General features: G+C 35.2%; 4 protein-coding genes across 6 annotated transcripts; 3 read left to right on the forward strand and 1 right to left on the reverse strand.

Annotated features, from left to right (window-relative positions):
* Positions 1 to 7,748: 7,748 nt before the first annotated feature.
* LOC122142204 (piezo-type mechanosensitive ion channel component 2-like) lies at positions 7,749 to 83,226 on the forward strand. Of its 3 annotated transcripts, none has more exons than XM_042751954.1 (10): positions 7,749 to 8,009; positions 29,144 to 29,239; positions 41,047 to 41,172; positions 54,690 to 54,732; positions 69,408 to 69,552; positions 76,374 to 76,656; positions 77,395 to 77,608; positions 81,801 to 81,969; positions 82,229 to 82,363; positions 83,109 to 83,226. In XM_042751954.1, exons 2-10 carry the CDS (start codon positions 29,233 to 29,235, stop codon positions 83,154 to 83,156), a joined length of 1,170 nt encoding a protein of 389 aa, XP_042607888.1. In that variant the 5' UTR covers positions 7,749 to 8,009; positions 29,144 to 29,232; the 3' UTR covers positions 83,157 to 83,226. The 3 variants fall into 3 exon arrangements, with proteins under 3 accessions (XP_042607888.1, XP_042607886.1, XP_042607887.1); XM_042751952.1 differs by lacking the exon at positions 7,749 to 8,009 and adding an exon at positions 8,097 to 8,262; XM_042751953.1 differs by lacking the exon at positions 7,749 to 8,009 and adding an exon at positions 8,097 to 8,262 and having other exon boundaries at positions 82,232 to 82,363.
* Positions 83,227 to 88,519: 5,293 nt separating this feature from the next.
* LOC109086553 (piezo-type mechanosensitive ion channel component 2-like) lies at positions 88,520 to 91,338 on the forward strand. The gene is made up of 4 exons (XM_042751885.1): positions 88,520 to 88,650; positions 89,490 to 89,638; positions 89,722 to 89,896; positions 91,084 to 91,338. Exons 1-4 carry the CDS (start codon positions 88,522 to 88,524, stop codon positions 91,336 to 91,338), a joined length of 708 nt encoding a protein of 235 aa, XP_042607819.1. The 5' UTR covers positions 88,520 to 88,521.
* A 3,958-nt stretch (positions 91,339 to 95,296) lies between these two features.
* LOC109069735 (piezo-type mechanosensitive ion channel component 2-like) lies at positions 95,297 to 115,249 on the forward strand. The gene is made up of 19 exons (XM_042751886.1): positions 95,297 to 95,497; positions 96,407 to 96,583; positions 96,656 to 96,778; positions 98,573 to 98,773; positions 99,235 to 99,439; positions 100,023 to 100,124; positions 100,193 to 100,358; positions 103,530 to 103,773; positions 104,421 to 104,517; positions 105,501 to 105,666; positions 106,467 to 106,556; positions 107,020 to 107,141; positions 108,141 to 108,212; positions 108,799 to 108,902; positions 110,626 to 110,752; positions 110,941 to 111,009; positions 112,149 to 112,315; positions 113,481 to 113,641; positions 115,060 to 115,249. Exons 1-19 carry the CDS (start codon positions 95,312 to 95,314, stop codon positions 115,247 to 115,249), a joined length of 2,769 nt encoding a protein of 922 aa, XP_042607820.1. The 5' UTR covers positions 95,297 to 95,311.
* Positions 115,250 to 123,583: 8,334 nt separating this feature from the next.
* Positions 123,584 to 128,795, reverse strand: LOC122142189. Its single transcript, XM_042751887.1, has 6 exons — positions 128,714 to 128,795; positions 127,979 to 128,081; positions 127,493 to 127,612; positions 127,327 to 127,416; positions 124,854 to 124,958; positions 123,584 to 123,859 (listed from the first exon to the last, which is right to left on the reverse strand). Exons 1-6 carry the CDS (start codon positions 128,725 to 128,727, stop codon positions 123,584 to 123,586), a joined length of 708 nt encoding a protein of 235 aa, XP_042607821.1. The 5' UTR covers positions 128,728 to 128,795.
* Between the last annotated feature and the right edge of the window lie 4,026 nt (positions 128,796 to 132,821).

Consider the following 132,821-nt stretch of genomic DNA (forward strand, 5'->3'; position numbering starts at 1 on the left):
CTTGATTAATACTGATTTAATTGGTAACAGCCTATTGTCATATTACATGTATTCTAATTTAACATTAACGTTTAATAATTTAACATTAAGGATGATATACATATTTAGGCCTAATCTGACATTCTGTTTAAATGGTTAATAAAAATCTGTGGCCCCTAATGGGAAAGTTAATTTCTGACACTGATAGAATCATCTCAGGTTTATTTCTAGTTAGTTAGCGCAGGTATGAAGTAAATTCATGAGATAAATGAATTTTACATTTTTCAGATTTCAATATTAAATTAAAAAACGATGGGGATGAAACCCTGAATATACGCTGATTCATCACAAAGATGACAGTCTTCTTTAGGCTATTCATTTATTTTATGTGAGAATTAAGAAACACAAAAAGTCTGCTGGCAGAATTTGGAAGAATTTAAATCATTAAAGAGCTTAGCACAAAAATCTTCAATTATCTTAAAGTCATTAGTTATTATCCTATCGATACATAGCTGCTGAATAGAATTTTTAACTTGCTGCCTTTCCGACCTAAAGAAATCCTCCAGCCAGTTCAGACCAGATCTGATGAATCCAGGGATTTACATCAGGCCTACTGAGTGTATTTTAACTTCAACCCTGATACTACATCAGTAACTGATAACTGAAGAACAGCACAAAGCAGTGGATGAGCTGATGCTAAGGATTAGACATAACACAAGGAATAAATGAATTTGTTTTATTTGTACAGATTGCAATGTAACTGTAAAAATAATGTAAATATGTAACTTCGTAGTTCTGTACATAGTTGTTTACATGTGAACTAGAACTGTTTTTAAGTGTGTATTGCTACTACTGTAGATCTTAAATTTCAAAGGACAGCTGTGCAATAAAAGTGTTCTATTCTATAAATTCAGTATAATGAAAGTGTGTAATATATTTATATATATTTATATAAAGTTGTAATTTTTGTTATTTTTGGACCAAAATGTATTTTCGACGCTTCAATACGGACCCTCTGATGTCACATGGACTACTTTGAAGATGTTTTTATTACCTTTCTGGACGTGGACAGTATACCGTACATACAGTACATTTTCAATGGAGGGACAGAAAGCTCTCGGACTAAATCTAAAATATCTTAAACTGTGTTCCGAAGATGAACGGAGGTCTCACGGGTTTGGAACGACATGAGGGTGAGTCATTAATGACATAATTTTAATTTTTGGGTGAACTAACCCTTTAAGTAAAGATCATGTTCCATGAAGATATTTTGTAAATTTCCTACTGTAAATATATCAAAACTTAATTTTTGATTAGTAATATGCATGGCTAAGAACTTCATTTGCACAACTTTAAAGATGATTTTCTCAATATTAAATTTTTTTTTTGCTCCCTCAGATTCCAGATTTTCAAATAGTTGTATCTCAGACAAATATTGTCCTCCTAACAAACCACACATCAATGGAGAGATTATTTATTCAGCTTTCAGATGATGTATAAATCGTCCCTCATGACTGGTTTTGTGGTCCAGGGTCACATATAGTCAGTGTGTGATGTAGAGGTCAGGGTTTGACCTTTGACCCGCAGTGTGAGGATCATCGGCAGCTCGACTCTAGCGCTCTGTTACATCACCAGCGGCGCGGCCGAGGCCTATTACCAGCTCGGTCTGCACTGCTGGGACATCATCAGAGAGACCGGAGGACACGTCAGGGACACCACAGGTCACTCACACTCACAGATGTGTTCACGTGCTCTGCAGACACTCCTCTTTCTGTCAAACAACCTCTTTTATTGGACCGGACATGAGGATTTGGGTGAGCACATGATCTAAACATTTACACAATATTTCATACACAGTTTAGTATTTGAGGCAAAGATTTCCTCACAGTCTAGATAGCATCCTGATGTAGTTTTGTATACAGTGATGTTACTGTAATCATCTTTACATTTGAGTGACGCTTGAACTGGGTTATGATGACAAACTGTGAAATCAACAGGCTGCCAGACGTAGCTGCACCAGACAAAAAGTCAAATCGAAAATGCCTTTTATACGGCTCTAAACTAAACTGAGCTGTACACACACAGACGTATCGCTCTGTTAGTTGAGTCTTCTGCTGGTTTGTGCAGGAGGCGCGCTAAACTAAATCCTGGGCCACACAAAGATTAATTGTGTTCAAGCATATTTAACTTTTTATATCTTGTAGTTTATTAAATTGCTTCATCCGTGGAAGTAATGTTGGCATGTTAAACTCTGGGAGTGGCTTCTGATGCCTTGAAATCACGAGGATGATGATGATGCTGATTATCCATGTGCACCGTTTGATTTGACATCATGAAATGGAAATATCTGCAGCTGGTTATGATTCCTTCAGATATTACAGTAGAGAATACACACAGCTAATCAGATCATCACTCAGGACTCGGATATAAACGCTGGTTTATGCTCCACTTTAGATATAACTGAAAATTACATGGGTTTCTATAAAATTAATCTACATTATTTGTCTTATTTTCCAGTAAAATGTATACACATCATCAAAAAGAAGATATTACACCTTTTTTTAGAGAATGTAAATTATTATTACAGTTTGGAATTTACAGTTTTTTTATTATTAATAAAATGCCTATAAGGTGTTTCAGAAAGCTGCAAAGTCTGCAAAATGCAAACATTTTTCTGAACTTATTTCTAATAATTGCCATAAACCTCAAGTTCTCTTTGCTACTATAAACTCTGTTTTAAATCCCTCTGTGCTCCTATTTTCCCTCTACTGCTCTCTGGGACAATTTTGCAAAGTTATTTGTTGATAAGATCACACTTTTAAGATCTCAATTGTCTAACTCAGTGTATACACATGATGTTCCATTATGTTGGATGTTGATTGATCTGGACACATGTAATGAAATTGTTGGTCACTTAAAACCCACTATCTGTCCACAGGATATTATTCCACCTTCTTTCCTTAGGCAAATTATGGACACAGTTGGACCGGGCCTGTTACTTTTAATCAGTGTTGGGGGTAACGCATTACAAGTAACGCGAGTTACGTAATCAGATTGCTTTTTTCAAGTAACTAGTAAAGTAACACATTACTTTTTTAATTTACAAGAGTATATCTGAGTTACTTTTTCAGATAAGTAACGCAAGTGACTTTTTTTCCAATTTATTGATTGACAGCTCTCCTGTCCCCATGTTGAAGAGAAATCTGTTTACTGTAGTTCTAAAATAATATGAATATGCATTAATTCATCTCACTCACTCAAAAATTCATATTCGGTATTCCTCAAAATGAATAAAAATCCTGCAACTCAGAATATGACGCAAACCTGCAATAATTAAATGTTAAACAACACAAATGTCCTTTATGTACTGTATTTAATTCCATTCTATAAACCAATGTCTTTGACTTCTGACCTTCGATGATCCAGTTCAACCATACTAGTAAGCAAAAATTACTCTAGACAAACATTTTTGTGTCTTTTTTTTTAATTTTTTTTGTTATAAGTGTGTTGAAATTTCTTCTTCTGCATTCTACTGTACGGACATAAATTTACTTTCCCTTTAGCCTGAGGCGTATTAATTTCACTTTTGGTGTGAAAAGGCTTTTATATTTGCCAAAAATATAACTTTTTTTATTTGAAAAACAAACAAGCAGGCCCTGTTCATATTTAAAAAGTAACGCACAAGTTACGTAACGCATTACTTTCCATAAAAAGTAACTAAGTAACGTAAGTAGTTACTTTGTTATGGAGTAACGCAATATTGTAATGCATTACTTTTAAAAGTAACTTTCCCCAACACTGCTTATGATTAACAAATGCCTGTCAACTGGTTCCTTCCCCAACAGTCTGAAAGTTGCTGTGGTGACGCCATATCTTAAAAAAACTAATCTCGATCCTTCCACTCTTTCTAACTATCGTTCCTATTTCTAATCTACCTTTTATTTCAAAGATCCTTGAGAGAGTTGTACTGATTCAATTCCAATCATACTTATCACGCAAATTCTCTCCATAAACATTTCAATCTGGTTTTTAAAGCTCTACACAGTACTGAATCTGCTCTTTTAAGAGTGTCAAGTGATATTTTCACTGAAACTGACTCTGGGAAATCAATGGCCTTAGTCTTATTAGATTTGAGGTTCTGCATTTGACTTAGTGACCATAGGTCCTGTTGCAACGTCTGGAGACATCCGTGGGCTTTCGAGGCGTTGTCTTGCAGTGGTTCCGCTCTTACCTGAACAATAGATGTTTCAGTGTCCGTATTGGTCATCAATCCTCCACTAGTGTACCTCTGAACTGCGGAGTCCCACAGGGATCAATCCTCGGCCCCATATTGTTTATTCTGTATCTGTTACCTCTGGCTTCCATCTTTAATAAAAAAGTATCCTTCCATCTGTTATGCCGACGATACTCAGGTTTATTTTCCTTTAAAAACATAACGATAAAAAATGGTCTACAACCCTTGTTTGCCTGTTTAAGCGATCTTAAACTCTGGCTTTCAAGTAAGCTTTTTAAACCTAAACGAAAATAAAACTGAAATAATTATCTTTGGGCCCAAGGAAACTGTGTGTTTGATGTTGAGCGTGGTTCTCTCGCACCGTATGAAACCCACTGTGCAAGAAATCTGGGCTTTTGTTTGACCAACAACTTAAAATTTGAGAAACAGATCAGTGCTGTTGTAAAGTCATGCTTTTTTACAGCTCCGCCAACTCTCTAAAGTCAAACCGTTTTTTTTCAACTCAGAGTAATCTTCAAATAGTGATTCACGCATTCGTAACATCACGACTAGACTACTGTAATTCACTTTACTTTGGTCTATCTCAGTCTTCTCTCTCTCGCCTAAAGCTAGTGCAAAACGCAGCAGCTAGACTCCTCACTGGGACACACAAGTATGAGTCGATCACCCCTATTTTATTCAAACTCCATTGGCTACCTGTTAAATTTAGAATTGATTTTATAAATTTTACTTTTTGTGTATAAGCTCTTAACAATTTGGCCCCTCAGTACCTGACTGATCTGCTCTGTCCGTACACTCCTTCTCGTACTTTGAGATCCAGCGATCACTGCCTTCTCATCGTGCCTAGATCCAGGCTTAAAAAAACGAGGTGACCGTGCTTTTGCGGCTGCAGGTCCAAAACTTTGGAACAGTCTGCCTCTCTATATCAGACTGGCTCTCTCAGTTTCCATCTTCAAATCTTCTTTAAGACTTTTTTGTTTTCTCCTTGCTTTTCATGCTTATTGACTCTGATACGATTACTAATTATTTTTTCTTTTGTTTTACTTTTTTAGTTTTTCTTTTGTCCTGTACTGCTCTGCAATTTTATTCTCTGCTATGTACAGCACTTTGGTCAGCCTTGGTTGTTTTTAAATGTGCTTTATAAATAAATATTGTATTGTATTGTATTGTATATTTATATTAGAATGATTTCTGAAGATCATGTGACACTGAAGACTGGAGTAATGATGCTGAAAATACAGCTGCACATCACAGAAATAAATTACACTTTAACAGAGATCACACAGAAAACAGCTGTTTTGAATTGTAATAATATTTCACAATATAACTGTTTTTACTGTATTTTTAATCAAATAGATGCAACTATGGTGAGCAAAAAAGATGTCATTAAATACATTTAAAAACAGTAATGTTTCCAAACTTTTTTAATAAGTACTGTACTGTATGAATAATAACAATAATTTTTACACACACACACACACACACACACATACACACCACACACCACACAACACAACATAGATATATATATATCTATATATAAAAATACATTTGAGAAAACAAAGTTAAATATTCATTTTGTTTTAAGCATGTTTAGATTTTTTTTTCTCTACTGGAATACATCTACCAGCAATCTGGTTGTACATTTATAAACAGTTTCAGCTGACATTATGTTCATTTTTCAATTAATACATCTAAAGTTCATCACCTAAACAAACAAAACAGATCCTTGTGATTTTATGTAAACATTTCCAGACACGCACTGCAGTTTTAACCTGTATTTTACATTTTTATGTTTTGTTGTTGTTTTTTAAATTCCGGATGATCTGCAGATTTTATACTTGTGTAAATACATGGAGGTCTGAGTTTTTATAGTTTCTCCTGCTGTGTTGATCTCAAAGAAATCCTCTTTTAATCTCGGTGTGTATCCTCTGGTGTTAACTATTAAAAACATACACCAAAATCAACGCTGTCCAGTCATTATTCAGACGATTTTTAGTTGAAATTCGTATGCAAGAGCTCAGATTTTACCTTAAAAACAACATTTTCACAAAATTGTAAGTTTATTTATTTAGTTGACTCATATAGAGTTATAGGGTGAAAGGTGAAGAGGGCCACTTTTTGTAAAATTTGTAATTTAGATACCTAGATGATTTTTTTTCTTCTTAAAAAAAATACTTACCAATAAACATTTTATAACCAGCGGTAATATTTCATTAAAAACAAAAGTTCACATAAAAAAAAAAAAAACAAAAAATCATGATGTAATTCAAGTAGCACAGACACATTTATTTTCAGGTAAAGTGGGCTGTCTCTTATTTATCAAACATTATTCTGCATCTTAATTAAAAGTACATGATTTATTAACACATATGATTGGACGAGCATATTTAACAGACCCCAAAAATATATAACCTACAGGTTACGAGTAAAATAAATCATGTGTAAATCCAAATCTCAATTCATGTGTGAAGCTCCAAACAACTGAAGGAATGTTAAATGTTGAATTGTTGAACTTTCACCGGGACACAGTCCTCCTTTGAGATGTGGCCGTACCCTTCAGTGTCACAGCACATCAACCGATACTATTTTACCTTTTAGAGAAACAGTGTCCCTTTAATTAAGAGCCATTGTTATGCTCTGAAAGTGTGCACCATTGAGCACAGCACAACCAAGCTTGAAAGGCCCACTTTAGCTGAAATCACTCGAGAGACTTGTGTATGATCACATTCTCATCCAGTAGAGCCTGTGTGTGGATGCTTTGATGGTCTGCAGGTGGCGCTGCAGCCACTGTTATACTAGTTATTTATTTTGACATCAAAACTATATTTTTATTGACAATAAAATGTGCCCCTGGAGCACAAAAGTAGTCATCAGTAGCACAGGTATATTTGTAGCAATAGACAACAATACATTGTATGGGTTAAAATTATACATTTTTCTTTTATGCCAAAAATCATTAGGATATTAACTAAAGATCATGTTCCATGAAGATATTTAGTACATTTCCTACCATAAATATATCAAAACTTAATTCTTGATTAGTAACATGCATTGCTAAGAATTCGTTTGAACAACTTTAAATATGATTTTCTCAATATTTAGATTTTTTTTTGCACCCTCAGATTCCAGATTTTTCAAATAGTTTGTTCCAATATCTCAGACAAATATTGTCCTCCTAACAAACCACACATCAATGTAAACAATATAAATTCAACAAAAAATAAAACAATATGACTGGTTTTGTGGTCCAGAATAAAAAAAAAATAACCTAGTTAAATGTAATAAACAACAATAAAAAAAAAAATAAAAAAAATGTACATAAAACAAAAACAACATATATAAAAAAAACAAAAATAACAACAACAAATGTGTACTTGAGAACAACCCACAACGGTTAATAAAGTATCATTTTGTTTTCCATTCCACAAAGAAGATCATTTTGTGTGTGTGTGTGTGTGTGTGTGTGTGTGTGTGTGTGTGTGTGTGTGTGTGTGTGTGTGTCTGGAGCAGCTGTGGCACCTGAGCCTCCACCTCTTCCCTCCAAACCCAGCCCTCCTCTGCTGAATGCTGGAGTCATCTGTCAGTATTGCAGGGTGGTCCTTCTGTTCATTGAGGAGGAGAAAAGTGCGTCCAGATGCAGTGAGGCACAGCTGTGCGGCTCAGAATAACGCGCTCCCTGCGCTGCGCACAACTCCTTTTGGGAACAAACCCAGCAAACTCGGAACGAATGAAATCGCAGCTCGTTGATATCTGCAGTGCGTCTGAGCAGCGGCATGATCTCTCCTGTCAACAGGTAAGACGAGAGGAGAACTGAGGAAGCTGCGCGGGGATTATCTGGACTCTGAAGTTCTTCAGCTGTTCAATAACGACCAGACTAGACTAGACCAAAACAAAACAGACTGAAGTGAGCCGGCGCGGATCATGCGCTGCAGAGACAGGAGCATCTGATCTGATCTGACTGTGACTCTGTGCTGATGTGAGGATGGCCTCGGAGGTGCTGTGTGGACTCCTCTTCAGACTGCTTCTGCCAGTGTGCCTCGCCGCAGGTCAGGCTCCTTCACTCAGACACCAAATTATACCACGACATGACGTGATACCTGTACGAGCACAGCTGGGTTATACATGTTTATTAAACACATATAAAGTTGGTAATTTAATTAAAAAGAAAAAGAGAGAAAGAAGGAAATACATTTTAAGTAATATATATATAAAAATCGTATTATTTTAAAAATGACTGATTATGAGTTTTAATTTTATATCATTCAGTTAATTTACTATATTTGGATTAAAATTCCATATTTTTAATATTAAATTATATATTGAATAGATTTATTAACAGAATTACTATTTCTGTTATATATATATATATATAAAACATATGTAAAACAGAAAAAAAATCTTATTTTTAAAAATGTATATTAAATATAAAAAATGGTAATTTAATTAATATAGATATTTTAAAAATGTATATTAAATATAAAAAATGGTAATTTAATTAATATAGATAGATAGATAGATAGATAGATTAGATAGATAGATAGATAGATAGATAGATAGATAGATAGATAGATAGATAGATAGACAGATAGATATTTTTAAATTATAGAACTAATTCTTATTATTTTAAAATATATATTTATATACATTTTATGTAATTTAATTCAGTTAATTTAATATATTTTAATTAAAACTAAACATTTTTACTCTTACTCAATAATAACTATAAATGTAATTATTAATTAGTAAATTAGAAAAAAACTGGTAACTGTTTTTAATAAGTTTTTATTTATTGAATGTGTCTTGTTTTCATTTTATGATCATCTATGTACCATTGTTATGGTATTATTCAGGTTATAGCCATTTTAGCCTATTTTATCATTATTCAAATCTTTCCTCAACAACAATGTCTATGGACTGTAACGCTTAACAATCAGTTTTACTAACTGTACTGTATGTAGACCCATGGTCCTGTAATTTTTTTGGACTGTAAATAACTGAATAAATTATCTTCTAAGCATAAGCTTCATCATAATCTTAACTTTCAGTATATAATAAAAACAAAAACAATACTCATCCTAATACTAATAATACATACACAATCACAATCAGTATCCTCCTCTAATCAAATCACAACTCAATTTAAGGTCTGGAGGTGAAGAAGTCTTTAAAAAAAAAAAGACTCAGAACATAAAAAGCCATCAGTTATGATTTTATTATAAATTATGATTGATTCTTTGATAATCTGCACTTCACAAACAGTAGGCCAAAGGTCATCATTACAGGCAAAATGCAGCCACATTATTAATTTGAATTTGACTAGTACAATGATTCATCTTGAAAATGCTTGTTTACATATTAAGTTCATACTTGCAGTATTACACGTAACTCTTTAATTGCTGTGTTTGCTTTCGATTGGAATGGTGGTGTTTGATATTTTGTGTTGTCTGTGAGCACAGTTGTACTATTTAGTTGTTTTGCACCCAGCATTTTTAACTCCTTTCCTGTAATAAATCAAACACTTTGGGAGTTTGGGTGTGTGATGAGTAACACTGCACTCAGTGTAGATCCAAACACGCTGTCTGCTAAAGTAAGCATGAGTCTGATAGCAGAGAGACAACAGAGCTTCTGTCTATCAGCGCAGAGCAACTCTCTCTCTCTCTCTCTCTCTCTCTCTCGTCCTCTCGCCGTCTACACACTCACACGCACACAACCCACTCCGCAAACACCAGCGCTCGCACACACACACAACCCACTCACTCCACACTCACACGCACACGCCCACACCGCACACACACACACACCCCCTCTCACACACACACTCACCACCACCCACACACACACACACACACACACACACCACACACACACACACACTCTCCCTCTCGCTCTCTCCTCTCTCACACCACACCACACACACAACACACACACCACCCACACACACACACACACACTCACTCACTCACTTCTCTCTCTTCTCACACCACACCACACACACACACACACAATACTCTCTCCCACACACTCTCTCTCCCACACACACACACACACACACACACACTCTCTCTCTCTCTCTCTCTCTCTCTCTCTCTCACACACACACACAACCACACACACACACACTCCTCTCTCTCTCTCTCTCTCCTCACACACACACACACCCACACACACACACTCTCTCTCTCTCTCTCTCCACATAAACTCTCTCACTCTCTCTCTCTCTCTCACACACACACACACTCACACACAACACACTTCACCCACCACAACACCTCTCTCTCTCTCTCTCCCTCCTCTCTCTCTCACGACACACACACACACACACTTCACTCTCCTCTCTCTCTCCTCTCTCTCGTCTCACACACACACACACACACTCACTCTCTCTCTCTCTCTCTACTCTCTCACCACCACACACACACACACACACACACTCTCTCTCTCTCTTCTCTCTCTCCTCTCTTCACACACACACACACACACCACACTCTCTCTCCTCTCTCCTCTCATCTCGCTCTTCCTCTCCCCCTCTCTCTCTCTCTCACACACACAACCACACAACACCACACACTCTCAGCATATCTCTCTCTCCTCTCTCTCTCTCTCGTCAAACACACACACACACACACTCTCTCTCGCCAGAATAACCTGCACTCTCTCTCTCTCTCCTCTCTCTCACACACAGCACCCCCAAACACACACGACTCTCTTCTCTCTCTCTCTCCTCGTCCGCTCTCCACCCTTCTCGGCGGTCTCTTCTCACACACACACAACACACACACAACTCACGTCTCTCCTCTCCTCTCTCTCTCTCCTCACACACACCACACACCAAACACTCTCATCTCTCTCTCTCTCTCTCTCTCACCCACACACACACACACACACAACACACACACTCCCCACATCTCTCTCTCTCTTCTCTCTCTCTCTCCTTCTCACACACACCACTCACACACACACACACACACACTCTCACTCTCTCTCTCTTCTCTCTCTCTCTCTCTCTCCGCTTCGGTTTCCCCTCTCGCTGAGGTCAGATACACTCTCAGATGTCTGTTTCTGAGCGGAACGCCTTCTTCTGCTCGTCTGTGTCCTGATAGTGTTTTCGTCATATAACTACATCATGAACCTGCCCAAAGACCCCCCCAAAAACCGCCTCAACAATCCAGATCTCTGCACCCCAAAGCCCAATTCTACACCAAAACCAAACAACAAAACAAAACACATAAAAATTCCCGATAAAATGCTCAGCAACACAAGAAAACTCATCTCAATACATAACAAACAGCCTACTCAAGTCACCAACAAACTACAGCTATCACTTTCCCCTTACAAAAATTATCATGGTTTTTTACTGCCAAAAAAAAAAAAAAAAAGGGGTTGCTATGGTAAAAACACTATAAAAAAATTCTCTGCAGTAAAACTGTTCTTATACAAATGCTAATCATGGTTACACTTTTACTATAATAAAATCATGGTTAATTTTCCAAAGGGTCACGTCGATCCCAGAATGCATTGGATAAGGAGAGAAAACTGCTGATTAAAAAACAGCTCAAACCTGCCTGTACTGGTTGGGTGGTCTTAGCTGGTTTAAGATGGTTTTCAACTGGTCTCCCAGAAAAAACCTCTCTAAAACCGGCCTGTTAAACCAGCTGTGACCAGGCTGGAAGACCAGCTAGAACCAGCCCTCCAGCTTAGGCTGCTTTCAGCAGGTATCAGCCGATGTATTTCACCCAGTATTTTTGTGCTCTAAGTATTTTTGAGTATCATATTGTTAGCTTAGCAACATGTTAACACCAAGCTTTAAGGTAATTTAGAAATCATGACCAGGCAGGGCTGTGGGCAGTGATGAGCTCTGGACATTTTCACTGGATGTGGATGAATCTAACAGCAGAAGTAAACACGTTTAGTCACTAGTGAGTCTGCATGTTACGCACGTCTTTGTGTGAATGAATGGAGTTTAATCTGTTACACACAAACTCAAACACACGTGACGCTCGTCTTAACATACGAGGACGTGAACTTCATCTCCGCGAGTCACTTCAGCAGCTTTACAGTGTTTACTTTGAGAAAAACTACCATTAAACACACACTAAGACTCAAAGATCTTCACCACAACCCGCCAAAATAAGAGTTCAGTTTAAACTGAAGAAACTATGACAGAAATATATTACTACTGCATACTAAAATGTAACTCTCAAAGTAACAATGATAATATTTTAAAGCAATATCGTACAAGCAAGATATTTTTTATCCATGTTTTAATATTAGACATACAGTTCTGTTGTGCAGCATCTTATTTGACTAAACAATAAAATGCTATGTTTTGTTGTAAATTAATTGTTATATTTTCATTTGATTACATTTGCTTGAATTATTGAAGTTTCTATTAATTCATTTCATTAGACAACATTTTTGATGATACAGTAAAACACACAATCATGAGGCCTTAAATTAAGGGCGACTGCTTCGTTTAATTAAGAACAAACACGTTCTGTTCACTCTCAACGTCGAACAAACATGTATTTCCTTCTAATTAAGAACAAACACGTTCTGTTCAATATCAACATAAAAAAAAACAATTATATCCCACCACAAAAACTCAAAATTAAAAATACTCATAAAAATATTTATATTATATCACCATGGAAAAACATATATTATGATAATATCTCCCAGCCCTTCAGCCAGGTCTGGAAAAAGAGGACTGATAGTCACTTTATTTAATTGCAAAAATGCTTTCTGAGTGAAGCGGGATGGGCTTTGGGACTTAGAAAGAGTTAGAAAGTGTCTTTCATTCGTTCTCAAGGATGATGCAAAGGTCAGATCCTGCTCTTTTGTGAACGCAAACCATCCATTTTGAGTTTTATGGCTTTTCTAAAGAGGTTGACAGAAATAATCAAATCAAATCCAAACAAAGCTTTAGCTTCCGCTTTTAGCCGAATGGATGATTTTAAATGTCATCAGTCTCAGGTCAGTAAGTTAAGCATCATAAACACAAGCTGAAGTGATTTGTTTAAAAGTCTTGGGTGGGACGGGGACGAAGGTGAACGCAGATTTCAGTAAACCTAAATATTTTATTGCACTCAAGGGAAATATTTTGTTTTGTTGCGCGTATACAGGAAGTAAACAGCAGTTGGTTACTTTTATAAGACGATGTGATACACAAAGATACAAATATTTGTGACTGCTTCCTTTTGTACGTCTCTCTTCATGCTTTCTAAGCCCAGAAACATCATCCACCTGTATGCAAACTTTGTGTTATGTTGAAATATGAACCGCAATCTGACACTTCTGAAGGTAAAAATGTGAGCATTTGACCTTGAGGCGTTTATGTTCACATACTTGCATGTGTTTCAGGCCTTAAGTACACTCTGAAGATCTGCTTGAGAAGTCCACGTCTCTGGGTTTTGTTTGTGTTTGTGTATACACTGGATAAACCACACATAGTGTTTTGTTAGACAGCTGCTTCATTTGTGGCTTTGCAGAGACTTTAAATGTCATTTGAAACATTAAAGACATGCTGTACACAGTCACGCTCTCATTACGGCTCTTTATTCCTCTAAATGACTCACGATGAAGTCACAGAGTCGACGCATTTAACCCAGTGCCCTTCAGCTGGGTTCGGCTGTAACTGTAGTACTTCTGAAGTCTTTCCTGTTGTTTGAAAGCAAACATGATTTGTTTGGGAAAGGAATACCAAGCTCAAATGAAACTAAATGTTGTTAAAGTCAAAAGCTGAAGTCGGAATTGAGCCTGTTTACTTTTCCTGATGGATAATGTCAGTCAGTGGCCAGATAAATACTCACTTTAAGTATTTTAAGCACATTCTGGAATATAATGTCCATTTCTTTCACAATCGAATCCCTTCCGAAGGATAAAATTAAGTCCCACCCCATTATTTCGTTGAATGTCAAATATATATATAACCCAGGCTCATGGAAAAATGTGCTTGTGGTGAAATTTTTGTGAAATGATATTAAGTTGCTTTGTGCACGTTTCACAACACTTTTAAAGTGAAATGTTCAGAAATACTGTGAAATGGGTCGTTAACATCAGTTCAGTTTTGTTGCCTAAAGGCACATTCACTCCATGAACAATAATGATAAAGATAATTGAAAGATAATGATAAAGTTTGAGTAATTGTTCTAATTCTGTGAGCTGATAACAATATCGACTGGAATCAGTGCTAGTTTAGTATCATTGAGACATTTTATTTTTATATTTTATGTTTATATTTTCTGTTTTTATTTCAAATTTATTTAAAGTTTTAGTATTTTTTTTCCCCTATTATATAGCAAGTTAAACTGAATTAAAATGAAAAAGGTTGCCTTGCAGCAACACTTAAAGCTCTATATATTATGCATTATAGAGGTACCTATAATCATTAGTTTAAAAAAAAAAGTTCTTAAAAGTTTAATTTAATTTAATTAATTTAATTTAATTTAATAAAGGTTGCCTCAAAGCAACAACAAATAAACATTATAATATAAAGAATAAAGTATGTTTTAAAGCTCTATATATTATGCATTATAGAGGTACCTATAATCATATGTTTTATTGCGTTATTTCTTTTCATAAACAATAGTAACCAAAGTTAAAATGCATTACAATATTTGAAGGTTTGTTTGTCATGTTTTAATGCATTATTCTTTCTAAAGGTGTAACAATAAGTGTTATGATTGTTTACAGTTATCTATGAGATCATACAATCCATGCATTAAAACTACTTTTATAACACATTATATATAAAGGCTTTAAGCAAAGTGTTACCAAATTTTAATTTAATTTAATTTAATTTAATTTTATTTTATTTTATTTTATTTTATTTTATTTTATTTTATTTTATTTATTTTAATTTAATTAATTAATTTAATTTAATTAAATTTAATTTTATTTTATTTATTTATTTTATTTTATTTTAAAAGATTAAGTAGAGTTTTTTTTTTTTTTTTTTTGGTGTGGATCAGAATCCACTTTAATGAACAAAACTACAGCACTCTTATAATGAACAGAATGTTATCGTCTACTGGTGTGGACACTAATATATATTTATAGTAATCGTTATAGTTGTCTGTTGTCAGTTGTGTAGAGATGTATGAAGCACAGCTCACATGGAAATCACTCAAGCTATCACGGAAAATCTTCTGCCCTCATGCAACATTCCCAATCATAGATTCCTACTGAAATCACAGGATTTCGCCCACAGAAATCTGCCAGACAGCGGCAATGTGACTTAATTGTGTCTTCAACACTGTCCTGCAGCCATCCGTCTCAGAGCGCGTTTGGAGTCATGCTCCATTTAACCACGGTTTACTCCGACTCTGCGCTTTGTCTGGCGTCTCCGCGCTCCTTGTGTCTGAATCCAGGCAGGGTGCCACCCCACACAGCAGACAAAGCTCTCTGGAATAGAGTCATGAGACATCAGCTTCATTTGTAGCAGAGCTGGCCTCTTTATCTTCCACTGAGGAGAGGTTTTAGTTCTGCATGAGCTCGTCCAGACAGCACAACTGTAAATGTTAATGATGTCTTGGAGTTTGAAGGAGACTCGAAGCCTGTAGCGACCAGACGTGCTCTTATGTTCATAATCATGTGCATAATATAGATCACATATCAAAGTCTTTTAAAGCTTTCCATATCATGTTCGAGTTGAATCATACATACACTACCAGGTCAAAAGTTTTTTAAAGAAGTCTCTTCTGCTCACCAAGCCTGCATTTATTTGATCCAAAGTACAGCAAGGGCAGTACAATTTTGAATTATTTTTACTATTTAAAACAACTGTTTTCTATTTGAATGTATCTTTAAAATATAATTTATTCCTTTGATATCAAAGCTGAATTTTAAGTATCTTTACTCCAGTCACATGATCCTTCAGAAATCATTCAAATATTCTGATTCTGAATATTCAAAAAACATTGTTTATTATTATTATTATCATGTTGAAAAGAGCTGAGTAGATTTCTTTTTTTTTCAGGTTTCTTTGATGAATATAAAGTTCAGGAGAACGACATTAATCTGAGATAGAAATTATACATTATAAATGTCTTTATCATCACTTTTGATCAATTTAAAGCATCCTTGCTAAATAAAAGTATTAGTTTATTAAAAAAATGTAGTGTCTAATGTTACAAAAGCTTTTTATTTCAGATAAATGCTGATCTTTGGGACTTTCTATTCATAAAAAAAAAAGAAAATTAGTACTCAACTGTTTTCAAATATTGATAATAATAAAAATAATAATAATAAATTCTTGAGAAGCATATTAGAATGATTTCTGAAGGAAAATGTGACTGAAGAGTAATGCTGCTGAGAATTCAGATTTGATCACAGAAATAAATTACAGTTTAAAACATATTCAAATAGAAAACAGTTATATTAAATAGTAAAACTTTTTCACAATATTACCGCTTTTGCTGTATTTTGGCTCAAATAAATGCACTTAAAAAAAAAAAAAAAAAAACTAGCAACCATGTTGCTGTTCCCACAACTAATTCCACAAACTTTTGAGAGCTAGTGTATGATGCCAAATTTGATTTCCAGGGAGAGTCATCACATGCAGGGAGGTTTGAAATGGTCCGAAGCCAGTTTTATATTAAATACGTTCTGATCGCTCATGCGTTCCTTCTGGGTGTTGCTTTTTCTTCTGGTGCTGCATAGTAGAACTATTCATGGAGTTTTATCTTAAACGTTTCCTGTCTGTAATCTGACAGCTCACTCTCTGAAATACATTCGACTACCTGAAAGGACCTTTTGTGCAGCACTGACCGAGCAAAGACCAAACTGCCCCGCTGTACATCACACCTCCGAGGAGAAAGAGCACAGCGTTGTTACAGAGCCAAGCTGAACATCTGACGGTCCTAAGTCTTGTCATTTCTCGATACTAACACAACCTTCCTCACCTTTCCATTTTGGATCATTTTTTCTAGTTTAAATGACTTTTTTGATGTTAAAGGCAGCAAATGTTTAAAACTGGAATATGAGACAATATTGTTACACTGAAAACGGTGGTTACATTAACATTGCATGTGCTTTTGTTCTTATCTGTGACTTACACATTCACACTCTTAAAAATAAAGGTGCTTAAAAGGTTCTTCACAGCGACGCCATAGAAGAAGCATTTTTGGTTCCACAAAGAACCATTCAGTCAAAGCTTCTTTAAAGAACCATCTCTCTCTTAGCTTTTTATAATCTAAAGAACCTTATTTTCGCCTTTTGTGAAATGTAAAGGTTCTTCAGATGGTAAAGGTTCTTTATGGAACCATTTAGACACAAAAGGTTCTTCTGTGGCATCGTGAAGCACCTTTGTTTGTAAGAGTGTAGCTGTGAAGCGTGAACAGTACATGGACAGCTGTGTAGCTGCTGTGTTTGTGGGTGGCGTGAAGTGATGAGCGGACACTGAAGGTTAACAATGAAGCTCATCTGCAGACAAAACAAACACGCTGGACCTTCACTGCTCGCGTGTGCACGGACAAGATTTCATCAACTTTCTATAGACATCGACGGTTTTACAACACAAAAATGTGCTTTTAATCAGCACTTTTGTCTTGCTTACAAGTAAAAGGTTAACCTCAGTTATTATAGTTAACTAAAACTAAAAAGAAAAAAGTAACAAAAAATGCTTGAAATAAAATAAACGTTAACTGAAATCAAATCACAAAAAAACCTGAAATAAAATAAATATAATAAAATTCATGAAAACGATATACAAACAAAAACAACTAAAAAAGCTAAAATTTAAATGGAAAATATAAAATTTAAATATATAAAAATATATATAACAAAAAAAATTATAACAAACATAAAAACTAAATATAATGTAAAAAAAATTAAATTACAATCATACACAATAACACTGATGTAAACATACTTAAAAACAGGATAAATTGTGTAAGATATTAAGACTTATTTTTCACATAATACCTTAAATTAAATTAATATTTATTAGCAATTGAATTAATTTATTACAACCAAGTTCATTATTCACTTATTCACAAAGAAGAACCTTCTGTGGCTAAATGGTTCCATAAAGAACCTTTAACATCTGAAGAACCTTTCAGTTTCACAAAAGGCGAAAAGAAGGTAAGATTATTAAAAGCTAAGAGAGAGATGGTGCCTTTAAAGAAGCTTTGACTGAATGATTCTTTCTGGAACCAAAAATGGTTTTTCTATGGCATCGCAGTGAAGCACCATTTCAGCACCTTTATTGTTAAGAGTGCTCCCCTTCTGCAGAGTTTCTGTTATTCATGAATGAATCTCCCAGTATTGTTTCTCGTTATGGTTTCTTATAAATGTGCTGACTCAGGCTGTTCAGTTGAGGATGATGTGACAGCGAGGAAGACTGGGACTGACAGAAATCCCACTGACAGATCGTGTTATAGAGAGCTTACAAAACACAAACCATCAAAGTTACCCAACACATCACTATCAAAAAAAAAAAAAAACATCAATCAAACTCAATCAAAAACACAAACCATCAATCCATCTCTAGCCAAATATTAAATCCAGATTACTCAAATGCAATGAGTGCAACGTAGGCTCAAAACAGCTCACAAATAATACACACAAAACACACCAATAAACTCTCATGAAAATACACATCAGTAAAAACAGCATATACCTTACTTATTTGTCTAAAAAAAACACACAATAAAAACACATTATACAGACAAAATACACCAACAAACTGTAGGACAATTATAAACACAGGACAAAAATTTGGGGTTGTTGAACTGGCTTCAAACACAAAAAAATAAAATACACAAAAAAAAAAAAACATATACCAGACACTGAAACAAACATTATCAAGGACAGTACAGAACATAAACATTATATATACGGAGAGGTAGAAACATTTATGAGTTCTTGTTAATTGCAACGTAGACTTAAATCAAATGGGGGGCTATTCAAAGACCAAGTAATTTTCACTTATTTAAGTATTGAATTGTTATGGCGTAATGATTACCAGTTTTTTCTGTATTGCCTATTACAGCACATTTTTTGTAAATATTGGCTATTTTTGCAGTAAACTCTACACACAAAAAAGAACAACCTTTCACCCAATTATCAAAACATTGTGTTCTCTTGCAAAAGCGACCCACAACCACAGCTAGAATACCTCTTTTCAGCCACCTTCGTAAAAATTGTTGTTTCGTATCAAACAGTAAACACAAAGCCATCATATACTAAGCTACCCAATGTGCCAACTACACACTGATGGTAGGAATACAAAACACATCTGCTTTTTTTGCTTTCTCTGTGTACAGATGTCAATTAATGAGGTCATACTTTTGGTCATAGTGTCATGTAAAATACAAGGATCCAAACTCAAGTATTGGTGTTTATTCACACTCATAAAACCAAGACAAAAGTCAGAACAACCAAAATCAGTAATTTCAAAAAAAAGAAAAAAAACAAAAGAACAATCAGCCTAACATGTCCGTGTTTCTTCGGGTACCGCGCCAACAAAAATTCGTCCACATCGGCATGCGCTATCATCCAGGACCCAAGGCAATGGGGAAAATATCTCCTTGAATGCCGTTCAAGGGCTGACCTGATGACTGGTCAAATACTCCACATGCCTCCTACCTCCCCATTGCTGGTATGAAAAGGGCTACCTGTTGATTGAGGATGACGGTCGTTACACTTTCCCAGCGCCAGGGCAGAGAAGAACTTCCCAAGTGGGAATTTAAGAAATGGAGAGTATGGAGGGAGGTTGAGTTCCATGAAGGAATGGGTGGTCCTGCTAAACCAGTTGCGGACCAAAGCAGCCCTTTGGAAACTAACATTGTACCATATGATGATATATCGTGTATGCTCTGGTCCTCTGAACAGTGAGCAATGTCATGTGAAGGGTTCCCGGAAGAAAATAATGTTGTGCAGTGTTTATGGGCTATGGGTTTGCATGATGGTGAACAACCCATTTTTGGCTTATAGCGGCACACATGGTTATGTATAACACCACTTTGTACTGGGACCATTGAATGATGGAACGGTGTCCCCAGTAATGTTTCCTGCTACGTCCCTGGGTTTTTACCTGAGGTTTCAAAACGGGCCGCATCATCTACAAAACAGTGCTCATGTCCCATGGCATCGCTTCTAGTTTCATCACTCTCATGGACAAGACACAACAAAATGCAACACATCACGGCCCATGCACAGCACTCACAGTAATGCAACTTTACAAATTCAGAACCAATGACACTCTATCTTACCTGCAACATAGTAATATCGCAGTTGCCTTTCACACTTCTGTGTTGTTGCTCTCGAAAGGAACTCGATAAATTTGCTTTTTTCCTTATTCTGTCGAGCGCGCAAGTACAAGACTTAGAGTGCAGAAATTGCTTACACTGTGTATATTTTGAAGATGTGTACATTATACAATTATGCGCTGCTTGTATTTCGCGCCAGTCTTATTGCATTACAATTGGCACTCAACATGTTCACTATAGGGGTCTTCTTGCTTGATGTGAACAGTCATCCCGCTGACCACCAAAACATCCTGGACGTGCTAGAAATTTCTGTTAAAGTACCAATTTCTAGTATTTTTGCATGTATGGTACTGTTGTGTTTCTAATTAGGACTTATGGCAGGGCCTAAAAGAGTACTTACCGATTTCATTTCGACATGTCCTAATGTATGATTGCCACAGTTGTAGCGGCTCCCTCAAATTAGGCTGAAACCAGTTGGCCAGATGCCCTCAGGGTACTCCCATGGTGTGATGACATTGGTCCACTATTGTAGCTCTTGATGTCATCAGTATTTTATTTTCTTACTCTTCTTAACCCTTTTTCTCTTTCCACTCCTCATCCCCTTCTTGCTCTCCGGTGTTCTCTTCCTCTAACTGCCTCTACACACACCTCTCGCTTCTTTCAACTCCACGTCCACTTCGTCCACACTGCTTCACCTCCACGTCTCTCTCCCCGGCCTCCTCTGCCTCCTCTGATTCTCACTCTTCTCACTCTTACGACTTACTTCCATTGTAATCTACACAAGGACAGCTTACCTGTGGCTTATTTCTAGTGCTAGGCTGATTGCAAATCGTGAACTATATTATCTAAACAGGTTTTTACATGTGAAAGTGTGCCAGACAGGTTGCGCAAAATAGTGTTAATGAATAGCAATACCAGTGTCTAAAATTTTTGCTAGGAGTGTGTGGAAATGTTAGAAGTGTGTTAGAAGGTGGGTTGCTATACGTAGTAATAGTTTTTTAGAAATTGTGCTACAAGAATCCCGCTTAGCGATTAAGCATTCAGGAAAAAACTGTAAAGTGTGTTTCACTCCAAAACTTACATGGAAGAACAAAAAATAAATCAATAAATAAATACATCTCCTAAAACTAGCAGCTTGTGGTTTTTGCTAGAATATTATTCTGTGAGAACACAAGTGTAAAAAACAATAAAATTTGTCACAAACCTCCTGTAAGTTATCATTTAAATCTAATTATGTATTATTCATTAAAACTAAAATAATATTTCTATAAAAATAAATTAATATCATTAATTTTAAAACCTGTTATAATTAATTTATATAAAAGCTTAAATAAAAATATCAAAAATGTCCCAAAGGATCTACGTTTTCACCCTAAAAGTAAATGTACCCTTTTTTCTATTATTTCATCTATCAGTTATTTTATTATTCTATCGACTTTTTGTTGTTGTGTTATTAAGTCATACGAGCTTCCAGCCCATTTTTTAAAGGTCAGTTTAATGTAATTTGAAATTAAATATATTTGGACTCTATGACTTGTTTGAGTATTAAACAATTAAGGCAAGCAAGTGACGTGTTTGGTGAAGGGACAGGATTGTTAAAAGCTGAAATACAAATCCAATTATATTTCATTCTAATTCAAGTAAAGAAAATATTAAATACAAAGCTTAATATATTTCATTTTAATTCATGATAAATATATATACAGATTCAAATTGAATGTAATAGTTTGTGTAGTGAGTGGTGTGTGTGTTGAGAGAGGATAGAGTGTTGTGTGTGTGTGTGTGTGAGAGAGAATAGAGAGAGGACAGTGTGTTGTGTGTTTGTGTGGGTGTGGTTTGGTGATGTGTGTTAGAGAGAGAGAGAAGAGAGATAGATAGGAAGTGTTTCCGTGGTGTGCATGTGGTGTGTGTTTGTGTGTGTGTGCGTGTGTGTGTGGTGTGTGTGTGCGTGTGTGTGTGTGTGTGTGTGTCTTGGTGTGTGTGTGTGTTTATTGTGTGAGAGAGAGCGAGAGAGAGAGTGTGTGTGGGTGTGTTGTGTGCGTGTGTGTGTGTGCGTGTGTGTGTGTGTGTGTGTGTGTGTGTGTGAATCAGCGAGGGAACATGGTTTTGATGCAGACACACCTCTCTATTCCTGCCTGTGGTTTTTCTGTCGTCTCAAACACTCATAAATTCCCCAGCATCAATGAACTGACACATTTATGCCCGACATTAATGTTTAGCTCTAATATAAAATTTGGTATTTTTGGTATTTTCGAGTATATTTTTGTGAACTTTGGTATTCTTTCAATGTCAACATAAACAGAAAAAAATGCCTATTCCAGAAAAAACACTTATTCATGTTTTCTTTCATCACGATAAACATTAGAACACCGTTCTCTAACAGGTTTCCTGACGACACAAAAATACCAGCGTTGTGTGTTATAAAGATAAACACAATGCTTTCTACATGCCTTTGTGTGTTATAAAGATATTCATAAAGCCTGCAGTGTGTAATTCGCTATAGTTCATTAATTATAGAAACCATAGTTATAAAACATTTTTTACTCAACTACAACCACTTAAAAACACTCAGCACACAACAAGTCCCCAACTCCAACCTCTTCACTCTTCGATTAGAGTTTTGTGGATGACACGACTGTGGGGTGGGTCCTCATTAGCAAAAGAGGCGATGAGACAAACACTACAGGAGCGAAGGGGAGCCGCCTGGCCAGGGTGGGTGTGGTGCAGAAGTGACTGCAGTGCAACAATCCTCTCTGAACGTGGAGGGAAGGAAAAGACAGACAATGAGATTGTTGTTGACTTCAGTAGAGCGCACACTCAGCATGTTCCTATCTGAACATCAACGGTGCGACTGTGGAGAGAGTGAGCAGCACTGACTGTGGAGGGACCGTGATGCAGCACTAAGTGTCCTGGGTTTGCACATTCACAGAGGAGGGGACCTCTCCTGGACCAACATCACCCAGCACACGGCCAAGAAATCACAACAGCGTCTCTAACTTTCCTCCACAAACTGAGAAGAGCCAGAAGGAGCCCCCCCCAAATCCAATCATGTACACGCTTCTAACAGAGGCCCATCAAGAGCATTCTGACCAGCTGCCTCAACTGTTGTGGTTCCTCTAGTGGCGCCTGCAACGCGTCTTGCCGGAAGACTATGCAAGACATAGTGACGAGCAGCTGAGAAGAGTCGTTGATGTCCTCTCTCCCCCCCCACTCCAGGACATTTACAGAAAACCATCTCAAGCCCTCTCCATCGCAGGTGATCCCACACACACCGACACACCAGCTTCTTCCAGTCTGCTTGCCTATCAGGGAGGAGACTGGAGAGAAAGTCCTCCAGGCCAGGACCAAGCATACTGAAGGAAGACAGCTTCAATCCATCCAGGGCTGTCAGGGAAGTGAATGAACTCCCTCCCGAAACTTGCCCCCCCCCCCCCCCCCCATTCTTTTCCCCATAGCCAACCAGCACCACTGAACTCTGAACCTCAGCACCCCCCCCCCCAAACCCCGGCTCCCATTAACACACTGTGACATCTGCACCAGACAACTTTGTGCAGCATTGGTCCTGCTCTCTACCTCATTCAGCAGTTAACTGAACGCTCAGTCAACTACCTCTTCTGTCAGTTTAAATAAAGAATGCTCTCTGAGAATTTTTGCCAAGCTTTAATCGATTGAATAAGCTCTTTTTTTTGCCTCTACAATCATTATATCTGCACTGTTTACTTTACCTGGTTTTTGCACTCTATCTGGCCATGTGCCTTGTGGCTGCTTTACTTATCTCTTTCTTTTTTACATGACCTAGGTTGTATATTTGTATAGCTTGATACTTTAAGATTTTTATTATCTGTTATTTAATGGTTCTAACTGTTAGTGTTTATCGTATGCACCCAGAAGGGTCTGAGAGTAACACAATTTCAATTCCCTGTATGTATGTACTGTACATGTGGAAGAACTGACAATAAAGCAGACTTGACTTGATAAACCACAAAAACAACAACAACAACAAAACTGGCAGCCGTGGTTGACAGAATAATTCTGTGAAAAAGATATACACAATTTAAAAAAAAAAAACATAAACAACCTAAAAAATATAAATATATAAAATAAAATACATTTTAAACACATGGAATTCTGAGAATGTCCAGAAATGTTTTTTTCATTGTAAATTGATGACTTGTTCTTTTTCACTTCCACAAACTTTACTTGTACCAGTATTTTACTGTAAAATTACATGATACATTAATTTACATCATTAACAAACATCAAATAAAAAATTTAAAACAATTACATAATATTTAAACATAATCTTCAATTTCATTATTCAATTGCAATACTGGATCATTGCCATCATTGACTTTTTTTTTTTTTAAGTTTCAAATCAAAGTAATGTTTTGATCCACTTAATAGTTGGTTAGTTTGGTTCATGAGTTCTAATCCCATTTTATACAACTTTTTAAGAAGTAATAAATTCACAACTTTTAAGAGTGAATATATATATATATAATATATATATATCTATTAGATTAATCTTAACCGATCTGTCACTCACAGTTTGCATCTGGCATATCTCTTTATATTTGCAGTCCTACACAAACTGATAGTGTGTGTGTGGGGGCGGGTGGTGGGGGGTTTGAACAAGAGATCTGCTAGATGGGCATTATCAGATCCTCCACAAACTGACCGAACAAGAGATCAGAAGGTAATCCGTCAGTCTGCACACCATTATCACAGCTGTTAGCTGGTTGCTTCTGCTGTTTTGGGGATATTTTCCATTTCTGTCTCCTGGCTTTAAGCTTGCGATCTGAGTGACCTCATTAAATCAAAGGTCCTCCGCGCGGTCGCTGTCCCGTTCTGCCAAGAGAGCACTTAGAGATTTCTCTCAAAATCATTTGAATTGTGCATTTGAAGCATTAATCACAGATGTTGCTCGACTAAAGGGCACCAAGTGGGTTTACAACACCACATTTAACAACAAATATCAACAACAAAAAAAAAATTTAATCATTTGAAGCATCAATCACAAACATTGAACCACATAATCTGATCGTCACAGTCATATTCACCAAAGTATATATTAAATCATACACTGTCTACTATAAATCAAAAATTCTACTTAGCATACAACATACATCTAAAAAAGCCTATTACTTAAAAAAAAACTCTTTATGAAAAAAATACCAAACGAGAATTCAAGAGCAAACAGCCCTTTTCAAACACAGAATTTGGTCTAAAAATTAAATGAATGGAACTAAATAATCTGGGTAATAATAATAAAGCATGAAGTATTTGTTTCTGCCATTGAATGGAGAATTAGCTCTCATTCTCGTGTGCTAACAGAGAGTTGTGCAAAGAGTGTTAAATCAACAGTTTCAGACAGTTTTTCTCATTTGAGAGGAAGATGAAGATGGTGTAGATTAATGTTTACATTCATGAGCAGTTTGTTAAACTAACACACAAACTCACACAGAGAGAAAAATATAATGCAATCACATGAATTCATTTCAAAACCCACCAAAACAAACCCCAACTGTCACGAACATTACATTATTGTACAAAATGAAAGATCACAAAAAATGTCTGCATTTCAGCTGCAGTCACAGTTTTCAATTGCAAAGAAAATTTTGGTTTGGAAAATAAATAAATCACTTTAGGAGTGTCAGGTACATTTTATTGTTTTAACTTAACTCCCCTAAAGTATCACTTTTTTTTTCTTTTTCAAACCTTTTTTTTTAATATAGCAAATCAAAATAATATTATATTGTTTGTGCATAATATTTTAACATACTGATAAAAATGATTTATATTAGTGCTGTCAAATGATTAATCGCATCCATAATAAAAGTTTTTTGTGTTTTTAAAAAATATTATGTATTCAAATACACACACATGCATGTATATATTTAAGAAAACTATGTTTATATATTATATGTATATATATATGTATATACATATTTTCAAAATATGATATAGTATATATATTATATGTATATACATATATTTTCAAAATATGTATACTGTATGGTATGTGTATATATATACTGTACACACACACACACACACACACACACACACACACACACACACACTATGGTCAAAACTCACAATAAGCTTACTTTAATATGCATCTCTTTTCTGAGATTTTAACATTTACTGCAGTATGCCGGATGCTTTATTTATTTATTGAATTTGTCATAATGTAAGCTAAAAAGAACAGCATTTAATTGAAATAGAAATCTTTTGTAACATTATAAATGTCTTTACTGTCACTTTTGATAAATTGAATGCATCCTTGATTAATAAAAAGTATTGATTTCTTTCTGATATACAGTATGAACAATACTTCTTTAATACTTTTTTTGTCCAGGGAAATGTGCTTAATTATTACAAAAATAAAGTCACAAGGCATAAAATCTTAATGTTCCTAAAAAGTCTTATTTATTTTTTCCATGCAACATATGATTTCTTCTATTACTTCTTGATTTTTGGGGTGAAATGTAATTTTTCATGAGGTTCATCCAGTCATATGTAGTTGCTGAAAGGAATAATGATCATTAAAATCAAATTCTTCTTTCATGTGATCTTGAGATGATCGTTTAAGTGTTGAATCTCTTTGGTTTGTGTTGCCGGAGACAGCGTTTTCCTTGCGGTCAGGTTTAGTCCATTAAGGAATGGAGAAGAGCTTGTACTGTACAGTTAAAACATGTTTAATTTCCAGATTTGGAAAAGCCATTAAAATGATACAAACCAAACAAAACAAACCAAACTTACCTCACTTAGCACAATCTCTGCACAATCTCTCCAAAATTTGTTAGAACTCAGTCTTTGGAGGAACTCAATGGCTCACAGCACACAGGTCTTCAAAGAGACTGAAGAAATGCTGCAAAAACACAGTCTGATGTTAAAGCTCGTGGGATGGAGTCCAGTGCTCCTGTAGTCGCAGGGTTTGGACTCAGTCACACTGATGAAAGAGATACGCTTGATTAAATTAAGACTAACTTAGTGTTTCTAACAGGGCAGCTCCAAACGATTAATAAAGCAAGCATATGTTTGAATGCAAACACTTCCTTAGTTCCAGCAATATTGATGTACATCAATAACTTCTACATTTAGCTATACGGCGTAAAGTTGAGACCTCAGTAATGAAACAGCAACATGACGACGAGAGGGCAGGCTCGTCTCGTCCAGCAGATGCTGTAATTATTATAAACTTTCATATCATTCAAAACTAAAATTATTATAAATGTTCACATAAATTTAAAAATTAATAATCACTTTTCCAATCACAATAAAAATCATTGTAATCACTGGTCCATTCATCTGAATCAGGAGGAATTTGCTTATTTAGTACATATTAATGATTCGTGATTCATTGAAGGAAAGAGTCCAAAAACTTTTAATTAATACATCACTAAATTACACATAAACATATACAACACTACAATTTACAATTAACACATCAAACACTTTTATCTTCAATTACTCCATCAAATATTTCAGTTTATGTGCAATGACGCTTTTTACTCTATTTTTACGGCTACTACTCTACTCTACTTTCAACACTTGCGTCTTGTTTCATTCGTCACTTTGGCACACTGAATCACTTGACAGCTACTCTTGCACTACCCGACTCACTCTTACCTTGCCTCTGCTCTACTCTTACTTACTTTACTTACTTACTTATACTTTACGTTACTTTACCTCCTCTACTCTACTTCACTACTCTTACTCTGACTTCTGCTAGTTACCTCCCCCCTACTTTACTCTTACCTCTCTGCGCTGCTCTACTTTACTTTACTTTAACCTCCACCACCGTATCGCCAACTCCAACCTGCTTTAAAAAATGTTTTGTTACTTTTGAATTGAATTGAAATTTTGAAAACTATAGCAAATTATAAGTATAATAAATATATATATATATCTCTCTATCTTTATATATATATATATAGAATATATATATATTATATATATATAGATATAGTAGATATCAGAGGGGATTTCTCCATCTCCACAGAGAGTCATGTATTTTATTCTATATTATATTATTATATAATTCAGGAATTCATTTTATATAATACGTTTACCATTTAGTGTGTTTTATTTTATTTTATTTTATTGTTTTATTTTATTTTATTTTATCGTTATATTATTTTATTTTTTAATTTTATTTTATTTTATTTTATTTTATTTTATTTTATTTTATTCCCTCTGTCCATTCATTCACCATCAGCAAGCTATTTTTTACAAAAATCAATACATTTCCCTGCATTAGATATCAAAATATCACACAGTGACATCTACAAAACAGTTCTTTTCAAGCTATGTTGCAAATCCTTTTGCATTCAATTCCTTTATTCCACTTACTTGAATCAATCAGTCAACTAAATTGAAAAATAAAATATCATAAAATCAAAGCTATTTATGCGGGGCCTGCAGCTCACTTATTACTTAAGACTATTACTATCTAAAGTTATAACTCCTAAAATGCAAAAAGCCAGAATCCACAAATCAACACTATTCATGACACGATACAAATCCGATCACAAATCCCGAGCCCTTCCTGCTTGCATGCACCGTATCACAGTCCTTTAATGAATGAAGAGCGTTCTCTTTAATTAAAGACTCTACCAGAACCAGCGTCTGGTTTATGTACTGTTATCACAGTCTGGAGACAGAAGACAAACACACTCATCATTCTCTCCTGTTCTTCTTTATTTCACAGCATGCTTGTTCCGGTACAACTGGCTGTCCTTCGTCTACCTCATCTACCTCTTACTCATCCCACTCTTCGCCGAGCCTACAAAGACAACAATGCAGGGTGAGTCTCAAAGACCCCCCGAGCAATGAAATTCCCCCGTGTAATTAAATACCTTACATCATAACACGAGCTTGATACCTTAAAAGACTGTGAATTTCTAAAATAACCCAAGCAGCTAAACAAACACAATCATTTTCCCAAAACAAAAATTTTTTGAAGAAAAAGGTTACTGTTACACTTTGACAGAATATTTTCCCGACTCAGAACTGAGAAACAAGGTCTGACCTGCCGTAGATATTGTAGATATTCAGATCAGTGGTCATCAAATATAGGTTTAGAATTAAGTAAATTAAAATTAAAAATAAAAAATAAAAAAATATAACATAAATTAATATGATAAAACCCAAAAAACATAAAAAAGACACTAAAATAAAATTAAATACATCTTGGCTGAAATACAATATATAAAAACTTAAATTATTATATTTACTTGTTATTACTTATTTTATTTCAGATAGTTGCCAAGTCTAAATTTCTTCTTTTTATGTAGTTTAAGCTGAAGTACTAAAATAGGCTCAAACTAATATAACTAAAACTAAATAAATAAACTCAAGACTGAAACTTAATAAAAAGCTAAATACACATATTTAAACAAACAACAACAATACAAAATAAATAAATAAATAGATTAAAAAACAATATATAAAAAATAAAATGAAAACAGACGCTATAAAAATAAAATCTAATTTAAAATATTAACAAAATAGTAAAACAGACGCTATAAAAATAAAATCTAATTTAAAATATTAACAAAATAGTATAGCAATGATACAAAATTAACACTAATTTATTCATAGAGTTTGTTATAGTTTTATGTAATTACAATAGATAACTTAGTAAATTTTGAAATCATCGTTCAGTTTGGGCTTTTTAATAAATAAATACATTGTTGATAAATTATAGATTAATAACACATGATATTCAGCAGACCGCTCTCCTCTTAAAACATTATTTATTTATTCATCATACAGTATCTGTGTATAATTTTTTATTACTACTAACTATTAGTAGTAGTACAAAGATTATTAATTATTATTTTATTAGTATTATTATTATTATTATTATTATGTTATTATTATTGCGTTAAAGGTGGAAATGGGTTATAGCAAAACAAGATTGTAAGAACAGGTGCAAGGACAAAAACAAAGCAAAACAAAAAAAAACCAAACAAAAACAAACAAACCAAACCAAAACAAAACAACAACAAAACAAACAAAACAAAAAACAAACCAATTTTCCATAGCAATTGAAAATTTAGATTGTCTGTCAACAAAAACATTTCTTTTATTTTCATATTTTTTTTTTTTTTTTTTTTTTTTACTGTTATAATAGATCACATTGAAATAATATGGGTATGAATAGGTGGAAATTGGCCTGCTAAACAGAACATTTACAAAATAAATAATAGTTTTGATACCTTTTTTCCATTTAAATAAAAATGTTCAATGTGAGTCAACCTTTCACACATAATTATATATCAGAAGTTTATTATTATTTATTTATTTATTTATTTATATTTCCCAGCATTCCTCACTGTGTCTTCGGTAATGAGGCTCCGCTGATTTCCCAGCATTCCTCACTGTGTCTTCGGTTGTCCTTCGGTTCATTAGTTCAGATCTCATCTAAACACAACAAACAAATCATCCTATATGCTCACAACAAAACAAAACCACAGCAACAAAACCCACATATATCACACATATCACACATATCAACTAGATTGATACAAAATTATTGCAAACATGAGGAAAAAAACATAATAAATAAACACCAAGAGGAAAAGACCATAAATAAATAAATCACAAAAATGAAAATAAACTCATCACAAATAATAAATAATTTACTTAAACTTATCACTTCTAAGAGCTCTTTTACTGTATGTGTGATTTCTCAGCTTTTGTTTTGTTTTGATACACTACTGTTCAAAAGTTAGTGGTCGGTAAGATTTTTTTGTGGTTGGAAAGAAGTCCCTTCTACTCATCTATCCTGAATTTATTTGATCCAAAATACAGTAAAAACAGTAACGTTGTGAAATATTATTACAGCTGTGTTCTGTGTGAATCTGTGTTAAACTGTAATTTATTTCTTTGATGCGCAGCTGAATTTTCAGCATCATTACTCCAGTCTTCAGTGTCACATGATCTTCAGAAATCATTCTAATATGCTGATTTTTTGCGTTTGCATCAAGAAACATTTCTGAATTATTTATCAATGTTGAACATAATTTGGATGAATTGGTTATTACACTATACATTAAAAGTAGTCATTTTATTTTTCAGGATTCTTTGATTCATAACACCATCTTCTTCCTAAAGTCCTATCAATTCCTAATTAGCAATAAACATTAAATATAAACTATAAATAAAAACAAATTATTGTGAACTAAAGTGTATTGATGGAACTAAGGTTTTATTTGCCTGTTACAAAAAAAAAAAAAAAAAGCGAAAAACGGCCTTGACTAAAGACCCCGTCCCCAGAAAAAATCAGGGAACAGATTTCTGTCAAAAACAGGAAAGGCAGCGGTTTCTTTCGAGCGGTTCTTTCGTAGGTCTTTAGGTCTCCCGAACTATGAAAGAGTGACCTGTGAGCAATAAAAACTTCCTCTGGTAGGATGTTTCACTGCTTGATAAAAGAGTCTCGCCAGACGTTGAATCACTGGGTTTGTGTGTTGCTTTGAACAAAATACTCCTCTCTTCTGGGTTGAGCTGTTCACTTAAAGGAGTAGTTGACCCAAAAATGAAAATTAACTGAAAATCTGCTCAACCTCAGGCTTTTCAAGATTAGGATGAGTTTGTTTCTTCATCAGGTTTGTAGAAATGTAGCACTGCATCAGTGTCTCAGCAATGGATGCTCTGCAGTGAATGGGTGCCGTCAGAATGACGAGGTCCAAACAGCTGATAAAAACATCACAACTAAATCGCACAAGTAATCCACATCAGCACTCCAGTCCATCAGTTAACTACTGGAGAAGACAAAGATGAAAACACATCCAGCATTAAGACGTGTGTTTACCCCTCAAATACATTTCGGTTCTGTAATCCATAATAAACACTTCCTCCAGTGCAAAATAGTGCATCTCCTGTTGTCCTCTCGCATCAAAATCCAGACACATATTTGTTTTTGTTTTTTTATTTTAGAGCTGTTTTTAAACGCCTGCTTGATCTGTGCAGAGTTCTCTCCTGATTCACCACCCAGAACACTTTTTCACTGGAGGAAGTGTTATTATGGATTATGAGACTCTATGTATTTGAGTTGTTTTAAAAACGGCCTTTTCTTAATGCTGGATTGTTTATCATTCTTTTGTCTTCTGTCTTTACAGACTATTGGTATGTTAACTGATGGATGTTGTTTTTGTGGCCTGGAGTGCTGTGGATGTACTTGTGGATTTATATGTGATGTTTTTATCAGCGTGTTTGGAACTCTTCATTGATGAACGGCACCCATTCACTGCAGAGCATCCATTGCTGAGACACTGATGCAGTGCTACATTTCTACAAAACCTGATGAAGAAACACACTCATCCTGATCTCAGATAGCCTGAGGGAGAGCACATTTCCAGCTAATTTTCATTGTTGGTAAAATTATTCCTTCAAACCACAGAATGAGATCATCTGTAGGAGTGAAGTAAGTCTGGTTTGATCAGAATCATCTGGAAATGACTCCCTTATGAAGTGGCGATAATGCTATAGTATTATCAGTTTACAATACAGATGTTCTTCTGCAGTATTGCTCAGCCAAAGACGAAGCTGGTGGCTGGTGTTTGTTTATTCAGAGGGAGAGACTGAGGTGTCACCGCTGCTCTGACTCTCATCTGCGAGGCTTGCAGAGGCTTGTCGCTCGTCTGAGGAGATTCCAGCCGCAGGCCGTGAAATCCAGCATCTGTGACTGAGCAGAGCTGAGATGACCTGCCTGATCTTTACACACTCTTTTCTTTCTTTATTAGTGCTGCTTGTTTAAACAAGCATTGCTGTTATTATTGCTCACACATCCTCTTTACCGACATGAACCAAAACCAGTGATCAGACTGAGAATTTCACCTGGCCAACAAAATAAATAAACAATACTTAACATCAACAACCAAAATTAACACAAATAGGCTCTTTAAATCCAGCACCTATATTTACACAAATAGGCTCTTTAATTGGTACATTGTACGTTATATTATATTATTGGTACATTCTATAATTAGAACAAAAAGGGAAACAAATATTTTATTAAATAAGTGACTATATTTGGTGTTATTTTAGTATCATTGAAATATTATTGTAATTTTTATTAATACTTTGAATTTGTTTTTATTTTGTATTTTTCATTTTAATTTTAGTAAAATTTTTAGTAGTTTTATATTTTTTGTCCTTTACAGTTTTTAAACTGTATTTATTTTTAAACTAATTTTTAAATCTAAATTTTATATTATATTTTTCAGTTTTATTTTTTTATTTTTGTATTTTTAATTTTAATTTTAGTTAAATTTCTAGTAGTTTTGCATTTTTGTCCTTTAGTTTTTAAACTGTATTTCTTTTTAAACTAATTTTTAAAACTACAGTTTTTTTTTTTTTTAATATTATATTTTTCTGTTTTATTTTTTATTTTAGTACATTCAATTAACCTTAATGAAAATTAGAAGTTTGTTACAACAAATTATTTTTATGGTTTTATGACTTTTAATGTTATTCTCATACTATTACAACTTATTTTAATTTTATTCTCAAAACTGTATTACTTAAATCTCATAATGTTGTGATTTTACTCTTTAAACTGGGCTTTTTTTTTTTTTTTTTTTTTTTTTTTGTAATCATGTGTTGCATTAAAAATGTCACTAAATGTGTCCGTGCAGAATTTTACTTCTGAAAGTCTCATGAAAGACTCGACCATCATTTGAGCCATTGCTGTTGCACACATGGAGCTGATTTGAGGACAGCTGTGGGTCTCTTACACACAGCACTGATTCGGCCGATGGCTGAGGGTCACGGGTTCAGACGGTGGACAGATGAAGATGTTTCCCATCTGTGCAGCTGATTTTTACCCCACTGCATGCTTCCGGCATCATGTGACGTGATTCTCAGTCTGCAATCCATCATATAATAGAGACAAACATAAAGCACCATGTAGCTTTTTTACTGGGTAGGTTTAAATTATTTGCATGTGAGAAAGATCAAGAAACACTGAGTAATAAACAAAAAATTAAGGGTGTTGTTTGACACCACATGAAAAGTTTAGAGCTTGTATATGTATACAGTATATACATATTGTATATGACATTTTTAAAGTCAGAATTGTGACAAAATTTAGAGGAAAAAAAATATAGAATTGTAAGATAAAAAGTAGCATTTATTTGTTATATAGTTATGTAGCAAGTGAAATCTTCTCTGTGTCCCACTGATGAAAGAAAGTGATTCACGTTTTTGTTTGACATGAGGTTGAGTGAATATTTGGGTGAGCTAGCCCTTTAAGTTTTTGTTGGAGAAACATTGATGTAATGAGAACATTGAAACCCCGTTGATCCCAGTAGAAAGAGAAGTATAAGTGCAGGACAAAGAGATGATGTGTCCTCTCGAGGCAAGAGGGTTTCCTGAGGAAACAGAGCTCAGTGGAGAGCTCGTCCGAACCTCACTTCCTCAGGAAGCAGCTCAGCGATGGTTCACAGGTCCTCATGGGCAGTCGTCTTCATTTAATCACTCCTTTATTTTTGGAACGCGGTCAGTACCGAGGAAATCTTGCTGTTGGAAGTTCATCAACTTTAATCTACTTGCAATCTGACCTATATTTCATGGGGCCGTTGATTTTTAATGTTCCTGAAAAAAGTCTCTTCTGCTCACCAAGGCTGCATTTATTTGATCAAGAATGCAAAGAAAAATTTGAAATATTATTATATTTCAAAATAACTTATTTCAATATGAATATTTATTAAAATGTAATTTATTTCTGTGATGCGCAGCTGTATTTTCAGCATCATTACTCCAGTCTTCAGTGTCACATGATCTCTTTAAACTGTCATACATTTTATTTTTCATGATTTACAGATGAATAGAAAGTTCAAAAGAAAATAATTTTTTTTTTTTGCTAATCTCTTTACTGTCACTTTTGATCAATTGAATGCATTTTTGCTGAATACAAGTATCAATTTCTTAAAAAAAAAAAAAGTTATACTGACCACAAACCTTTGAACCGTGGTGCACATATTATACAAAACTTGACTCAAAGCATGTTTAAGCACTGAAATAAGAAATGAGTTCAGGGAAATGTGAACAAAAAGAGGAAAATGTAATACTTCACTCAGAAATACAAATTCTGTCTTCATATAATCACCCACATTTTAATAAAAATGTCAATTTTGGCTCATTGTTCATTGAGATCTCACAAATTCCTAGATTGTTAAAAACTAGCTAAAACATCTGAATACAACATGCAAGTCCAGATCACTGTCACGAAGGACACCAGGACATCAGAACAGCTGCTTCAGATGCATTGTGGGTAATATATCACAGACTGAACTGAGTTTACCTGCTCTCCAGTGCATTTCTGCTGTTTTCATGTTAGTCCCACATTTCTGAGGCCAAACCGTACGCTGTATAACACTGTTGTAAAACAGAGTTTGATAAGTCTGTGGCACCAGACCGGAGTATAAATAACCATAAAGCACTGACGCTGCTATATATCTAGTATGTTTAAAGAAGGAAACGTTGGTGAATTAGAGACTGCTAAATGAACTCTACAGTCCTGGATCTATTTCACACCCACACAGCTTCATTTGCTTACTTTCTTTTTAATCCTTGCTGTATGTGTAGAGAAGTCATTTATATAACAGCGTTCTGATCTAATATGGGTCTGTAATAAACTGTGCCAGTAAGAAAAGGTCAGACGAGACTTTTCCTGCGCTACAGAGATTTGCTGGGGTTTTTATAAATGAATCAGAGCTTGTGATGATTCACTTTCTCGACACGTAAACTCAGGAACCAGATGCTGAGCGAAACACTGACCAAAGTATCTGGGAACAATAAACAACTATTCAAGCTTTTTGGTTTTAAAAAGTGCAAAGTGTGAAATAAAGCAGCGTGTTTTAATTCCGTGATTCACGTCAGGGGTTAAAGCAGAAGTTTAGAATTGATTTGTGTGTATTTATCAGGAATATAAATAAATAAATAAATAAATAAAACAGAAAAATATATTTAAAAAACCTCTAAGAGTTTAAAAAAGAAATGCAGTTTAAAAACTGTAAAGGACAAAAATGCAAAGCTACTAGAAGTGCAACTAAAATTAAAATTAAAAATACAAAAATAAAAAATAAAACTGAAAAATATCAGTTCACCAACTCAACTGTAGATTGATTGCATGTACACCAATAATGTGTATGTTTATAATAATTTCACATTGATTTGTGAACTCAGGTCATTTTTTTCAGAATTAAGAGTCAGAATGATCTGTTTTATAATTATAATCTTAAATCTAGCTCGAATATTTATCTTATATTTATCTTAAATCAATTTGAATAAAATAAAATAAATAATATCCGTATCTTTTGTGTTACTGATTTAAAGGTGTTGTTTTTCTTTTTATTGTTTTTGTTTTAAACTTTTATTGTTTTATATTTTTATATGTATTATATTATATTTTTATATTTTTATTCACAGAGTACACTTTTAATCAATCAAAAGTGACAGTAAAGCCATTTAAAATGTTGCAAAAGATTATATTTCAAATAAATGCTGTTCTTTTAAACTTTCTATTCATCTGTGAATCCTGAAAAATAAAATGTATGACAGTTTCACCAAAAAATATTGTGCAGCACAACTGTGTTCAACATTGATAATAATCAGAATTATTTCTTGAGCAGCAAATCATCATATTAGAATGATTTCTGAAGATCATGTGACACTGAAGACTGGAGTAATGATGCTGAAAATACAGCTGCACATCACAGAAATAAATTACAGTTTAACAGAGATTCACATAGAGAACAGCTAGTTTAAATTATAGTAATTTTATTTACAGTATGTACTGTGCATATAATAACCATGAAACTCTACCAGACTTCAGTAGTTGCTCTCTGGCTTAAAGTAATTGTAGTGTAAGAATGAATTGATTCAAATCAATTATGTCAATTATGAGAGGAGACACATTCCCATAAGAGTAACATTTTATAGCTTGCGTGATTGAATTTGACTCTGTCCTGCTCATTGATGTCAATTGTGAATCTCCGATTTTCCATTTAAGTCCCTAAAAGCTTTTGGAGATCTGATGGTATCGACTGAGGTTCTGCTGTCGTCAGTGCTGCTGCACTGTCTGTGTGTTGCGGTCACTCGATCAATAGTTATATCCACAGATAGTCCCTTTATAAAACTACAAAAGCAAGCCAACTTCAAGCCAAGGGGATGTTTGACGGTCCAAACCATCTGCAGCTTTCAATTTGGCAATACTGAATACGATTACAAGTCTGGCCCAGTTTTTGCAGCTCCCAGACAATGAACACACATTTTCACCATTACACACCGCACACAAACATTGAGACTCGTTCGGTCGCCTGAAATGGATGCAGTGGCTCATCGGGGAACAGAATAATGAGAAACCGCGGCTGAACGTGCCAGCAGAGCAGCCTTTAGTCCTCCGCCGCTAAATAACAAACACATCTGGTCCATATTTGCGCTTCCTGTGCTGGTTTCGCCTTTCTCAAACTCACTTCAGCTTTTACTATAATTCCTGCTGCACCTCATAATGGCTTCAGTACATGATCGGCGCTCTCCGTTTGCTCACAGTCGTCATCGGCACATATTCCATCCACCGAATGATTGACTAATGCGTTTTTTCATCACTCTACACACTTAGTCAAAGGAAAGCCTTTGCTGCTGCTGAAGAGAATGTTTTCTAATTAGGCTAATCGCCTGAACGCACAGTAAAACTGACGGCATGCGCAGACCTGTAAAACATTTTCATAACAGTAAACCATTGTAAAGATCATAAAATCTTGGCAGACAGCGGTTTCCGATTCCTCAGGTGCTTTAGACATTATTATTAGTAGGTGTTAATACATTGATGGAGACAAGTGCTCCAAAAATTCATATTTGTCTGCTTTCTGCACAGTACTTAGCTGAAACTTGATTGTCACAGATATGTTTGTTCAGTCATTTCTTTATTAGTTTTAAAACCCCATAAAATGGTTTGATCAACACAAATGTTTTCCTGTATTGATGTAAATATTCAATAGCCTTTTGCTTACAATACAGCTATACAGCAATACATCATATATAAAAAAATATGAGATGATGTTATCTGGTTAATTTTCCTAGATGGGAAATTTACACTTACCACTGTAGTAAGTATAAATAGAAAAAAGTCTCTCCTGTTCACCCAGGCTGCATTTATTTAATCATAAATGCAGTAAAAAATATGAAATATTATTAGAATTTAAAACAGCTGTGTTCTGTGTGAATCTCTGTTAAACTGTAATTTATTTCTGTGATGTGCAGCTGTATTTTCAGCATCATTACTCCAGTCTTCAGTGTATGATGATTTACTGCTCAAGAAACATTTCTGATTATTATCAGTGTCAATTTCACACCTCAAAAATTTTTGTGGAAACACAGTTGTGCTGCATAATATTTTATTTAATACATTTTATTTTTCAGGATTCACAGATGTTTAGAAAGTTCAGAAGAACAGCATTTATTTGAAATAGAAATCTTTTTGAACATTATAAATGTCTTTACTGTCACTTTTGACCAATTTAATGCATCTTTGAAAAAAAAAAAAAAATTATAATAATAATAAAAAAATTCATTTATCAACAACAACCAAAATTGTTTTAGACTAAATTATGATCAGTAGTGTATATATAGGTTTATTTTGTTAACTTTAAGGATACTATCATATAGATTACATCAACAATCATATATAAAAGCCATAAAATAGTGGATAATTAGACCAAAAAAAAAACAAAAGGGTCCAACAAAGCCACTTTTTTCTAGTCCTTTCTAAAAGTTGTCTAATTCTATAATGAGGAAGCATTTAGCCTTGGTTCTGCTTCCTAACGTTTTAAGAAATCGAGTTACGGTGTGCTACGGAAACAGCCGCGTCTGAGGACTGATACATAATATTTCATCAAAATCCACAGGGAACCAAACGATCCGCTCTCATTACCTCTGATATTTTAAATATGACCGTAAACGTGCTCTTGTGAATTAATGAGGTCTGCATTTAATCAAAAGAGACTCTCTTGCGCTCGCATGACCAAGATTTAATAATAACTAAAAACACACAAACATTATACATGTAATAATGTTTCAGACCTGGTTTTCTACCTCAGCCACTTCCTTGACCACCGTTTACAGACGATATTGCTTCCAAAGCCTTCAAAAATCGAATACAAACACATTTCTTAGCATTTTTGCCCATGCAAACCCTCAAGTAGGGTGAAATTTCATCCCGCTTTCTTACAGATACTTTTAATAATCTTTAATTTGTGATATGATCTGACCCGAATTGACAATTAAATTAAGCACTTATTGGTTTGCATACAGTATGATGTCATTTCCTCATTTGGGCCGGATGGGTTGTGGTTGTTTTTTAACATCATCAAATTCATGCTTGATGCTATCTGTGCTACTCCCAGCATCCTTTGATAGCGGACCAACACCCACCCAACCCAAACCCTTCTCTTCTTTCATAAAAAATATTTAAATGCATAAATCTAAACTCTTTTTGACCCAGTTATGGCCTGCATTACTCACAGCGTTGTTTCACTTAGATTTTTCTGAAATCGCCACGGCTCTGAACTCACACTGAGCCTCGTGATCCTAAATGATGAACAGCCCAAACACTGCCAAAGATATCAGCGCTAAATGAATGCCCAGAGCGAGAGAGAAACAGAGAGAGCTGTAATACAAGGGTGAGTTCCCGCTAATAGCAGTGGATTACTGCAGCTCTTTTCTATTAAGAGCAGAAGGACAGGTTCAACTCGATGAACTTTCACCCTGAGACGTGGAGTGATTGAATTTGGACTGAAACCATAAGAATCTGGAATATTACAAGTCATTGATTTAGTAGTTCTTCCTCTGTAACAGTCAACAGGATTTGATGTTACGACCTAAATTAATAGTTCACCTGAAAATAAAAAATTGTTAAATCTCACACATCATAAACAAATCCGAGATGTAGAGAAGTTTGTTTCTTCATCAGATGTGGAGAAATGTGTCATTGCATCACTTGCTCACCAGTGGATCCTCTGCAGTGAATGGGTGCCGTCAGACGTGAGAGACAACAGGAGATGGACTTTTTCACTGGAGGAAGCACTATTATGGATTATTGACTCGAAAGCAATGGTTTAAAGCTACAAGTGTCTTAATAATGGATGTTTTTATCAGCTGTTTTTCTCTCCAGAAGTTATGACCAAAAAAAATTTCATAGCATACATTTAAGAGACAGAGACGCAATGACACATTTCTATAAATCGTCCAGTGTCTGCAGTGTTTCTCTCCAGAAGTTATGACCAATAAAAATGTCTTTGTATATGTTTAAACTAGATTTGCATTTATCTAATCCTCTAATCATCAGCAAGAGTCTATTCCTCTTCTCATCTCCAGTAGGTTTGTTGTTGTTCTGGTTTTTACGTTTCTTTTTAAAATTGTGAAAAACAAGCCAGGCCAGTGTTGCCTGTGGACCAGCTAATTAGTTCCAGACAGATACAGTACATGCATCCTATGCTGAACAGGGAATCTTTCACGCACTTATGAACCAAATTACTGTGTACGTTGACTTTATTTATGTTGCAGATTGTATGCACAATGTGTGTATTAATTATTTTCTTTCAACAGGTCACACGGGGCGCTTGCTGAAATCCCTGTGCTTCACCAGTATGACGTTCCTGCTGCTGCACATCATCTACCAAATCACAATCAACAGTCTGTTAGCAGGAGACAACATCGAGCCCAACTTCAACTGTGAGTACTAGCTAGATCTAGCTCTCCGCTGCAGATTCGTAAACCAGACTAATGCATTAGATGGAGCCGGTTGAGATCAGGTGGTAGAGAAAACCGGTTCGATCTGGTTAGTTGATTTAACCAGTTAAACATAATGAACCAATCAAACACTTCTGCACTTGTAGTATACAAAATATTGGTTTCATAACAGAAGAGAAGAAACAAAACCAAAATTCACTCTATGATAGTAGGTGGCGCTATTGGAAAAGCAAAAATAAACGGGCTGAATGAAAATGCAGATTCACTCTGTGATAGTAGGTGGCGCTATTGGAAAAGCAGAAATACCCTAGTGCACAAAGTGCTGCACAACTTTCTGTTTCTGTTTCAAACAGCCGTTTAGATTTTGTGTATTTGCAATGAGAGAGAATCTCGAGTTCTTTTTCTAGTTTCATCCTCTGCTATTCACTGTCACTGAGCAAAACTGTGCAGATCTTATTGGTTGCCCAGTTTTCTTCACAACCTGTAGCGTACATTTTACGGTGAACGCAGACGCAGTAGGCTAAAAACTTTTTTGGCTGTTGGTGTTAATAACGTGTTTTAACGTCGGTAATAATTTAACCACAAACAATGCATCTAATATTCTCTCTGAATTTCCATGTTCCCTTACGAAAATTAGCCATGGTTTTACTGCGAATAAAAACAAAAATCATGGTTCTTGTAACCATAGATGGCAACCACCAATTAACCATGTTTTTTATTTTTATTTTTTTTTACTTTAAATAATAGTTTACACATAAGCATTAAGATAATATTTTTGTGGTAATAAAAACAGACAACAACAGCCTTTAAAATGACTTAAAAGGCATTATATAAAAACAATATATAAACATTCTTGAAACATTTATATAAAGTTTATAATTCAAATATCTACAATCTTTCATTTTTGGCCACCGTTTTGCATAGAAATGCTACAGCCTCTATCTTCAAAAACATGTGGACATCACAACCCTTACAAAAATCAACCATGGTTTGGAAAAACTGCTCAATTTTCTTTTGTGTGATTTCTGAATGCTTGAGACTATAAAATCAACCAGTCAACTGTATTAATACATTTTATTTTATTAAGATTAGTTTTTATAGTTTTTATTAATGTTTTGGATAAGTTTTTATTTTTGTCATTTTTTAATAGTTTTAGTACATTTTTATTTCAGTTTTAGTTTTATTCATTTTAGTGTACCATTTTGGTATCAAGTTAAACTAAATGAAAATGAAAAAATCTTGCCTTGGCAGTTAGCTAAAATAATGTTTTAATGTTTTTTTTTTTTTGTGTGTGTGATTGTTGTGTTTTTTTGTGTGTGTGTGTGTGTGTGTGTGTGTGTGTGTGTGTGTTTTCACGTGTTCTGACTCACAGCCTGTAAGTACATTTTTATATTTAAATAATTTGCCAATGACGATTCAAACACGAGTTTGGAGCAGTTGAGTAGGCTTGTTGTTTGTTGTTTCTCTGATCACAAATGCAGACATGGTTTAAACAGCGCGATAAATAAAACGCGTAGAAAGACAGCATAAGTCATTATAATCAGTAATTATGTCTCCACTGGATGCAACAAATGCCTCGTTTGTAATGGGTTTTACTGGATTTGTCTCGTCTAGTGATGTCCGGATCTTTTTTTTTTAAAAAAACTATATCCGATCTTCTTAGTGAAACCGCTCGAACCAGTTCACCAAATCGAACCGAATCTTTGAAACAATTCGCATCTTGTGCTCGATAAACTAAGTTATTCAGTTTATAAAGGTGCCTGACACTCCCTCTGACGTGACATAAACCAATATCCTGAGTTATTCAGTTACTCCTAACAGTACACTGACTGCACTGCTAAAAGAAAGCGATGATGGGATGTGCTCGAGCAGAGCAGCTGGACTGAGTCTCGTGCTGCTGGGACACGCATCACAGTATGGTGAGGGGCGTAACATTTCTGTCACACGCTTGAGGTATTCAGCCAATCACAACGCACTGGATAGCTGGCCAATCAGAGCACACCTCACTTTTCAGAACGATGAGCTTTGTTAAAATCGATGCGTTTCAGAAGGCGGAGCATAGAGGAGAAACAATAATGTACAGTATGTGGAAAATAATGTGTTTTTTGAAACTTAAACCACATAAACACATTTCATTACACCAAATACACAAAATAATGTTCTTTTTAGCAACATCATATGACCCCTTTAAGTTTTCATGGTTTTAGTTTGGTCAACTATTGTAACTTTTTATGCAAGGAAAAAGTCTGAATTGTAAAATAAAAAGCAAATACTTTTTTATTTTTTTTTCCCTTTGGAAAATTTTTTATTTATTTTCTGTAAAAAAAAAAAAAAAATATATATATATATTTATTTGAAAACTAATATATATATATATATATATATATATATAATTAGCTGCTAGCTAAAATAAAAGTTTAACATTTTATTTCAGTTTAAGTTTATTTAAGATCTTTCTTTTTTATTAACTCTTTCCCCATCAAACATGGAATTTTCCGAGTTTTTGCTGTTATACATTAGGGGGCACTATTACGCATCTCCTGAATGAGTGCCGATCAAAAACACAGACCAGGAAAATGCAGAAAGGAGCGATCTCATATGTAAGCATATGCATGTGAGCAATAATGTGATCAACACTAACAGCATATAAATGAAAACTGCCCAGAGTTTTCAAACTGTTACAGAGTGAAATGTGGATCCAGGAAGAGGTAAAAATGTATTGCATGTTCAGCTATTCATACAATACTCTGGGGGGACATCACATTTTACTGAAAATCAGCAAAAACGCTGGCGGGGCTGGCAAATTTTTTCAAAATCGATGGCAGGGAAAGAGTTAATGGTTTCTTATCAGTTAACTATAATAACTCTAGTTGCAACTTGAGTTGTCAGTGCCATTAACACATCATCATTAGTTTCAGATTGAGGACTAAAATGTTCTTTGCTCCCAAAATCCATTAGCCACTAAAATGTGAAGCCAGTGAGAGTGTATGTATGAAAGTTTGTGTGAGGATAGGCTAGTTTGAGTAGTATAAGTCAAGTTACGTGCGATTGCTTAAGCTGGAGGTCAAACGCATGCCTGGATCATGTTACCCCATAACCAGACCTGCACACAACCAGAGCCACTTTCTCCAAGCGTAAAAGCCACAACATCTGCCTTCAAGATGGAGGCAACTTATTACAAAGAGTGAAGGAGCCAGACATGACAGAAGAGCTCTCAAACAGGACGGCCGCTGCTCTTTCTTGTGTCTTTGCATGCAGAAAAAAATCATGATACTGTAGAAGGGGCTCTTGATTTGCTAGCGTTTCTTTAAACACTCGTGCAAATGCTTGAGCTTATGCTGTCCAAACAACTACATTTGTTGAAAGAAACTACACCCTTCACTTTTAAATAAAGAGAATCTGTAAATTAAATGTATTTGGATTTTTTCATGCACTGGTGAATTTTAAGGTTTGGGTTCGCTCTACATTTCTGTATTCACTAATACATTTGTATATACTGTATGTTCAGAGGTTTGCGGTTTGTAAAGGTTTTTAGCCTCGTCTGCTCAGCGAGGCTGCATTTATTTGATCAAAAATACAGAAATATTTTGAAATCTTATTAAAATTAAAAATAAGTGTTTTTATTTTTATGGAAGCTTGTTTCCGACACAGAATGAATAAAACCGTTAATTGTTACATTTTATCTCACAATTCTGAGGTATATGATATAGAAATTCAGAATTCTGACATTCTTTTTGGTAGTTCTCACAATTCTGCCTTTTTCTGGCAATTGTGAGTTTATATCTCAACAATTCTTTGTTTATATCACACAGTTTAGTGTTCTTTGTTTATATCCTGCAATACCTCACAATTATTTCTCAATTCATTGCAAATCTTTGTTTATATTTTCCAATTATTTGTTTATATTTCACAATTCAGCGTGTACTGTATATCTTGCAATGCTGCGTTTATTTTCCGATTCTTTATTTATATCCCGCAATTCTGCATTTATTTGTTGCAGTTCTTTGTTTATATCCTGCAATTCTTCACTTGTATTTCGCAATTCAGTGTTTATATCTTGCAATTGTTTATATCCTGAAATTTAACATTTAAATCTTGAAATTCGCTATTGTTTATATTAACAATAATTCTAAGCAATTCAATTATATCTTATAATTTCAGCATTTATTTCTTGCAATTATTCGTGTATGTCTTACGATCTCACAATTCTTTTTTTTTCTCACAGTGGAGGAAATTTTAAAGTCAGGAATGACAGGAAAATTCTGAATTGTGAATTTTTAGAAAGTTCAAAAGAAAAACGTTTGAAATAGAAATCTTTTGTAACATTATAATATCTTACTGACACTTTTAAAGAATTTAATGCTTTCTTGATAAATACAAAAAAAAAAAAAAAAAAAACTACCTTTTTTTTTTTTTTTTGATTCAGGGTACTCATGAATATAAGGACTTTTCTTATGGGTGCGCACACATGTTAGTGGAAGCCAAACCTCAGGGCTAATAGGAGCCAAAAACAACAGCAGGCATATGAAGGAGATCTGAGCCTGACTGCATTAGTGTTTGACTGAACACACGCTTACGCCATGCATTACGCAATCCATAGGCTCATGAAAACCTACCCAACCATTTGATATAAAAACTTTTATCAGCCATGGAGAGCAATGACTAAGCATTCAAGAAATGAGAAACTGATCTTGAGTTTTGTAAGAGAAGAATGGATGCCAGCTTAAAACTAGCATACACATCATAAGACTTTCTAAATTTCTCTAAATGTCCTCTCTTTGGCCTCAACAAACAAACATCATACACGCACTTTTCATTGTCTCTTTAGCTTCCTTTCTTTTATTTCAGTGTTTGTAAGGCAGCAGTGCATTTTAATATGTTTTGTTCTGACTTCAAGATATGTTTTGTAGATAATTTCCATCTTACTGGATGCAGATTTTCTCTCAGTATTATCCTCTATACATTTCTGATATGAACATTGTGTTTTATGTAATTTGGCAATGTAAATGTAGTTTAGTTTGTAACTAAGCAATGCAATTTGGTGGTTAATAGCATTATATTAGCAACAAGGTTACTGTAAATAAAAATCATAAGAAAAAGTTGCATGAAATTACCATTAACAGGCATAAAGTTAAATATATAAAAACTGCAATATTTCTCTTTTTTTAGCATAAAACAAAAAAAAATCATATAACAAAATTACTTTAACTTTAACAAAAATTTTAATAAAACAGAAAATGTATAAATAAAAACCGGTTCAAAATATTAATAAAAACTACTGTCCAAATGATACTAAAATATCTGATTGGCAACAGTCCAGGATTGTAAAACCTCATTTATATTTAATGTTTTATTTGTATTACCTTAAACTGTTATTTTAAGCAGCATGTGGCAAGCTCTACTCGCATTAAAAACCATTGCATCTGAAACTAATCCCACAGATATTTATTTAACAGATGCTTTTATCCAAAGCCATATTCATAGTTTTCGATCGAGCCACAGAATTTGGCATTATATAGTTTCATCTGTTTATAAATATGACCAGAAAACGGTTTCACATCAAGCAGATATTAAGTCAGACTTGTGGCAAGAGTTATAGCAAAATGCACATGAGGAGAGCATTACAGTAATATTTCATAACAACCCTGTAATGAGAACCAGCTACTGGCATAATGCACTGGCATAATTATAAACAAACCTAACCGTATTTGTTGTATCTCAGAGAGCAATTTTGGCTCTTGAAGGCTAATTATTTGATTCTTCTCTCTGTATTTCTTACATGCTCTTCATGATTTAAAATTCAGTATTCTATCCACGTCTTCATGATGCGACTTCAAGTAACCTGAGGCAAAAAACCCCATAAAAGTACTCTTTATGGCTTTAATTTTCTCATAGTCTTGCAAGGAGCTGTTAACTTGAGAACCATATAAAATAATCTACAGTTAGGGCCATATTTATTCGGACACTGACAAAAATCTTGCAATTTTGACTTTTTTTCACAAGAATTCTGAGTTTTACATCTTACAGTTATTTTGCTTGTTTTGTTTTGTATATTTTCTGCCACAAAAAAAAAAAAAAAAGTAATTAAAAAAGTAATTAAGACTTTTTATCTCAGAATTAGGACTTTTTTCTTGCAGTTGTGAAAATATATTTTCCAGTTACAAGTTTATCTCGCAATTATGTTTATGTTCTACCATGAAAAAAATAAAATAAACAAAAAATATTGTTAATAAAAAATAAATCTCACAATTCAGACTTTTTTCTTGCAATTCTTAAGTCAGAATTGTGAAATATAAACTCATAATTACAAGAAACGTCAGCGTTGTGGGATAAAAAGTCACAATGTTATTAAACAAAAATCTAAAGAGAGTTTCTTCAAAAATGCTTCTGTTGTGTTTGACAGAAAAATATCTTTCAGCATGAACTCTTTCTTCAGTGATAGTGAATGAAGAATGTCCAAGACTTTTATGTGCTCTGTTACTGATTATAATTCAGACATGATTGTGGCGAGGCATTAACATATTGCATCTATACTTCAGGAAGCTGGCAGGCAAACAAGAAGTGTTTATACGTTTATCTGATCAGTCAGCATTCTTTGTTTTTATACGGTTCAGCCGAGGTCATGCGTATGCAGTCAGGATGAACATGCATTGTTTAGTAAAGCCTGACCTGAGATCAGCTCTTCCTCCATTAGCCCTCATCACCTGTGCTGTGTAATGTGTAGGAACTGACTGTGAAACAGCAGCTGCTGCTTGAGACTGCATGTGTTCCTGTCCGAAAGGAAACTGCACATCTGGAAACACCTGGCGTTCATATCGTGTGCATTAGATGCACATGCAAAACAAACAACTCCTAAGATTCAACCGCAATCCGTATGTAACTTTCAAAATGCGGGAAAACAGCTGAGCATCTACCATTTATACAATTTTGCGTGCATTTCTGCAAGAAGTGGCCAAAAAGTATTTGGGGTCTTTTTAAATCACATAAAATATTTACATTTAATTGCATTGATAACAAACTACTACACAAAGTGTCATTAGCAAAGCATTTTTGCAATTATGTTTAATCAAATGTTCCTAAAAGAGATTTTAGTGGCTGGATGGTAAAATAAAAAGTAAAATAAACGTGTTCTGCTAATTTTTTACAACCTGAAAGTGCCAAATACTTTCTTTTATTCATTTTTAACAGTAAATTAATGTACGTAATCAATTATTTGAAACTTGACTGCATTTTTGTAAAATATTTTTGCTTTAAACGTGTTGTGTTTGTGCTATATCTCTTATTTATAATAAAATATAAATAATTGTATTTAATGATTAAAATATGCAGTCAATATACATTACTGATGAATTTTTGAGTCAAATATACTTTTTAATTTAAAAAAATGAATTTGCAAAGTCAATCATTTAAATCCTATCAAATTATTTTTTGTAAAATTGTGCTTTAAAAATAGTTTGTGCTACATTTTTTTATTTCTAATAATATAATATAATATAATATAATATAATATAATATAATATAATATAATATAATATAATATAATATAATATAATAATGTTCATATATAATTGTAATTTAATGATAAATAAATTGCAATCAGTATAAATTACTGTTGTGGTTTATGGTAATGCATTAAGAATTTAAAAAAGGAAATTATGGGTTTGTATCTTGTGATGGCAACTGTATTATTCATAACTGCATATCTATTTCTCATTATTTTGACTGTGATTTTATTTCACTCAAATTGTGATGCTGTTTTTATTTAAAACATTATCGCACAGTTACTTATTTTTACTCTGTTTTGGAAATAGAATAGAATATTGTAGAATTTAAATATCCTTATATATAATAGTTCTTACATAATGCATATATTCATACAGCTATGAAAATAAATAAATAAATAAATAAATAAATAAATAAGAGACCACTTTGAATAGTCTCAGTTTCTCTGGATTTATGATTTATAGTTATTTGTTTGAGTAAAACATAATTTTTGTTTAATTCTGTAAAATATTGATGACATTTCTTCCAAGTTTTAAATAAACGTTGTCATTTAGAGCATGAAATGACAATTGGTCAAAATAAACTGCTTATATTCATTTTTAGACAACACAATACCAATCTCATATCCTCAGAAGAGTTAAGAAATCAATATTTGAAGAGGTTTTTTGTGTGTGTGTGTGTGTGTGTGTGTGTGTGTGTGTGTGTGTGTGTGTGTGTGTGTGTGTGTGTGTGTTTGTGTTTATTTTTATTTTTCATTGTGTATTCCAATAATCTCAAGCAAACTGCAGCTGGGATATTTTGATTAAGTAAAAATAACTACAAAATACAGCTAACTAAAACAATAAAGCACAATGAAAACATGATAACATCATAATAATAATAATAATAAAAGTTTATTTGTTTTTGTAAATAAACTTCATTTGGTGGAATAACCCAGATTTTCAGTCACAACAAATAAAAACATTTGTTATTTTGACCAACTGCCATTTACTGCAAAAAAAAAAAAATAATAATAATAAATAAATAAATAAATAAAAGCTGTATATTTTGAAGTTTAAGATTAATTGCCAAAATACTGTTTTGTGCAGCTGTGTGTGTTTCACAGACACAAACAAATGTGACAGAACGCAGAAGAAAGAGCATTCCTCTGTTAATCAGCCGCTCTAGCGTCTCAACACATGTTTATGCTGCATTTCTGTGCCAAAAATGACATCTCCCTCCTAATAAATGTGAGGCAGTGAAAAGCGCTGGAACAGAGAGAAGCGCTCGCTCTGTTGAGGTGAAGCTCGAGACGAAAGAGTCAGCCGGCTGCTGTGTGAGAGATGATCATGTGTGAAATGTTTCAGTCTCACACACACACACACAATAGCATTGTTTGTTTGCGTTTGAAGTATTTCTGATCAGTGAACTGATGGTCAGGCCTCCAATCAAACACTTCTCTAATTCTCATTATTGACATGAACGCAGTTACACTTTCCAGCTCCAGCTGAGTGAATTAATAAAGCATTGTTCGTGTTTGTATGAGCTCCAGCAATGCCAGCCTTTTCATCTGTCATCATATACTCTACGCTCGCCAGCAGTAAGAACAAACGCCTGCACCCTCCGCTCTGTTTGTCTTAATATTTTTGTGGCAGATAAGGATCGGCTTCCTCAGGACGTGGATCTCCCTGCTCTCTAAAAATACAACACTTTGTACATGCTTTAAGCGTAACAAGCTCGATGTGACGGCACTCGGTTTCCTCAAGGACACTGACACTGACAACTACTTCAGTGTGTGCACTCGTCTCAAAAACAAAACAAAAAAATATATAAATTTCTTAAACAAATTGATACTTTCATTCAGCATGGATGCATTGGATTGCATTTATAATGTTACAAAAGATTTCTATTTCAAATAAATGCTGTTCTTTTGAACTTTCTGTTCATCTGTGAATCCTGAAAAATAAAATGCATCACTGTTTCCACAAAAATATTGTGCAGCACAACTGTTTTCAACATTGATAATAATCAGAAATGTTTCTAGAGCAATAAATCATCATATTAGAATGATTTCTGAAGATCATGTGACACTGAAGACTGGAGTAATGATGCTGAAAATACAGCTGCGCATCACAGAAATACATTACAGTTTAACAGATATTCACATAGAAAACAGTTATTTTAGATTGTAATAATATTTCACAAGATTTACTATATTTTTAATCAAATAAATGCAGCCTTGGTGAGAAGAAGAGACTACTTTCAGATATATATATAAGATGTTTCTTATGTATATATATTCAGTTTTTATATTAAATACCTTATTAATAATCAGTCCTTATCTTATTGAATACCTGCCTTATTTAATTACATATTATTGTATTTCTTTTGATGGCAGCTTTTCATTATTGCTTAGATGTTTCTCATAATTGTTACTTTATAATATGTCAACACTATGACTGTATCTCACAGTGTGAGATAATGTTTCACATAAATGTTCTTATTTTAAGCTTTATCGCACAATTGCTTGTTTTATTTTGTATTCTGTGGTGGAAATACATTTCATACCTGAAAATAAAAAAATTAATTTAATTTAATTTAATTTAATTTAATTTAATTTAATTTAATTTAATTTAATTTAATTTAATTAAAATGAAATTACAATTAATAAAAAAATAAAAAAAATAATAAATAAAACCAAATAAAATAAATGAATAAATGGTTTCCAAACTGTTTTGTGAACAATCACATGGATGGCTGAGTTTCAACAATAAGAAACCACTGGATTTTTGTGAGGGCTTGTTTTGAGCTGGACTTCTCCTCGGGTGATATCGTGAAAACAAATGAGAATGAAAATGACAACCACATCTGAAAACATCTAAATCGAATCTCTCCAAGTCCATGTAAGCAGAGAAGCTCCACACCTTCATGTGGACTCCAGACAGAAGATACGCCACTTTATTTCCCCGCTGGCTTGAAAACATTCACAGACGGTCTGAAACGAACACGAGGAGTTCAGCGTGATCTCCGTGTGTTTTCAGTCTTTCCATAAAGAAATATTATGAAATCATCAGACTTTCAATCGAGCAGTCTTTGTTTAGCAGACGTCCCTCCGGCCTCATCCTGAACGGTTTCCTGAGCGTCATCATGAAGGCCTTGAGATCCACCCGAGACAACAGGAGAAACCAGACTAACACTAACTGTAGATGGGAAATGTTTTAATGTATTATGAGCTCTGATGATTCGGCATTCTCTGATCACTCTCAATATCACAACTCAGTATGACTTGATAGATCTTTTCCAAATACAGCATTATATATCAACAAGGGAACTCTCTGAGCTCAGATCTTAAACTCTAGACATATTTGTGAACGTCTCTATAAGAAAAAAACCCAAACATCTGGTGTCTGTTAGTAATTGGGCTTAACAAAAGTATTTGGATACTCACCAGAGAAAAGAAAGTGATGGCCTGCTTAAATACAGTTATCTATCTATGCTTTCTTATACGCTGATTTAGATTCAGGTATTCAGTGATTTAAGTGTGTATGTCATACAAATGTCAAGAGCAAACCTCTAAACTCTCTCAGTCATATTTATTTATTTATTTATTTATTCAGTATTGCGAATTTAATGTTTATGCATATGGTGTAGAATTTTGGAAACAACGTTTTCAATTTATTTATTTTTTTTACATGCTTAATATGCATTTCAGTATAAAATTTGACATTTATTTTTCATATTTATTTATTTTTTAAGCAGATGCATGTCCTTATGCATATTTTTTTTTTTTTTTTTACTTTATCTACAAAAAAACCTGGAAATGTGTCCATTTTAATCAGTATAATGCACTCTTGTGGAATAAAGTCTTAAGAACAAATCTAAAATTTATTTGATGCTCTGCAGTGAATGGGTGCCGTCAGAATGAGAGTCCAAACAGCTGATAAAAACATCACAATAATCCACAAGTAATCCACAGCACTCCAGTCCATCAGTTAACATCTGGAGAAGACAAAAGATGAAACACATCCAGCATTAAGACGTTTTTAACTCAAATACAATAAGAACATAATCCATAATAACACTTCCTCCAGTGAAAAAGTGTTCTGGTGTGAATCAGGAGAGAAATCTGCACAGATCAAGCAGTGATTAAACAGCTCTAAACAAATATGTGTCTGGATTTTGATGTGAGAGACAACAGCAGATGCACTCTTTCACTGGAGGAAGTGTTATTATGGATTATGGACTCTATGTATTTTAGTTAAAAAAGTCCTAATGCTGGATTTGTTTCATCTTTTGTCTTCTCCAGATGTTAACTGATGGACTGGAGTGCTGTGGATTATTTGTGATGTATTTGGTTGAACTATTCCTTTAATATGAAATTGAACACATTTTGAATGACGTCACGTGATGTCGTTGTGTAACAGAGATATATGAGTGGTTTGAATCTTTTTTTTTCTTTTTTTGTTCTTATAGTGTTTCTGGTTTGCTCATTTTCCAGTTTGCCAATGTGAGTCAGTTGCCAAGCAGTCCGCAGCCTAATTGCGTCAGTAATAATTTGTCAAATCTTGGACAGTTGCTTCAGTGTTGGAGGATGAACTGAAAGGCGTGTATTTCTCTTGGCAGAGACTCTGAATACCTGGAAGTGTCCCTGTAAACAGACGCAGATTCAGTATACTATCAATCACATGCTGTTGTGTTTGTGTTTTCTGCCCGACAAAAACTTGAACACAATAAATGTTGCCAAATGTTTTTCGGTAAGTGTTCTGCATCGGGGCTTGTGGTGATATCTGTGTGTGGTTCACAGCATGCTTTGAATCTCTGCGCTGATGTGAATGAGGTTTCTGAAAAACACACGCTCACCAGGTACAACATTTGATGATTTCTGCTCAGCTCTGGATCCAATGAAAGATTGAATAATATCAAAACAATGCCGTTTCACGTGTGTTTTGTTCATAAGAAGTCATTAAGAAGTCCTTTGCTTTTATCTGAAGTGACTTACGGTGTGTTACAGTAAAATACACTTGAAGCATTGTTTAATGAAATACATTTTTAAACACATACATACTTGTTACATCTTGTATATTAGTGTACAGAAGTTTGGGGTTGGTAAGATTTATTTGTGGTTTTGAAAGAAGTCTCTTCTGCTCACCAAGGTTGCATTTATTTGATCAAGAATGCAATTTAAAAATTTGAAATGATATTACTTTATAAAATAACTGTTTTCTGTGTGAATCTCTGTTAAACTGTAATGTATTTCTGTGATGCGCAGCTGTATTTTCAGCATCATTACTCCAGTCTTCAGTGTCACATGATCTTCAGAAATCATTCTAATATGATGATTTGCTGCTCAAGAAACATTTCTGATTATTATCAGTGTTGAAATCAGTTGTACTGCACAATATTTTTTGTGGAAATCATCATACACTTTATTTTTTTAGGATTTACAGATTAATAAAAAAAGAACAGCATATATTTGAAAAACTTTTGCAACATTAAAAATCTTTACTGTCATTTTTGATTAATGCAATGCATCCTTGATGAATAAGTGGTAGTTTCATAAAAAAAAAAAATAAAAATAGTAAAAACTAAAGATAATTTTTTTTTTTAGAATATAACAACTGTTTTTTTTTTAATTTCTAAAGTTGCATACATAAATAGTTTAACATTATAGTTTTTGCAAATATGTTCATATTGTATGTTTTAGCAAATACACCAGACATTTTGAATTCATTAGAAAAATAAATAGATTGGGCTGAATAATTTATTAGTGCATGTTAATCTAATAAGAAAAAATGTTTCAAAATCAACATATAAGATAAAATATAAATGATTATGAAATGACGTCAGTCTTCCATCAACCTGCTATTTCAAAACTTTTCACGATCCAATCAACAACCAATGGTTCTTAGTTCACTACATTTATGGTTGATTAGCAGCCTTGAGCTTTAGCCTCTACATCTGATGGTAGACTGGATCATCTCTGTGCTGTATTGAACACCTTCTTGTGTTGTTTTCAGGTTCATCATGGGAGAGATCAATACGGCAGCTGGGCTTTGAAAGGTAAGAGACTTTCTCCTTCAGACGAGAGAGCTGTACTCCACTTGTGAATGTTGGCAACACAAAACACATCGCTGGCTTTGCGGAGTGTGTGCTGTTTTCTTTGGAGGCTTCGAGCGGCCTTGACGAGGGTCAGACGGATGATCCATCAGAATGCAGCAAGAAACTGAATATTAAATAACAAAGTAATGTATCTGAGAATAACATAGACGATAAAACATGATCAGGGCAGGTCCATCTGTTCCCCCTCACATATTATATGACAGAACAATGAAAGATATCGGGTAATATTTTTCATAAAAATAGAAAAACAATATCAAGGTATTGTCTTCCCACCACAGTATTTGTTGAAATATGTACTGTAATGATGCAGCTTATCAACTAAAATGACAAGATGGAGTATCTCTTCAAAGGTTTGGAGCTCTGAAATGTACAGTTAGTTTAGGTTAGTCCAGTGACTGAATGTTGTCTCTTCCCTTGTGAAAAAGAAGTGCACTTAAGCATACTTTTAAAAAGAGTACTAATTATGAAAAAAATAATAATGATATAATTATGTGCACACTCAATATAATGTTTTTGGACACTAAATTGCATGTTATTTGCAATTAAATGAAAATGTATTAAATTTATATGAAATTCAATTAGCTAAACCACACAAATACATCTTTACATGTAATTTTTTTTTTTTTTTGACCCACTCAAATACATCTTTACATGTAATTTCATAACTGAGATACAGTTAAAGCACCGCTGAATATACTGGCAAGCATTTATAGTAAACAAAAATATACTTTAATGTAATTTCTATAACTTGTACAGTATGTCATATATTCCAAAATATTTGTAGTTACACTTTGGTAGTGAAGTTGCAATGTACTACAATTAAAATATATCAACTTAAAATGTTAAAGCAAAAAACATGCAACATTCAAAATTACAAGCAAGTCCTTTACATGTGTTTCAGTATGTTAGTCAGCACATCAAAATAAGTGTACTTCTTTAAAGCATGACAAAAGATGATTAAAACAATGATTTTAAATGTACCTTAAAGTAAAGGTTTTAATTTGACATTATTTCAAAGTGTACTTTTTGTGCTTAAAGTGTACTTAAGTGTGAGAAGACATAAAAGTGTCTCTCTTTAAGTTGACTTTAATTTCATTCATTTCATTTCATTAAGTGCACATTCTGTACAATTAAGTGCACTTCTTTTGCACGAGGGTTCATTCACTGGCAATTATTATAAACACTCACTTGTTGATACTTTGTTCCATTCACTTTTTTTTTTTTTTTTTAGAACTGTTTGATCTTATATAATGTTCAAGTTCAAAGCCAAAATGGTTTCTTAAATAAATAAATGAATTATCCCTCGCATGCATTCTGCTCTGTGTGCAGACTGATTGACTACTTGGCACTGGACTGTGGCACCAGCCTTAATTCAGCTTGTGTGATTGATTTAGTTATTAGACATTGTGGGTGGCTTCATTTATACAAGTCACTCTTTTCTGTTTCATCTTCCTAATCATGTTTGTAATAGTTCTTTGTAAGTGTCAGGTGTCTGCAGGCTATATATACATATATATATATATTAATTTTTGTTTAGGATGCAACAATGTTGGCTAAGATCATGCTTGAGGTGAGAAGAAAAACATGTAAACAGGATATTTTTATTGTGGGTTAATCTGTAATTTTGTCAAAATTTTCAAAAGGTGAGAAATAATATTAAATGGTGTATTTAGGGTAAATAAAATGCTAGCTAGGCCGGTCCAACTAGCATATGTACTTAATAAAATGCCAAAATAGCTCTTTGAGGGTTTAAAGACAGAAATGACCATGACAGAAACACTTGTGAACAACATATTTTTATTGTGTATCTGTCTGTAATTTTGTCAAATAATGCAAAAAGTGCATATTTTTTGGTTAATAAAATGCTAGCTATAAAATACAAAAATAGCAAACAAACAAATCTATCAATCTATCTATCAATCAATCAATCAATCATTTTTTTCCAGACATATTTGAAATGTTATTTTTATCAGTTACTTCTATGACATAACATTATGAAACACAATACAAAATTGTGAAAAAATAAATAAGAAATGCATGGAAAGTTCTCCTGTGATGATGTACAGTACAATACATAAAATGTTCAGAATTGTTAGTGGTGTTTTTATTTCAATGGTAATGCGTTTTAATGTAATTTAGTATATTAAGCGATTGCATAGCTGATGGCTGAAGAAACACTCATACATTCATGTGCACACACTAATGTGTGGTAACCTGGCAGACTGTTGAATATTTGGCTAGATTTACAGACAGCGGGTCTCACAATTACTGCTTTAGTGTTTAAGAGTTTATGGCCAGCATTTGCATTTCTTTGGTCCAGTTGGCAGAAACGCTTGCGAGAAGAGCATCTGAACACTGAGTCTGCTCACAGCAGCTGGAAGTGGTTAAAACAGGCATGTTAGTCGTGATCTGTGTGATGTTAGTGACAGACAGCTATAATTTACCTGAATGTAGAGGAAAAGCAGTGTCTGGAAGTCTAGCACAAACCATATGTGCTGCGAGCCAGATTACATAATAATGTCTTATGCAGCTGCTGTGACATGAATGTGTGTACGGCATTATCACAACAAATGTAACAGGGAGATGCTAAAATTACTCAGAACACCTTAGCAACTGTGTATCAACACCCTGGTAACCATCTAAAGCCATGTGTTCCTGTGGCTCAGTGGTAGAGCAATGCATTAGCAGTGCAAAAGGTCATGGGTTCGATTCCCAAGGAACACACATACTGGTTTAAAAAAAAAAAAAAAAAAAAAAATCATATACTCAATGCAATTCAATTCGATAAAAATAAAAGCTAAATGCAAACAGTAAATGTAAAACAACTTGGCAAATACATAGCAACACCCTATCAGTCTTCTACAACACCTTAGAAATTAAATTCAGTTCAATTCAAGTTTGTACAGTATAGCGCTTTTCACGATGCAAATTGTTGCAAAGCAGCTTTACAGAAAAGTAAAGTTTCTACATTATATTTAGTAATAGCTTATCTCAAGTTAATTTTAATACAAAGAAACTGTATAGCAACACAATAAAACAATTAAAACACCTTAGCTACTGCATAGCAACACTCCGGTAACCATCTACACAACCCTAGCTTCTGTATAGCAACATACTAAAATACTCTGAAAACTTTAGCAGCTGCATAGCTACACCTTGGTAACCATCTACAACACCCTAGCAACTGCATAGCAACCCACTATAAGACTCAACACTTTAGAACACTTTAACAACTACTTAGCATTCACCTTAGCAACCATCTACAACACCCTAACAACTGCATAGCAACACACTAAAATGTGCAACAATTTAGAACACTTTAACAACTGTATAGCAACTCCTTAGCCACTATCTACAACACCCTAGCAACTGCATAGCAACACACTATAACAATCAACACTTTAGAATACTTTAACAACTGCATAGCAACTCCCTAGCAACCATCTACAACACCATAACAACTGCATAGCAACACACAAAAATGCTCAACACTTTAGAACACTTTAACAACTGAATAGCAACTCCTTAGCAACCATCTACAACACCCTAACAACTGCATAGCAACACACTAAAATGTGCAACAATTTAGAATACTTTAACAACTGCATAGCAACTCCCTAGCAACCATCTACAACACCATAACAACTGCATAGCAACACACAAAAATGCTCAACACTTTAGAACACTTTAGAAACTGCATAGCAACACCTTGGAAACCATCCACAACACCATAGCAACTGCACAGTAACATACTAAAGCACTTAACACTTTAGAACACTTTAGGAACTGCATAGCAACTCCTTAGGAACCATCCACAGCATCCTAACAAATGCATAGCAACACACTAAGATGCTTAATACTTTAGAATACTTTATAAACTGCACTCCAACACCTTGGTAACCATCCACAACACCCTAGCAACTGCATAGCAACACACCAAAACACTCAAAACACCAACTGCATAGCAACACCTTGCTAACCATCCATAAGACCCTAGCAACTGCATAGCAACATATTGGCAACCCTCCATAACATCCTAGCAGCTGCATAGCAACACACTAAAACTGCATAGCAACACCTTGGCAACCATCCAAAACACCCCAGCAACTGCATAGCAGCACGCTAAAACTGCATAGCAACACCTTGGCAACCAGCTGCAACACCCTATCATCGTCACTGCAGGTTTTGCACAGATAAGCATCACTCAAAAGGAAAATCTTCAACTGGGCTATCAGAAAAAATTCTGATACAATAAAATGTCAGAACATAATGAATATAAAAGAAAATAAAGAATGAAGAAAGGTATGTATAGCAAGCTGCTGTAAAGGCACATGGTGACTCTGTGATGTGGAGCGGGAATATTTCAGAGATGTGGACCTCTAATCAGATTCATGTGCACTCAAGCTTTGTTTGCTTTATCATATCAACATTTAATTTATTCTACTAAACTGTGTGGAATATTGTTCAAACTTGATCAGTTTGCTTCAATTTTAAATCGCCAGTTTACAAGAATCTTTTCCAACCCAGACAAGGCTTTGTTTAGTCTACTGTTTGTGAAGAAACACTCACAAATTATGCTTGCAACAACCATATGTCTGATCTACTCCATCATTTACCAATATTGATTGTTGTTTGTGTGAAGTTCTCTGATATACCATATCTGACCACACTTCCCACACAACTTCCTCTGGCAGCTTGTCACTAATGGGGCCAACGAGCCGTGAAATGTCAAAATAATCCTTTGTGTGTTTTCTATTTAAATTGGACTTACACGGCATAAATCAGACATGTTTTTCTTGAATCTCCCATTAAAACACAAGGGAGATCGAAACAGGCGCTTCATTATGAGCGTCGCCACATGAAGCCTGAATCGCACCACTGTGCCGCGTGTTGCTCTTGGACAGAAGAAACCCAACGCGTCTTTGGATGCAACCCTCCCAGCATGCACTGGGCTCACTGTTACGTTCTGTACAAATAATTAGGGTGTGATTGTGAGGTTTGTGAGGAAGACGAGCAAGTTGGAAGCAGGTTATCAGAGGAGGAGGCCAGTTTATCGGTCATGTTGACTGACCTCACTCCACGTTATAGACCAACAACAAAGCATTTATAGGAACAAACTCGCATGACTCAGTGGAGAATGAAGTGTACTTATGATTCATGGCCTCCACTGCACTTTGCAAGCCGTTCTGTCCACAGTGGATTTGGCTTCTCTTGACTCGCTCAGCAAACAGAACGCTTCAGTGATTCGGCCTCAGTGCCTCCATTGTGTTTGAAATTGGACAAAACAGTCATCTCCAACCGAACTGAGCTACTCTTCTAAACTACAGCTTTTCCAGGCTGTACGTTTGTGGTGTCCTGCTGTAGGGTATTGTCTTGATTCAGACAGACACAAATAGATCTAATCAAGCAAGTTATGAGCTTTCAAGAATATCTTCTGATGAATGAGATCTGTCGATCAGAAATAATTCACACCAGTTAGCTGCAACCTAAAGTAGTTTTTTATTGTTTCTGGAAGAAGTCTCTTCTGTTCACCAAGGCTGCATTTATTAGATCACATATACAGTAAAAACAGTAAAATTGTGAAATATTTTTATAATTTCAAACAGCTGTTTTCTATGTGAATATCTGTTAGACTTTCATTTATTTCTGCGGTGCGCAGCTGTATTTTCAGCATCATTACTCCAGTCTTCAGAGTCACATGATCTTCAGAAATCATTGCTGATTTGCTGCTCAAGAAGCATTTCTATTTATTATCAATGCTGAAAACAGTTGTGTTGCGCAATATTTTTGCGAAAACTGTGATTTTATATTTTCAGGATTCACAGATGAATAGAAAGTTCAAAAGAACTGCATTTATTTGAAATACACATCTTTAATAACATTATAAATGTCTTTACTGTCACTTTTGATCAATTTACTGCATCAAGACTGAATAAAGTATTAATTTCTTTAAAAAATTGTCCTTACCCTAAACGTTTGCACAGTAATGTATATTTAAAGACAAATCAGTGTCTGCAGGTTTTTGGTTTCCTAAGTATAGAAGATCCAATGTTAATGAAGCACATCTGATAGAGAATAACCATTATATTGCTTCTTTCAGTATTCAAAAACATGATCTCAATTTAATCTGCAGCTAGAAAATGCTCTGAAAAAGACATGTCAGGTGACGTCTAGATCTGGAAAAATTAAGAAGATAAATCTAAGTATAGAAGATCCAATGTTAATGAAGCACATCTGATAGAGATTTTGGTTTCCTAAGTATAGAAGATCCAATGTTAATGAAGCACATCTGATAGAGAATTCTGTTTAATTTTTCACTCACTTTGACACAGATTCTCTCTATCTCTCTATTTAATATGAAAAAATAAAGAATACAGGACCTACTGTATCTCAGCCTGACATCTACATCTCTCTGTGTGTGTGTGTGTGGCCTTTTTTGATTGTCTGAAGTGACTCAGATCACTGGGAGTCTCAGTGCTATTGCAGCAAATACTGTAAGCATTCTGTATCCCATCATGCATCACAGAAGGCCTTGTTGTAGCACATAGCCATCCCACGCTGCTGGAAAGCTTTTGTAAGTCTGATGACAGACGTCTCTCGTTATGGATCTTACTGAGAGATGAGATTGGATTACTCAACAAGCAGATAGCTTGCTGAACCTTTGAAATGTGTCTAGTTTAGTTTAGATAATTCAGCACAATGCTGAAGATCCCTTGATTTGTTTATAGGTCATGACGCTCCTACCCCTGTCTTTTATAAGTTTTTTTTTTCAGTTTCTGCAAAAAATATTCATAAGGATATTTCTATTTGGGTCAGTGTATATTTTAGGGTACATTTAATGTCCATTGTTGATCATTATATTTGTTTATAACAAATTTTATATATGTTATATTGTTGCATTATAAATGCCTATTTTACACATTAACCCTTGTGCGACCTTATGGACATTCTTGTCTTTTAATGTCCTCACTGAAACCCACTAAAATGCCAATTTTTAGATTTTTAGATTAGAGTCATGTTCCCTCTGCGGGAAGATGACCATCTCGGAACTGGTTGAGCAGGCGGTAGCGATGCAATTGTGTCCTAAGTCCGCCTCCTCCTGGCGTGGAGACCCGGTGCTTCCTTCCCAGGCCTGTAGGCATTCGTCTGGTCTAACCGGCAGTGCCTATACAGCTTGCAGGGAAGCTGCTTCCGCCTTACACGCTATGGTGTTTACTGCAGGTGCACCAGGCCAAGGCTCTGAAGGACCTGCAGGAGGGTGGTCACGATCCAGCAGTTCTCGACTGCCCAGAAACAGACTGAGGCAATCTGACACATCCTGCCCCAGTGGGCAGCTGCTGCCTCCACCCGTCCGCCGGCTGCAGCGCCCCAGTCTGCTCATTGCCGAGGGTGGGCCCCCGCGTCTGCCCCCACTCCTGCGCCACATCCGCAGCAGCCTCCAGCAAAGCAGCGTCATGGAGGCAGGCGTGGGAATTTCGTTTTTTGCCGGCATTGGCCTCACGGCAGACAGTACGCAAATTCTCGACAAAAGAGCAGTTTCCTTTATCCCTGGATCCTAGGAGGGCATGGAGAGTTGCGGACAGCCAAGCACCGGACCTCACTCATCCTCCTCCTTCTCAAGATGGCAGCAGCAGGCGATTCGAGAGCGCCAACCCCACTGTCAACCTGGGAGGACGTGGAGCAAGTCTTGCTAGTGGCGCCGTATTGGCCGCGACAGCCACTCCTTGGCCGATTCCTCTGAGGAAGGATCTACTGACTCAGAGACGGGGCACTGTTTGGCACCTGCGTCCAGACCTTTGGAAACTCCATGTCTGATCCCTGGACGGGATGCGGAGGTTCTAGGTGACCTGCCCCAGGAGGTAGTGAACACCATCACTTCGGCAAGAGCACTGTCTACGAGACACGCTTATACCTTAAAGTGGAACCTGTTCGTCGAGTGGTGTTCTTCTCACCGAGAAGACCCCCGAAGATGCCCGATTGCGGTCGTGCTTTCCTCTCTGCAGCAAGGGCTGGAGTGAAGAATGTCTCCCTCCACCCTCAAAGTCCAGGTTGCTGCTATTGCTGCGTATCATGACCCCGTGAATGGAAAGTCTTTAGGTAAGCATGACCTCGTCATCAGGTTCCTTAGAGGGGCCGGGATGTTAAATCCTTCCCGGCCCACCTATATACCCTCTTGGGACCTGACCTTAGTGCTAAAATCACTAAAGCAGGGCCCATTCGAGCCTTTGCATTCAGCTGAGCTAAAGTTTCTTTCGTTGAAAACTCTGCTCCGGCTTGCACTCAATTAGAAGTGTTGTATCCTCGTGGGTGCTGGCTCGTGGCGCCTCGCTGACAGATATTTGTAGAGCTACGGGCTGGGCGACCCCCAACACTTTCACTAGATTTTATAGCCTTCGAGTAGAGCCGGTATCCTCCTTTGTTCTTACCTCAAATGGGTAGTGGCACTGAGAGGCCCCGGTTAATGTTGGCTTGCTAAAACTGCTCCAGAGTGTCCATACTGTAGACCCTGTTGAGATCCTCCATCACCCTCAGCAGCCGGACGCGGCGGAACATCCGGCGCCAGGCCCATTCACGATAAGCAATCTGTGAGAACCATGGTATAGCCTTAGAGCCCGTGTTTCCCCGGCAGACCTTCTGCCTGGGTTCCATATTGAGACCTAAACGGAAAGTATGTGTATGTGGTACACTCCCTGTTCCAAGCGGAACGGGTAAGTTTTCCCAGTGTTATCCAATCTCACCCAGTGAGGTAGTGCTTTGACAATGGTGAGTGGAACTACTTGTTCCGAGCCCCGGCCTACACCAAATAGGTGCGCAGGCAGCTCGCACAGGGCACTGGAAGGGGCAGCACCCATGGCGCTTTTGTAGGGAACCCAATTCGTCAGTCACCGACATGACATCGAGAGTGACCGACTGAAAGGGAACGTCTCAGTTACGTATGGTAACCCTCGTTCCCTGAAGGAGGGAACAGAGACATCACGTCCCGTCGCCACGGTTGCCGTACCGCCACTGAGAGGCCATATCACCGGCTCGGCTCCTCAGCGAAAACCTGGTATGCATTGCACCTGCTGCCTTCTTATACTCACGCTGTGATCAGCGGCAGCTGGATGCAATAATTGCATGCCAATGTGCATTGGCTCATTTAGTTTACACTCGAAGTAGATTGGTCTACCGAAGCGATATCCCAAATCCACCGACACCAACTCTACGTCCCCTATCCCTCCTTCAGGGAAAGAGGGTTACCATATGTAACCGAAATGTTTTTCAGTATGCTTGAACTTGCCTTCTCTTAAATGCCTCATAAATTGCAGTTTTGCAATGTGCACTTTTTAAATTGAGCAAATCCTGAGCTCATAATGAGTTTATATACAATTTTCTTGAAAATAAGTAAATATTTCATTGTACTTATGTCTACAAAAATTGTTTCATGTTTATCTCCAATGACCAATGACCGTAGTATATTCATTATGCATCAGCTATTGGGTACATGGTTGTAGTTTTCAATATTCTTTTTCATTTAAATTCAAATAAATATTAAGACTTAAGGGTTAACCTAATCAAGAAAATAACATTTGGCCTTCCATTAAAATGATGTCAAAAAGGTGAAATTGTCAACTGAACGCATTCATTTGGTGTTTAATCATTAATCTTGCCAACTAGCAGAAAAGCTGAACACTGCATAAAATATATGAACTAAAACCAATAATTATTCTTTTTACACTTCATTTCTGAACTGTACCCTAAATTATGACTATAGTAACTATATATAGAGAGTTTGAATTATTCATTAAAGGATAAGTTCACTTCCAGAATGAAAATTTCCTGATAATATACTCACCCGCATGTCATCCAAGATGTTCACGTCTTTTTTTTTCCTGAATAAATAAAATACATAACAATAAATAAAATAGAGACGTGCAGAGGGATTACGTAACACGTGAAAACGAGCATTTGTGGTTAAAAAGTATATATATATTTATATTTTTTAGAAAATGACAGATCGTTTTGCTAGATAAGACCCTTATCCTCAGCTGGGATCGTGTAGAGCCCTTTAAAGCTGCACTGAAAATGCAATTTGGACCTTCAACCTGTTGATCCTATTGAAGTCCACTATATGGAGAAAAATCCTGAAATGTTTTCATCAAAAACCTTTGCGACTGAAGAACTAAAGACATGCACATCTTGAATGACATGGGAGTGAGTGAATTATTAGGAAATTTTAATTTAAGAAGTGAACTAATCTTTTTGAAAAAAAAAAAATTATAATAATAATAAATATATTCAAGGTATTCAAGAATAAACTCAAGATATTTAATAGTCATAAAAAATGTTTTTTTTTTTTTTTATACAGTTTTGCTTCTTAAATCTGTTGTAATTGGTTTAAATTTACATTAGATGTGTAAAGTGTTCCAGTTCACCCCAAAAGTGTTTATTGGGGTTCAGGTCTGGGCTTTTTGCAGGGCTTTCACACCAGACTCAGTTAAACATTTATGGACTTTGCTTTGTTTAAAGAGTCACTGTCATGCTGAAACACAGAAACTCCTGCAGCACTGTTAAAATGCACAGAATTCTGTAGAATGCAGTTGAATGGCGTTGCATTAAGTTTTGCTTCTGAAAATGCTTATGCATTGATCACAAACAAATGCATTTTATCTTGTCGGTCTTGTCTTTTTTCCATAATTTCTTGGATCAGCACTGTTGAAGCTTACAGAAAATGCTCTGAATAATGACGCAGTTTTTTTTTTTTTCATAATCCAGTGAACAAAAGAGTTTTGTTTCTAAAGTTTGCAGCCCTGTCCCTTGAAATCCATGACTTGCTGCAGTTTAATTTTATAACAGTATTTGTGCAGGCTATTTGCCGTATATAATGCATCAGAAATATGTCGTGCCCCGGCAGGCGTTTGCTGGAATCGGGCTCTATTGGATTTTTTCTAAAAGCTCCTTTGCTTGAGTTTGTTTGGACAGTTTCTCTCTGGCTCAGTCTGGAAGCAGCTGATCTCTGCTCCATTTCACTGGTATTTAAGCACTGGAGTAACATCTAGTACTTGGCTCCGGTTGGGTCTGTGGGATCCGCCGACTCCTGCTGAGACACCTGGTGAAACGCCAGCCAGCGTCAGCCCACATTCCTCCTCTCATTAAAACAAAACTCTGTCTTTACCCTAACCCCACCACCAGTCCATGCATATCAACGTCTCAGTTTGTTCTTGAATCTAATTCAATCACTTAATTGCTCGTTCAGTGTCCAGCAGTGAAAGTAGAAGGTTTGCTTTGTGCACTTCAGTGGTTCCCGTAATTCATTGCTTTTACCCAAATCAGTGCCATCTGTGGCCCTCCTCCTTTGTCTTCAGCTGCGTCTGCTCACAGTTTTTTTCTTAATGAGCTCACTGAGATGAAAGGCCTCGCTGAGCAATGCTGTAAACTGTTTAGAGACATCGGACGTCATTACAAAGTGCATCTGCGCCGTGAGCCAATCGCAGAGCATTAACCATAACGTCTGCCACTTATTACAGTTTATGAAGCAAATATCGCACACTTCAAAGCCATTGCATTGATGCTAGTCAGGGAAGCTTTTTAGTTTACACTGAAAGTCCAGCAGGTGGCAGCAAGTGACAGTTTTATGAGTGAGTCATTGAATCATTAATTCAAATGATTTGTTCAAAATACTGATTCATTCAGGAAACAAACACTACTTCTGTATTGCTTGGAGTTGCGACAGTAATTCATAATACATAATTAGGATAAATAGTTTTAAATAGTTGATGTTACAACAATGAAATCATACAAAGAACCAGAAAATAATATAAATAAAAAAAACCCAAAAGATTTTGCTGTTTGACTGGATATTGGGCACATAACAACGTTGTTGTCATATGAAGAATCAGTCAGTAATATTATTTTTAAAAACCCTACATACACAAAACTTAAACTTAAAAAAATCATGATGGAAATCACTGACATTATAAAACTTTTTGAGTTTGATTCAATAACCGCTTTTGTTGAATGTATCAGACTGATTCAAACAGCTAATTATTTTTGAACGATTCATTAAAAGAGCGTTACACGAGTCATGTGCTTGTGGAGTTTGTGATTCACTTAAAAGAGCCGGCTCTTAAGAGTCATTTGTTTATGAATCGTTACACTCGTGTAGAGTGTTTGTCTTTGTGTACAGCTCGATGGTGCCGTCTTAATATTATTTTGGGTTACTGTGTTTTATCTTATCACATTCGATATAGATTGTGCAGACTGATTGCCATTTGTATAACCACAGTTTTACCAAAAAAAAAAAAAAAGTGTATAGCCTAAACTATAGTTAGTGTAGCAAAACCATGTTAATTTGTGGTTACCATGGTTTTGGTCATTTTAATTTTCATAAGGGTAGTCAGGATTTTCCTCTGAAATCAGTGCATGCTAGGTAATTTTTTGTTGTAAACCCACATAGAAAACTATCCAGACTGTTCTATATTTAAGGACACCCATAATCTCTTCTGCTTAAAAAAATATGACCCATTATCACGATTAGTGTTACCTGTTTGGGAAACTTTTTTATTGTGAATTAAGTCAACCTACGTGTATTATAGTTAAATGACTGAACTGCATCTAACCAGAAGTGCACTGTAATATAATGTTAAAATGCACATACATTTGTTGTTGTTATTGTTGTTTTTCAATAATCAAATAGCACTTACACTGTATATTTCAGCAAGCTCTGTTTTTAGAATTTGCCATATTTCCGCAATCTCCATGCAAGAGACATTCTACTAACTGTATGTAACTTTGCAACTACATGTCTACTAACTCTCAGAGTGGACTGGTTTAGGGTTAGTAGAAGAAGCTGACTTACACTTGTAAAGTTTCTCACAGTCAGTATGTTGTGGACACATCAGAATAAAGTGTTATCAGATATTAAGCAGACGGTCTACTAATATTCTAATGACTGCTAGCTGACATGTAGTTGCAAAGTTACTTACAGTTAGTTGAATGTCTAAAGTGGATGATCTAAATAAAGTGTTACCCATCTGCAAACTATGTTAATGGTTGTGTTCACAGTTTTTGAACTGACGCAGCTCTCTAACAGCTTATAAAAAGCACTGGATTCCAAAGTTGCGCAAACGACTGCTTTGTAAACCCTTAAAGATCTGAAAACGAGCAGAAAGTGTCGTTACAGATGTGCGAGTTTGAAACAAGTGGCGTTTCAGTTTTCCGCAGGGAGACGGACTTCTCTCTGAAGGTTTGAATGGTTTGGTTTCATGAAAAATCTCTCCGGGCCGAGCGCAGAAATGAGATCCAGATACTGGGAGTCACAGGCTTTTATTGTAGAACAGAGTGTTTTTGTGTTTTAAAGAGGCACTGCAGCTCATTGTTGCACTAAGAGCACTCATAAAAACTCATTTCATCTTAAATGTTAGTTTGGCTCATACACAGTTCTAATTTACTTCCACTGTATATAATTTATGCCTACGCTACCAGTAAAAAGTCTCTTCTGCTCACCAAGCCTGCATTTATTTGATCCAAAGTACAGCAAAAGCAGTAATACTGTGAAATATTTTGACTATTTAAAATAACTGTTTTCTATTTGAATATATTTTAAACTCCAAAAAACATCCTAATATCCTTATAAACTTTTAAAAAAAATACTCCAGTCACATGATCCTCCAGAAATCATTCTAATATTCTGATTTGCTGTTCAAAAAACATTTATTATTATTATTATTATTATTATTATTATTATTATTATTATTATTATTATTATTATTATTATTATGTTGAAAACAGCTGAATATATTTTTTTCAGGTTTCTTTGATGAATACAAAGTTCAGAAGAACAGCATTTATCTAAGATAGATATCTTTTGTAACATTATAAATGTCTTTGTCATTACTATTGATCAATGTTAAGCATCCTTGCTAAATAAAAATAAGCATTTCTATAATTTATTTCCGGGAAAAAAAAAAAATACAAAAAGCTTTTTATTTCAGAAAAATGCTGATCTTTCTATTTATAAAATAATCATGAAAATAAATAAATAATTGATTACTTGACTGCTTTAATTATTGATGATAATAATAATAATAGTGATAATAATTAGAAATGTTTCTTGGGCAGCAAATCATCATATTAGAATGATTTCTGAAGATCATGTGACACTGAAGACTGGAGTAATGATGCTGAAAATACAGCTGCGAAAAACAACATTGGAGAGCAGAAGAGAATTCTTTAAAAAAAAACAGAAAACAGTTATTTAAAAAATCAAAAAAATTCTCACAATACTGTCAAATAAATCTCACAAATAAATACAGGCTTGGAGAGCAGAAGAGAATTCTTTAAAAAAACATTAAAAATCTTACTGTTTAAAAACTTTTGACTGGTAGAGTATATTTATCTTGCATATTTTTTATGTTAAAATATTTTCTCCTATCCCAGTTTAATATGCAGAGACAACAGTAAGTAAACCATGACTTCCCAAAGCGTGTAAACACTGAGGCTCTGTGGCGCTATCAAAACACTCCTCTGTTTATTGAGCGGTCCGAACTGTCAGCTCCTGGCTCAGGCAGCGGTGTGAGGCAGGAGTGATAGTGTACCGAACGTTAATAACTGTACGTGTGTTTGTCTCGCTGCAGTGTCCGAGGCGCAGACGCCGGGAACGGCATCCGAGTGTTCATCCCAGACATCGGCATGTTCGTGGTGGGTCTGGTGACGTGGCTCCTGTGCCGCAGTCTGGAGAATGTGTCTCAGCACAACAGTGACTTTGAGCTGGACGATCAGGTGAGAAAACACACACACAACACACACACTCCTGAAGACAACACTAGCGTGAGCACTCGGCATTCTTCAGTGCTTGAGTGTTATGGTCACAATATCATTCCATATCAGTATTTCTCACAATATTCATTTCATATCATTAATACAGAAGGAAATGCTTCTAAGAAAGAAATTAAAACTTTTATTCATCAAGCATGTGTTAAATTGTTAAAAAGTCATAGCAAGGATTTATATTGTTAGAAAAGATTTATATTTTGAATAAATTATGTTCTTTTTATTCATCAAAGAATCCTGAAAAAAGTATCGCAGTTTACAAAAAAATATTTTGTCAGCACAACTGTTGATAATTCTAATAATAAATCAGCATATTAGAATGATTTCTGAAGGATCATGTGACACTTTATACTGGTTTTAATCTGATGGAAATTCAGAGTCGCATCACAGAAATAAATTATATTTTAAAGGATATTAAAATAGAAACCGTTATTTTATATTGTAATAACATTTTGCAAGATTACTGTATTTTTCTGTATTTCTGATCAAATAAATGCAGCCTTGATGAGCAGAAGAGACTTCTTTAAGAACATTACAAGTCTTACTGATCCCAAACTTTTGACCGGTAGTGTGTATAGAGTCGTATATCATCTCACACCCATATCTCTGTCATTCTCGCACTTCTTCCCTCACTGCAGGAGCCTTTTTCACTTCCAGCTGAAGGCCGTTTTGGCTATAAATTATGAAGCGCAGCTTTGTGGAGGAAAACACTGAAAACACATAACTATCTGGATGAATACCAGTTGTGCAATTTCTCCACAGGCTGTCATTGTTTCCCTTGCGCTTGATTATTAAGAAAGCATTAGATGAACGAATCCAATGATAATGACACTGATGAAATATTCACTTGTTTAACAAAGAGCCTTTATTTAAATGACATTCTCTGATTAATATGACAGCCTGAAACGATACATAAATGTGTGTTTAAGTCCGCGAGGACCCTTCGTGTCAATAAGTCAAGCCTACTCTCTGCACAAATAAACTAGTGGAGATTTGTGTGGCCTAATTCACTTTCGAGAGATCGCTTTCTCACTTACTGCATCCAGAAATATACAGAATCGTTTAACTATTATGTGTGTGACCAGTTAATTGATCTAGAAAGAATAAAATATTTTTAGTGTATTGATTTCCGCAAAGTGCTTGCTTTGAATTTGATCTTCTGCCATATAAACCGCTGCTGTTCCTATGAAAACATACATTGAGTGGATGGAGAAGTGTTTCAAAGATGTAATTTGGTTATTGTAAAAAAAAAATATATATATATATATATACTGTATTTTATACTGTACATTGGTTTTAGAAAAAACTAATGATAAAATACAAGCAGAAATGATCATGTCACATCATATTTTTATGTGTGAGTGATTCATTAGACAAATAACATAATATATACATTACATAGTTACTCATCACACAATACATTTAGTTTTTTAATAATTCAACATAAAATGACAAATGGTAACACTTTATAATAACTGCACGCTATTAATCATTAGTTAAGCATTAGGAAACAGTTAATTCATCATTTATAAAGCATAAATAGACATTAATAAGCAGTTTATAAATACAGATATAAATGCTTTATACTTGATTTAAAAGCATATCTATTATGTATTTAATAATTGTTTTTTTCATACTTTATTAATGATCAATTTATCATTTCTAAATGAAGTATAGCATTATTTACACACCAGCTTATAAAGGAGTTGTCAGTGATTCATAAGATCACTTAGAAATTGTAAGTAAATGGATTAATAAACTATTTAAATGTGCATTCATACATCTTATTATTCAGACATATAGTTATAGTTACTTAAAGTGTTAATAAATGGTTTATTAACATGTATTTCTACTGTAATTCAGGGTTAATTCAGGTAGTTAATAAAACATGTGTAGTTGTTAGTTAACTATTTTTTGTGAGCTCATCTAAAGTGAGGACTATTTATGCCTTGTAAAGCTTTTACAAATGAGATTTAAAGGCTGTTAATACTTCTATGTTCTGCATCACTGTGTTGTGTTTGTTTCATTTTCCTGTTTAGAAGATAACTGAGCCTTTAAATATCCTTTATAAATGCTTTACAAGGCATAACTAGTCCTCACTTTAGATGAGCTCACATAAATAGTTAACTGACCACTACTAAATGCTTTATAAATACCTGAATTTACTACATTTACTTACAATTTCTTGTGATCTTATGAATCACTGGCAACTCCTAAATAACTGGTTTGTAAATAATGCTATACTTCATTGAGAAATGATAACTTGATCATGAATAAAGTATGACAATAAAATTATTAAACACATTATAGATATGCTTTTAAATCAAGAATAAAGCATTTATATCTGTATTTATAAACTGCTTATTAATGTCTATTAATGCTTTATAATTATGAATTATCTGTTTACTAATGCTTAATTAATGATCATGACAAATACTATTGAGACCTTTTATTTAGACATTTGTTGTTTAATACTTTTACCTAACATGACAAATACTATTGAGACCTTTTATTTAGACTTTTTATGGAGTTGAAACATGCCGCTCGGTTCTTGTATTTTAGGGGAGGATCAGGTGGTATTTGGGCCGAGCATCACGCCAGCGCTGGCTCATGTGTGACATTTGTATTGTTCTGGTTAATCTCAAACTGGCATCTTTGCCTCTTCATGCAACACTGGTAGAGCACGGTTTATTTTCAGTGGCTCCTCTCTGCTTCCTTTGCAATCAGTCCAGTGTTTATTCAGGTAAATGTCCTGTCTGATGTGAGGTCTACGGTTTGGGCAGCCGCACAGAGACCGCATAGACTCTGTCACGTAGCGAATGATGTGTCTTTTAATTAGTAGTGTTTGAGTAGAGCTGGTTGACTAGAGGTGTGCTATTTCTAGCCTACTTTTCTTCACCTGACAGTCAAAATAAGTTCCAGACACTTACTGTGTTTTCCAAAATATACGTCTAGTTTTTTTATCATCTGAAATGTGTCGCAACTTATCTTCCAAAGTGACTTATATAATGCATATAAAGGAATAGTTCAGCCAAAAATGAAAGTTTTGCTGAAAATGTATATCACTTGCTCAGCAATGGATGCTCTGCAGTGAATGGGTGCCGTCAGAATGAGAGTCCAAACAGCTGATAAAAGTAATCCACAGCACTCCAGCACTCACTCCAGTCCATCAGTTAACATCTGGAGAAGACAAAAGCTGCCACAAATTTAAGGCAGCATTAAGACGTTTTTAACTTAAATATCTAATAACACTTCCTCCAGTGAAAAAGTGTTTCTGGTGTGAATCAGGAGAGAAATCTGCCCAGATCAAGCAGCGTTTAAAACAGCTCTAAACAATATGTGTCTGGATTTTGATGTGAGAGACAACAGCAGATGCACTTTTTCACTGGAGGAAGTGTTATTATGGATTATAGACTCATATTTCTTGCTGGATTTGTTTCAGCTTTTGTCTTCTCCAGATGTTCACTGATGGACTGGAGTGATGAGGATTACTTAAATTTCAGAGCAGGCTTTAAACGTTCGCTGATTATTATAACACGCTTTACATGCTGAAAGTTCAGAAATGGAACTGAGGTTTGTCAAATGTTAGTATAATATGTAATGAATATAATGTTTAACGGCTTGGGTCTGTATAATGAAGCATACAGATGCATAAACCAGATGCATGCAGCATTAATCATTAGTGGAATATTTGCATTGTCACTGGACATTCAGCGCCCACATGTTTCCTAATCACTCACTTTCTTAATGCCATTAACAATGCATTCGCATTCCAACACTTGTGTGTGTGTGTGTGTGTGTGTGTGTGTGTGTGTGTGTGTGTGTGTGTGCAGGAGGTTCACATCTGGAAAACATTTGCTGGTGTTGTTTTTTCGGTGGCGGTGCTAAAGTTACCAACCCCCAACCTTGCCTTTTTCTCCTCTCACTGATTCTTTTTTCTTTATATTTCTTTCTCTCTCTCTGATCCATATTTTCTCAGGAGTTTAATTATCTTCTGATCTGGTGACATACATGCCATATAGGTGGTGTATTGTTGTTTAAACAGGCGTTATTGGTGGATGGGGCGGTCGGTCGGTTGCTGGTAAATGTTGGAATGCTTTCCCACATGCTCAGACCTTTATGGATCGTGACAGGCAGATAATTAAGACCACGCTGTAAGTGCTTAAAGGTGTGCGAATGAAGTCAAGTTGTTTTAATATTATTATTCTTACTACAGAAACCAAGAAAAAAAACAACTAGCAGTAGCTCTTCCAAGAACAACAGGCCAGCATGTAAATAAGACAGTAACAGCTGACCGTGTAACACCAGATATAGATTTATGAACAATAAATACAAGGAGAATTACTGATAAGTGTATGATGGACAATAGCTGATATTATGCTGATAGACAAATGTGAAGTATATAAATTTGTTTCATGGTATGCAAGCATTTTGTATGTAATATATTTAATCACAGTGAGTTTCTGAAATTAACTTAAACTCATCAGCCATATACAGTATATACTGTACAATGTACAAAAATGCTGGGTTAAAAATTTGGCAACCCAGTGCTGGGTAAATATTGGACAGAACACATGCTGGGTTGTTTTATTTAAGTCAACTATTGTTTAAAATATTAATATTGCTGTCTTAAAATAGGCTGGAAATTAAAAATCACACACAGAATCACTCGAGGCAACAGCAATAATCAAAAGATGAACATGTATTAATATGCAAGAACACCCGTAGACAAAAATATTAGACAAATTGAATTTATTTGGGTGAATGCAGCACAATTTACAATATTACAGATCCTATAATAGTTTTTAATAATATTTATATTTTCCGTTCTAGTGATTCCGTTTAACTTTTAGTTGTTTGTGTTAGTGTTTGTGTGTGTCATTTTTTGTATTTTTTATTCATTTCTAATTGAGTTTATTTTATTACATCGAGTAATCATCTTAAAGGAATACTTCACCAAAAACGGATGCTCTGCAGTGAATGGGTGCCGTCAGAATGAGAGTCCAAACAGCTGATAAAAACATCACAAGTAATCCACAACACTCCAGTCCATCAGTGAACATCTGGAGAAGACAAAAGCTGAAACAAATCCTTTAAGATGCTTTTAACTTCATCGTTTAAAATAAACCAGTGCTTCCTGCCAAAATACGTGTCCATGCTTTACAAACAGAAAGCCTCATCTTCTCATCAAGAGTGATTTGTTCTATCAGCTGATGATCAGCTGGAGGTATTGAAGTCACATGGTTTCTCTGAAGGCTGTTTTTGTGTGTTTTGCCCATTAAGATGAGCTCTTTAATGGAGCTGCACAGAGAACTCATTCATTGTGGTAATGTGGTAAATATAGTTCAGGGAAACGCTGTCACAGCGAAGCGAGGCTCGCTCAAATAAACAGCTGATTTAGCTCAGCAGGGCTTGTATTATTTAAATCTGGGTATATTTAACAGCAGAGCGGCCTAGCATTAGCGTTAGAGAGACTAGCAAAGACGCAGAAGGGTATCACAACGTTCTGACAAGGTTATGAGCAAATGTTCTTCCAGTTACGTTAACAGAACATTTGTTCAGTTATTTGCTCTTTAATAATGTTCTCAAACACAATACTCATGCATCATTCGTGAAATGTTTTTTCTGAAATATTTTAGCGTATTTAACTTATATTAAACATTAATAACTACTTTCAGACGGTTCAGAGAATATTCAAAAGTAACTTTCCCATAATGTTTGCAAAATGATACAATGGAGTGTTAATGTTTTCCCTTTCACCAAGAAATATATATATATATATACTGTATAATGTGAGTTTTTGTTAATCCTTCAAATCTTGAATCTTGAAGAACTTTATTTTTTTCTGTGAGCAGATTCTTCATGTGGCATCATTTTCCTTTTCCAATGAATTGGGTCACATTTAATATTCCAGAATAAGACTCCACTGAATTTCTGGTTTTGAGTATCACTCACCGACCCAAAAAATGTTTATCTGAACCTGTTGTATGTTGTCTTTGAAACTGAAGTCTATTCTGACAGTGAGAACTGAGTTTTGCTGAGTTATGGGTTTGAATTTTTATAAATCTGTGCCGGGGAGAACTGGAAGCTCTCTTTAACCTCTGTAGCCTTTCTCAGAGAGAACTGATTCATCTTACAACACACTGATTTATGTATTTATTTATTTATCAAAAAGAAAGAAGGACTGATTTGTTTGTTCCTATTTTATTACTGACTATTTACTTGTCTTTATCAATTTTTAAAATGTATATCAGTCTAGTTCACCAAGGCTGCATTTATTTGATCAAAATACAGTAAAACAGTAATATTGTGAAATATTATTGCAATTTAAAATAGCTGTTTAGCTAGTTTTTGTGAATCTATATTAAACTGTAATGTATTTCTGTGATGCGCAGCTGTATTTTCAGCATCATTACTCCAGTCTTCAGTGTCACATGATCTTCAGAAATCATTCTAATATGATGATTTGCTGCTCAAGAAACATTTCTGATTATTATCAATGGAACACACAGTTGTGCTGCACAATATTTTTGTGGAAACTGGTGACACGTTTTATTTTTCAGGATTCACAGATGAATAGAAAGTTCAAAAGAACAGCATTTATTAAAATAATTAAACCATACAACAATACTCCAAAAAAACAAAAAAACTGGTGTTTCTGTAGGTAACATCTAACTGTCTGCCCATAACCATTGGATTGAGACCACTGAAATGAAACTTGCACTTCCTGTAACTCTTTTTGTGATAAACATCCGTCATCATGTTTTCAGGAAAAGGAGGATGAGGAAGAAAACAAGAAAAGTGAGAAACTGGAGCTTGAGGATGAGCTGCTGTTCGAAGACTTTGAGCTGGGCGATGAAGACTGTGAACTTCCTGAGGAAGAGGAAGTGGACGTAGAGGATGGAGAACTTGAGGAGGCCGATGTCGAAGAAAGCACCAAAATGAAGATCCTGCGGCAAATAGCAGATGTGGCGTCCAAACTGAAAGAAATCATTGGCAATCTGATTACCAGTGCAGGAAAAGTAGTCGTAACCATATTACTGGGCCTCACAGGTAGGTAGTGTTGAGACAGACATCACTCACGACACAGGATCAATAATCAGCATTCATTTATAAACTGAAGACGAATACAAGCTCAAGTGTGTTGTTATATCCCAAAGATATAAACAAAAAGAAATAAAACATCACACAGTTAAAGGAATAGTTCAGCTGAAAGTTTACTCATCCTCAGGCCATCCCAGATCAGGATGAGTTTGTTTCTTCATCAGGTTTGTAGAAATGTAGCACTGCATCAGTGTCTCAGCAATGGATGCTCTGCAGTGAATGGGTGCCGTCAGAATGAGAGTCCAGACAGCTGATAAAAACATCACAATAATCCACAAGTAATCCACAGCACTCCAGTACATCATTCTGGAGAAGACAGAAGATCTCATTCGTTTTTACGGCACCCTGCAAATTTTTATTTTTGGAAAAAATTCTGACGGCACCCATTCACTGCAGAGCATCCATAGTTAAATTTCTCAACAAATCATTCTGATAAAGAAATACATTTTCTGCAAATTTTTATTTTTGGGTAAACTATTCCTTTAATGGCAAAAAAATATAGCAATTTCAATAGGAATCCACATAATTGAGAAAGATTTACTCGTGCACGCCCGGGCTTTGCTTTGGTATTGAAAATTAACATTGGTCGTTTTCTACACACAAATTGTGCTGAAACTCCACTGCACCTTTGGTATTGGCTCTGGAAATGACTTTTCTCAGCCTTCTCTCACTGTGTCCTTGTTCCAGGTATGATGCTGCCGTCTCTGACCTCCACTGTGTATTTCTTCACCTTCCTGGGCCTGTGCACCTGGTGGTCTTTCTGCCGCACGTTCGACCCGCTCCTCTTCAGCTGTCTGTGTGTCCTGATGGCCATCTTCAGCGCCGGACACCTCATCACGCTCTATCTCTACCAGTTCCAGTTCTTCCAGGAGGCCGTTCCGCCCGGAAACACTTACGCCAGGTGACACCAGTGTCCCTCTCTGTTCTTTTCCTGCTGAACAAAACTTTTCTGTACTGGGCGAACATTTTCATTTTCACCTTTATTCTACACTGCTTTTCTGTTGTCCTGAAAATGGTCTATTGAGTTTCTGTTTCCTCCCTGATTTGAGTCCGGAAACATCACACCTCTTACCATAACAGGGACTAACATGTTCCCAGGGGCAGGGTTTATGCAAATTTTAGGGTCTGTGATGTCACCAACCCAGGAAGCGGCTCGCTGTAGTCTCTACCAGACGTTTGTTGTTGGCCTTAAAAAGTGAATTCTGTAAAAGCCAAACCATTTCTCCCTTTTGCATTGAACTTTGAGCGTCGTAACTTTGCAGATGTTGTTTATGCTCAAACAGCAACATTACACACTAATGGAAAAAAGGCGAAATCATAATATAATACACCAAAAAAAAAAAAAAAAAAAAAATTAAAAATCTAAATTTATTTATTTATTAAAGATATTTTCATGGACATCTTTAAAAAGTTAACCTACACTATTTTTTTTCTTAATGTAACAGCAAAATAATAATAATAAACATGTAATGAAATAAATATGTTCCTAAAAAATATTAATAAAATGTAAAATAGCAACAATAACAATAAGGAAATAATGGTTGTTTTATTCTATTGACAGCCAAAGATTTTAATCACTGTAAAAATTTAAATAAACAAATAAAATGTCAATTATTGTTGTTGTTATTTTTATTATTATTATTACTACATATAATGAAATAAATTAACTCTTAAAAATACATTGTTAAAATTCAGCAAAGAGTGCAAAATTACAGACATTACAGTTTTAACACTGAAATAAAAAGAAAAATTAATGTGCATTATTATTATTATTATTATTAGTAGTAGTAGTATTATTATTAAAATGCGTATTGAAATAATTAAATTTGCTTTTGAGGCAAATATCGCCCCAAAAGCATGACTGACAAAAATAAATCCAAGCAGCAGAAAACAGGCTGAAGTCTTGAAGGTTTGAAAGCCTGTCTCCACAGCCTCCTCTTTTTGTGTGTGTTTCCCCTTTAAAATAAAATTTTAACCTCCCAAACAAAATTCAAAAACAGCAAAACCATAACCAAACACTACAAATAAACAATCATCCTGACCTCTGAAAGAAGCCAGTTTTAAAATTGCTACTCCACTCATTTGGGTCAAATCCACATCCTGAAACCTCAAACGCATTCAAAGCCTCTATAAAAGACACGATACTACACACACGTCTGAAACCGAGTTCAGAAAATACAGCGGGGGCCAAGCCAAACACACACACACGTGAAGAAAAAGAAAACACTGCGTTACCTTCAGAAACACAATGTGTGGGAGAAGAATAAAAGAGGCGAACGTGCAGAAAACAAGCATAGAAATGTGCTTTACTAAACCCCTTCATTAAACCACAGAGAATTAAGTGGTTTTTGCAGGATTTAGCGGTTTCTTCCTCAAACAAACCCTGAGAAACACTGTATAAGAAAAGCATTCGGCTCTGAGACGAAAACAAAGAGCTTCTCTCTGACAATCACATGAACAGCACAATCAGAAGCAGCTCTGTGGTGAAGACGCGCTTTTGATTACACACTAGCTGTACTCGAAATATGTGGAAATGCCAGGGAAGACTATTTTGGGTGCTAATTTAGCAAACCCAGAGATTAAAAGCAAATGCTTCTCTGTTGGTTTGTCTGTTGGGTGCAACCAAGTTTTGCTCAGACGCTGCTCATTTATAGCTGGAAATATTCAGTGCATGTGTCATATTTCCTTTAAGCATGTTAGCGTTCAAATGTTTAAGGTCATTTTTGCAATAAATTAGTGTTTTTATTCAGCAAGAATGCATTACATTGATCGAAAGTGACAGTACAGACATTTGAAGTGTTACAAAAGATTTCTATTTCAAATATGTACTTTGAACTTTCTATTCATCTGTGAATCCTGACAAAAATATTGTGCAGCACAACTGTGTTCAACATTGATAATAATCAGAAATGTTTCTCGAGCAGTAAATCATCATATTAGAATGATTTCTGAAGATCATGTGACACTGAAGCTGGAGTAATGATGCTGAAAATACAGCTGCACATCACAGAAATAAATTACAGTTTAACAGAGATTCACATAGAAAACAGCTGTTTGAAATTGCAAAAAATATTTCACAATTTTTACTGTTTTTACTGTATTTTTGATCAAATAAATACAGCCTTGGTGAGCAGAAGAGACTCATTCAGAAACAAAAAATCTTTCCGACCCCATACCTTTGAACAGTATTCTACCAACATTTCATAATATTTCTTTGGAATGTAAATTAAATGTAAATGAGACAATTATTGGCAAACATTAAGAGTATAGTGCTATAAAAATGTCTCTGAATCTCTCTTGATACGCGAGATTTGAGTCCACATTCACTCTTAAAAACAAAGGTGCTTCACGATGCCATAAAACAACCATTCTTGTCTAAATGGTTCCATAAAGAATCTTTAACATCTGAAGAACCTTTACGTTTCACATTTTTAAGAGTGTTGACATCTCTGACCTTTGAGATGTAGTTGAGATCTTTTGAGGAGATGCGTGCGAGATTTCTGAGATCACAATGAGAAGCGGGAGACTTCAGTAAAGGCTTGCTGAATTTGTCTGATTTGTCTTTATGGTCTGATGTCCTCATGGCGCCTTTTTCTACTTAACAGTGTGTTTATTATGAACTGGCCGCATTATAAACAGTAACTCTATCCAGCAACATTTCTGCACTTCGACTCGTTATTTTGAGCCGTGGTATTAGGACTTGGACGTCACGCTTTGGGTTTGGATGAATTGCGAAAGGCCAAATATTCTGACTTCATATTTTCTCGATGCCATGAAGCAGCAGCAAAACGAACATCTGGCAACCCACAATGATTTTACTAACGGCACTGAAACTATAAAAACCAAGGAGCATGCGTTTGTCACCTAAAACGCTTTCAGGGGTTTGGCTGCGATAAGTAACTGTTTTATTGATTTCATCAGCTAAATGTGAAGAACATTGCATTCAGGTTGCATCAAAAAAAAGCCATGTGTTCGTTCTGAATGGATGTGATGCTTCAGATTATTTTTCATTTCGAATAGAAGTGAAGATCTGTTGGAAGTGTTGGGCTCTGCTTCTGTTTTCTATTTGCTCATCCCATTTTAGACCTTTTTAACTTTTATACCCTGGTAAAAGGCACAGACTGTTGTTGTTTTATTTTTGTTACTTAGACATCCAGTTTTGGTTCCACTGAAAGAGAGAAAGAAAAAAATAGGCGGAAATAAACACAAGCATAACATTAGAAAATCTGAAGTGAATTATCAGCTCTTCTCTTACAGTTTTTGATTTAGTGATAAACTTATTTTTCCATCCCACATCATTCCAGGTTCATATTTTTCACATCTTCTATGTGGATTTTTATTATCATTTTAATATATGCACTGAACCTTTCAAAAATATGCTACATGATGGCTACATTTATTTGCTCTAAAATACATAATAAAACACTAATATTGTGAAATATTATTACAATTTTAAATAACAGTTTTTCATTTTAATGTACTTAAAATACAATTTATCACTGAAGTCTTCAGTGTCACATGATCCTTCAGAAATCATTCTGATTTATTACAGTTGTGCTGCTTAGTATTTTTTAAAATCTCTGATACTTTTTAAGGATTTAAGGACAGCATTTATTCAAAATAGAAATGTTTTCTAACAATATAAGTCTTTGCTATCACTTTTTAAATTAAGTTAACACATCTTTGCTAAAGAGAAGAAAAATGACTGACTCTAGTCTGAACTTTTTTTTAATGTATATTGTTACACAAAATTTTTGATAAATGCTGTTCTTTTTTGTTTACTTTTTATTCATCTGATGCTGAAAATTCAGCTTTGCATCACAGGAATAAATTACAGTTTAAAGCATAATAAAATAGAAAACAGCTATTTTTAATTGTAATAACATTTCACAATATTTCTGTATTTTGGATCAATTAAATGCAGCCTTTAAAAAACATTAAAAATCTTACTGATCCCAAACTTCTGAACATCAGTGTGTATGTTAGTCATGACTCGTAGTCGTGGTATTATTATCAGATACCTTCACTGTAACATGTTGGACTGTAATGGATGGTTTTATGAATGAATGCTAATTTTCTCATCTTCTCCTCAGTCTGTTTGGCATCTCTCCTGTGGTTCAGACGGACTGCTCTCACACCTGGATGTTCAGAGTCAACCCTGATCTGGAGTGGCACCACTTTGTCAATCCCATCATGCTCTTGGTGCTGTATTACACCCTGGCCACGCTCATCCGCCTTTGGCTGCAGGAGTCAGAAGACATGGTCAGCCTTCCTGTTCACCTGATTACAAAAGTCAAATAAGATTTGAACACCGAACATCTAAATGTTGTTTTACTCCGTGAGCCTCTGTGATTAAGTGTTAGTCCAATGCGATGATATTAAATAGCATTTTCAGGAAAAAGAAAAAAGTGACCAGAGCACAACATGAGGGTTTAAGAATTGTGTTTTTTTAAACCAGTAGTCAGATGATGCAGTATTAAACTGAGTATAATGGGATGTATTTGTGATTGTGGTTCATCGGCAGGTCAAAGAGAAAGCAGGAGAGACTGAGGAACGAGAGGAACCAGAATCTTCTGAGAGCAATATGACGGTTTACACTGCAGAGAAGAAGAGGCAGCTGTGGCGAATGGCTCATTATCGCACAGATGAGAGACACGTAGGAGCTCCGTTTCACTCTTTAGTGATGCACCGATATTTCAGTTCATTTTTTTTTTCTAAATTAACATAATGATAACTATTATATTAAATAATAACTTTATCTTTAATCGGCACATTCTTTAATCTTTAATCCCCCCCCCCCCAATACACTTGAATATGTAATATATGCACTATATTATATATTCAAGATATTTTCTTTATATGTGACCCTGGAGCACAAAACAAGTCATAAGTGTCAATTTTTCGAAATTGAGATTCATGCATCATCTGAAAGCTGAATAAATAATCTCTCCATTGATGTATGGTTTGTTAGGAGGACAATATATTTTCTCTGAGATACAACTATTTGAAAATCTGGAATCTGAGGGAGCAAAAAATAATCTAAATATTGAGAAAATCACTTTTAAAGTTGTTCAAATGAAGTTCTTAGCAATGCATATTACTAATCAAACATTAAGTTTTGATATATTTACAGTAGGAAATTTACAAAATATCTTCATGGAACATGATCTTTACTTAATATCCTAATGATTTTTGCATTGAATAAAAATCAATAATTTTGACCCATACAATGTATTTTTGGCTATTGCTACAAATATACCCCAAAGACTTAAGACTGCTTTTGTGCTGCAGGGACACACGTATGTTTGTATAGCAAACATGCATGCACTTACCATATATTTTCTATGATTTGCTTCAAGCTGTGATTTGTAGATAAATAGTCGTTCCTTCTGCATTTTCAGCTGCTCACCACACAAGACGGCTGCAGCACACCTGAGGTCTGTGTTTGAGATCGACTGTCATTACTGAGCATCATAGATGAATACACGAGCCTGTCAGGAAACACTGTGGCTTTACTCTTATCCCATGTAAACATCAAAAATCAAACTCATCCACTCCACAAACCAACAAAAGACCGAAGACCTCTAATCAATACCCAGTTACAGACCCGGCCGACTCGAGTCTGATCCACGTAAGTCAGTCACTCAATACCATATTAATACCATGGTATTACTGTACACACACACACACACATCAATAACATGGTATATACACACATACACACTTATAGTTTAGAAAATGGTAGTGAACTCGGAGTTAAACTGTGTCAGAACAATTTAATCTTGATAATGTCAGATACCTTTGATAGAAAGTTATGTAATGGATTACAATCATCCAAAAATTATTCAGCTACCAGATAATATGTAGTGAAATATGTTGTTTTCACAGTATTCCCATAAACATCCCTATATTCCCTAGATACTTCCCATACATTTCAGGAAGTTATTTTTTTTTTCGGTTCTTGGAAATGCAGTCTGAATTTTCCAGATATACACATGTAAAGCCTCCATTCATGCTCGAGGGCAAAGATATTAGATGATTCACAGAATCCGACCCTGGCGTTTGCTTAAAACACATGCTGCTTTTCCAGAGAAAGTGGACTGCGGTGTTTACGAGATTGACTCGGTGATTGTTGAGCTTCCCGAGGTTCCCCGGCCGTTCGGTGGTGTTCGTGTGAACGCGGCGGTCAAGGCCTTCAGGTTCATCATGAAGCAGAGCTACATCTGTGCTCTCATCGCCATGATGGTGAGTCTGTGCTAATCACGTTAATTTAAAGACATCATTTGAGGTCTTGTGTGGAAATGCATTGGTTTTTTTTCTCCTGACGGTCCGTCCAGGCTTGGAGCATCACGTACGTGAGCTGGCTGACCTTCGTCTTCCTCATCTGGTCCTGTATTCTGTGGATGGTGAGGGACCGGAGGAAATACTCCATGGTCACCTCTCCGTTCATGGTGTTTTATGGGAACTTGCTCATCATCCTGCAGTACATCTGGAGCTTCGAGTCGCTGCAGCCTGTTCCTGGACTCTTCCTGAAGAAAGAAGTGCCTTTCCGGGAACTGGGATCGAAAGTAAGACCGCATTACGAGCTGCATTTGTTTGTGTCTACTAGAGCTGGTGTGATGAATGATATCATAAGAATGATAAGCTCTGGACATTTTTAGTCGAAGTGGATTAGTCACACAGCAGAAATAAAGAAATACATAAAAATGCAAACAACAAAAAAAAAAAACTGAAGAAGCAAAACCTTAATAAAAAACGACAGAAATATATCTCTGTTTAAATCAAATAAATCATTACAGAAATAATATAAAATTTGTATACTAAAATATAATTCTCAAAATACTAGTTGTAGTAGTAGTAATAGTAATATTTTAAGGAATATCATACAACCAAGATATTTGTTCATCCATGTTTTAATTCAAACAGTTCTGTCGTGCAGCATCTTATTTAACAAAATAAGCAATATTTTGCAAATATTTGTTAATTAATAAAATTTCTAATAATTAATTTCAATTAAAAAGACAAAATTTTAATAAAATATACAAAAAAACAAATAATTCATTCCACAAAAAAAATACAACAAAAAAAAAATAATAAAAAAAATAAAAATAAATAAATAAGATAAGATAATATTTTTGGCCACACCACCCAGCCCTAGTGTCTATGTATTTCTGTGTTTAAATAGCTTATAAAAAAGATGTTTCCAGTTTAATAATCTGACTGTTTGAGACACACTGTGTTCTGATTGGCTGTGATTGATTAGTACACGTTGTGATACTTGGTTGAAGAGTTGTTTATTGTGATTATTGGTTGTGATTGTTTATTGAACATATTTTAAGATATGTATTTGCTGCTGGAATCACTGCACACAGTACGGTGATTTTATCCTGATTAAGGGAGTTGTAGGCAGTGAACACACACATATCCTCTTTTAAATGAATCATTGACTCTGTGTAATTTTGTTTGACTGTGTGTTTGTGTGTGTTTGTGCAGACGTTGTGCCTCCTCAGTTTCTGGCTGCTGCTGAGGCAGTTTCTGACGGAGAGGAGAGAGAAGCAGACGGATGAAACGCAGCTGTCTGAAGTCAAAGTGGAGGGACACACAATTGGTGAGAGAGACACACAGAAACAGCACCATCACCACTGTTAACGAAAACTAAAACCATAAAAAATTTCATTTTCATTTATTTCAGCAAGGCAACATTTCCCATTTTCATTTAGTTTAACTCGAGACTAAAATAACTGCAACTAAAATAAAAATTAATACAATTTTATAGATACACAAAAGTAATAAAAATGACACAAAAAAAAAAAACCAAAACTTTGACTAAAATAAAATAAAAATTTATCGATTAGATAGATAGATAGATAGATAGATAGATAGATAGATAGATAGATAGATAGATAGATAGATAGATAGATAGAAACTAATTCAAACTGTAAATAAAAACTATAATAGTTTCTCAACAATGGTTTTGATAGGTTACCAGAAGCCAAGTGTTACTGCCCATTTTACAAGAGTGAGATTCCAGCCACAACCAACAGATCACTGAAGACACCATCCATAACTTTAAACAATTTAAGAAGAATAAAGAGGTATGAAGGAGCAATGGCTTCAGGGTAGCCCAAGGCCAAAATAACAAACAAAACCAACTAATAAAATTACACTACTGGTCAAAAGTTTAGGATTAGGGGTGGGAATCACCAGAGGCCTCACGATACGATATTATCACCATACTTGTACAAACTAAAAAATAAACAAGTAAAATTAAACCAATTAGAAATTTTCAAAAATCTCGTCAGTAAAGCCAGTCCTGTGATTAGTACTAAATCAGCATCACCTGCTTTCAAATTGAGCGGCTTTCACTACACAGAGCCATAGTTCACTGACAAACTAGGCAATATCACGTTCGAAATTGAATGCGATTCATCTGTGATTATGAGGGCGATTTTGTCTAATTGTCAGTGAAATACGGCTCTGTGTAGTGAAAGCTGCTCAATCACGTTCCTCGATGAACCCCAACCCCTGCCGACACACACACTGACGTACACAAAGCAAAACACACAATACAAGAGCAAAGATGTCGAGGATCATAACACAAGTTTTCATTCAATTTCACCCTTTTAAGAAGTTAAAATGCATGATTTTTTTTTTTTTTTTGTAAAAAAGCGACATTTGCAATTTCCACACAATTGGCATTTCACAGATAAAATAGTGTGCATTGTCACATAGGTTTTGGTGTATTCCAAAAGAAATTTTGAGCATTTCCATAAAACTTTTGTGTATATTGAAAATATTTTATCCTTCACATCCCAGGTATCCTCAAATAGAGAGTAATGAATTAATCTAGGAAATATCTACTAAAATTAGGAAATATAATTATATCTAAAAAATTATATATAATTTTTCATATATAATTCAATTTTCAGATTTTCAAAAGTACAATGTGCTAAGAAGCTTTGAAAATAACGATAACATCAAATCGATCACTGCTGGTTTGTTTTCAGAGACAGATGCTGTTGAAACCGAAACATTTTAATTGTGTGTTTAAGTTCTGTAAAAACTCTTGAATCTTTTAGAGCATCTTGAAAGTTTTTTAGAGCTAGTAAAGTTAAACAAAACCTGTATGTGTGTCTGTCTGTGTCTGTGCGTCTGTGTGTGTGTGTGTGTGTGTGTGTGTGTGTGTGTGTGTGTGTGTGTGTGTGTGTGTGTGTGTGTGTGTGTGTGTGTGTTGTGTGTCTGTCTGTGTGGTCTGTGTCTGTGCATCTGTGTCTATCTGTGTGTCGTGTGTCTGTGCATCTGTGTCTGTCTGTGCATCTGTGTCTGTCTGTGCGTCTGTGTCTGTCTGTGTCTGTGCATCTGTGTCTATCTGTGTGTCTGTGTCTGTTTGTGTCTATGTCTGTCTGTGTCTGTCTGTGTGTCTGTGCCTTGTGTCTGTGTGTGTCTGTGCATCTGTGTCTGTCTGTGTGTCTGTGTCTGTGCATCTGTGTGTCTGTGTGTCTGTGTCTGTGTCTGTCTGTGTGTCTGTGTCTGTCTGTGTCTGTGCATCTGTGTCTGTCTGTGTGTCTGTGTCTGTCTGTGTCTGTGTCTGTGCATCTGTGTCTGTCTGTGTGTCTGTGTCTGTGCATCTGTGTCTGTCTGTGTGTCTGTGTCTGTCTGTGTCTGTCTGTGTGTCTGTGTCTGTGCATCTGTGTCTGTGTGTGTGTCTGTGTCTGTCTGTGTCTGTGTATCTGTGTGTGCGTCTGTGTCTGTGTGTGTGTCTGTGTCTGTGTCTGTGCTGTTCTGTGTTTGTGCATCTGTGTCTGTCTGTGTGTCGTGTCCTGCATCTTGTGTTTGTCTTGTTTCTGTCTGTGTCTGTGTGTCTGGTGTTTGTGTTTGTCTGTTCCTGTCTGTGTGTGTTTTTTTTGCGTCTTTTTCTGTCTGTGCGTCTGTGTCTTCTGTGTCTGTGCATTCTGTGTCTATCTGTGTGTTGTGTGTTGTTTGTCGTGTCTGTGTTTGTCTGTGTTTGTTTTCTGTGTGTGTTGTGTCTGTTGTGTCTGTGTGTCTGTGTGTCTGTGTTTGCTGTGTCTGTGTTTGTCTGCTTTTTGTGTCGCTGTGTGTGTGTGTGTGTGTGTTTTTTGTTTGTGTCTTCTGTTGTTCTGTGTATGTGTGTGTGTGTTTGTGTGTTTGTTCTGTGTGTGTGTGTGTGTCTTGTCTGTTTTTTGTGTCTGTTGTCTGTCTGTTCTGTCTGTTGTCTGTGTCTGTTTGTTTGTGTGTCTTTGTCTGTCTTTTGTGTCTATGTTCGTTAATGTTTTGTCTGTCTGTGTGTCTGTGTCTTTGCATCTGTGTTTGTCTGTTCTTTGTCTGTCTGTGTTGTTGTCGCTCGGTGTGTGTCTGTGTCTGTGCATCTGTTGTCTGTCATGTGTGTCTGTGTCTGTTTCTTTGTGTCTGTGTGTCTGTGTCTTGTCTGTTTGTGTTGTGTCTGTGTCTGTCTGTGTCTGTGTGTTCTTCCTTTTCTTCCTTTTCCTTCCTTTTTTCCTCCCTCTCTCCTTGTGTGTGTGTGTGTGTGTGTGTGTGTTTCTTTGTCTGTGTGTGTGTGTTTGTTACAGAGGGTCTGGAGGACGAGGCCGGTGGTGTCTGTGGTTTTGCTCTGTGTCTTCTGGTCTGTCTGTATGTGTGTGTGTGTGTGTGTTATTAGTGTGTGTGTGGTGTGGGTGTGTGTGTGTTGTGTTTTTGTTCTGTTTGTGGTGTGTGTGTGTTTGTTTACAGAGGCATTTCTGGAGGACGAGGCCGGTGGACACAGAGAGATGATGGATGTTTTTGGGTCGTACAGTCATGGCTATGCTACAGTACTGGATCTACATCTGTGGAGGAATGTTCTTCTTCGTGAGCTTTGAGGGACGCATTGTCATGTACAAGATCATTTACATGATGATGTTTCTCTTTTGCGTGGCACTTTATCAGGTTTGTGTTGTGCTCTGTAGCTCTCATGACAGTCTTTCGATATCGCTTCCACTGTTACAAATAGCACGTTATAAACACAGTAACATAATGTGGAGTTTGTTTGTTGGTGCGGTTAGTAAACTGTCAGTTGGTTAATCATCTGTTTGTTTGTTTTTGGTTTGTATGCCATCTTTTATTGTGGTTGTTTTTTATTTGTTTATTATCCATTTGTTGTTGTATTTAGTTTGTCTTGTGTTTTATCTCTCATTTGTTTTATTTTGTTTCTTTACTGTATGTCATTTTTGTTTTTGCTTGTTTATTATTATCCACTTATTTATTATTTTTTATGAAGATTGTTTCTGCCACAGGATAAAAATAAATAATCTGAAGAAAAACTAAAAAATAATAAAAAAACAAAAAATATAAAAAAGAAATAAAAGATATAAATGCAAAATTCAAAAAATATTATTAACTCACAATTCTGAGAAGACAATTATGAGAAGAAAGTCATAATTGTGAGATATGAACTTGCAAAAATTTGCATTGCAAAAATAAGGCAGCATTGTGAGAAATTTAATAAGAATTTTGAGCAAACAAGAGATGTAAACTCAGAATTGCAAGAAAAAAGTTAGAATCGTGGTATATAAATATATAAACCTTTTTTATGAAGACTTTTTGTCTCAGATTTGCAAATTCTGAATTATGAGATATAAAGAAGCCTGAATTGTGAGATAAGAAGTAACTTTTACCTTTTTATTTCTTCTTCTGTGGTGCAGTTGGCTTCTGTATTTTTTCACAGATTCATCTTGTGTTAGATGTGTTTATACAGTCAGTTAATCTGTCGTCGGGCTCTGTTCCAGTTGCACTATGAGCGGTGGCGCTGGATGCTGAAGTATTTCTGGATGTCAGTGGTGGTTTACACCATGCTGGTGCTCATTCTGGTCTACACCTTCCAGTTTGAGTCCTCCATTAACGTGTGGTCCAACATGACAGGCATGAGCAGAGAGAAGTACGCTTTCATGACGTCTTTTAAGATACAGGAGCAGTGTCACAGGTGTTGTGGTGTGATAGGTGAGCTCCTCTTCTGTGCAGGCTGGAAGATCTGGGTCTGGAGAAGTTCTCTGTTCCTGCTCTGTTCACGCGGATCTTCATTCCCACCTCGTTCCTGCTGGTCTGCATCCTGCATCTGCACTATTTCCACGAGCGCTTCCTCGAGCTCACCGACATCAAATCTGTGGCCGACAAACAGAAGAGCACAATCTCCAGGTACAGTGGATACTGAAAGCACAAAATGAAAGTATTCACCACCTTCAAGATGCACCTTACAGTCTCTATGAGTGCAGTAGTTTTCCAATGGTTGTATGTAGGCTTTTGCAAATCTAGACATATACTGGACTGAGATCTAGACTCTGAAATGAACAGTGTTGTTTTTAAGGCATTCCTGTGAAGCTGGGGTCATTTCTGAAAAACAGGTCTAAAAACAAGTTTTTAACTCCATCAGGAATTCCTTGGAGGAAATAATCCTGCCACCACCGTACTTCACAGCAGCCATTGTGTGTTTATGATAATGTGTGTGTGTCGTTTGATGGATAAAATGCTTCAGTTTTGATCCCATTCTTCCATAATAATAATAATAATAATAATAATAATAATAATAATAATAATAAAAAACAACAACAACAACAATAATAATAATAAAAGTTAATAGTTATTGTTAGTTGTTATTAATATGTTTTTGTTATTATTAATGGGAATATAATCATGACAAGGTGCATAATACAAGTGCATCTTTTTAAGGTTTATGGTCTTTTTGTTTGCATTATTAAATGAGCTCATTTTAACGATACAGGTGTATCTTTTTCAGATTGTAGAGTTTGTGTTAGTACTATGTCTCTGCTATTATAATTTTCATTCATATTTTGAAATAATTTTTCATCTTTTAGTTTTAGTTCATTTTAGTTTTGTGCTTTTTTTGTTCATTTCAGTTAGTTGCCAAAGCATCATTTGTAAAAAAATATAAATATATATTTATTATTATTATTATTATTGATGTTGTTGTAAATGGTGATATATTAAAATATAAGTAATATAAATAATAATTGTAACAAAATAATAATATAATTTATTAATTCTGCATCTCTTAATTATTATAGATCAGTTTGTAGCAATCTGTTTTTAGTCTTTTTTCTTTTTCTTTTGATCAAAAAAAAACAAAAAAAAACAAAAAAAACAAAGTGAATAAAAATTCCAAATGAGGTATGTGATTCAATGCTGTAAAACCAGAAAACATGAAAAGTCAGAGCCATCACTAAAATATTAACACCTATCATCAGCACTGGTTAAGCTTAACACCTATTTATTTTTTAAATAAGAATTTTAATAATTATCATCTAAAAATCTAATTTTTGAATCATTCACATCAAGAATACCTCATCAAATAACAATAGGAAGAAACTTGTTCATCTGGATGGCAGTCTGGTGGATATTTCCATGGTCAAACCTTCCTTTGACTCCATAAATGAGGAGCAGATTGAGGAGAGAGTAGACCTGGAGAAAGAGGAAGATGATGTTAAACAATGGGAGGAAGAGAAGATCTCTGAGCCACACTTCATGTCTGAAAGCTTCAAACCTCCAGATGACAGAAGACACCAAACCCTAACATGGTTAACATGGATAATGTACATTCAAATTGTCATATTATGCATCTAAAAAAAGAAAAAAAACTTAAAGTCACTTAATCAAAAATACATTCAAAGTAGAACCTGTTTTGTTCAGTTTGTCAAAAAGCAAATAATACTCCCCATAAAAAAAAAAAAAAAAATTAAAAGAAACTGTTTATTACATACTATTTACTTAGTATAGGTGTTTTGATTGTGGGTATTATTTATTTATTTATTTTAATACACAACTAAAAATATGATGCATTAAAAAAAAAGAAAAAAAAAAGATTGCATTAAACATTAAGGTCTTTCAAAATTGACTTTGTTTATACTGAGCAAACTAAATTAAACATTTAATGACAAATCTATTTAGTTTTACCGTGAGTGAAAATTATTATATTGACCTGCATTAAGTAACATTTTTGGCTTATGTCTAAAGAAAATATTTTGTCCTTTATTATAATAAATACTCCTTTTACTTTGTATGACTGTTTCTGTCTTTAGGAAAATAATTAATATTAAATTTTGAACAAACCCATAAATATAATTAGAGAAAAACTAATAGATTTGGATAATTTGGTTTCATCAGACAGAATTGCAGTGTGTCATATTTCATTTCTGCTAAGATCTAAACTAAGACGGAAAGTTGGAATACATTAAAAATAAGAAAATAAACAGTTTTGTACCCATTCATGTTCATTGAAGAACAGCGCCATAAAACTAGATCATATCCTCGCAGATGGTATCATCTGAATCAGAAGTGTCATTTAAGCATATGTAATTAAATTACAAGACCGAATCATATTTTATATCCTGGCTTGAATGAAACACACAATATAAATCTGAATTCATATTGGAGAGATACAACTGGAAGAGGCTTTTACTGTCCTGATGGAGCCAGACGAGGCTAGCAGAGCAAACAGACCAGAATAAAAACCTCTAGACTTGTTTAATAAACACTTTTACAGTCAGCCGATATGCTGTCTGTCACACTGTTGCTGCTTACGACTGGACTGAATGAAGACTGAATACATTAAACATTGCAAAGTCATGCATTTGATTTCCAAGTGTTTCTCTCTACATACAAAAGCCGTGAGATTTGAGAGTCAGTAAACTTTTATTTTGTTGTTGATTTATTTATATAGCACACTTAATGCAACCACAGTTGCCCAAAGTGCTTCACAATCACTAGCAACAAACACATAAACAACATAAAATCACACACACACACACACACACACACACACACACACACACACACACACACACACACAAGAAATACAGAGAGCAGCACACAAAGTCGTAGCAAAGGTAAACAATCAAAAACACCCCATCATGAAGATGCCCAAAAAGTCTTTAAAAGATGTGCTTTTAACATGGCCTTAAATTTCGGTAGTGACTTTACTGACCTTACAGAAAGAGGGAGATCATCCCAAAGTTTGGGTCCAACACAAGAAAAGGCTCTTTCATCCTTTTGTTTGCATTAAGTTCTTAATACACAACGAAGATCCTGATTTTCAGATCTCAAAGATCTAGAAGGATTGTAAAATGCCAACACACTCGAAAAATAGGAAGGGGCAAAATTATACAACAAGTAACAAAATCTTATAACTAATTCTGTATCGAATCAGCAACCATATCTGTGATTTTAAAAGCAGTGTAACTGAAGCGGTGACATTTTTTGGCTCACTTGAGTGAGTATCCTGGCAGCAGCATCCTGTACTTTTTAAATAGACCGATGCTCTGTTATCAATTCCAAAATAAAGTGAATTACAGTAATCCAGTAAACCATCACCGTGATTGCTTTCTCAAAATCAGTAGTTTACAAAAAAAGGTTAAGTTTTAGCTAAAAGAAAACTTGACCTAACGGCCAAATTTATTTATCCATTTTTAAATTTGAGTCCAGAACAAACCCTACATTTTTTACACTATTTGTAATTAAACTAGACAGATGGGTGGATTTTAAGCATTGAGCCTCTTCCAGGGTCAAGCACTATGACCTCGGTTTTATCACAATTTAATTGCAAAAAGTTTGCAGCCTTCCAGGCTTTGATGTTCTGTAGACAGGCCAAGAAATTATCAATAATGTTTATGTTCGACTGTCTCACTGCAAGGTAAATCTGAGTGAAGTCTACATACAGTAACAGTGGAAGGATACATTATATTTATGAAAAATGAATACTAAACGTAACATATAAAGGGAAAATAATATTGGTGTGAGGATCGAACCCTGAGGTACCCCCCAAGGAAGAGCCAAACTGGGTGAATTTTCTTTCACTGTGACAGTGACAGAGAAAGATCTGCCAGTGAGATATGATTTAAACCACTTAAGCACATTTCACTTAAGACCAACACAGTGTTCCAGGTGGTCAATCAGTATATTGTGATCCACCATATCGAACGCCGTGCTGAGGTCGAGTAGAATCAGAATGGTATTTTCTCCATAATCCGAAGCCAAAAAGATGTCATTCAGTACTTTCACCAATACCGTCTCAATACTATGATAAGGCTTAAAACCTGATTAAAAAACCTCAGCAACAGATTTAGAATTAAAAAACCCCATCAACAGATTAAAAACCAAATTTTCCAAAAAATTGCAAAAAAAAAAAATTCCTAAAAAAAGGCCTAAAATTGTGTAGCCTATCTAATTTTTAACAGTACAGGTTGTGTAGCTTCTTGTTAGCCTTATTTAGTGAGCTTCACACTGTGTTTTCTGTGATCCAGAGAACAGCTGCGAGTCAAACTTTGGTTGTTACTCCACTGCTCGTGCTTTATGTATTTCATAAACATGTCTGGAACATGTCGCTGTGATTCATCTGTGGGTGTCTGTGTTTTATGACTGTTTTGAGATTTGAGATATTTGACCCATTATTGGCTTTTCAGCGTTGTAATGTTGACAAACGGCTCTGTAAGTGTTGCTGTGCACAGGGTCATTATTTTACTGTCCTGGAATCAGCTGCTCGCATTCCCAAAATCCTGATGTTTACTGCACATGTGCAGATGTGACTCACTAATCCTGTGTGTTACTGTCAGACAGCAAAGACCAGTGTTACTTCAATGCTTTTTCAATACTGTTATAATATTTATTAATATTTACAATTAGCTTTATTTTTATGTTTTCAGTTTTTGAATGTTATTTGTGTAATTTTTGTAATTTTGGTAAAGTTTTTATATTCTATTTGGCTTTATTATTTAATTTAATTTAATTTAATTTAATTTAATTTAATTTAATTTAATTTAATTTAATTTAATTTAATTTGTTAGTAATTTTAGTATTTCACTTTTTTAATTCATTTGGTTGCCAAGGCAACATTTCATTAAATTAACAAAATATGTATTCATATTTAGAATTAGCTTTTAGCTTCAGTTTTGAGTTTTATTTTATTTTATAGTCATTTTAGTAAAAATTTGGGAAGTTTTTATATTCTATTCAGATTTATTCTTTTTTTTTTTTTTTTTTTTTTAATTTTTAGTCATTTTTAGTATTCTGCCAAAACTTATTTTATTTCAATTACTTGCCAAAGCAACGTTTAAAATGTAATTTAAGTATTAACTACTTAGGTGCATCATTATTTATTTATTTTATTATTATTTAATTTTTTGGTATTTACTTTAACTTGATTTATTTCCGTGAACTGCCAATGCAGCATTTCTAATTTTGTTCATGCTTTGACTTATTTATCTTATTATTAATACAGGTGCATTACTTTCTGGTTGCAGAATCACTTTTGTTTGCATTATTAAGTTATTTTAGTAGTATTTCTATACTATTATATATTATTTCTTAATACTTTGAATTAGCTTTGATTTCTGTATTTTCAAATAAGTTTTTTTATTTCTGTTAATTTTCAAATAAGTTTTTTTATTATTATTATTATTATTATTAATTTAAGTTTTTCATTTAATATTTTATTTTAAGTAATACAAATATTTTTAGATAGCACTTTTGGATCTTTATCTGAGAGTCATTTCTGAACACTCAACTCTCATATCTTTGGTGCATTCTGTTGTTTTTGTAAGTGATGTGTGTGTTTCTCTCGTGTGAAGAGCTGAAGAGTAAGTGGCATCTGGTGGTGGAGCGTCTGACGGTGCTGTTCCTGAAGTTCCTGGAGTGTGTGCAGAAGCTGCAGCTCTTCATCTGGTGGCTGCTGGAACTTCACATCATCAAGATCGTCTCGTCCTACATCATCTGGGTCTCAGTCAGAGAGGTGAGGAACAATCACAGCTTAGGTGGCCCAACGTACAAGTGTATGTGATCTCTTTTGGACAATCCAGCTAAGTAGTAGCTGGACCTAGATGGTCTAGATCAGGGTTTTTCAAACTTTTAAATGCCACAGACACCCAAATAATCATCCTCAAGCAAGGAACCCTATCCCAGGGTTATTATAGTTGACTTAAAACTAAAACCAAAGCCATTAAAAACATTTTCATTACTTGAAATAAAATAACTGTTAGTTAAAATAAAACATAATAAAAAAAATAACAAAAAAATCTTAAACTTACTTTATTTCTGCTAGTTTTAAAGGTGACATTTCTCATTTTCATTTAGTTTAACTTGCTGTATTAAAATAACAAAAACTAAATTAATAAATAAGTTAAATAATAATAATAAAATATAAAAAATGTATTATCAATAATAAAACAATGAAAAAAACACACAATAAAATTACAAAAGAAAATTAACTAAAATTAACATGAAGACAGAAAATATAAAAATAAAAAATCTAATTAAAAATATTGAAAAAAACTTTAATAGTATCTTGATATTGATATCTTGAAATTTAAATGGCATCTATATTGTTTTTTTATTTAAAGGCCAACTCATACAGTAAAATTTTTCTATAAATGACTTTCTAAATATCATTTAGAAAATAGTTTGTTTCAGTTAAGCTGGTTTGCTTGGTTGTTTATTTTTATTTACTTTTTATTCATTTACTCACTCATTTATTATTTAATATTTTATTTCTTTATTTATTTTATTTATGAATTGTAGTTTATTATTTTTTTTTTCTCTCTAAACATTTATAAAAATGTGAAAACCTAGGTGACTACATTGTTGACGCTGGTAGACCGTCTCAGCCAAAAACCCACAACAGCTGGTTCTGTGTCTCTGTCAGGTGTCTCTGTTTAACTATGTGTTTCTGGTGAGCTGGGCTTTCGCTCTGCCCTTCAGTCAGTTCAGACCGCTGGCGTCCAGCGTCTGCACCGTCTGGACCTGCGTCATCATCGTCTGTAAGATGCTGTACCAGCTGACCTCCATCAACCCGTCCTCGTACTCCAGGAGCTGCAGTATGGTGAGTCCTCACACACTCACACGGGACACACAGACGCTCTGGTTCTGACCGCTCTGTGCTTCTCTCCTCCAGCCAGAGAACTACACAGACGCTCAGCGCTCAGACATGGCCAGATCTCTGCTCTACAGCGGCCCGGTGGACCCGGCCAACTGGATCGGCCTCAGGAAGTTCTCTCCGCTGCTGGAGAATCTGAGGGTGAGAGCTGCTGGTGTTCAGACGCAAAACCAGTATAGTGAGGATCATTATAGTTATTACACTCTTAAAAATAAAGGTGCTTCACAGCGATGCCATAGAAGAAGCATTTTTGGTTCCACAAAGAACCATTCAGTCAAAGCTTCTTTAAAGAACCATCTCTCTCTTACAATTTTATAATCTGAAGAACCTTCTTTTTGCCTTTTGTGAAACAGACAGGTTCTTCAGATGTTAAAGGGTCTTTATGGAACCATTTAGACAAGGTTCTTCTATTGCATCGTGATGCTCCTTTATTTTTAAGAGTGTACAGTTAACTAAAACTAAATGTGAAACTAAAATTAAAGCCTTTATAACAATGTGTTATTTGAAATAAAATGTTACTTTTTTAATTTTTTTTTTCCGATAGTTGCCAAGGCAACATTTTTTAAAATCTTTATTTAGTTTAACTTGATGTACTAAAATAACTAATTAATTTTTATTTCAGTTTTAGTTTTAAACTTAAATAGACCGACTAAAAATGACAGAAGCACACAATAAACTTACTCTACAATCTGATTAAAATGAAAATGAAAACAAAATATAAAAACAAAAACTGATTCAAAATATATATAAAAAAAAAAAACTATAATAGTGTCTATATGATACTGAAATAACACTGATTGCCACATGGAGAAAAAAATAAATAAAAAAGCACCCTAGCTAAACTTATTATATCAGCTGTGAGACCTTTTACTAAGACGTGTGTGCCTTTCCAAATCATACCCATTCAACTGAATGTTCCTCGGGTTAACTTCACTCGAAGTGTAGTAACATCTACAAGCGATATGAATGCTCCTGAGATAAATTTAAACTGTCCCAGATAAGGGTATGAATACTTATGTAATGGAATTTATAAAGTTTTGTATTTTTAATAAATTTGCAAAGATGTTACGAACCTGTTTTTTGCTTTATTGTTATGGCGTATGGAGTGTAGATTGATGTGGAAAAAGTAATTTAAAGCAGTTTAACATAAGGCTGCAACATAACAAAACGTGAAATAAATGAAGGGGTATGAATACTTTCGCAAGGCACTTCCTATATATAGGAAGATATTAGAAGATGCATGTGTTTGGTTTCTATAGAAGATGGTTTGATCTGAATAATTTATGTATTTTATGAATATACGAGTAAAGGTTGGTCACATTTAGTGTTCAGTTATTATTTTAAAGATACTATAAAATTTTTTATATATCGTCTATTTTTATTTTAAAGATAAAAAAAAACTATTTTTTGTGATTTCTAGTACTTTTTGTAGTTTTTATTCATTTTTATTTCAGTTTTCATTATTTTTGAACATTAACTTAAATATAAATGAGAAATGGTGCTTGGCAGCTAGCTGAAGTAAGTTTGTAATATTTTGTTTCAATTCAGTTAATGTTTATTTTAATTTCAAGTATATTTTTATGGCTTTAGATTCAGTATTAACGTTGGTAAACTTTGGTCACACAAATTTGATTTTTGTGTAAAAATGTGCTTCATACTGTACATCTCTACACTATTAACAATAGACAGCTTACCTTTTTTGACTGTAAAATTTCACCAAAATTTTGTGACGGGGTCAGAGTATCGTTCTCATGATAACATTTAATCGAGAGATGATCAATCAGCTCCTAATAAAGTTACCAGCCATCTGCATTATGCCGATTTATGCTTGCATATGTCTCTTGTGGTTGTTAATTTAAGACACTACGTGCACTTCAGTAGCATCCTTTTCCATTTATTGATTTGTTTGTATATTTGTTTATTTTCCGCACACAGAATAACTTACTGATGCTGGCTCTCTTGGCGTTTGAAGTGACCATTTACCGTCACCAGGATCTCTACCGGATGAAGAACAACCTCACCCCTCCGGTCACAAGAACCATCTTTTACAACATCACACGCCAACATCTGGACGACGGCATCATCAACTGCGCCAAATATTTCATCAACTACTTCTTCTACAAATTTGGTCTTGAGGTAATATCAGCATTAATTATACACGACCATTCAAAAATCTGAGGTTGGTGCTGTTTTAGAAAAAGTCTCTTCTGCTCACCAAGGCTGCATTCATTTGATCAAAAATACAGTAAAAAATTATGAAATAATATTGAAATCTAAAACAGCTGTGTTCTGTGTGAATCTCTATTAAAGTGTAATTTATTTCTGTGATGCACAGCTGTATTTTCAGCATCATTACTCCAGTCTTCAGTGTCACATGATCTTCAGAAATCATTCTAATATGATGATTTGAAGACGGTCTCTAATAGATTATCATCTGAAGCTCAGATTGCAAACACACTGTTGAGACAGATAAACCACAAAAGAGTGGATCAGGGTTACGTGATGGATATTGAATTTTAATTTGTGTATAGTGATGCTATCAAATGCACCCATTATTGTCCTAATCTGAAACCTGTGGCTGAATGTTGCTCCTCCAGACCTGTTTTCTGTTAGCGGTGAATGTGATCGGCCAGAGGATGGATTTCTATGCCATGCTGCACGCCTTCGGTCTGATTGCGGTGATGTATCAGCGCAGGAGAAAAGCCATCGGCCGCGTCTGGTCCAAGTATTGCTGCTTCCTGGCCTGCATGTTAGCCTTCCAGTACCTGATGTGCATCGGCATCCCTCCTGCGGCCTGCACAGGTGAGCCACACAGGTGTCTGCTTAAAGAGACAGTACACTCAATAGTGAAAATGTGCTGAAGATGTACTCAAACTCAGGCCATCCGAGATTAAGATGAGTTTGTTTCTTCATCAGGTTTGTAGAAATGTAGCACTGCATCAGTGTCTCATCAATGGATGCTTTGAAGTGAATGGGTGCCGTCAGAATGAGAGTCCAAACAGCTGATAAAAACAGCACAATAATCCACAAGTAGTCCATCAGTCCATCAGTTAACATCTGGAGAAGACAAAAGATGAAACAAAGCTCCAGATGTTAACTGATGGACTACTTGTGGATTATTGAGATGTTTTTATCAGCTGTTTGGACTCTCATTCTGACGGCACCCATTCACTTCAAAGCATCCATTGATGAGACACTGATGCAATGCTACATTTCTACAAACCTGATGAAGAAACAAACTCATCCTGATCTGAGATGACCTGAGGGTGAGGACATTTCCAGCTTATTTTTAACATTTTGGACAAACTATTCCTTCTGTTGGTTATCTTGAAGAAGGCTCTTGACTATATTTCTGAATTTCATTAATATCTCTCCTCTGGTTCAGACTATCCGTGGAGACGGCCGTCTTCCAGCATGGACTCAAACGTCATCAAGTGGCTCTACTTCCCCGACTTCCACACCAAACCCAACTCCCTCTTCCTCCTCTGTGAGTAGTGTTGAATCTGCTTTAACGCTCTCTCATCACGTTTCCTGATCTCTTCTCTCTCTCTGCAGATGACTTCATGCTGCTGCTGTGCGCGTCGCTGCAGGGCCGTGTGTTTGAGGAGGAGAGCGTGGCGGCCGTGCAGCTGCTGGCGGGTGATAATGTGGAGATCTGTCGAGATCTGGACGCCGCCAGCTTCAGCCAGCACAACCCTGTGCCCGACTTCATCCACTGCAGGTAAACATCTCACACAAACAGCACTGACCAGAGGAAATTCATTGCATTATGTGTAATTAGTATTAGTCATGCACCAAAATGAAAATTCTGGGCCAAATTCAAAATGAAAATTCAGGATTCTGGATCCAAAAAAAAACAAAAAAAAAACTGCTTATATCCTTAGCCATCTTCAGGAATCAGCTAAAAACACACATCTTCTGTCTTTATTTGACCCAATAACATTCTTTTTATATATATAAAAAAAAAAAACTTTTCCCCTTTTAGACTTGCACTCTATTTAATAACTGCTCGTTTTCTTTAAACATTTACTAACTACTTATTTAATTTAAAAAAAACACTAGCTTCTCTGTTCTTTTTATATTCTATCTATTTGTTTTCTTTTTATTTATTATACAATTAACGAAAAGCAAAAAAGACCTCAAACACTAGCTTAATATAATAATTTTAAAATTAAAAATAACCAATATAAAATAAAAAAAAAAAAATAATAATATAAAATCATTAAAAAATAAAATTTTCTGTAACTGTATTAACATTATTGTGCCAATTAAAAAAAAAAAATTAAATTATTATAAAAAAACATTATGAATGAATTAAATTATTATTTAATTATTTCGTTTTTAATTATTTTTTATTATTAATTTTACATTTTCATTTAGCCAAAGACTGAACCAAAACTGAAAAAAAAGTATTTATTAATCAATTAATTAGTCAAATCGATTTAATAATCAACACTCAAATAAAAACCTAAACTGCACATAAAGCCATTTTTATGTTGACTTTTTAATAACAGAATTATGCTTTTATTCCAATTTTGTTGTTGAAATATACACAGTTAAAAAGTGGCTGTAATAATAACTTGTTTTATCACAGATTTATTTAAACATGAGTTAAATAAAAAGGACACCAGGTTAAGAATAAATATCATTAATATGTAATACTGTGCATATATTTATCAAAAGGTAATCCAATGAGGTAAATGTGGCATTGGGTGACATTGTTTACAAGTGGTTTTACTGATGTTTTTCGTGAATGAAACACTGTTCGATTACATGAGACATAAATCACTTCAGTAAGTTGTATTGTATCTTTCAACACCGTCTAATATTTATTCATGTTTATTTGTTGCCTAAACCAAAAATTGTTCAGTTACACACTTTTATGTCACATCTTGTTCCGTTGAAATGCTTCTTTTAAAGGTCCATTTCAAAACAGAGCAAACATTAATAATCTGTATTACTTGTGTTTTCCCCCCACATCATATAGACTTCCAAAGGGCCGCAGAATGGCTTTAAATTAGTTAAATAGTTTATATTTATAGAATCTAACTTAATTACAAAAATGAATTGTGATTCGTATTTCAACACTCCCAGGTTCTGTTAATAAAAACGTTTGAAAACAAGCAGAAACCGGAGAAAACGTCTTAGAAAGCGGCGGCGCTGTGGTGGTGTTTCCAGAGACTGTGTTGGACAGTGAAGGGGCTTGAAGTCAGCAGCACTGATTATACTCTGATTACTCTATCTGTCATCCGATATGGCTCAGAAAACACTTCAGTCGCAAAGACATTGTTAATTTCTCAAGCCTGCAGTCTTAGTTTGAGGTCTCAGGATCAGCTGAGCTTTCTCTGCTTATTATTGCAGAGTAAAACGAGACGATGAATAGTGATTCTAGATCAGGGCAGGGCTATTTATCTCTGAGCAGGTCATCCATCAGCTGTAGAAAAACCGAAGAGGTTTGACAGCTTCAGCCAGTCCAAACAAGTAGAAATGATGATGATGATGATGATGATGAAGGAATCTGGAGATTTTCTGTCTGCTGCTCTGATCATGTTATATTTAGAGGAGATCACGTGTGCGCTCAGTTTTTCCACTTCTTCATCATTATACTTATTATCATACTTGCAGATTCCAGTAAATCCAAATAACCTGCTAATGCATTGTGGGTAATTCTGAGGAAACAGTGCCATTTGATGGAAAATGATTTGGTGGTTAAACATTATTAGCAGAAATGGCATTCCTAGCAAACATCATCATATCATCACCACATTGTTTACAGTCTGTGTTTTTGATGCCAAAGACAATATTTTTTATTTCTCTGATAACAGTTGAAATTTTGAGCATGACCAGACCAGTATAATAATAAACATATGTGAATACTAATAATGATACATACACTATTGTTCAAAAGATTTGGGGTCAGTACAATTTTTTAATGTTTTGAAAGAAGTCTTGAGTCAAAAATGAAAAAAGGGTTGCCAAGCATCAAAACTATAAAAGTCTAATACAGTTTAATTTACATTAGAATGTGTCCTAGTCTAATTTTAGATTTCTGAGAGAAAAAAAATCGGAAGAAAAACAGATGTACAGAAGACATCCACTAAAATATCGTTCAGTGTAACAATAATTCATATACCAGAAATCGTGTCAGGCATATTTAGAACGAGAATCATTAGTTGGCATTAAAAGACTCGTGCTAATTTACTGTCATTTTAAATCTTTACCAACACAATTTAGGATGATCACTTATTATTGTATATATTTTAATAACAACAGGTCAGGATTGAGATGTTTTGCATAAATATAACTGTTTCATTGAATGATGATGGAACATTATTTCACCCATATTTTGACATTTTGTTTTCATAAAAGTTATTTGAAACATTAAAATAGACACTTACTAAATAATGCATACTTGCATTTTATATGCTGTTTATGTATATAAAATCACGTTTGCCAGTTTTATTTGATGCGGACACCAAAATGTTACGTTTCATCTTTGACCCACTCACCAGGGCTGCATTTAATTATAATACAGTAAAACAGTAAAATTGTGAAATATTATTACAATTTCAAACAGCTGTTTTCTGTGTGAATCTCTGTTAAAGTGTAATGTATTTCTGTGATGTGCAGCTGTATTTTCAGCATCATTACTCCAGTCTTCAGTGTCACATGATCTTCAGAAATCATTCTAATATGCTGATTTTCTGCTCGAGAAACATTTCTGATTATTATCAGTGTTAAACACAATTGTGCTGCACAATATTTCTCTGGAAACTGTGATGCATTTTATTTTTCAGGATTCACAGATGAATAGAAAGTTTAAAAGAACAGCATTTATTTGAGATGGGAATATTTTGTAAGATTATAAATGCCTTTACTCTCACTTTTAAAGGTCGTATCTGGACATGCTGAAGGTGATCATGTTCAGCTACATGTTCTGGTTCGTCCTGACCATCATCTTCATCACGGGCACCACACGCATCAGCATCTTCTGTATGGGATACCTGCTCGCCTGCTTCTACTTCTTGATCTTTGGGGGCGAGCTGTTACTGAAGCCAATCAAAAGCATCCTTCATTACTGGGACTTCCTCATAGCATACAACGTCTTCGTAATCACCATGAAGAACATTCTCTCAGTGAGTATCTCAGACTTTAACTCACAGCAATCTTTCACTCAGACGTGTTGTGAAATAGCTTGAAATGTGTCCTGAACAGCCAGGATATAAATTCTGTTTATAGCACTCTGCATTTCTGTGGGTCTGAATTGATTAATAATTACAAGTCAAGACGAGTCACCTTTACTTATACAGCGCTTTTAACAATACAGATTGTGTCTAAGCAGCTTTACAGTATTAAACAGGAAAATAGTGTGTCAATAATGCATATTACACACAACACATGCACACCTGCCTCACTAACAGAAATATGTTGCATAAATGGAAAATATCTCTCTCTCTCTCTTTTTATTGCTTCAGCAATTTATTTTCTATTTTTAATTTTTTCTGAACTTTTTTTTTTTTCACAAGTACATTTTGTAAATGTTGATTTTTTTTTTTGTATATAACGAAATGGGGGTGTGGGGTTGCTGCTTTTCTCATTCATTCTTTCAAATTAAAAAAAAAAAAAAAAAAAAAAAAAAAAAAAAAAAATTAAATTAAATTAAATTAAATTAAATTAAATTAAATTAAAAAACTGTAAAGAGTTTCATCCAAACGTGAGATATCAAAGATAAGGTTTTGGTTGTTGTGGATGTCACTGTGGTTTCTGTTCTCTCGGCTCTCAGATCGCGGCGTGTGGATATATTAAAGCGCTGGTGGCCAATCACTGCTGGCTGATCCAGTTGTTCAGTCTGGCCTGCACTATAAAAGGATATTCAAAGCGTAAGTTATGCCTTCATTTCCTCTTTGGTTTAAAGAACTGAAGGTTCACTTTCTACTTTCACTGTACACTTTGATGTTCCAGTGTTTTTTTTTTAATAGCTTTACTGCCACAAAACATGTCATGAAATTAGCTGAAAATGTGCTCACACCCAGGCCATCTCAGATCAGGATGAGTTTGTTTCTTCATCAGGTTTGTAGAAATGTAGCATTGCATCAGTGTCTCATAAACGGATGCTCTGCAGTGAATGGGTGCCGTCAGAATGAGAGTCCAAACAGCTGATAAAAACATCACAATAATCCACAAGTAATCCACAGCACTCCAGTCCATCAGTGAACATCTGGAGAAGACAAAAGATGAAACACATCCAGCATTAAGATGCTTTTAACTCAAATACATAGTGTTTATAATCCATAATAAGACTTCCTCCAGTGAAAAGGGCATCTGCTGTTGTCTCTCACATCAGAATCCAGACACAGATTTGTTTAGAGCTGTTTAAACACTGCTTGATCTGTGCAGATTTCTCTCCTGATTCACACCAGAACACTTTTTCACTGGAGGAAGTGTTATTATGGTTATTATGTATTTGATAAACTCTATGTGTTTCAGCTGTTGTCTAAAACTGGACTGGAGTCTTAATGCTGGATGTGTTTCTTTATCAGCTGTTTGATGGACACCCATTCACTGCAGAGCATCCATTGATGAGACACTGATGCAGTGCTACATTTCTACAAACCTGATGAAGAAACAAACTCATCTACAAACTATCTCTGATGACCTGATCTTTTGGGTGAACTATCTACTTTGACTCAATGAATGAAGTCTGTTTTGTTTTTTGTTTGTTCATCTAAAGAAAAGTTTTGAACCACTCAGATTAAGAAAGCCATTTTTCTAAAATAGAACTGAAAAGTTTTATGAGCATTAATGATTAACTAAGTTGCTGTGTCAGGCGGAGTTTGATTAGATTCTGGTGATTCTCACGCAGCGGAGCAGAACACAAATAAACAGTGTGAGCTGCCGAGTGACGAGGCCGGGATCATCTGGGACAGCATCTGCTTCGCCTTTCTGCTGCTGCAGAGGCGGGTTTTCATGAGCTACTACTTCCTGCACGTCGTAGCAGACATCCGTTCCTCTCAGGTCCTCGCCTCCAGGTACACACACATGCTCTGGGTTACTGCTGTTTGCTTTTCATTCACTTCTCATGTTTGCCTGCATGTAATCATCCCAGTTTATTTTATTATCATTCAGGTGCTATTTTATTTTATTTTATTTTATTTTATTTTATTTTATATTTTATTTTATTTTATTTTATTTAAATTAAATTTTTTTGTTTTACTTTTTTAAATTTATTATTATTATTATTATTTTTATTTTTCATTAGTTATATAATATATGTTTGTTTGTGTGTTGTTGTTGTGTGTGTGGTGAGTGAGTGTGTGTGTGTGTGTGTGTTAAACCAAATGTGTGTGTGTGTGTGTGTGTGTGTGTGTGTTATTTTAGTACTTAAAGTTAAACCAAATTAAAATGAGAAATGAAACAATTTTTTTCAGTTAACATTTATTTTATTTAAAGTATTTTTATTTTTTTTTTTATTTATTTTTTATTTTTTTATTATTCATTTATTTATTAATTGATTGTAATGGTTTTAATTTTAGATACAGTTTTAGTTTTATTTGCCTATAATAACCCTGCATCTAACATAATGTTGTGGGTTAATTTTTAACTTAATGTCCAGGAAAGATCTTCTTAATTGTTGCACAAAAAAAGACAACATGACAGCTTTACAAAACAAACAGATGTAGATATATGTAGATAAAAAGCACTCCAAAGAGTGCATTTGAGGCGGTTTCATATTTTAAAATGTCATAATTTTGTTATGAGAGCACTCCAGACGTATTCAGACTGTGGTTTGTTTGTTTCGTGTCTCTGTTTCTCTCTGTCTGTCTGTCAGAGGAGCGGAGTTGTTTCAGGCGACCATTGTGAAGGTGGTTAAAGCCAGAATAGAAGAAGAGAAGAAGTCCATGGATCTGCTGAAGAGACAGTGAGTTCAGTGTGGGACTCACAATGTTTCATTGTTCGCTGCCAGCTGCTGCATTCCCTTTTCACGCAGTCCTCTGAAATCATGCGCTGAGTGATGCATGAACACACACAAATGAGACACACAGATTGCTGCTTATTTCTTTTTCTCTGTCACAGTGTTTCCTATCATTTATCCAGCATGTTTAGCACCTGAGAGCTGCTGTTTAACCAGTGTTTTCCAGAAGAGCGGTAGAGTTGTAACAGTGTGTTAGTAGGTCACATCTGCAGGATATCTCAGCCTTGCCAAGATCGAGGCAGTTTTCTGTGCTTCCTGCAAACCCACACAAGCCCCGACATGAAGACTCTTGATCCTCAATTATGCTCTAATTGTGTTCAAGAGAACAGCTAAATTAGGTCAGCTCAAGCAGACAGGCTGAGGAATCAAAATAAGATCTTCTCCGCTTTCCTCCGTCTGTTTCTCTCAGGATGGACCGCATCAAAAGCCGACAGCAGAAGTTCAAGAGAGGTAAAGAAAGGATGCTGTCTCTGGTGCAGGAGAGTGGAGAAAGTCACTCAGTAGTCAAGGAGGAAGAGGATGATGATGAAGGTATATTCACACAAATATCATGTTTTCATATCTCAGGCCCAAAGTAAAAAGTTGTAAAAGTTTGGGGTCAGTAAGATTCTTTTTACAGATTTTTTTATTTTATTCAGCAATGATGCATTAAATTGAACTGAAGTGCCAGTAAAGACATTTATAATTCTACGTAAGGTTTCTATTTCAAATAAATGCTGCTTTTCTGATCTTTCTATTCATCTGTGAATCCTGAAAAATAAAATGTGTCAGTTTCCACAGAAATATTGAGCAGAACGATTTTTTTCAACATTGATAATAATCAGAAATGTTTCTTGAGCAGCAAATCATCATATTAGAATGATTTCTGAAGATCATGTGACACTGAAGACTGGAGTAATGATGCTGAAAATACAGCTGTGCATCACAGAGATAAATTACAAATTTAACACATATTCACACAGAAAACAGCTGTTTTAAATTGAAATTATATTTCGTAATTTTTAAAATTTTTACTGTATTTTTGATCAAATAAATGCAGCCCTGGTGAGCAGAAAAGTTAAAGATTGCATCTGACCGACCCCAAACTTTTGAATGGTTCATACTATAAACTGAGTACTTCTCATTATAAAATAAACATAATTAAATTTATCAAATAATAATAAAAATAAGTATATTTCAGTATCCAGTTAATAGTAATATTAGTAAATCAAGGGGACACAAATCGCACCGTTTCCTGGGAATAATTGAAATATATTCAGAATAAAACTAACAGTTGTGTTGTCCTACACACGTTTGACTGGATCTGTGTCGAAACACACTTTAGTCCAACATCAGTGTCAGTGAACTGAAGGTCCATGAATTCCACAAGTGCCTGTGTTTAACTGCGGTGTTAAATGCATTGCAATCAAATCTAAAACACGTGAAACGCATACCAGAGCTCCGAGTAAATGTGCGCTCTTTGAAATGGTTTTAATGTTTTAAAGAGTGTAGTGTGTGATGGCTTCACTGAAGCATTTCTCTACATTACAGGAGAGAACAGCAAAGAGAAGAAGAAAGACAAGAGGAAGCACTGGTGGAAGCCTTGGGTTGATCATGCGTCCAGTTAGTGTCTTATTTTGCAACTGAAATAAAATGATTCATATTCATTTCACAGGATCCCAATGTTGATCTGATGTCATTTGGATAAATATTGCAGCTCAGATTCACATTTGAAAGAGGAAAATCATAATATTTATTTGATGCCTCAACTGTTCCTTCTAAAGAACAGTGAGATTAAATAAAGAGCAAACTGAGACTCGTTTCTCAAATGTGTTTCCCTGAAAACACTAATAATCTCAAATATATCTGCCCAGAGATCTCAGCAATGCCTAGGATTGAGCTCAGACAGAGACAGAGATCTCAATGTGAACTCAATATTTCACATCAAAGCACAATTTGTTTCTGTTTTTACTTCTAAAATTAAATGAAATATAATTTAAACATGACTGGGCACGCTGTGTATTCGAAAATAAATAATAATAATAATTTAAAAATAAATTAGCAAAATTTGATTCAAAAAAATTATTCATTTAGAAAAATAAAATGTAATTTATTTTAATAGTTTTGTTTAAAAAAAATCATTTTCATTATATTTTATGATTGGTTTTATTCAATAGAAAAGTGATTTGTGATATGTTGTCTCTTGTAGTGGTCCGAAGTGGCCATTATTACTTATTTGAGACAGATAGTGAGGAAGAAGAGGAAGACGAGGACAAAAAGGATGAGGAACCTCCCAAAAGATCAGCGTTCCAGGTAAATATTCCAGAAACGTCAGTGCTTTACTGCATGCGCACCCATTTTCAAGTCGTATAACTGTGCTTAACTGTGCTGTTCAGCTGTGTTTAACCTAAATGGCTCTGTGTTACGAAAATGTTTCAATGTATTCTTCTATTGTTCCCTGAGCACTTAACAATGCTTCATTATTTATCTGAGCACTAATCGAGCGGTTACATCACTAGCGCAGACCCTGACTAACCCGTCCCTGCTCTGTCGTCTGTTGTAGAGAGCTATCCGAAAGTTTGTCTCTGCTTTGCTGGCTTTATCAAAGTATGTCATTAAACTGCCCAAAACTGTGCTGCAGTATGTGCTCAGGGCAGCCAAGGTACTTCACAATGCCTGATCTATCTGCTCTCTTCCTGAATGCTGTAGTATGTGTCCGCTCTCGACGGCTATGGTGCTCCGCTGCATTTTCCTGCTCTCCAGTTGCACGGTATACATGCATTTGTGGCACGCACTTGTAACTGGAGAGCAAATAGAGCCGAAATGTCTGCATGTCAATCATCTGGCTGCCGTGTAAACAGAGCAGATACGGTGCATTGCATGCGAGGAAGTGCAGTGTATTATGCAGTCGATTGCAATAGCATGCAGGGCTGGGTGATTTATTAACTATTCATGATATATTTAAGATAATGTTGCCATTAGCTAGTATGAAAGCGTGAAGATGTTTTAATAGCTGATTTAAACATTGTAGAATTGGTAAGTTTAATTCATTTATAAAACTTTCTAAAATTAGAACAGTTCATATTAATATATTCATAACTAAAATCCAACAGTTCCTTTAAAAAATACTTTATATTGGTCAATGTAAACAAATAAATGAATTGAGTATCCAATAAACAATGCATTAATTATATCAAAAAAAAATAAAAAAAAAAAAAAAAAAAATAATATTAATAAATAATAATATATATAAAACAAAACAGAAAATCCCAAAAAATATCAAGCGGCACAACTGTTTCCAACATTGATCATAAATCATCATATTAGAATGATTTCTGAAGATCATGTGACACTGAAGACTGGAGTAATGATGCTGAAAATACAGCTGCGCATCACAGAAATAAATTCTATCTTAAAGTATATTAAAATAGAAAACTGTTATTTTAAATTGCAATAATATTTCACAAATTTAAAGACAGACAGACAGACAGACAGACATGACGCATGTGAGTTGCAGATGTTGTTCTGGGGTTTGTCTCCTCACAGAAAAAAATAATGATCATTCACCCATTTAAGCATGTTAGCATATCATATTCTGTTCTTTGGTTTGGTTCCAGTTAAACAAATGCTGTGTTTTTCTCCTTAGTGAACAGTGTAATGATTCTTTTTTTGGACGAAACCTGACTCCACAATCAGAATGTCTGTCCTTTGGAGCAAAACATCCCCTAAAGCTGGTTCACTGTTTTGTGTATTGTGTCAGTGTCTTTGATTGACAGGAATATCTGACGCTTTTCCTAAAACAGTCTGTTTTGCTCAGATAAAGGCTGGTTCTGGACTGGAACAGTGTGCAAGTTTATACCCTACATCTGTATATTTGTTTTTCACTATAGGGGCAATTAAATTGGGCTCAAAGACTGGTTCAAAATTCCACTGTAGTTAAAGAGAAATTAGACATGGATTATTAACACCCAACCCTAAAGCTGCTCACTATTCTACTACTCCATATCTTTGTCTTATGGGACCCTCTGCTTCTCAGTTTGTGTATCATGCCTGGATAACTGACTCGAAAACTGCCATGAAAGAGCGAAGTAAGGAAAGACGGCGATTCTGGCAAAGATACACGGAGCGCAGCGAACCAGAAGGAACTGCTCCTTGCACAAGAAGTTTTGATCGGATGGACGATTAAAAAAAAACATACTCATTAACTCATAATTAGGGTACAATTATATCTTCTGATCTGCTTAATTTATTCAGAAATCGTGCATCCCTAGTAACAAATGTGGGGTAAATGGTTATCATGTGCTTATTACATTGTAATAACGCTGTCATTATTTTTTTTCATCACTTGCAGTGCATGTGGCCATTGAGGAAGGAGATCAGGAGGAAGGTGTTACAGAGGAAGAGGTATCTGAGGGTCCAGGTGAGACCAGCTTCAAAATCCTCCTCATATTATGAGTTAAAATCGTCATATGCATCAGTATGCTTACAGCTGAGGTCAATATTTTGCCTAAATATCTTTTTATTATTATTATTATTATTATTATTTATTACTATCTTTTATTTTTTAATTTTTTATCTTCTGGAGGCATCAGTTTCTCGAGTGTTTGAACCTTCTGTTAAAGTTGCCCATCGTATGAGTCCCTCAGTTTGTCCTCAGTGTTTGAAAATAGTTGCATCTCCCTCAAAAATCATAGAGTGAAAATTGTTCAAAATCATACAGTCATTGTTGGAAAGGGTTCAAATATACAAAAATGCTGGAAAACCACAGAATTTGTGGGACCTGAAGGATTTTTCTGAAGAACAGCAGGCAGTATTACTGTTCAGGACAAACAAGGGACTCATGAACAACCATCACAAAAACACAGCTGTGGATCATTCAGCTAACAACACAGTATTAAGAATCAACAAGATCATTTTTATAAATTCAACTATTATTTTCTCTTGTGGACTATACGTGACTCTGGAGCACAAAACCAATCTTAAGTCACTGGGGAATATTTTTAGCAATAATCAAAAAAAGTTATTGTCATTGTATGGGTCAAAATGATTGATTTTTATTTTATGTCAAAAATCATTAGGATATTAAGTAAAGATCATGTTCCATGAAGATATTTTGTAAATTTCCTACCGTAAATATATCAAAAATTAATGTTTGATTAGTAATATGCATTGTTAAGGACTTCATTCGGACAACTTTAAAGGTGATTTTCTCAATATTTAGATTTTTTTGCACCCTCAGATTCCAGATTTTCAAATAGATGTATCTCAGACAAATATTGGCCTCCTAACAAACCAGACATCAATGGAGAGATTATTTATTCAGCTTTCGGGTGATGTATGAATCTCAGTTTCAAAAAATTGACCCTTATGACTGGTTTTGTGCTCCGAGGTCACATATATAAACATCTTTAATGTGAAATATCTCATTCAGGTCAGTACTAAATAAAAAATAGCATGCATTTTGTTTGATCCTTCTTATTTTGGTAAAATAATTAAAATTTAGCAGATTCTGAAAGGGGGATGTAAACTTTTGACCTTGACTGTATCTCTCCGCTCCAGATAACATCCTGAAGCGAGTGTTTAACATCCTGAAGTTCTCCTGGGTGCTCTTCCTGGCCCTGCTGGACAGTTTCACCGCCTGGCTCAACTCCATCTGCCAGGAGCACATCGATATCTCCAACGTCCTGCGCATCGAGCGCTGCATTCTCACTCACGAGGTCAAGAAGGTAGAGCTGCTGATTGGCCTGCACCTGCATTTGTGTTTTATCATGCATTATTGGCTGCATATGACACATGATCTTATTTTGTATTTTTTTTTTTTTCATGTTATGTTTTTTTTTTGTTGTTGTTTTTTCTATTTATGTTTTTTTTGGGGGGGGGTTTATTTAAGAAAGTTTATTGCGTTATGTAATCATGTAATGAATAATTTAAATATAAATTACATTCAAAAAACAAAATAAAAATAAATAAATATATAAAATAGGATATAAAATATGTAAATAAAAATCTAAATAAAAAATCATAAAAAATAAAAATAAGAAAAAAAATATAAAAAATTATAAAAAAAAAAATAAAAAAAATAAAAAAAAAAACATCAACACATAAAATCTCAAACTATATAATTTTAAAAATGAACTTTTCATAACCATTTTCACAATACATTTCAAGATTAAAAATTCATTAAATTAAATAAACATCCAAACTTGGGAAACAAATAATTACAAATAATAAACAAAAAATTACAAAAAATTTTAAATAGAATAAATTCAAATTAAAAAAGAATAAAATAAAAATATTAAAAACACAAAATGAAATATTTAAAACCCAAAATACATATCTTAATAAAATGAGATATGTTGCACTAGCAACTTGCTGTTATAAATTAGAGTAATAAGGCAAATTACTAAAACTGAAATAAATGCGAAGGTAAATAGAAATATTTGTAAAAATATAATACAAATGACTAAAGCAAATAACAAAATTACTAAAATTTTAAATAAAAAATAAAAAATAAAAGCCAATTAAAAATATTAAGGAGTATTAAAAGTGAAGGATAATGTACTTCCAGCTGCTTGTCATTGCAAAATAATTTTAAGTCCTCCGGTTCCTTTTTTACAGTAAATACTGTCGATAGCGAAGACTCAAAAATGACGGTAGCTGTGTTTGTGAATTAATAACCAATCAAAATCAAGCATTTCAGAGAGCCATGTAATAATAGTATATAATTAACACTAAAATAACAAGTGTCACTGAATCTCAGTGGACTTCATGGAATCGAATGCAGAATCAGTATTAGCACATAATTACACTCCCCATGAATAATGAGCATCATGCTTGGAACAGACAGCACTGTAAACCTTGAGGTTTAACACCTCGTCTGCTGCCCTGCAGGGCAACATTCCATCAAGGGACAGCATCCACACGTACTACCAGAGACAGATGTGCAGCCCAGCGTCCGCTGAGTCCAGTCTGGACCGGACTGAGGACGAGTATTCAGACTTCAGCCCCCTGCGGAGCCAGGCTCACGAGTCCGATCTCTCCAGAGAGAACCTGTCCAGTTTAAATTAAACACAAATCACTGATACCATTCCTAGACTAGATCCCAGTAACATAAAAAATACGTCGATTCCTGGCATCCACAAAAAATACAAAAAAAAAATACACCTATTCTTTTATCTTTTTACAAAGCATTCTATTGTAGCTGAATAACATGAGCAAAAAATCAGCAGCCACAGAACATTGCAAGAGGAACTTTGTCTATGCTTTTAATACAAATACCACAGCAAAAACAACTAGACTAATATCAATTTGAAATACAAAATAAAAAAATAAAAATAAAAAAACAATAAAAAAATCAATAAACAAATCAAAAAACAACTAAAAACATACACAGAATTACAGTAACAGGGACTGTAATGAAAATGTTAAAAACACTGCATAGTTTTCTTTTCATAAATAAAATATAGATTAATCCATATTAATGTGACGACAGTGCAGTGAGTGATTTTATTTTTATTTTGTTCTTTGATTAACAGTAATGGCACAGACAACAGCAGAAATATTAACTTTCACTCAAGACTAGACCTAACTCAACGGTCCAATATACTGACACACGTTTGTTTTTCCCACTGTGTTTATGAGGATATTTCGACATAATTGTGTGTGTATTTGTCTGTTCACGTGAAAGAGAACTCATCTCAGCATTCATGCAGTATATGAGAGACAGCATTCTGTGTTCATGCTGTGGATGTGAAAACTGTATGAGTGCCGAATTGAGTTCTCTTTTACATCTTCTTGCACTTTAAAATGTTCCTGATAAGCAGAATTGAAATGTTCATGTCTTATCGAATCTGCAGTTCTTGGTAATCTGGAACCGGTTCTCAAATGGAGCTGATCCTCGATACCCAGCCCTATTCGGTAGTCTATAAGTGCTCAAAGTAGCTTGAAGATGATTCTCAAAACAGTGAGGGTCTGCACAAGACCAAGCCAGAACTAGACGTCTACTAGTAAAAAAAAAAAAAAAGCTGGTGTATAAAAGTATGACCTGAGCAGCACTTTCCTTTGAATATCAGCTTGTTTAGAGACTGTGAACTATAAATCAGACACTGTTCTTTATTTAAAGGAGCAGCTTAGTTCAGTGTAACAGTCTGTTATTTTGACTCTCGCTACACCCAGTGTAAGGCACACACTGAGATAAGGTGTTTGCCAAGGGTTCCGTGTGCCAGATTTCCACATCTCCCTTCTGTCTCACCAGTGCACACACGCCAAATCATAAAAAATTGGCTAAACGTGCAGTCTAAATATGGCCAAATAAAACATAACAGCATGATTCAAGTTAAGGATTACCATATTTACACTATTGCTTTTTGTTTTTGAAAGAGAACAAAATACCATATTGTTGCCATATTTCAACACAAGGTGCTGATGATTTTGATTGTAAGTGAATCCTGAATCTGGTTCTTGTCTGTAGTGTGGACCAGCCTGAGGAGACCAGCGACTGTGTTCTCAAAACCAGCCAGCGCTCTCGACCCAGACTCTGCCGCCTGCCGAGTGTAGACCTGCAGTCATCCAGGTATGAGACCCCACCATCCGCTCTGCTTCAGACCAGCCGTGTGTTTCTGTGTGCTCACAGCTCCGGGCTTTCTGACATTACCTGCTAGGAGGCAGGTGACTCTGTAATGTGTGTAAATGAATCTGTCCTGGGCATTAACACACACACACACACACACACACACACACACACACACATACCTGTTTTTGCTACTGGGTGGGGACACATGACAACATGCAGCCTGGTGGGAACCACCCTTTCTGAGTGGTCTACAGACAAGGCAGAAACTGATCCACACTCCATTAACAGCCGTTATAACAGCCATCACTTGTAAACTTGAGTCTGACCCCTAGAAGACTAACCTGACATTTTACTAACTGCTGGGGACCCAGTCCGGTAGAAGACCCTCCAGGGGACCTGTGACGTAATGTTTTGATATGCTAATTAATGACATCACTGTGTGTGTTTAAAAGGTTACCAATGGGGACCTCACCTCAAACTTCTTAAATCAGCATCTTCATATAGGTCAACAGGTGCTACCTGCTACCACTACACACAACTGTATTACAAAATGCATTCAAATTCAAATAAATTGCATTTCAAATAAATGTTCTTTGGCAAAAGTAGTTCAGGACTGATTTTTATTTGTCATTGCTTTTGGACAAACATTTTGGCTGTAAAGTGCAACAGTTGAAACACTGAATCCCCTTGGACTAAACAAGTCCTTCATTTTTCCAAACTGAAAGGTTAACTCAATACCCCTCATGACAACGATGAGGAACTTATTTTTCCCAACAGCAGAAGAGAAAAGGGTTTTAAAAGAAGCGTACAAAAAGAGAAGAGGCGTACAAAAACAAGTGCAAAAACTTCTCTTACATCTTAGAAAGTGCTAAACTTCACTGACAAAGAAAAACTGAACGGAGCCATGATCACATTTTTTTTTTCTTTTCTCACACTCCCTCTTGAATGCTGTAATTCGGTTCTTGATATAAAACTTCACTGCTTCCCAGGTTCTATGTTTAAGCAATACCGGCGCTGACCTGATGCAGTCTTCACACTGCTTTTCCCCGGTACCCTGCCAGATGTGATGCAATCCGAAAGTTTGTTCTCGACTGCTTTCACCTCCTCTTCTGTCCATTTTCTTTTTGGGCATCTTGACGCACCTAAAAATGAAAAATAATTTTAACTTCACTTTCAAGAAAGACAATCTTTCGCCTTACTTTAAAAAGCTGAGTGTAGAGTATACTACAGAGGTAATGTACACTAGGACATCGACATTCAATAGCAAGTAGAGGAGTACCAGACCATTACTATTGAGACCTATGATATCTTAATTTATAGTACATCTGCAAAAAAAAAAAAATTAATAATAATAATAATAATAATAATAATAATAATAATAATAATAATAATAATAATAATAATAACAACAATTATAATAATAATAATAATAATTCAGACTGCATTCAATGCAGCTGCTGGCTAGGTCACAGAGACATGTGATTGTAGATGCAGTTTATGTGGCCTGTGCATGTGTGTCACATTCAGGCTGTGTGTTTGATTTGAATGTTATTAAAGGGTTATGTGGCAAGATTGTAGCCATCCACTTCTTGTTTAAAAGTGTAAAGACAAAGTAAAATATGTACAGAATCACATGTAGTAGGTAAGGGGGGAATTTGTTTTGTTAGCTTTAGAATATGCATAGGAGACAGACAAATTGTTTTTAATATTTCTTCTTGTGCTTCAGCAAACATAAATATATATATATATATCCTAAATACAGTTAATGAAATCAAGAAATATTTTACATTAACTGGATTAACAGAGACCACCTCAAAGTGCCCCTATCATGGAATCTTTAAAAAATGACCTTTCATGCAGTGTGTAATGTAGCTGTTTATGTCAATGTAAACAGACCCAAAAAGTTGTAAAGCTAAAAAAGTGCATCATAATAGTTATTTCTCTCAAAAGAAAGAGGTCGACTTTGTTTAAACAAGTCCTTTTTAGGTCGAATCCCACCTTTCGCAAAAGTTCACACATCACAGGTTTGCATAATGTTAATAAATAAAGTTTGCAACACACATTTGCATAATGCCCTAACTACGTTCTGCGTGGACTTCCTTCAAAACTAGAACCCCAAACACTGTAGCTCATTTGTGGTAGTAACCAATCCCAATAAGACTGGGACCATCTGACCAATCAGAGAGAGCAGGCTCTTGGAAAGGAGGGATTTAGAGAGACTGAATTCATTACAATCACGAGTCAGTTCTGAAGAAACTATTGAACAACTGTGGGTGATATGCAATGTATGAACGAAAATCAATGTTTTTGGTTTATCCTGGACTAGCATGCTAACGCCTGTTTGTCCCAACTTAGATCTCCAACAACAAACTCTGTGACGCCTTTCAAAATTACCATATCGGGGAACTTTAATTCAAGTCCGCAATCAACTGTAACTAGGCAAGTTCAGATTTCTTATGCCAGTGCAGTAACATCTGACTGCTTATACCTGAATTTGAAGGGAGGTCTGTCTCTCTCCTTTCGCGACTTGTGCCGAAACAACATGTTGCTTCTGAAGAACCAAGGCAATTAAAAACTCTTCAACAATTTGCCGCACTGTCCCCAACCCCCCCAAAAGCTTCAATATGAGCAGCAAGTTTCATTTTAGAGCACCGGTTTGGCTACCTGTAGATGTTGAAGGGGACTGCCACTGCGCTTTGGCCGTATTGGGATATCTCATTCTCTCATTTTAACGACTTGCCTGCCTGTGTCGAATGCGCCTGAAGGACAGAAAATAAGGACCTTCAACTGCCCCTACCATACAACCAAATGTCAGCAACCGAAAGACCCCTGCACACTCCAGGTGTCCTAGGCACGACAAGGAGTCTGCCTCGTCTACCCTGCACCTCCGCTATTGTTTATATAACCACTCGCGCACCACCCGATTGTTCAATGTAACTCGAGACGAGCGTCCCTCGTCACAGCCGTACCTCTCCAGCCTTTGGCGCACCCGCAATTTCTCGAACAACCCCCCTTTTACACGCACACGGGAGTGCTGTGCTGGCGTCGTACATGATGGGACAAACACTCACCCCCAGCTTTAGTCCCGTCGGCTATTTCTTGGGAGACGTCCCCATCCCTCCTCTTTCAATGGCCGCGTGCTGAGGAGATGGGCGCAGGGAGAAGCAGGGGCACGCGGAATGAGGAAACGTGAGTAACGAGCCAAGCTTAGGTATAGGTGTCACTACAACAGAAGTCAACGCAGACGAGGATGTTGTTCTTTGGAGAGGTGAGACGAAGGCGCTTCAGGTTTTGATCTCGCTATGAAAAGGAATAGAGAGGGAGATGCATCCCAAAAGATGTCTGGACTGCAAAGTTTGTAGCATATGCCCACTAAGATAAAGGAAAATTAGACGAGACAATTGAGGACCAGTTCTGGATTGAAGATGCTTTGAGGTGTAGTGATGGCATCACAGACAAAAAACAAAATGTTGTTCATTGGAGGCAATGGAGAGGCCGAGACGGAAAAAAGAAGCCTGTATGATCAGTGTGATTAGGTAGGATGGGACGCAGGACCACAGACGTCACCTGTAGGACACAATCATTAGTGATACATCTGAATTGGATTCGTTTCGCGCATTGGTTATCCAGATGCAAGAGCTCACAAGTAGGTGGAAAGACATAAGCACCATCGCTTTCTGGGACATCTGTAAGGGTTTCAACTGTGCATGCTGGCAGACCTTGTGCACGTAGAGCTGTTGTAAGCCATTTTGTCTGTAATAAGTTTGAAATGGAGTTTATTCTCTTATCTCTTGAAGGCTTGTGCAGCCAGACAGTGTGGCAGTGGTATGTACCACAATTTTAAAAATAAAAACTAGGATTATGCAGAATGATGTAATTAACACCATCAGGCCAGAATTTTCTGTCAATAATTCGAGCCTTGAAAAGCTGTAAATTACAGGTGGACCAAGCTTCATCTCTGTATGATCAGCAAGTTCTTATGTCGACAAGGGCAAGTAAAAGGAAATTCGCTCCCATAATGGCACCCGTTTAGTCGGTGATAATTGGGAATTGAAAATGTGCTTTGAAAAGAGTTGAAACAAAGTAAACATGTTCAAACGGCAAACGGCATTAAATGGACATTCACCCACCTCATTTATGGTGGCCATCATGGTGGTGTTTGGGGAGAGCTTAGTCCCGCCAATCAAGAAAGTGCTTTAACTACAGTAGTGAACCAACGCAGATGCTGTCGAAGCCTTGCATTCAGTTTTATGCAACAAAAACAGTACTGAATGACCTTCCAATTCATTCTAGATCATCTGAAGATGGAAGACTTCAAAGCATTGACACCCAAATCACATCTTACAGCTCAAAAGCAAAACTAGTTTTAAACCATCTGGTCTGTTTTAAGAAAGAAGACTTGTATATTCAAGATGCTGGATGACGACGAGTTATAATACTAACTGCCTTGTTTTGGAAAAAGGTGGGGAAAGAATACCTCCCTTTAATGCAACAACAGCAGAAGTGGAATAAACCCATGCCGAAACTTCAGCATCAGAGATCTTGTGGTTTATGAAGCAGCACCTACAAAATTCTTGGCCCCTGGGATGCATTACACACAACGTTGTGTGATTCTAAGGATTTGGTCATACTGTGCGCCTGGGAGACTCAAACAAGTAAAACTAGAAAGGCTACACGTCTGTTAATGGAAAGCAGTACTGCTGAACCTTTAGAGTCAAAGTATTTTTTAAACTTGTCTATACTACGTTCACATGAAACTCATAATAATGATAAACCTACCTCAAACACTAGGATTTTCGTTTGTGGAATTATAAACTTAAGAAATGAAAACTTTTGCTTTTAATGAACTAAATTAAATTTAGAGAATGAAATGACAGGGTTTAGAGTGGTGTGCTGCATGGCAAAATATGCTAATCGCCATTACTGAATTCACAGCCTACTACGTGAAAAGCCGACACAAGGGCATTATTTAGGTCAAGGCGAGAGGATAACCATGGGCTTGTAAAAATTTAAAAACTGGGTCAGTAAGTCATGATGTCAGCTTTCTCGCAAACTTGGTTTTCTCACAAACTGTTTGGGGACTTTCAGGTCTTCATTCTGTGAGAGGAATTCAGGAGACCTGTTTGAAAACCACTCTTTTGAAAGCCTCAGTTAAGAATGGAGGAGAATGATGAAACCCTGACGATATTTCTCAACTTAGCAGGACTGAGGGAAAGTTTTTTTGAGCAGGGGAGCACCTACCCAAGCCCATTTGAATGCGATACCAAAAATGTTTCACTGGCTTCTGGAAAATTGATCATGTGTGATGGCTGACACAATGGTAAAAGTAAAAAGTAATGGCGCTTGGCATGAGGTTTAGTAAGAATGGGGTCCAGTGGACATGCAGTAGGATGGCCACAAGTCTGTGAGCGAATGATGGAAGTGATACACAGTTGATTAGGAAGACAGATTGTCTCTGAGTGGCTCAGAGAGAATTGGTATACTAATGGCTGCCATTTTTTTCAGTCAAGAGAAGAAGCAAAAATAGATCAACTGAGAGGTTAGTGGCACATTTTTGCAGCACTAATGCTGGCATGGATAAGGAAGATAGGACGTGAAAGGTAACCTCAGATTTTCTCTCAGCAGCCCTGAGATCAGTATGCAGCTTTCAGATGGTATCAGTCAAAGGACACAGCCTGTCCAGACATGAGCTTAGTGTAGAGAGAGAGTCTCTGTGGGATCATTGACCTCTAGGTGAGGAAAATGTGCCAAGATGTAAAGCGGAGGCAACCAGTGAAAAGTGTGTGGGAGACAGGTTGCAGTAGAAATAAACCAGTAGTGGTGGAACAGAGGACTATTCCAAGAGTTCCTTACCTTTCTGAGTCAAAGGGCTGCAAACCTGTTTTATGCCAGATTATCAGGGACAGCCACAGAGATTTTTATAATACAAATACCAAAATCTAAATCTTTATTATCTTTTATTATTTAACCCAACCAAACTCATAATAGGTTACTTGTAAATGCAGGAATTCACATCAAATCACAGCTGACCATACCTGTAGATGTTGAAGAGGACTGACGGCACTTTTTTGGCTGTGGCAGCTCACTCTCACTTTCTTCATCCTCACTTTCAGAAACATCAGGATCTACATTCACTTTCTCTGCAGAAAGAGTGTAGAAAAGCATTTGTTTCCATGCACCATATAAAGTTGCATAAAAGAGTTCCTTGTAACTGAACTAAACAGTGGCAATATATAATACATGTGCATCTCAATAAATTAGAATGTTGTGGAAATGTTCATTTATTTCAGTAATTCATCTCAAATTGTGAAACTCGTGTATTAAATAAATTAAATGCACACAGACTGAAGTAGTTTAAGTCTCTAGTTCTTTTAATTGGGATGATTTTGGTTCACATTTAACAAAAACCCACCAATTCACATCTCAACAAATTAGAATATGGTGACATGCTAATCAACTAATCAACTCAAAACACCTGCAAAGGTTTCCTGAGCCTTCAAAGTGGTCTCTCAGTTTGGTTCACTAGGATACACAATCATGGGGAATACTGCTGATCTGACAGTTCTCCAGAAGACAATCATTGACACCCTTCACAAGGAGGGTAAGACACAAACATTCATTGCCAAAGAAGCCGGCTGTTCACAGAGTGCTGTATCCAAGCATGTTAACAGAAAGTTGAGTGGAAGGAAAAAGGGTGGAAGAAAAAGATGCACAACAAACCGAGAGAACCGCCAGCCTTATGAGGATTGTCAAGCGAAACTTTCACAAGGAATGGACTGAGGCTGGGGTCAAGGCATCAAGAGCCACCACACACAGACGTGTCAAGGAATTTGGCTATAGTTGTTGTATTCCTCTTGTTAAGCCACTCCTGAACCACAGACAGCGTCAGAGGAGTCTTACGTGGGACTAAGGAGAAGAAGAACTGGACTGTTGCCCAGTGGTCCAAAGTCCTCTTTTCAGATGAGAACAAGTTTTGTATTTCATTTGGAAACCAAGGTCCTAGAGTCTGGAGGAAGGGTGGAGAAGCTCTTAGCCCAAGCTGCTTGAAGTCCAGTGTTAAGTTTCCACAGTCTGTGATGATTTGGGGTTTAAAATGTCATGTGCTGGTGTTGGTCCATTGTGTTTTTATAAAAAAAAACCAAAGTCACTGCACCGGTTTACCAAAAAATTTTGGAACACTTCATGCTTCCTTCTGCTGACCAGCTTTTTGAAGATGCTGATTTCATTTTCCAGCAGGATTTGGCACCTGCCCACACTACCAAAAGTTGGTTAAATGACCATGGTGTTGGTGTGCTTGACTGGCCAGCAAACTCACCAGACCTGAACCCCAGAGAGAATCTATGAAGTATTGTCAAGAGGAAAATGGGAAACAAGAGACCAAACAATGCAGATGAGCTGAAGGCCACTGTCAAAGAAACCTGGGCTTCATACCACCTCAGCAGTGCCACAAACCTGATCACCTCCATGCCACGCCAAATTGAGGCTGTAATTAAAGCAAAAGGAGCCCCTACCAAGTATTGAGTACATGTACAGTAAATGAACATACTTTCCAGAAGGACAAAAAGTTCACTAAAATTTTCAAAAATTTTTTACTAGACCCATGAATCATCACAATTAAAAGAAACAAAGAACTAAACTACTTCAGTCAATTGAAATTAAGAATCATCACAATTAAAAGAACCAAAGACCTAAACTACTTCAGTCTGTGTGCATTGGAATTTATTTAAAACACAAGTTTCACAATTTGAGTTGAATTACTGAAATAAATGAACTTTTCCACGACATTCTAATTTATTGAAATCCACCCGAAAGTATAAGAGCAATAATTATGTCATGTGTTCTTACCATAAGGATCAAGGTTAATTTCATCAAGGTTTTTTCCCTTGAATTCTGATACTCTTCCCTGTTCAAGGGCCATCAGCACCTTGCTGATCTTTGCTAGTTGTAACGTTCCTTCAGGCAACCGGTAAAACTTTCTATGGACTCTTATATCATGTCCCATAAAATCTGCCAACTGGTCCAACTCATTATCTGTCAGATTTAGGACTTCAGATAGCGTTGCAATATGTTTCCGCAGCTTTGTGGATGACAAAGTCTTTGGATGTTTGGCTCCACACTGGTGGGCAACCTTCCTGATGCAGTCTGTGCCTTTGTAGGATGATGTCTCAGTCAAGGGCTTTGCGAAAAAAAATATATTTTGACGGTTCTTTACAAGTAGCTCCATGGAGTCCAGCATACTTGGGGTCAGGAGTATCGGCACTTTTCGGTCTCGCTTGCCTTTAATTTCGACACATTGGAAATGCTGACAGAGCTTCTGCTCAACTTCAGATAAAGCATCAGCGACATCGGAATGCAAGACAGATGTGTTTCGGAGAAGATATGAATTCAACCTCATTTTCGAAACTTCTGCTCTCTCCTGCGATTAAAACACAATTACATTACACAGAGTTACTTGTGCAAGATCTGACCAGTTCTTCTGACTTTTCTCAAGTTTGAGCTTTTCTTGGTACAATTCAGTTTGATTGCTGAGATGTATGTGCATTTTTTTAACATCCTCAGTGAAAGGGAGAAGTTCTGGAGAGTTCCATTTCGCTTCTGAACAGCTCTCCGATTCAGGCACATAATCATCTTCACTGTTGTCAATGCTGCTTATTGAGTCATCTGAAGTGGAACTGAAGTTCAATAATTTCTTGGTAAGCTGTAAATAAATAACCTTGCTTTGCACAATAATAGACTGTGCCATTGACCAACTAAAAAAAGGTCCATTGTGAGTTCAGAGTATATCAGATTCAAATTAAAAAATCTACAGTTCAGGTCTGCCCATAGACTGTGCCATTGACCAACTAAAACCTGGTCTAAAGTCAATGCCACTATTTATAGTAACCCATTCAAAATTAAAACCAACTAATAACATTTTTTCAACAAAAAATAACACCAACAAATACCATTTTTTCTACAGTTCAGGAACTCACCAAAAAATTATCAAATTAACTAAAATACAAAAAAATTAACACTAATGAATACCATTTTTTCTACAGTTCAGGTCTGCCCCAAAAACTTTTCCAATTGACTGTGAACTGATTATTGATTAATCTGCGGACACCACTTAGACAGCCAGCCATTGAGTGACGACTGTCTGCCAAGTATCCCAACACTCCTACGAATAAGCAAAGTGTATGCACGTTGTGCACCCGCTTTTATATAGTCGCATATTACTAACGCGTTCTTTAAATAAAATATATATATTAATCAGATTAATCAATAATCAGTTCACAGTCAATTGGAAAAGTTTTGGGGCAGACCTGAACTGTTGAAAAAAACAAAAAGGTATTCATGAGTGTTAATTTTGTCAGCTAATTTTTAAATTAATCTTAGTCCTAGTCCTGTCAAATGTAACTTTTTCCATCGTTAAACTAGCAAAAGTGGACTCGGACATGCCCCAGGTGCACTTGTGCCGTGCGCTTTAGACCATGTGCTTAGATCGTTAAAATAGGGCCTCTTAGCTCACACTGCCATTGTCGTGTACTTCATGTTATGTCTAAGCTTTGACAAAAGGAGCTTGTGTTTAATTGCTTATAGCCATGATAACAAATGAAACAGTTAACAAACAACCTCAGTAATACAACTGATACTGTAGACTAAATGTAGACTTAAGACAAAATGATCAGCACACACAAGTGTGAGAAACTTACAAATACACTGTCAGTCCTTTTTAGCTCTGGGATATCACAGGCTCTTGGTGATACAGAAGAACTGGGCAATTCTAGAATTACTGTATCTGTATCACTCTCCGTGTCCTGGACAAAGAGATAAATATAATCAAATACATTTTAATATAAGTTTACATGTCCCCTTACCTGCTTTACCAATATTAATCATTCTACTCAAAGTTGCCTCGTTGCAAGGAAACCGTATTACAAATATTACTGCTTTTGCTTTGGGTTAAACTTAAACTTGATATAAAAGGGATATGATATAAAAAGGACATTAAAACATAACTTGAACAATACAGCCAATAAATGCTAACCAAGTTGAATAGCAACAAATTAAAAACAATGAATATGACAGACTCCAGTGCTAAAAGAGACAAATCTGTATATGTAGGCCCGGGGCGATATGGCGATATTATTGTATATCGATGATGTCTTGCAAGTATCGCGATGTATCGATAATCGCCTAAATAAATATTGCGATATCTAATAACATCGTCTATTCAAGCCCCGCCCCGCCAGAGAACATAGCCAACACGCACAGTAAACACACATTAGTTTGGTTGCACTTTATCTGACAGTAGCCTGTGATTCAGTAAGCTCAATTTAATTAAAAGATTTAAAACAGTGACAGTTAAGATTTTCACAATTAATGTAATCAAGCAAATTATATATGAACTAATCCCTCTGTAAAATCCTTCAATATATAGACAGGAATAAAAATGTAAAGTTTGGTGTAAGTGCTACTGAAGAGGAGATTTATGGCTCAGTGTAGGAGAAAGAACTCCTTTAGAGAAAAAATCTTTTAAATATGTATTGTAATTGAAATCTATCGACAAATAAATAAAGTGCTATAAAAGAAACACAGTTGTATTTGGTTATTTTCTTTCCACTAGTCTCAAAAAACAAAAAAAAAAAACCAAAAAGCCCAAAATCTCAAACCAGAAAGGTTAACGAAAAAAAAAAAAAAAAAATACAATAGAAACCATCTTTAATTTAGCAAAGTCAAGGTTTTGCTTAATATTGTCAATAGTGTGCAGCACAGTATGGGTATCGTTACCCTGCTGGAAAAAATACAATAGAAACCATCACAAAAAAAAGAGAACCCATCAAATACCAGTAGACACCATTATAGTTTACATTAAAGCCAATATAAATTACCATTATTACCCTTTTATTGTATTTTGGGAGGGGTCCTATTGTTTTTTTTTTTTTTAGCAGGGAATATTATAATGGTATTACTACTTTTACAGAATTTACTTGAAGATTAGTTTATTTTGTGTAAATAAAGAACTGTATTTATTTAGGCAATTATTAAAGTATTACATCGGTTACATAGGCTGATTTATTCATTTTGAAATATTTGGGATTTTAAGAACAAGCGGGAAAAAGTGAAGCAGTGTAGCAAGCAGTTAGACTGAATTTACACTTGTTTTAAACGCGGAGTGAGGCGTGAGTTGACACAGGTTTCGCGCATGCATCAAAGCTTGTCCATACTGCCAGATGCACTCGTAGAGACTTGCGGTGTGGAGCGAGCGTGAGTATAACTGAGCATTACGAGACAGGCTGCGTGTGTGCGGCGATCTGTAATGTGCTTTGCCTGTCCGTTTAATCCCTCAAGACATAACTGGCTGCGTTTACATTGATTTTGCTCCATAAAACCATTTTGAGACACAAGCGAAAAGTCCTCACAAACAAAGCATTTGAAATCGAAAGCAGCCTTCTGTTAGTGAGGTTCATATTTTAAAAGCATTTGAAATCGAAAGCAGCCTTCTGTTAGTGAGGTTCATATTTTAAATTTATAAGTCCACTGCATTCCAAACCACATAAATTATGACTTCGTAGAGCATTTGTAAGGAAAATACAGACGGGCGAGACCGCACACTTCAAGTGTAAAGCATCCTGTGCAATGAAGCCCGCGAATGTCGTTATTATTCACTTCAACCTTTCTGAACTTTATGAAAGATTATTTCAGGGAAGTTTCGAGTTGTGTATGTGTGGGAGGAATTGAAAGCAAGCATGGTATGGTGTTTCTAAAGCGAAACTCAGCGTCATCGCGCATCCGGTTAAAAACGAAGCTCAGAATCGATCCAGAATCGTTGGAGAGAAAATTGCGATTGCGATGCATCGATGTATTGATTTCCAATTCAATTCAACAGTTGTCTTCACAAAACGGAATTCATTTCAAATACTGGGTAAGAGCAGTGTAAAAATTAACAACACTAACGTAACAACAAAGCTAATGTTTTCTATTAATAATGTTTTCTATTAAGCACATATTAAGCAAAATTTTATATTAAGAAAGAAAAACAAACCGTTAAGTTTTAATTAAATTGAGCTTACTGAATCACAGGCTACTGTCAGATAAAGCACAACCAAACTAATGTGTGTTTACTGTGCGTGTTGGCTATGTTGTCTCTGGCGGGGCAGAAGGGGCATTATGACAAATACTTACCACCGATTTCTTTGTAGACAGTGACTGTTTGGCTAGGTGCTTGGTAACATCTGAAGGCACGGAAATTTCCATATTTGCCTTTGAATCCTCCTGTTCAGGTTGTAAGAAATAGTCTGTTGTTATAAATTATTGCAATAGCTTTGAATTTTTAAAAACACACACTTACCAAGGATCGTTCTCTACAAATCAGCTGTAAGTCAAGGATGTCCTGCTTGAGGGGAGATGGGACCTCATCATCTGGGACCTGGTGTGGCATAACGGGGCCAGTACTTGAGGTTACCTTTGCCTGAAATTGGTAAAGTTAATTTAATGCATAACTGTAGTCATTCAAATCCTTTAGTTTCACTTTACTTTGCAGCTTCACATGCTTTAAGAAGTGTATAGTGCATGCAATATTTGGTTTTATATGAATATTTAAATTTCTGTCTTGGCAAATATGTAGGCAATGTTTTTGTAAATATCTTTGTATAATCATAATAACAAAATATTTTACATTTAAACAAAACATTTCTTAACAATACAACACGAACAATTCAACTGCGATATTATACAGATTATTATACGGACTAATGTGGGCAATGATTTAGGCTACTTCAATTTCCATGCATGAAATAATAAAAAAAAAATTAAAAAAAAAATAAAAAAAAATCACCTTCTGTCTAGCTGATAGTCTCCTGGCGCATGCATCATGATGCTTTCTCAGTTTTGTGATGCGACGTTTAAACCTGCTGATCCTTTTGTTGTGTTTATTTGGTCTGTTGGGAAGATACAATAAACTCATTAACTGTACACCTCATGAACTCATGTGCCACATACACCTAGAAGCGGCTATTTTGCTATCAAATTAAGTAAAAGGAAGTAACGTTACTCTAACAAAACGTGATTTATTGTCTTTTGGATTGCGAATACGACGACTGACAAAATTAACAGTTAATAACCCCTTATACCGCGCTGATTCTGTAAAGCAGGCCTGAACTTGTGATTACCATTATTACCTCTAAATGTAAACTTTTCAGTTATGAACAGGAGACATGTGTAAAACTCATTAACGCATTTGCCATTTTGAGGTTAATCGCCGTTCAAATAAGTTTAGTTAATGCCTTCACAGTAACGTTAAACTAGGTTATATCCATTGAGTATTTATGTTAAGTCGATGTACATTCCTGTCTAAACTATAATTAACGTTACATTATCAAGCAAATTCGTAACCGAGCGTTAATTACGACACAAACCAACGCGCTTGATAGTTAACCTTAACTAGCCTTGCTAATTACCTAAAGCTACCTTAATCAGAAGCAGTAAGCTTAATCTGTTTAATTGATCTACCTCATCATAGTACGACTATTAATAGAATTCAAAATTTATATTTCTATAACAACATTCTTACCTTATTTCCTCCATGCTGCATCCATTACAAAGGAATATCTTGGAGAAGATGTTGCTCGTGTCGCTGTCATCTCAAAATGGCTGTCAGGTTAAGTGAGTTCTGTAACGTTACTCCAATTAGTCCGAGCCGAACTTATTACGAGCTAAACTGGCGGCCGCAGCTGCGTGAGAGGGGGGAGGGGTGGTCGCGATGGGGACCTGATGTGTCAGGTGAACACACACTTCTCGAACTCTCCACGGAGCTCAAGGTTTACTGTCACTGGCGTTTAGCGACTTGATTATGTTATATCTGATGCAACACAGAGACGATGAGATCCGTGTTCTTTTGCATCCATTCCTTTTTCCTTCCAGAAAAGGAAAGGTTGTTGTATTTTTAAATGCTTTGTTGAATACCAAAATGTAAATTAAAACCGTATACACAAATGTCATGGTCATGTTTATTTTTTTATATTTAATTAAGTTTTGCATCTTTATAAATCAAAATTCAAAATAAACCGATTAATGTAAAAAAAAAACGGTAATTTGAAAAGTTTTCGTTTGTTAAACTCCCACACTTTTGAGAGTCAGCTCTGACACCGTGCCAATACATGACTTGATTTTAAAGCTGAAACGGGCATTGCAGAACAACTGTACCAACATGATGATCTTGTCCCGTTAAAGAGTCTCACTCACGAGGTGTCCGAAACTATACTGACAGCAGCAACATTGGACGTTCTTAAAAGCACTTAACGTGAAAAACGCTTAATGTGGCTTAATGTACTAAGACAGGGATACTGGAGGCCCAAATTCAATACACAGCTTATTACTGTAATAAAGCATGTAGCTTCATAAGCAGATGAGCCCATAATATGAAAGCAATTAATTAGCCTACAAGTTAAAGGATTAGTTCACTTTCAAATGAAAATAACCCCAAGCTTTACTCACCGTCAAGCCATAGGTGTATCTGACTTTCTTCTTTCTGATGAACACAATCTGAGTTATATTAATAAGTATCCTGACACATCCAAGCTTTATAATGGTAGTGAACGGAGCTGAAGAAAGTGGATCCATCCACATCATGAACATTTCACACGGCTCCGGTGATCTAAAAAAAAAGAAATGAATCAAAGCAATGCATTTACAAAAATATAAAACAAATCAGTAAATACATGCTTCTGCCAGATCACCTTTATTAACTCTGATTGTGTTCATCAGAAAGAAGAAAGTCAGATACACCTATGGCTTGACGTTGAGTAAAGCTTGGGGTTATTTTCATTTGAAAGTGAACTAATCCTTTAAGCGTTTTCCTAAAATACCATTTTAAAGGAAACCTTCAATGCATCAAGACCATGATATTAAAAGACCAATCTGTATAAATATTATTAATAAAGCAGCCTTCTACGTAGACAAGCAGATCAGGCCTAATATGACCACAACATCCTTAAACACGCTTAATGTGGCTTAATGCATTAAGACAGTGATATTAACAGATTCAATATAGTGCACACCTTTTTAATAAAGCACACTATGTACAAAAAATCATCTGGTGCTTGGCAGGTCTTAAAATTTGTCAAATAAAACCTCAGATGAATAACAACACATGACATATCCCACTGTGTCATTATTTATTCAACAAAAGTAAAGCCAAGATGGAAAAGACATGAGTGACAAAATTAGGACACTGTTAACAGGAATTAAGAGTGTGAGTAGCAGTCAGGCTCTGCTGATCATCAGCAAGTGTGATAAACTCTATAAACGATGTCATGCAACACGACAATGATGTATTCAAACATGAGACATCCGACACAAAAAAAAACAATCAAAAAACAACAATCATGCAACACGACAATGATCTGAAGATCACCATCAAATCTACAACAGAACGACTGAAAAGAAAAGAATCAAGGTTCTGCTATAGCCCAGTCATATAGTCCAGAGCTCATCCTGACTCAAATGCTGTGGTGTGAGGTGTGCATAAACAAATGCCCAGAAACCTCAATAAATTGGACCTGCAATGTTGTAAAGAAGAATAATGATGTGATAGACTGATAAAGTCATACAGAAGATGATTACTTCAAATCATTGCTGCTAAAAGTGGATCCACAAGCAACTGAACCATAGGGTGTCCTAACTTCGTCACATGTCTTTTCCATCTTAGCTATATTTCTGTTGAAGAAATAATGACACTGTGTGATATATCATGTGTTGTTATTCATCGGAAGTTTTATTTTACAAATTTTAAGCCCTGCCAAGGGCCAAGCGTCTCATTTATAAAACTCTCCGCAGATTTCATCCTAAAACTGTACGTATGCATACATTTTCAGATACATAAACCTTGTGTACGCTAGAACCGGCGCAAAAATCCCTTTATAAATCCCAGTCAGGGATCTCCACCCCGTCTCCCCGAAATCACCTTAAATGGAGCTTACAAAGCCTATTGTTTTACTATGCATAACCTCATCTGCATAGCATTCCCATGCATATTCCCATCCACGTGACACCATGTTTAACACCATCAACAAGCTTGGCCCCCCTAAATTTGGAATCATATCACACCAAATAATTTTGGGTGAAATGCACAGTTTATCCTGTAAACTATATACAGTATATAAAAAAGAAAAACTTCACCATCTGCTAAATTCAAGTCTGCGTTCGCTGGCTGGCACAGAGCCAGAGGCACTCATGTTTTTAAAGCACTGCGCATTATAACCAATCCCATACGATTCTGTTGAGTTTATGAATACAAGGACCAATCAGAGGCGTTCAGATGAGTCACCGCTGAAACACTGTTTCTGAATTCTCTGGCTAATTCTCTTATCACAAACAAAAAAGTGAAGATGTAAGAATGTAAGTAAGAGATTAATTTCACAGTGTAAACAGCTTTAGAGATTATTATGGGAGTTTTTTTAATTAGTAACTTACAATGTTTTAATTAAATTCACATTAAATACAAAGTCAGTCATATTAAAAATATTTTATGGTATGATACCCATATCTGGTACTTAAGTAAATAGACGGCTTTTTATGCAAAGTTAATAGATTACACTATTAGGCTACTTTACTAGAGAACCAACAATCTATAAAGGTGCAAAAATGCACATATTTGAGAATCGAGGTATTTCATGATATATTTTGGTAATATTTTGAATAAAAAAAAAAAATTGAATAGCCCTGCTGAAAAAAACAATAGACACCATTAGAAAATTTGTAGTGGTTTTACTTATTCTAATGGGACTTGTATTGGTTGTACTGGAGGCTGTTGGTCTCTACTGGTGATTGGTAGCCTTCTATTGGTGGCTTGTTAAAGCCAATATATCCTAATGGAATATGTTCCAAAACATTCTACAGAAACCATTTTTAATGGTTTTAATGGTTAAAAGTTATTGGTTTGTAATATTTGTAATGGTATTTATTGTGGAAACCATAAAAATGTTCTGTGATGGTTTTGTTTTTTCAGTAGGGACATAAGCCTGTATCAGTTATACAGTGGTGTTGTGGCTGCTGTGTGTCATTAACTCCATGCAGCTGCAGTTGTACAGTAAGCTGTTATAGCTTATGTACTTCAGACAGTGAGATACAGAAAACCATGGAATTTAATAGGATGTCCTAACTTTTTCACATGACTGTATGTTTTGGTAGGCTATTTTTAATTTGAACATCTAGTGTAGCCAAGCGACTCCTAAACCTTTATATAGGCTAAACAATATAGGCTAAAACACCTAACAGCCAGACAAAAAAAGTCACAGTAATTTAGAAGTCGTCTTTATTCATAAAACAGTTAAAAGTAAAGGGATGGGGAAAAAAATGAAACAAATTATTATATATATATATATATCATGTATATGTTATATTATTATATATATATATATATATATATATATATATATATATATATATTTCTGGCTGTTTTGATGCAAGTATTTCCATTGATTCCAGAAGAAAAGCCATTAGTGGGCGCTTTTAGCATCTGTGTAAACACCTAGAAATTAAATTCAGTATATTTACATATTAAACAACAAGTTGTATTTCATTTATACTATTTTTAATAAAATAATAATATTGTATAAGGGAAATTAGCTTGTATCTGCAAATTCTATTAATCAGTGTTAAAATAAAAAAAGAAGAAACCC

This window comes from Cyprinus carpio, chromosome B24, assembly GCF_018340385.1.
Source record: "Cyprinus carpio isolate SPL01 chromosome B24, ASM1834038v1, whole genome shotgun sequence".
In the NCBI taxonomy this organism is placed as follows: domain Eukaryota; kingdom Metazoa; phylum Chordata; class Actinopteri; order Cypriniformes; family Cyprinidae; genus Cyprinus; species Cyprinus carpio.

Excerpts from the sequence above, each read along its gene's own strand:
- LOC122142204 (XM_042751952.1), top strand. The coding sequence starts at position 8,199 with ATGGCCTCGGAGGTGCTGTGTGGACTCCTCTTCAGACTGCTTCTGCCA. Across the intron at positions 29,240-41,046 it reads TACAAAGACAACAATGCAGG|GTCACACGGGGCGCTTGCTG; the intron begins GTGAGTCTCAAA and ends TTCTTTCAACAG. Across the intron at positions 81,970-82,228 it reads TGCAGGAGTCAGAAGACATG|CAGGTCAAAGAGAAAGCAGG; the intron begins GTCAGCCTTCCT and ends GTGGTTCATCGG.
- LOC109086553 (XM_042751885.1), top strand. The coding sequence starts at position 88,522 with ATGGCTATGCTACAGTACTGGATCTACATCTGTGGAGGAATGTTCTTC. Across the intron at positions 88,651-89,489 it reads TTTGCGTGGCACTTTATCAG|TTGCACTATGAGCGGTGGCG; the intron begins GTTTGTGTTGTG and ends GCTCTGTTCCAG. Across the intron at positions 89,897-91,083 it reads AGAAGAGCACAATCTCCAGG|CTTGTTCATCTGGATGGCAG; the intron begins TACAGTGGATAC and ends AATAGGAAGAAA.
- LOC109069735 (XM_042751886.1), top strand. The coding sequence starts at position 95,312 with ATGTGTGTGTTTCTCTCGTGTGAAGAGCTGAAGAGTAAGTGGCATCTG. Across the intron at positions 108,213-108,798 it reads TTGGGTTGATCATGCGTCCA|TGGTCCGAAGTGGCCATTAT; the intron begins GTTAGTGTCTTA and ends TGTCTCTTGTAG. Across the intron at positions 111,010-112,148 it reads AGAGGTATCTGAGGGTCCAG|ATAACATCCTGAAGCGAGTG; the intron begins GTGAGACCAGCT and ends TCTCCGCTCCAG.
- LOC122142189 (XM_042751887.1), bottom strand. Across the intron at positions 127,613-127,978 it reads GACTATCAGCTAGACAGAAG|GCAAAGGTAACCTCAAGTAC; the intron begins GTGATTTTTTTT and ends TACCAATTTCAG. Across the intron at positions 123,860-124,853 it reads AAAGGACTGACAGTGTATTT|CTTACCAAGAAATTATTGAA; the intron begins GTAAGTTTCTCA and ends ATTTATTTACAG.